The sequence below is a fragment of the Neolamprologus multifasciatus genome, chromosome 4 (genome assembly GCF_963576455.1).
Source record: "Neolamprologus multifasciatus chromosome 4, fNeoMul1.2, whole genome shotgun sequence".
NCBI lineage: Eukaryota > Metazoa > Chordata > Actinopteri > Cichliformes > Cichlidae > Neolamprologus > Neolamprologus multifasciatus.
Window position 1 is genome coordinate 10,067,149 of NC_140442.1, and position 144,179 is coordinate 10,211,327.

At 37.5% G+C, this 144,179-nt stretch overlaps 1 protein-coding gene and 1 long non-coding RNA gene across 2 annotated transcripts; one reads left to right on the top strand and one right to left on the bottom strand.

Moving 5' to 3' along the window:
• Window positions 1–28,219: 28,219 nt before the first annotated feature.
• hs3st4 (heparan sulfate (glucosamine) 3-O-sulfotransferase 4) lies at window positions 28,220–117,687 on the bottom strand. The gene is made up of 2 exons (XM_085156630.1): window positions 116,185–117,687; window positions 28,220–32,493 (listed from the first exon to the last, which is right to left on the bottom strand). Exons 1-2 carry the CDS (start codon window positions 116,778–116,780, stop codon window positions 31,839–31,841), a joined length of 1,251 nt encoding a protein of 416 aa, XP_085012756.1. The 5' UTR covers window positions 116,781–117,687; the 3' UTR covers window positions 28,220–31,838.
• LOC146519793 (uncharacterized) lies at window positions 87,108–89,007 on the top strand. The gene is made up of 2 exons (XR_014873680.1): window positions 87,108–87,961; window positions 88,130–89,007. It is a non-coding gene; the product is annotated as an uncharacterized LOC146519793 (long non-coding RNA).
• Window positions 117,688–144,179: the final 26,492 nt, after the last annotated feature.

Below are 144,179 nucleotides of genomic sequence, written 5' to 3' on the forward strand. Positions count from 1 at the left end.
CCCGTCATCAATGAGTGCCCAGTGGAGAGAGTGGACAGCTTCAAATACCTCGGAGTTCACATCACACAGGACCTGGCATGGTCCTGTCACATCAACACCGTGGTGAAAAAGGCCCGACAGCGTCTCTACCACCTCAGACGCTTGAGAGACTTCCGACTGCCCTCCAAGGTGCTCAGAAACTTTTACTCCTGCACCATAGAGATCATCCTGACGGGAAACATCTCAACCTGGTTCGGGAACAGCACCATGTAGGACAGACGAGCTCTACAGAGGGTTGTGCGATCAGCTGAGCGCACCATCCGCTCTGAGCTCCCTGACCTGCACTCAATCTACAGCAGGCGGTGCTGGACCAAGGCCAGGAAGAACGTGAAGGACCTCAGCTATCCCAACAATGGACTGTTCTCTCTGTTGAGATCAGGAAAGCGATTCTGCTCCCTGAAGACCAACACAGAGAGACTGAGGAGAAGCTTCTTCCCGCAGGCAATACGGTCTCTCAATCAAACCACCACATAGTACTGACCCACACATATGGTTTTTACACACACACTGGACATTCTGGACATTTGTTTACACTAGTGGCCACTGCACAACTGCACTGCGTGGTCATCTAATCGAATCACTTTATCACTAAGTCACTTAAATAAATCACTTTAAGCAAATTTGCACTGCACAAGACACTTACACATGTGGATTGCACAACCCTGGACATTATATTTCTTCATTACCATTTAGTACTTGTACAGCTGCTGTTATTGTTCTAAATTTCTTCATATATTCTTATACATTTCTATATTGTGTATTTGTGTATTGTGTATTTTGTTGTACAGTTATTTTATTTTTAACTTTAAATTTTTATATTTTATTTATTCTTTCCTAGTTAAATTCACCCTTCATTTTAATTTGTTGTTGTACAGTTATTTTATTTTTAACTTTAATTTTTATATTTTATTTTATTGCTTCCTAGTTAAATTTACCCTTCATTTTAATTTTCATATTTATTTCCTACCCTATTCATAGTCTTTTTTTCTTTAGGCCACGAGCAGTTGTCTAAGCATTTCACTGCATATCGTACCGTGTATGACTGTGTATGTGACAAATAAAATTTGAATTTGATTTGATTTGAATTTGATCCTTTGGATTGTGAGCCTTTGTTCTTGCTCGTTAATATCAGTATTCTGGTTAGTGTTTATTTGGTGTAATTTTCTGTGTTTTCATTGGTTTTCAGCTTCTACATCCTTCTAGTATGTAAAGTCTTCATATGTTAAGGACTTGTCTCTGTTTGTAGTCAGTCACTTCCTGTTTTGTTTTGGTAGCCTCTTGTCCCTCGTGTCTTGTCTTCAGTTTTACTTCCCATGTCTCATTATGGTTGATTCATTTCACCCATCCTATTTCCCCTGACAAGCGTGTTGCAGTGTCAGTTTTACTAGCCTGTGTTTTTCTTGCCTGGCTTTTGTTTATTGCTCTACTTTAGATTTCTATATGGACTTCTTACTGGACTTTTCATATATGGAATTAAAGGCGTGTTTTTGGTTCACTCAGTGTGTCCAAGCATCTACATTTGGGTCATCATTTTCCAGTCCTTAACAGTGTAAGGGGCTAACAATTATATAAATAGTGATATAATGAAAAGACTGAATTACACATATCAGTGTTAGAATAGAACAACAGAAGAAAAAAAATACCATGGTGATATATTTCATATGTCTTTCTCTTTTTGCCATATGGTACAGTATACTGTAGCCACATTTCAAATGTAGGCACTGACTCAGTAAAAGTCAATCAAACAATATCTTGCTTATACAGTGGTCCCTCACTATATTGCAGTTCACCTTTCGCAGCCTCGCTGTTTCGCAGATTTTTTTTGTGCAATTTTGCATGCTTTTTTTTTTTTTACAGCACACTGTATTCTGCGTCCTCATTGTCAGTCAATCTCGTGCCGTGTATCCTGTACAGTACAGAATGCGTTCAGCTTTTCAAAATTGAAATCTTTGATCACTAGCTTTGTGACTCTGAAGTGCTGTACTGTATATATGTAAGTTTTCTCCCCAACAAACACAACAATGTCGACGAAACGTCGTCACCTGCGGGTGCCTTTGGTTTCATTCTATAATACTGCACTTATTTTTCTACAAGGTTTGAAATTTGAGAGTGTTTAAACAAGAGAGGAAAGTGTGAAAATGTTCATGCCTGTCTGAGAAAAGTGTATAAAGTGTGTGTTGAGGGGTTTTACAGCCTTAAAACATCTAGAATAATAGTAAAAGTTGGCTACGTCACGGATTTCACTTATCGCGGGTTATTTTTAGAACGTAACTCCCGCGATAAACGAGGGACCACTGTATAGTTGCATCTGATTTATTATCAGCACAGCTAACATTTAAATCAAAAGATATAGTTTCATTTTGCATCACTTTAGGTTGGAAATGCTTACCAGCTGTGACCTTTCCCAAAAAGAAAACCTCAGTGAAGACCCGCTGTTAAGACTAAGGATCTGTGAAGGTCATGCAGTTCTGTATCAACAACAGGAAGTTGGATCAGTTGCAAATGAGATGGTAAATATTACCACAAGCATTAGCTCAATGGAAAAAGTAAACAGCTGATTTCAAATCAAATCAATTTATTTATATAGCACTTTTCACAGGATAAAAACCACAAAGTGCTTCACAGTAATATAAAACACAATAATAATAAAACACACAGCACAAATCTAATTAAAAGCCAATCTAAATAAATGAGTCTTAAGCTGCTTTTTAAAAGAATAAATACAATCAAGGCAACGTAATGATGGAGGGAGAGCATTCCACAACCTGGGGGCCACCGCTCTAAAAGATCTATCACGTCTGGTTTTAAAATATGTTCGAGGGACTACCAACAGCCTTTGATTAGAAGATCTCAGGCTGCGAGAGGGAGCGTGGGGTTCTAAAAGATCAGAAATGTAAGCAGGGGCATCACAATTCAAAGCTTTAAAAGTTAGTACCAAGATTTTAAAATGAATTCTGAAATGTACTGGAAGCCAGTGTAATGAACGTAACACTGGTGTATTGTGCTCTCTTTTTCGTGTCTTAGTTAAAAGCCTTGCAGCAGCATTCTGGACTAACTGGAGACGGTCAAGATTCCTTTTGCTCAAACAAAGAAAAAGGCTGTTACAATAATCTAAGCGAGAAGAAATAAAAGCATGAATAACCATTTCTAACTCAGACTTAGACAGCAAAGTTCGCAGTTTGGAGATGTTTCTTAGCTGAAAAAGGCAGTTCCTAATTAACTGGCGAGAGTGTTGTTCTAGGGACATGGCAGAATCAAAGATCACACCAAGGTACCTGAGGCTCGGGTGAACAGATGAGCCAAGGTCTTTTCCTTGGCTCATCTGTTTTCCTAAGGTCTTTCACGGTGGATTATAACCTATGTATAAATATTTTAGTACAAAAATGAAAGACTGAAACATTCAAGTTTCAGTGTTCTGCTTATGCATGCAGGACACTGGAATGTGTTGTTCAACAAATCCTTATTTTTCAGTGTTATAACTACAGGACCTCTTGCTTTTAGCAAACTTGCCTTATTCTTAGCAATTTGACCCTGTTAGTTACATAATTACACTGTACTGGATTTCATTTTATCTTTGGCCGTGATGATAAAATTCCACTATTTAAAATAACTTCAAAAGGTGAAAATAATGTGGAAATGATAGGTGGCTTACTGCCAGTGTGTTTGGCAGAGTTGACAGGATTTCCTGTCACTGCCAAAGATTCAGAAGCGTTTGATTTGCCTGGTGGCTACTACTAATATCCCGCCCCCCACTCTACTCGTCAAGACAGGCAAAGCAACAAATTGCAAATGACTAAATCTTTTGCAATCAGGAACCATGAGCCAACTTTGCTTTAATGGATGGCTGTAATTTTCTGTTTTATTTTTTCTCAACAGCACAAACAGACACAGCTCATCTAGATGCAGAAAAATGAGAAAGATAAAAGGCTTGTCATCATTTTTAACAAAAGAGTAAATCCTTACCCTAAATGCTGCCTGCATATTGACAAATAAGACAAAATGTTGCAAGTTTAGTAAAGTTTGTTCTCATTTTAATGTAATCCATGTCAGCAGGTGAAAGACTCTAATAGCTTCTGATTCACTTCATTTAACATACAAAGCATATAATTACTAAGGGGTAATTAAAGCTGTAGCCTTTTTAACCAAGATTGTAACTCATTGAACAGCATGGTGACAACGCTTAAGTTGTATCCAAAGAACTAAAGCTAACATACAAGTTAAACAGAGGTCAACAAGAAAAACCCTGCTCAACAATCACAACTCAGACTTTATCTTTTGATTAGAATTCGCGGCAGTTTTGTTCTGCATTTCATTCTCAAATGCTGTCTTATAACAACCAAATCCTAACAAGCAGTCTCTTTGGTGCATTTTAATTGGACTCAAGGATTTACTGAGGATTTGGTATTACGGCCTCTGCAGGACAGACTTTAGGCTCAGTGTCAACAAAAGCATTTGCTATATATTCTTAGTCTTAACTTTAAAGTAAAAATCATTACAGTATGCTCAGAAAAAGATGAGGTCAGCATCTTCAGCAGATTCTATCTGGGTGTACAGTATGTATGAAGCCACAGTAACCCTCACCTCTGATTTTTGATGCTTTTAAGGGGACTTATAGATGGATTTACAGTTGTTCAACTTACTTTTGCCAGTGCAAACCCACTGAAATTAAGTTAATCCACAGTCTGAGGATAACATGAGGGGTATAAAAGATTCTTTTGATGATATTTCTCATTTACTGTGTTTCAAGTCTGTTTTGATAGTAATGGCAAATTGTGTTTAACATCCACAGCAAGCCAGAATAGCTGATAATACTCTACTTTTTGTCTTACCAAATTCGTGACTAATTAATCATAATTACAGAGTAACCGCAAACACAATGCACAGCTGCTTCAATGAACTGCTGACATTGTTATTATTATTATTTTTTAACCCAAGACCTTCTCTGACCTGATCTACTACAGGGAAACCATAATCTTATAATAAATGTTGCAAGGCTTTTATACCAGCCACATTTGCAGATTCCTTTAACTTTTGTGTGTTTGTATATTGCAGTTTAAATAACTAAAACCCACATCTTCCTTATCCTCCCTGTAAGGAATAGCTATTATCTCTGGCCACAGTGCCTTGGCACAAAGCTGTACTTTATAGGGATCAGTAGTGCAGAACAACATGGAAAACAGCATCCTAGCTGTACTGCAGAGAGTTGGGACAGAAAGCCGTCATCCACCATGATCAGAGGGGCGGTGATGCAGACCCACAGGGCACTAGAATATTAAAAATTGGGCTCAGAAATACTAAACTACTAATCACGGTTGTAGAAGATTTGACATAAGCACATAAGGAGAAATTTCTGTATTGGCTTTTGTGTGCGGATTTTTTTTCTGGAAATGTACACGTGTGAGAAATGTAACAATGCATTGACTGAATATTTTTGTTACTGCTATATCAGCATCAACTACAACATCAGTTTATTTACCGTGTGTTATGGTACATGGAGATAACTGCTGTGCTTAATTTTATGAATGAATTAACAAAGACTATTATTAAAAGTCATATAATTGCAGTACTGTTTACACTGGACAGTAAGAAAATGAACTGATCACAGAACGCAGTATTTGACAATTTAGTTAATTTTAAACAACTTCTATCAGTTGCAGCTAGCAGCATTTTGTGTTATTTTTGTTGACCACTCTTTTGCCGCCAACAACTGTAGACTTCCTCCACTAATTGTATGATATAATTACCTTAATACATCACGTTTTACCCCTATTTCTCATAAAGTTCAAATTAAAAACACTAACAAAATATAGCTGGGTAAATCAAATCTTTAACCAACAGAATACAATAATATCTTCAATATACAGCTGATAAAAGAACATTTCCAAAATGTTCCAACAGTTGAAATGACTGTTTATATGTAATATAGGTACATGTTTGGTTCTTGCATGTCCAGACTGGGATTCCTGGAAGTTTTAATCTATAATACTGTCTAGGCAGCAGAAAAAGCCTCCCTTTTATATTTCCTTATATAACATCAAAGCATATCTCCACTTCGGTGTACCTGGTTGATCTTTTCAAAATTTGATGATCGTACATCCTGGGATATGACAAAAGGAAAACAAATATCATTGCAACTGTAACTGATTTCATCATTCACAGATGCTGGACATCATTTCTTTGAACAAAGTACACAAAGCTTTTGTGTAGACTGCACTGATTGATCCTAAAGTTCCCTGCATGATGAGAAGAGAGCAAAACCAGTGCCTTAAAGATGCTGCGTGATACTAGTTTGGTTTAGTAGACAAGGGCTTATAATGCAGTGAAAATGTAGGAATCCACAGCAGTTTGATTCTTATCTTCACCCACTTGCAAATGCTATGACATTGACAGTACAGGTTTCAGAATGTGAAATCACCTCAAAGCTAGAAACAATGAACTTCAAAAGCTATTCAACTGCCAGCTAATGACAAGGTGTATCTCCATGAGAAATATCTGCAGTCACTAATAAGGAGAGAGGCCTTCATTCTAAACACATTTTGACAGCTTAAGAAAACTATAATCAGTAAAAGGTTCATCACACTTTCAAAGCTCTAATGGTGCCTTGAAATTTTATCTGTTTTATGGCACAAAGACAAAACTTCTTGCTGCTGTGTTAATCGAGTAAGTCAAGAACATCCGAAAGTTACATGATAAGCTAAACGCTCGAGATATGACAAATACACACACACCAGTTGTTGCTAGTGGTCCTGTATCCCCATCACAATTTTTGCCACTCTGACCACAGCGAAAATGAGCCCATTCTTTTCAGGAAGACGATTTTAGCCAATGATGTACTCTCACTGGTGTAACACAGCATTTCTCAACTGTCACCGCCATCTCCGCTCAATAACTTTGAAAGATTGTCCCAGACAAGGTCAGTCCTCAGTCACTGTGTCCCAGTAGTTCCCAGCTGATCTTACACAAGGATCTCAAGAAGCTAGTGAGGCAAAAGTGGTCAGACACATGCTTGGTATGGCTAATATGATCTGAACAAATGGAGTTGGCTTTTGCAACATACAGTATATACTGATAAAGACAACGCACACATAGAATGGGAAAATAAGCCGATGCTGCCAGTAATAATGGCTAACTGTAAAAAAGTGTAACATACCTACCCTTGATTACAGCTACGAAGATAATACTAAAGGGACACTCTAATGTACCGTACTGTAATGTGATGTCATATGTTATATATTGGGAAATACAGACTAATGCACACTAATGATATTCAGACACATCTCACTTTCCCTTTCTCTAAAAACACATTATCTTTTGAAAGTTCTGTTTCTATTACCAGATAGGAAACTGTCACCAAATCTTCTTAAATGGAATGTGCCCCTGAATAAATGCCCTGATAAAGATTTATGCTGGTTACATTCAGGAAGACTCAGAGAATTTCTGCTCAGGCTTAGAGAAGGCGGTGCCATTTATTTGCTCCTCATAGTGCAGTCGGTTTTAATAAACATTCAGTTCTATCTCCTGTTGTTGGAGATTAAAAAAAATACACTATCTAGAAAACTATGGGCCAATTTTACTAACACATTGCACCAGTGCAACTTGGGTTTCAAATGTAAAAAAAAAAAGTACCATTGGTATTTACAAAGCGAACGGAGTGACAACATTGCATGTAAAAGTAAGGTAGAGGGACATTTTTGCGACTGACCCATATGTATGCATATGTATTTCTGGGAGTTGCTTTCTTAAGGTGCAAAATAGAATAGAATAGAATAGAATAGAATATTTAAATTGAACACGTTAACTAATTGCAATTTACTTCTAATTGCATCAATATTTAATGCAGAAAAGCACGTTTTCTTTTTTGCTCTTGATTACTGAAATAAATTTTCAGTAAGACCCATTAGGTCTTCAAACAAACAAACTTGTCCAGGTTACAGGATCTCAGAAATGTAGGATACCTTACTGTGGAGGGGATTGCTGTTATTTTGCAAATACACACGCTTCACATCTTAGCCTGGCATCATTCAACATGTACTCGTTCAACTTGCAACTTGCATTTCAATAAGGAGAAATGATTTGGAAGAACTCAACAAGATTTATTGAGATACAGAATTCAATTAAGCTATTTGGCAATTAGACTCAGATGCAGAGCGGAATCTCAGTGGTGACAGGAATTAGGGCAGGACCACCCAGAGTCTAGATGTTGGTGGCAGTGAAGCTGAAGATGGGGGTTTGGAAGAAGCTCTGAGTGACCAGGGGGAAGCAGAGATAGGGAGGAGGTGAGTTGCAGGAATAAGAGTCTGAAACTGTGACTGGAAACGTGCATAAGCTTCACAATAACAATTTTCTTATTTGTATACACAACAACACATTTATACATTCTTTCATATGGTATGAACTATCAGCAAAAACTGTGGTGAGAAAAAGCTATGAAATTTGCCTTCAGCACTCATTTCAAAGCAGGCAGATTCATTGCTGTGAAAGTCTGTTCCCCAGTTCAGGCAAATGCAAAACATGGCAGCCTTTGGATTTAAAATAAGCACGTACAACAGTACGATGGTAGAGGTGGAGTCCTGGAATAAGGTCTCAGCAGCTCTGCTACCTTTAAGTGATTCCTATCTGGACAGTTATACAATTTTACTAAATATTCAAAACAAACCCCTTTACTTTTGTACAGATTTTTTTCTTTTTCTTTTTAGCTTTTTTAAACTAATTTGAACTAATCTGCACCGAGGGGTGTTGTGATTTTTACAGATAATGATTTACAGAAGCCCTAGTGACATTGAAATTAAATTAAAAAAAAGATACTTGTCAGTCGACAAAATAATGTCGACCCCTGAGCCACAAGGTTCTCATTTGCCATGTTCTTTCATGCTCTGTCTTTAAAGATATAATTCAAATAATTTACATTTAAAAGATCATTGTGACACTTTAGATCAAAAATACCCGGGCACAGCATGGAAGAACGGGAAGAACATGAGCAATTATGATTCCATTATCAGGGAATTTTTTTTAGGTCACACAGCGAAACAGAAAACAGGCCTGTCAGTCCAGTCTGACTTTAACAAACATGAATTAGCAGCAGTACGTTGGGCAATATAAGAGAGCAAGGCCTGATTGAAAAGAACACTGTTCATTGACAGGCATTAAATCAATGGGACTTTAAACATGAATAGCACACTATGCCTGCAGTACAAAGCAAAACACTCAATTTCTCAGCAGTGGCTTGATGCGACCGTTGTGTAGCAGGGACTGTATTGGGATAATGATGGTGCCTTTCACTCTATTACACGAAACCAGTGGAACACAGGATGCATAAAGTGATTTTCTTCCACATGACATATATGTTTTCCACAAATTATTCTGCAAAATGTTCAGAGTTAGCCACAAAATGTCCATATCCCACCATCTCATAATGATGGCTACTGCTGCTGAACTCAAAGGAATGTCGATTGATTTTTTTTTTTATTTGGTTCTTTCTTTAGTTTAAATGCTGGTGGTTGAATCGTTAGTGCTGTGCAAGTGCCTTGCTGAGACTGTGAGAGAAGTAAAATAATTTTTCTAACAATCTGGACTCTGTGCTATAAATCATATGGCGTCTGACCTGCAATAAAATGATCAAAAGGAGACAAAAAAGTCACATACATACAAATACCTTCTAGCTCTGCCTGTAAACTGGTTGAGCTTCGGTCTTGTAATAAGGGATGGCAGGCCTGTGATATTAGATGCAGTTGTTTGATATATTATTGTATATGTCAAACAAACATGACTACAGACTATGAAGGCTATGTTTTCAAAAGACTTAATAATATACTGGATATATGAGAGTGACTTGTGTATGTGTATGTATTATATGGTGGTGGTGGAGAGGGGGGAGTATTTAACACTTTAACACTGTTTTTCACTTGTAAAAGCAAACATTACCACTTTTTAGCCATTTTAAAAAATCTATTTTGTATTTACTCATTGTATCTTTATCTAATATTGAAATTTGTTTGATTTGAAGCCACATCCTGGTAGCTCTGAGCTATAACACGAATAGAAGAGAGCTACTATTGAAGCTGAAGATCCATATTTGACAGCACAATGGGAACAACACTGAGCAGCATGACCATAATGAGTAGAAAAGATCAGTGTAACTGACCTAGATGATGCCCAGCCACCTGCTATAACAGATGCATCTACTGAGCAGAGGATGAATATGGCTGCCAGACTCCAGGCAGCTATACAACCAAGGATGTGACTCCTCCAGTTCACTCATAAAGTCCCATCAAAGGAGATGCATTTGTTGCTGTGCTACTGTGACGCCCTCAGACTCACCAGTGGGTCTGAATAAACTGCAGTATAGTGGACCACAGTTTAGATTTGCGAGGTAGCTTTTAGAATGACTGAGATTACAGTTAACAGCTGGAACTGAGTTTGTTAAATTAATTTTATCTGGCAAAATGAAAAACAAAAGAAAAAGTTTTTAAGTTGGTTGCATTATGTACTTTATATTAAGATATTATCATTCTTTACTGTGCTTTACACTATGCTACCCCAGCATAGCTAAAATCTACAAAATGTTATTCCAAACAAAAAGATTCTAGATTATGGTTATCAACAGACAAACTGGATAACACAATTTTTTCTATATTCTTTCTCTTTAAGTTAAATAGAGTTTTTGATTTCATTCTGTTCTTTTCCAGTAGGTATGCACACTGGCAACTGTCAGTCAATTAGTCAGGACTTCATAACTGCCTGTTTCTTCATGTAAAAGAGTATTTAGTCAGGTCGAAAGTCAGTTTGTCCCTTGTGGGTGCACCCAGTTATAATAGCCATCAGCAGTATGTGGGTTCAGTTAGTCCATCTGACTATTTTACAATGGGGAAAGAAAGGATGGGTGGGTTTTGAGGATGATGAGATCCTTGGACAACTCATAACCCGCCAGGTCAAGAATGAAATCTAAGTTCCAACTCCAGGAAGTTTCAGAGGATATCAAAGAAAATCTAGCCTGCATAATGATAACTCTCTTATTGTATACAATAGAATAGAGTGATGCAGTGGTACACTAGTGGCATGACAGCTATAGCCATTTTTTAAATTGAGATCAGCATTGCTGTTTACTCCTAGATGTAAATATAATGTCACAGATGATATTGTAATGACCTTCTCATTGGACAAGGGTTGTTAGATCTTTTTACCTTAGTTAGAGGACCTGGATTATCAATAAACTCTACTGGTGATCAGATACCCAGATTAAAAAAACAAGCTGGCCACAGGAGGATGTAGATGTCACTGATGTCAGGACATAAAAACTCCCAACAACTCCACCCAAAGTCCAGCACCCCGAGGCTCTATGAGTAACGAAAAAAAGCAAAGTGACGATTAGTGAATGTCAGAGCCACAATCCAGGATGAAACACAAAGCATCTGCAAATACATCAGGAAAATGGCCCCTGAGATGAGCTGTTTTGAGAGTGCCTCGGGCAGCTGAAGACAGACAGTGATGAGGAACAGGAGGAGGAACTGTCATGGATAACCAAAGCCCTGCATGGGATGTACCATCAATAGACAGAGGATGTGGCTGACAACAAGAAATCCTACAAGTGGATAGAAAAGGCTGGCTTAAAGGACAGCACAGAGCCTATGATGATGACAGCACAAGAAAAGGCCCAAGAACCAGATCCGTAGAGGCAGGAGTCTCCTATATCTGACAGGATCCAAGTTGCAGGCTATGCAAAGGTGACCTGGAGACTACTGAAAATAAAGCAGCAGGATGTAGGAGGCAAGCTAGGCCAGCATATATACTGAGAGACAAAACAAAGTGGCTGGGATAGTGTACGGGAACATCTGTGCTGCAAATGGACTGGAAGTCCCCAAATCTCGATGGGAGACACCACCAAAGCTGATTGAGTACAATGGGGACTTTGGTCCTGTGGGACTTTGAGTTCCAGACTGACAACCAGCTGTTGGCCAACCAACCAGACATAGTAGTGGCTGACAAGGAGCAGAAGACCGCAGTTGTCATAGATGTGGCAATCCCAGTGAACAGCAAGATATGGAATTAGGAGCACAAGAAAATAGAGAAGTAGGAGGGCTAAAGGAACAATTGGAGCAAATGTGGAAAGTAAAGTTCACAGGAGCATTAGAAGCTGTAACCATGAAACTGGAAGAGTGGCTCCAGCAGATCTGAAGCACAGCATCAGAAGTCTCTGTCCAGAAGACTGCAGTCCTAGGAACAGCTAAGATAGAACTCTCAAAGTCCCAGACCTCTGGTAGAGGACAAGCTTGAGGATCACACACATACCAAACCCCTGAGGTGTGGATGTGTGTGTGTTTCTTTTTGTCTGATAAGTCACCTAACTCTGACCTATGAATCATAAAGCATAAAAGGGGAAAAGAACAATTTTTAGATTGTTTCTTTAGGCATTTTGTTACTAGCATCCTTTCGCTAAAACCATAATTTGTTCCTACTGCTTTAATGTTAAAACTACGAAAAAAGGCTAACGATAATACAGTGTGACAGGCATAAAATAGTATTTTTGCATCAACAATTGATGGAATTATGACACAGAAAAGTACTGTCACATGTTCATCCACCATGCAGTATACACTATAGATTTCCATTCATGTTAACACATGTTTCAATAAATTGCTGCTCTAATTTCCAATTTTCCTCGCAAAATTTGAAAAAATGACTAGTGGCTCAAGACTTTTTCACAGTACTGTATACACACTCAAGCCTGCTTATATGCTAGCATGAGTGACTACACTCAAGGGATGGTCAGGGGTGATTTCAAGCATATTGCAAGTCTTTTTTTTCCTGACATTGTAGGCAAATGGGGGTTCATTCATTATTCTGTAATTAGCCTGCTGTTAGTCTCCTGGTATATTATTCATTACATGCATTTGCCCCACAGTGTTGTGACAGGAAAGGTAAAATGAATGAGTGCCATAGATAGGATCAGCCACACCAAGCTGCACTCCCATGGTTAATACCGTGCTACAGCCAGAAAGTAACCTGCTCTCAAAGCCATTGCTAATTGACCATCTCTCTCACTCTCTTTCTCTCTTTCTGTCTCTTTCTCTCTCTCTTGCACGCACACACACACACACACACACACACACACACACACACACACAAGATGAAAAAACCTTGGGAATCTAACACTGTAAGCATGTGAGAGCTTGTACAATATTCACCTGTGACACAAACAAATCTCTAAAATCTTTTGTTCACAATACTGCGAGAAGACACAATTCCAGTCCATTATTTTGGGTGCAGGTGGCACTTCATTCTTGGAAGTTTTTCATTTTGGTAGTGGAAAGCACTAACAGCTGGAAAATGTAATGTTTCCGTAAATGATGCTTCACGGTTGATGGTGAACACGATGCTTGTTGACTGATAATGTTTCAGGGGGTTGAAAACAGGCCAACTCAGAAGGATTTGGTAGGATGTAGGAGAGCGACAGGACAGTGAATCATTCTGTAGGGATCAGTGCACAAAGAGAGCCAGCTCACCTAAATGCAAGCAAAGCTGTGGGAGCTAGATTTCTGTGTATAAGACAAGAACACATCAACATTGTATTGATCTACAAGTTACTGCAGCAGATAAATTACACAGTCTCGTGAGAATCTGACACATTATTTAGAAAGGGAAAGAAAATGAGTTTTAGAATGCAGTTGGGAAATGTTAAACTATATAGAATTCTGTATATATAGTATTAGAAGATATAATGTATATGCGGGCATACTACCAAGTATCCCAACAAGTCATCTTCATCTTGGCTGTTTTTCATATCTTGAAAATATACAAAATTCTCCTCACATTTTTTCCAAGCAACCTTGATCCCTGAGAGCACACAAGTTGTAAACACTTCAATAGCAGCACGGTTGTTATGGTAAAGCATAACCAAACATTTGTTAATTTACACATCCAGTAAACACAAACCGATAAAAGCATACATTTTGAGCTAAATCCCTGCCCACCGCATAAATCATATATAATTTGTCTTTAGCATTCTAAATTATCCGCTATGTGCTCCGGCTGACTGATAAATCTATCTGTTTGCTGTTTAATGCTTGGTTTAATTTTGACACCGTTTCTGAATTGTGAAATTGCTGCATGGGTACACTTTTTAAATCCAACATCAGAGAATATAGCAAAGTCAAGAGTGAGTTGCACCTCTGTGAAAGCAACATTGATGCTCAACAACTTTTACAGATTTGGAGCAATTCACCATTTACACGCAGGCAGTAGACAGGATGCAAGTGTTGTGTAACCAGAGTCGCTGGATTATAAAATAAGGAGGATTAACTAGGGTCAAAAAGCTGCATTCTATAAACTGGACGTATAAGAATTCTCTTCTCTGCTGTGATCTGCTTCTCTGTAACTTTGTATGGTGTTATTACTTCTTTGGATCTACTGCCAAGAATCGCAGCTTTCCCTTCTATTTCCAAAATTAGTGGTAGTTATCCTGCTTCAGCTGTTATAATATGTTTTAGTGATTTATGAAGTGATTTTTACAAATTGGCTTTTGATTTATTCTGAAATCTGACTGCATAATCTTGACCTGAATGCTTTGCCCCTGTCCAGATCCTTAAACAATTATTCATTTTGCAATTAAAGGCTAAATTGAGGACACTGACTTTCTGAATTCTTTGTTAGTAAAGGTGCATCTGAGGTGAGAACTCCCATTTATGCGTGGGGCTGATGACTGTACTGGTGTGGTGTAGCTACTCACTTAGATGCACTACTAGAGAATTTGGACCCTTTTTATTGAAAAGTCAGGCAAGACCTCCTGTTTATGAATATCTGAGATATAAGATAAGTTACAAGTTTATATTTGTTTTCATTTACACTTTTGTGTACCAGCTTTTTCAGGAACAGGTTTAAACCAAAGTGAAATTTTGATAAATGCATATTTTCCTCTTCCAAAGTTTAGTATTTTTACACATGTATAGATTTTGTTCATCTGCTCATCTCTTAAGCATAGCAGTATTCAGGTTTACACATCTTAGCAAACATCACTTTCACTTATTGTTTTTTTTAATTTTAAATATCTTGAAATTTGTCTTTTTTGATGCATTTTCATATATTGCTGTGTATGAAATATGTGGAATCTAAAAAGTGTTATTTGTCTGAGATCTTTTCCTTACGCAGCATATTCCGAATAAGAAAATGTTTCACATAAAGAGCAGTTAAATGGATCTCTTTGTTTGCCTGTGCCCTGTGCGTTTCAGGATAACATTAAAATTGATTTTGCCGCAGGGGATCCAAAAACTGTCCAAAGGAGTCCCTCACCCGTACGCGTTTCCTTGAACCTGGATTCCCACTTGGGATTTGATTCTGGCCCTCATCTTGTGCCTCGGTCTAGCAGAGTTTCTGCAACACAGCAACATTTATATTTCAGCGGCTGAATATGAATTATGCACAATAAGCAGTGAGAAGGAATTTAATGATGCCTCGCTGGTACAGCCTGCCTCAACAAACGAAGAGTGATTCCCCCTGTCTTAGCTGCGGGGATGGAGGTGCTGATTTGAACAAATCTTTGACCTCATCCTTCTTGTTGCTTAAGGTTTACAGTCAATGCACAGGTTTGGAGAGAGAGATGGGACTGGGGGTAGCTCACCCTGTCAGAATATTGATCCACTCTGACATCTAATGTAATGATTCTTTGTCAGTAAAGAAATGACTCGACAGGCTGAATTTGGGTGGTATCACCAGTGACTTTTAATTAAGACTCCTCTGCCATCTCCTTTTGACCTCGTCATCTATAACACACAGCAGCCAGTGAGAGTTGATGTTTTGTCATTGAAAGAGCGAACACTTCTTCCACAAAAGCAGATGATGAGTTATCCTCTGTCGCTCAGTATAACCTTGATTTGCTGAAGGTAAAACTCCTGCCATGAATGAAAATAGTATTTTGTAACAACAGCATTTTAAGCATCTTCTTCCATGCACGGGACAGTTTGTTCTACGAGTCTCACAGAGCTCAGCACTTGAACTTCTAATTCTGATAAACAGCGGAGACACTTCTTGCGCTTCTTTCACGAATATTTGATGTAAGCCTCCTCCAAAAAATGAGACATTTAAACATACATGCACACGGATTCACACTTACATTGCTAACAGCAGTGGTTTCCAGAGACAAAAAAAGTGAAATATTTACTAAATACATCTGATTAATGGGATAATCTGTCCTATTTTACAACCTATTGTAAAATGATTTCTGCATTCTTTTACTGATTTCCATTCAAAGTGAAAGGAAATGTCATTACAATCAAAGTCCATTGTAATTTGGGACAGCGGGGAAATGGGTTCGCATTTTGTATCAAGCTCATTAAAAGATATCAGGAATGGTGCGCTTTAACATACATTCTATGTGATGTTCTCTCTCTGATGTACTATTGTATAACTATTAATATTTTTACATTTTTAACACTCTGAAGGTTTTCTTTTTTCTGGCCTTATTATGTTCAGTGTATTCATTTGAAGTATTAAGCCACATAAACTAATAAAAAAAGAAATGGTGTCTGGTTCATTGAGAGGTCGTGTTTTTTCATCTTTGGAGGATAATATTTTATTCATAGTTGTTACATTAAAAGAAATTAAAAAAGCAGTATTTCTACATAAACAACTGTTGACTCTTGGTATTAGTGATGATGACTATACCTATGTGCACTGCAAATGGATATTCATGGGGTTTGACTCTGAGCCACATCACATTCTTCAGAATTAGAAGCTCACTGCCTGCGAGTCAGTGTTAAAATAGGAAGGTGAAAGGCTGTGTTGGCTGTGTGTTTGGGATGTGTGTTTATTTTCCCTATGGTGCTACATAGTTAATAGTTATTAATTTCTGTATCGTGACATGGAAGGCTATTATTACAGTATATTTATTAACCATTTCCCACAGGGTGAAAACAAGTCTTTTTTCTGGTGCATGTACACATGATGTGACACACATAATAACACCATTGTCCTTGGTAGCCCAGGTAGCCACCGCCATCAAGTTGTTTTCTTTTGCTACCTTTCAAAAAATGGGTCAGGAAATAAAGTACATTTTAAGGTGCGATATTGAAGGGTTCTTTATTTTTTAGAAGCTGAAATGGTTTTCAAAATGTTTTAGTTTGTCTGCTCTTGGCCGCAGGCTTCCATTTGAGTCTAGTCACAACACTGTAAATGCCTTTGGACATTTACTCATAGCGATGAGCTATATTCAGCTCACTGTTGACGGACTTACTCTAAATGATTTTATTTCTCATTGTAAGGGCATTTTCTCTTTGTTATATATTCCTTTTTGCATATCAGGCAAACAACAAACGGTGTTTATGCACAGAGGATTTTAACCTTGTAGCCTATGCACGGAAAAAAAACCCAAAACATCCTGCTGAAGCAGATCAATGAAAGCTATGCATATGCACAATAATTGCAAGGTATGCTTACTGTAATAATATAAAAGAGTCTGGTCTGTTTTCCACATATTTCATAACAAATAAATCTGCTCTAAGGGTGATTTCACTAGCTACGGATCACCACAGCTCATTCCTCCATATGTCCCTGCCTGCACTGCGTTGTCTTTTGCACTGTTATGGGACACAGTTGTTTCTGCAGCACAGTTCCAACTCTCACTATCTGTTATGATTTCTTCTACTGTCATTTCTATTCAATTAAATGATAAGCTTTTTTTTTCACTTTTCAAATGAAGGTAGTGTCCAAACTCTTTTCAGGAAGAGGGGTTATATTCTACTTCAATATGTGTGGTTTTTTTATAGGTAGAAAGATTTACCTTTAAACCTCCAAACTTCCTAGCTGCTTTTACCTGTGCTTTTACTTTGTGCCATTTCAGTTCTCTCAAGAAGTTTAATCAATAGGTTCGCAGAATCTTTGCATCTCCTGGGAATCCGCTTTTTTCTTGATTAAAAACACAGGCTTTGACAGCAACTCTTTGCTGTAAAATACACAAATTCCAGCAAATGGGCAATGGTAGTATTTGTTGAAAACATTAACATAGTGTTCTTGGTTTGACAGTACGGACAGCAGGTCAGGAATACCAACTTGCTTCTGTAATCTCAAGTAGGTTCATTAAACCTGTCTAAATCTTATTCTCAACTCAATGAGTCCAAGAAACACACAAACGGGAACAAGAGCTTGATCTTTTGGGATGTGTTGTTGGCATAGACTGCTATAAGTAGCTCAATTGATCAGCAGTTTCTGAAATACTCAGACCATCCCAGCTGGGAACAACAGTGCCACGCTCGATGTCTATTAAATCACAATTCTTCCCCATTCAGACACTCTGCTTGAAAATCAGCAGGTTGTTTCAAACCTTGTTTACATGCCTAAGTGCACCTGGTTGCTACAAAGTGACTGGCTCATGAGATATTTGCGTTAAAAAATATTTGAACACATGTACCTAATGAAGTAGCTAGTGGTTACTGTGTTTTTAAAGGCTGTATTCGTCTTTTCTGTTATTTAGCATGTTGGCAATGTCTGATGCCTTCATGATGCTAAAAACTTATATCTTATAATAACTTTATCTATAAACAAGCATGTTTTTCAGAAGAGCGAGAATGCTAGTTGGAGACTAATGGTGTTTTCATGCACTAACCATCTTTTTTCCCCCCATTTTAGTATTGCTCTTCAAGTGTTCTGCTTAGGAGTTGGATTGCTTGAGGCAAAAAATCTGACATGAGTTTGAGTCCTGCATCATTTATGCATTGTCAGCATTGGCATGCAGTAGCTGCAACAGATTCAGTCCAGTGAACAAACATATTGACGTGCTGCCACCATCTAAAAGATTGAATCAGAGTCATCATCGGCTTTATATTGTTCCAATAAAAATAATCACATTTTTATTTAAAGAGTATTTCACAACTCTCAGCATTGACAGAGACTAAACAACCAAGAAATAAAGCAAGAGTGGAAGTAACGCTACTAAGGAGAATTTTAACCGAGAATGAAAAAGGATAACAGACTAACAGTGATATGTTTTGAAAATTTTATATAATGCACAATACAGTTTTTTATTTGATTTGGTTAAGAGTTGATTGCTAATATCAAGATTGACAGGTGTTTCTGTTGTTTAATCAAAACTTCCTTACATAAGAATTTACTACAAGACTTTTTCACAGCTTTAAATTGCATTAATTTCAATGGCAAGTCCCAGTCAGTCTGATAATGAACCTACTGCATGTACGGGCAAAATCATTATACATTTTAAAAACGCATTAAGTCTGTTAAAGTTCACTTTTATGAGAGCAGAGAGCAGGAATGAAAAGTTTGAGTTGAAAAGAAAATGCATGAACATTTTGAATTAAGATGTAAAAAAGTCGTGGTTTAAGGTGGAGGAATAAATTGATCCTTAGTTCAACCATCTTGTCAGAGAAAAACTGAATGCTAGATGTGAAGTTTCTTCATCTCCCAAGGCCTCGAGTCATGATTCAGGCCCCATTTGCATTCAGAGCTCCGATGCTTTTACACAACCTAAGAAATATACCTGCCACATGCGGGGTCAAGCATACTCCTTCAAACACTATCTCCAGACTGACAGACTGCTACTGGAGAAGTGGATAGTTTATCATACGCCAACAATTAGGGGCTAGATTAGCGCTGATAGAAAATGTAAGCAGTTGTCATGACCACATGAGAGAGTGAGCGATCAAACAGGATGGAAAGATGCAGCTGTCAACCTCATTGTTCAACTTTGACTGGGGTTCAATTTAATATGGTGGGAAACCTATCTCCACATATTTATCTCTCATTTATATTTCATTAGTGCAAATCCACTAGGGATCAACTTACGTTTTGCCTGTATTTTCTCCCTACAATGTAGCTTCCCTTGTCTTCTTGTCCATCTTTATGCCAAAATGTTTTCAGAAAACTCCAGGGTACAATATGCTTCTATAAAATATTACATTTCTGACAATATTTCCACCTTATTTTTTTTCATGCTTAGATATATAATATGTTTATGTTGCAAAATGTTTGGAAAAGAAACACATAAAATTTCTACCCCCCCCCCCCCACACACACACACACACACACACACAATACCCTCATTAGTGCTAGACAATGGGCCACTGGGTGTTGATTCCCTGTAGTGTGAAACTTTCTGCCTGTCTTAATTCTTGCTGTTAAGCAACACACTGACTTCTTTCTTCTACCTACGCAGACAATTCTTCTTCCACCCAAACACTGTGATCTGATTCCTTTAAGCTATTGTCTCTTTTTATGACTTAAAGTCAGACATACAGTACACAGTGTTCCTCGTCTTCTTCAAACTTTGCACACATTTAAATAATTTATTGCAAAAGGAAAAAAAAAACTGTTTATTCAATAAACCTTTTCTTCTGCACATACAACCAGAATGTTGGATTTACCAATACCTACTAAAATTTACAGCCATACATCAGACCTTAGAATTCATGGCACATTCAGTTTATGGACCCTTTTCTCCAGTTGTCTTGTTTCTGTAAATCTCCCTGCTTGGTGCAGGATTTACTGGACTCCTGTTAGCTGTAGCGGTCTTTCATGAGAATCAGTAAAAAAAAATGAGTGAGTGCGATTTTCTTATGGGAAGCCCATAAGCTGAAGTGTGGCACATATGAACAGAAGGAACACACATTAAATGTTATTCACAGCATTACATTAGGCAATATCCAAAATTGAAATGCAGGGTGAATCCCAAGCAAAGATCCACAGTGTGAGCTTAAACTCGCATGGTCGTGAACATTTGGGTTTTCATACAGGGAGTTGTCAGAGAGGCATATTTTAAGAAATTCACTTCAGAGGCGAGTTTAATTACTATGCAAGAGTGTGCATAAAGAGCTGTAGTGTAATGACAGTGTATGCGAATTGACCGTGTATAAACATGTGGAAGATAACAAGGATGCTTTTTAAAATTAAACACTTTAAATGTTTTAACTTTAAAAGGATTATAATTAGTGCCCTCAGTTTAACTGCACTTACTTTGAGGCACACTGGGATGTGGTGACCAGGTGCTGCACAGTAATCCCTGTCTAAAAACCTATGAGTATTCAGAGCATGATAATTTAAACTGCATGCATGGCTCGGCAAAACAGAACAAATAACCCCCCTTGTCACTTCTGCAAAATTTACCATGCGGGGCGAGAGATTAGCAGTCCTTGTGGTTGAGGCGTAAAGGGATCAATAAATCCATCATTTGAGTCTAAGAAGTCAGCTGGACATCATGAAGGACCTCTAATGTCAGGAGCCTATTAATTGGTTTGTTTATGGCGCTCCAATCACAACATACCACACCTCTCCCACAGAAAATTAATGATTACTGGCAAAAGGTTAATATCCACTCAGCTGAAAATGAATCAACACTGAATTAATGGGATCATTACCTACACGGATTGATAACAAAATTAGTCTTCTTTCAAAGCAGTGCTGTCTGGGATGCGGTGGTATTGATTTGAAAAATAATGCATCTGTTACTGAAGCCCTTGACCAGATGGCCTTCACTGAGCGATCCCTAATGCTGAAGGTTGCAGCCAATGAAAGAATGGTTTGGAGTAGAACGAAATGTCCTTCACATAAGATTTTTTCCCTCTCTCTTATGATTTCAAAATGAATAACCATGGATAACGATTGGAAAAAAAAAAGCATGGTGTTTAGCTTTATATTTAATGTTTGGAAGACAATATCATTCCTTCCTACATCTAAAAGTTGCAACATTATTGTTTTTGAGAAGACTCCAGGGTTTTTCTTTTGTGTTGTTTTTTTGTACCATCCTATTTTTTTGCTGTTTTAAAGAGCTAAACTATCAGCATATCCCACCAGTAGTGATTCATATGCGTGAAATAATGTCTCTGTGGAAAATGGCACTGGGTTAATAATTGGCAGGGAGTAAGACAGTACTTAGAGTAGACTCTGGAGATGGGTTGATTCATGTATCAATTCTTCATTTGAACAGCACTTCAAAGTAACACAGTCAAATTGAATCTGCAACAGAGCTGAAATTTTATGTTAGTTGCAGACTGTAGGATGAGGGTTTCTTTTTGCTTTTGTTTGTTTGTTTTTTTTAAGTATTGTATATCTAATTCTGATCTTCTTTTTTCTGTTGTGAGAAAATTCATTTTATTGTAACCATTTTTGTATTTTTGTAGTTATCTGTCATGGTCCGGGTCCTGTTCATTGTCCACACCTGCTACCAATCACCATGGCTGTGTATATATATATATAGTCATCGCCAGAATGTCTCCTAACCTTCGTTAGTGCAGCCTGTCAAGTCAAGTTAAGCTTAGAATTCCTGTATACTAAGTGTTTGTTTCCTGTGCTTGTAGAAACCCCTGGATCATCTACCACCTTTTCAGTTTCATGTTTCCCTGGCTGCTGGTCTTCTGATGAAATCACGGTCCCTGTTCATGCCACTGCCTCTCTGGATCTCTGGGCTCCCTGGATTCACTTCAAATGGACACTCACCCAGACCTCATCGTCAGTCCTTTTGCCCCGCACCTTTGCTTACTGGATTGCAAGTAAGACAGAGCAGCACATGCATATATTTACCAGTCTCTCAACCAGTACTCCACCTGACCCTTGTCTCCCTCTGTTAACAGTGACTAAGACCACCGAACCCTATGCCTTGATACCTGTGCTGAAAATCTTCTGCAGACCCTGCTGTTGGTTTTCAACTGCTGCCCCAGACTCTCACCCTAGCCACAGCTCATGTCTAAAATCCTGTTTCACACTACGTTACTACAGCTCCGTCTGAGTCTAGATACTGTGTCCACTCTTTGTTCTGGCTACACCACCCTGACTGTTATCCATATGGTGCTATACAGTTGTAATGTAATTGAATCTATCGGGCGAAAATGACCAATTAGTCTAAGGCTACTAGTTCCTAGTTCCTGTAAATGATTAGCAGTGGATTAGCAGTCACACAAACTTATATACCAATTAGCAACACCCTGGCAACTTTAGGTTGCCAACGAAAAAAACATGCGTATGCCCTGACCAGGTGGTGAGTGGTTGTTGGCAGTCACTAGACGATTGCCACAGTTCCAGACACCAACACAAATCCCTATCATAGTGACAACAGATATGCAATCTTTCTTTTAATTTTTAGATATAAACACAACGTCAACAAAAGACAGCTGAAGGTCAAAACAAACCCAAAGAGATTATTTTATTCTACTTCAAGAACAGGAATAGGTAAAACTTGAGATTTCAAATTTGACTGCTCATCACTGAAAATAATGTCCATATCTCTTCTGTAAACCGCTCCCCCATCTGCCCAGCCCATAGATTACTGAAAAACCTGAAAAACAATGACATAATTGAACTGTAATATTATTACTGAATTTAGCACAGAAATTCCTTACAAAATTGTGAAAACAAAAAATGTAATGTAATTGCAGTAACACGTTGTTTTGGAACCGCTTACATCCACTGTGAGCAGCATAAAACTAACCTGAAACAGAGAACGTTTGGCCCCAAAGTAAAATAATTGTCCCTTACCTGCAATCAACACATTCAATGCTAATTGAACAGTGTTTGCACACAAATTGACATCTTCCATGCAAACTACGACTGTGCAACCAAAGGAAATCCTAAAGATGTTTTACTTCTTTACCATAAATTTAACCTAATGACTCTGAGCAACTTCCACAAACCAGTGAATATTAATTTTTTCCATATCAACCTGTGGATTCTAGGGGGAGACTGACTCGTCTCTAGGCCTGCCCAACTGGGGCATTAGCAACAAATTTCACAGCAACCTCCAGCAACCACTCACCAACTGGTTGTATACTAAGTTTATACTAAGTGAGGCTACAGGGGGAATCACCAACCACTCTCTTGGTCTGTGTAAATGATGCATGGGCTATTTTGAAATTGATTCCACAAGTGTGTCAACCAGGAGGCTAAACTTTGTTTAAAATGATGTTTTTCAAAAGGGTGTACAGGTGGTTAATTAAGTATTTAATGTTAAAATATGAATCTATTTAATGATTAATAATAAATTAATAATTTCTCAATTATTTACTTGTAAGCCTATATTTCTAGTATTATTGTCCTTTATATAAATATACAATGAACAGTATATATGTATAAAAAAACAATAACATTCTTGTGTAAATATTAAAGTCAAACCAGCCTTCTAGTATCAAATTTAGCTACAAGCTTAAGCTTTTTACTTCTACGTACACTTATATACTTAAACATACTGGATTTCTTTTTCTACTTTATCTATATATTGGACTTGTTCCTTCCAAATAGTGTTCCATACCAACTCAAATGTTTGTCTGAAAAGCTGCACCAATAGGATCATTTAAAAATCCATTTCCTTTCCTGAATGACTCTAGTTATGCAAATGTTTCTCCCTGTTTTCAGTATTCATAAACTGTCTGCCGAGATCCAAATTTCTTAAGGGAAATCATCCCATTAGTGATTTCAGCACTCCCTCAAACCAAATAAGTGTTCAGTTTAGGAAAGAAGCGGCACTCACTACTAATCACACATCTTCTCAGTTTGCTTGTTAACACAAACATCACATTGTTAATGCTGCACTTGGTCTCTTTTTTTAAAACAAGTTGCTTCCAAATTTACTATTTTATAAAATTGATTTTTGCTTATTTGTCCTTTGGCTTGACAACAGCTTATCACATTCCTTCAGCCAACACTGCAGTCCTTATATTAATTAACACTAAAGCTTGGCTCCGGCATATAATACAGCTCAATCCAACTGTGACGTGGCTGCCTCATGCCTACTCTTATTGCCTTTTTTTTTTTTTTTTGCCTGTCCCGTTTGGCTCTTTTGCCATCAGAATTATTGTCTAAAGGCGAAGAAAGATGCCCAACGGATTTTCTTTACCAAATTGACCATCCCAGCTTTGCCGTAATGGTCCATTTGATTCACCTTTTATTCATTATTTTATTTTCACTTGCTGAATACGGGACAGACTTGACTGGGGGAAAGAAAAGGGAAAAAGAAAGAGGGAAAGAAAAACAGTTGAGAAGAGGGACGGGGGAGAAGGGCAAAAAACAAAAACCAACAGAATAAGCAGAAAAAAAAAAAAAATACATATATCGATCACCTGGATCACCTGTTGAGAAAGAAAAAAGAAAACAAGCAGAAGAAAACGAGAGTAATACAATAAACAACATCACAATGATATATGGGAATATGACAGTAAATACTAAATATTAAACATTATTGTGCAGCACGTAAGATCGACAGCACAGTGTGCATTGAGGTAGGAGCCAAAAAGGGTGTAGTTTGTGTGTGTGGTCACCCGTGTGTACACCTGTGAGCATGGACGCGCTTGTTTTCTTAAAAGGTTCCCTCATGTAATGATCTGCTAGAGGGTGTGGGGGGCCACTGCCCCGTCCTCCAGGGCATGAAGCAGGTATGGAGGAGATCAAAACCCCAGACATCCAGAGGCCCCCAGAACACAAGAGACCAAGGAAGACCAACAGAGGGGCAGCCGTGCCACTGTCCCAGAAAGAGCTGAGGAGAGTCCCAGATGAGGGGTCACCCAGCAGCCACGGAGCAGAAGCCAGGGGGGGTTGCAGTGACGTGCCCGTGAGCTCCGCCGGCAGCCAGCTGTGCCTGAGTGACCGAGCCCCAGGCCGAGAGGCCGGGGGCACCCCACCTCCGAAGTGGCCCAAGCGAGCCCCAGGCTCCAGGCCCCGATAAGCAGCCGCCAAGGAGTGAGCCGGTGTGTACCCGGACGCCCACCCCCGGACACAAAGAACCACCAACGCACCGATGTCTGAGGGAGTCCGCCCCCGGCAGGGGAAGTGGTGGGGGGAGATAGGCCTCCAAACCTTGGAGGGCCTGAGCTGTCCTCAGAGAGGTGGCGTCTGATACCCAACCTGACATATGGACACAGACATACAGGCACACACAGATACAAACATCCATTCCCACCCTCATGCTCTCATATGCACTTACTCCACACTCAACCAACGTGGAGACAGACATAAAGAGACGCTGTACACACAATCACACTCCCCAAGCGTACTCTACGAACCGGGTCTAGGTACCCTCGCCCCTGGAGGGGGGAACTGCACCCAGACCCAGGTTGTGTTACCCTTTTCCCTGCGGTGGGGAGAAGCAGACCGCCCCGACTCCGCAGCAGCAGGGAGGCCCCACATTCCGGACCCCATACTCTTATTGCCTATTGGGGGTTTATTTTTATTGTTATCAGAATAAAAATCAGTATGTAAATTATTTAGAAAGAAACAAATCTGTCAATTTTAGTATTGATTTGAATCTTTTTTTTGTCTTACTACCTGAACAACACAGTTTTACACCTGCTAAAATATTTTACCTAAAATTAATTTGGGGTATGCTTCAGGATAACTAGCCTTGTATGGAAAAGGATCTAAATTCATTAAGCCACAGACACACATTTGTATTAGCCATAGACATATGCATTTATTTTTTTTCCCCACACTTTCCACACAAACTGGACTTTAATACTGCTGCATATACTTCTTCTGTATGAAATGTCCTCAAATTCAAGTGACAGGGGATGTCTTTAAAAGAGCTTGTGAAGTTTTAGTGGAATGCCAGATTTCAAAATGATCCATTGCATTGGCCTAAAGTCCAGACATTCAGGTCTGTTCCTGCAGGGCTAGTCTCTACATTTTTGATCCTTCTTCTGATCTTCACTGAAATACATTTGGTACCAAGTAGATAAAGACAATGTGTGGCTTGTAAAGTAGCAGGAAAGACCAGAGTATCTGCAGAACACCTAGTATATATTGGGCCTGAAGCAGAAATATTTCAGTGTCACATATATTTAATTTCTTTTCATTTCTTCTGTTTACTGGCATGGCTTGATAATTTCTTGTTCAAAGTTGTCTTTAAAATGTTGTATGAATGAGTTGTTTTCTCCCCCCCCTCCCTATCAGTCATATAACTGCAGTCACCTGGCTCTCTCTGATTAGAATAGAAGTTGCTGCTCTGGGTCATGTCATCTTTTTACACTCTTGCTCATTGTTTATTTGAAACAACCACGCAACCAAAAATAAGTGTGTGTGTGTGTGTGTGTGTGTGTGTGTGTGTGTGTGTGTCTGAGTTAGGGCGTTGTTGTTGTTATTGTTATTGTGAGCATTAATAAATGATGGGTAGGGGAAAAACCACTGGGTTAATAGCATTCACTTGCAACTAGATTACTGTGCATTACCATAGCAGACTTTGGGAAGGCAATGTGATTTTCTGCCAATTTCATTAAACATACATTAATTATGTATGCCTAATTTACTGGTCTACAATATCAACATGTTTATCTGTCAGTGATTACTGTTTAATTGGTGATTAGATGATAACTGTGAGCTCTAATAGTGAATGGCATTTTTTGCTTTTGAAGTCGTCTCATCTGGACTTTTTACACAACACACAATACCTGCACTGAAAGGACAGTATCAATTAACAGAGCTCAGAAAGCTGAATTAATAACAAAACAACAGCACGATGGTAAAAATACTCTACTAGACTTCCTTGACTTTTAGATTCAATTACTTGTCAGTTTTTATTTTTGCTAAAGTGCTATGAATCAAAAATGTTTGTCGTTTTTTAACAATTTCTCCATCGTAAACATGAGAATTTGTAATAAAGTGGACAGTTGCAAAAAACAGAAGATGATTCATCTCTGAGTCATTGTAAAAATCATCACACAGGATTGCACGCAAGAGGAGGCAGACACAGAGAATGTGTTGGGGCAGCAGGGATTGAAAATCACCCATCACAGCACGGAGAGGAGAACGGGTTTTGAGTCAAGATTTATGAGAAGATGCTTTTTCTCCACTAAGGTGGTTAGGAGGAAGTTCCTGATTAGATGAAATGATTGGTCATAATTGCCAGCACTGATTCTGGTGTATGGATATGGCAGGAACTGTTGATCTCAGGATATTGGAACCATGTGTGATTGAACGCTCTTTCTGTAATAATTTTTGCTCTTTTGTTATTGTCTTAAAATGATTATTACAGCAACTTCAGAGCGAGCTTCAACACCAGCTTCGACTGAAATGGGTTGGAATATAATTTCTTCTCCACAATACAGGGCAACACCTTTATACATTTCAGATGGAAATGTGGATTATTGCTAAAGAAAGATATGTCATGTTTGAATTGCAGGTGCTGGTATGTTCGATTACTACTGCAAGGGTTGTTGTTGGCAACTGATTGTTCTCATTGTCTGACCCACCCCTTGCATCCATCTAAAGATATACACCATAGGTGTCAAACTCTGGCCCGCGGGCCAAATTTGGCCCGCAGCCTAATTACATTTGGCCCGTAGAGCCATACCAAATTACTATTAGAGCTGGCCTACTGGTATTATACAGCTAATATATATATATTGTTTAGTATTAAGCTTTGCTTGTTCCATATTCAGTTTTCCAGCAAAACTTATTTGAGTCCATAAGAAAAGATTCATTCTTATATCTGGAGGAAGATTTTTTTTTCAGTAAATATTAATGTTAGCCCGCGACTTTGTTCCAGTTTTGAATTTTGGCCCACTGTGTATTTGAGTTTGACACCCCTGATATACACTGTTTAAAAAAATACATGACTGTAGAGAATGGGAGAGGGATTTTGTGCAATCCTTACTTTAGTAATCAGATGCAGAATCAGGTTCAGATACATGGGTAGCATCTCAAATCAATGACTGCCTAAACCACACTTGGGACATTTCCATGCAAATAAAATTGCACTGCAGATGAATTATTTCGCTAAAAATGAATAAAAATTAACGTGATGTAAACTTCCATTTAATTTTCAGCAATTTTTTGTGGATCTTTTGCAGTTGCTAAAAAAAACCCTTTATTGCTTGTTGACAATTAGCAAACAAGTTGCTTAAAAAAAAGATTTTGAAACCTTTTCTAAAACTACATTTCCAAATGAATCTGTCCTTTACTAATGTGAATGTCAGTGGGCATTAAAATGAGCAATTTAAGAGACTACATTAGAGAGTTACTCAGAGTGGAGGAGTGCTAAGTTGTCAGAGTTGACACTATTGTGCCTCTTTACACAGCTGGTGATCATTCACTCAAATGAAGTGAAAAACCAATTAGTTGGTAGTAATGGAGACTTCTCTTCAAACATCCATGTTTCCGCAAGCAAACTATTAACACTGTATGTTTTTTTTTTTTCCAGACCGAGCTTATTTTCTGCACCCTTTCATTATGCTGTATATAATTGGTGCTCATAAAATAGAAAAGTGAATGCATACTTTCGCACTTTACCATGCACAGATTAAAGCCCTTCAGCCAAAAAGCAAACACACAAAAGGCTACTGTGAAAACATTTGTTGGTACGTCCAAGTGCTTTTTTCTTTCTCTTTTTTTTTTTTAATTCAAAGCACCGTTTCAACTTCCTGCCAGATTTTCAGTAATATCTGACAAATATGAATTTGTACCTCATTTCCGAAATGATGGCACTTAAGCAGTGACAGTTTGATGAGTAGGTGACGCTCATTTATCATCACAATCTTCTTTACTTGAAGCTGGAAACAGTGTGGAACCACATTAACACAGCATGACCCCCAGTGGGAGGAACACATGAAGGACAGCTTAGCATGTCTTTCATGCATGGTAAGCCTTGTCGGATGTATCACAGTGCTCCTCCTGTACCTAAAACAAGCAAGAGACACAAAAAAAAAGGTGCACGTGTTTCTGTTAATGAGCAATTGGATCCAAGTTTTCACTTTGGAAAGGAATTCCCTTAAGTGTGCGATCCTGGAAATGCAAATGACAACACGGCTGCATATTCAAAGATGTAAAATGGAGTCGTCATCTGTCCTAATAACCCTGTAGGGTGCTTTCTGCAGATTTCTTTGAGTATCTGTACACTGAGTAGGAGGGACTGTCTGGCTTGGAAGTTGGATAATGCTTGTTCTTAAGCTTAGCAAAAATGTGAATAAATAAATGAAAAATGTGAATAAATAAATGATGATAAGGGCTTTTATTAACGGTGTGATTAGCATGTCTTGCTTGCAGTTCGCTTATCTTTATTCAGTGCCTCACCTTTGTGAAACAGCCAACACACTTCACAGCTTTGGAGAATGACATGTGTGAGGAGAGAGAAATAGATAGAAAGGAGGGGGGGGGGGGTAAAAGTGCAGAGACATTGTCAAGAAAACACCAAGGGATGGCTGCACAGAAAAGCCTCAAAGTGGAAGTTGTGACTCTGGGATAGTGAGACTCAGAGGTAAGTGTTCAGGCTTGGTGCTACAAAGGGCAGTATAGTGCTTACTTTGATTGAATCAATTGCTCTGTGTAAGTAGCTGCTGGTGCTGGCTTCCCCTGGGTGACAGAGAGGTCTACAGAGAGCGAACCAATCCAACCATCCATGGCAAGAGAACAGGGAAGATTAACAGAGCAATGCATCATAGCTGTAGCAACCAGTGATGTGTAGCAGACTGTATTTATTGACTCATTGGCTGTATTGATTGTCTCAATTGATGAAAAGTCCAGAGACAACAGACAGACGCACAGTAGATTATTCAAAAATCAGAAAATAATAAAGGAAAGATGATGGGTCATGTTGTTATTTCATTGTATGAGTAAATTAACATTTCACAGCAAAAGCCTGTCATATCTGATACAAGCATTCAATCAGTTAGCGCTGCTGATCATGTGATTAAGTGTTTGCTAGTAAAACGTCTAGTTACAGCACATTTGACTGGCATGAGTAATCCCATTCAAGTTAAGCACATACAGTAATGGCTTGGTAATTTACCTGGGCATGTATGTAGCTTTTCCTTGACAGCAAATTCTCTTTGACATTGACATTGTTCCAACAGCAGCAGCAGTTTATTTAACACGCCATTAATCTCTAACGACAGAAGACTGCATAGCAGCAGATGTTTGGTAACAAACTTCTGCTCGGTCCTCTGTTTTTCTTCACCCTCATTGACATGTATTACTGTGACAAGAGGAGGGTCACAAGGCAAGCAGGACCACAAAAGTCAACTGTTATTTTTGGGAATGCTTTGGCAGCACCAATTTTTTTTCTTCTGCCTAGATGCAGACTCGTTTGATGCACAAAGAGAAAACAGATTCATTTGTAATGCTATACCAAAACTACTCATAGTGCACCACACTGGTGCGCATGGTCGTCAGTATGCTAATGTTAAACTGAGCAGTGAAACAATCCAATTATTGAATGATGGCCACTGTACATTTTCTTTCATATGTATGCAATTAATGAGTGCAGATCAACCATAACAGTGACACAGAGTAAATTAACACTTTGGTAAACTTAAAAGGATTGTCTCCACTCAGATATAGACAACTGAAAAGATGAGCACATGTCAAAGGATTATAGTTCTATGTCTATCATGTCCTCTTTTCTCTCTCTCCTATAAAGCAGCAGAACTCTTTTAAAAGAAATAATACAGAACGCTTCATGGCATTAGCCGTTGAAATAGAATATCTTTTTGTACTGAATGCTGGTGAGTGGGTGTGAGGGCAACAAACTGCAGGAAAGTAAAGGGAGAAGAAACAGGCAGAGTTTACCCTTAGGGCTCATGAGGTAAGGACACTTAACTCATCGCATGCATTGCCATAGTCAACATGATTTTTTTTTTATATCAGTTCTATGCTTTAAACCCAAAAGGAATAAATCATCTCATTTACACAAATATAAATATATTTTATGTTTAGTATATACAATAATGATTTGCCATCATCAAGAAAAAGCATGTCAGTAAACTCTTGCTAATGGGTACAGACACTGCAAAGACAGCCATGATTGATTGGCGTGCTCAAGCACTCTCTGAAGATGAAGCCGGACAAGATTAGTTTTAGTGAGAAGGCTGGTGGTGTGGCTGAGACGTGCCATGCTAGTCCTGAGAGCTACGAGTTTCACTGTCCTCCTCCAGCTCCCATTCAAAGTTCTGACCAGTCATTTGGTAGAACATCATGTTAAAGGGCTTGTAGAACTTGTGCAGCCGCCGAATCACATCTGGGTCAATTTTAGGATGAGTTCTCCCTTTAGACTTGCCAAGGCATCTGGGAGTGCTGCTGTCCTCTGGCTTCTTTAGACATGGAAATCCTTTTGTTTTATTAAAGTAAAAGTGTTTGTCTGTGACAATCCGCTTCAGTCCCAAGAAGTCCTGCACTTTGGCCATCTCACCAGCAGGATCCACAATGAGCCTCTCTCCACTGACAAAGTGCATTTGGGAGAGTGGGAAATACTGCATCCAGCTCTCCAGGTGAAGCGCATATATTCCTATACGCAACGCACTCCACGAGGCATCTATAAGACCCAGCGTCCGGTTCTTAAAAGCCAGAACCTCAAAGGTGGGGATATCGGGTTTCTTGGACAAAGTCTGTGTATAGTCTGAAATGGCTCTAGTGACAGGATTACGCACGACAATAATAAGCTTGATGTCTCTTGCCATGGAGTGGATGCGCTTGGGGGCATGGTTAGTCACAAAGTAGCTTGGTGTCTTTTCCATGGTGATCTGCCCCTCCAGCGTTGAAGGCATCAGGTCTCTGGGAACAGAAACAGCAGAGGGGAAAAAAAAAAACAGCTTAGCATGGTATTACCCTCAACACCTCTTCCAGTGAAAATAACATACCCAAGGACAAGGTGCAAGCAAATCTGGTACATTTACTAAGCAGTGCATTATTTGAAATTACAAGAGAAAATAACCGTTATTATCACTGGACATTATGTTGTGAGGAGAAACATACAGCTAATTACATCCATAGAGTAATATGCAAGAGATAAAAGAAGGAAGATGAAACAGCAGGAAAGCAAGTATGCTCATTGCTTAATTGACTCCATCTGTGTTACTCCAGGAGCTGTTTTGGAACTTTAATAATGAGTTCACTGCATATCATTAATACTGGGGTGCCTGGGGTATTGTTTTGTCATACATTTATTATGCATGCTAGGCTCACACTCTGTGCAGGCAGTTTTATTTCTAATGCACATGCACTTCCCTGGCAGGAGAAGATTGGAATGGGCGCAGGCAGCTCTTTTCTTTTGCTCTTTCTGCTGCATTTAAGGTTAGGGGCCAATCATTTAAAGCAGCAGTGATTAATTATCAGATTCAAGGAGATAATTTGCAGTACAGTTGAAATGTCCCAGAGTTGATGAATTAATCCAGGGAGTCGCAGGAAGCCATGTGCCATTGCCACCAATATTATGAGTTTCATCTCTGAGTTGTAGGATAGGCCAGTGCAGAGGCAAGTATATCAAATGCACAGAGGCAACTCTTGTTTTTGCAGCTTTTATTTTTGTATCAGTAATAAAGCATAGCAATCGCCTCAAGCAAACCCTTATCAAATGTTTACACTGATGTTCATTCCAATCCGTACTGTTTTCTTTGTTTGTAGGCTATGTGATTCAGTGCTAAATTGGTACATTAAATCCTCTGTGAGACATGCAGATTATTTAACTACTAACAAATACAAGCACAGGAGATGTGTAATACACTGTAAAAAAAGAAGCAGAATCCAAGCACGTAGAAAGCTGCTTCCTTCCAAATTCACCAATGTTTGCTTGGAAATGAATGTCCGAACAACCGACCAAAATCGAAATTATTTCTTCTGGAGACTCACTGATTTAGTGGAGAAATTTCCCCATAATTCTGGGATAAAAGCTATTTCCTTCTCCCTGCAATATTCTTTTTCCATTTGGCTGCCCTGCACCACAAACCTACAGTTGTAACGATATAGTCACATCAATCATTTGCATCTTGGACATATTCTAAATTAACTGTTCTCCAGCAAAGAATCCAATTTACTCTGCTAGACATAAGAGCTGTTATGCACATATCGACCACACACATGTACCCACGGATACTGGGCTGAAAGTCTCACAAGTGGCCTGGTAATTGCATCTCAGTAACAGTATTGCCTTCCTGATGGGTAATTTCCCTCCGGATTATGTTTGTCTCTAGACAGTATAGAACTGTGGTTACTTCTGGGCCTGTAATGGGATATTAAACGTATCTACAGATAGCATAGTGACCAGAAAGAGTATTAGTTTTCATTATATTCAATCACTTTCCACACTTCCCCCTTCCAGTAATAAATGGCTAAAGATTGTTTTAACCTTTCAAGGACTTCAGGTCTGTCTGCCATTAAACTCCAAAGTCCAGTAGGTGGTCTAATAGAGCAACATCGCCATGCAGAAAAAAAAAAAAAGTTCAGATACACACCACAGCGAATCACCTTGAAACAACCGACGTCCTACTGTATGGACATTAGCTGCAGCGTCTCCCTGGCAATCTTTGGAGCATATCCAATTGAAAGGACAGTTATACAGTGTTCAAGGTTACTTTTTTTGAAAACACAAACATAGCAGGCTATTATTGTAATCACGCTCATTGCTTGTCATCATACATTTAATTAAAAAGCGAGCGAAAGCACATAAGCCCGGTAGCTTGTTATTGTGCTTTTGATTGAGAATCAGTCATGGACCATGTACGTCTAAAATGTCAGTTGGATGTTGAGGCGGGAAGGAAATCAAAACACTGATAAGCAAGCTAATTTTACTGTGCATTGCAAATGACTCCTCTGGCCTTGCAGTCTAGTGGAACCGAAGTAAACACGAGTAAACAGTTAACTCTTACTTTTTTTTTTTCTCTCCACATCAGCTGCTCAGCTCAATGCAGGTCATTCAGGTGGGTAGCTAAATAAAATCCATAGCGCTAAAGTGGCACTGCTCACCATCTGCTGTTTACTGCCTCACACCGAGAACATACCACATAACATTTATTTCTTGCATTTCAACACGTGCCTAACACTTTATTTACATAGCAAACAGAAGTTTGAAGATAGAGGAAAGGTCTCTCATACCATTTGTGGAATTCTAACTGTGTTGCATTACAAGTATCTAAGGAAATAATATAAAATTACTCATAAAATCATTGTCAAGATATGATTCTCTGACAATTTATGGCATAAAAAATATTTCCATCAAATATTAACAATACATCTTGCAATCAGATACTTTGAGTGGAAGAAAGAAGTCATCCACAGTGAAATAAATTATGAAAAGAGAAAATCAACCTTTAAAACAAGTTCACTTTCCAGTTGCACCAAGGTTACGTACTCGTAGGAAAGGAATTCCATTTCACACCCACTCCTCATAATTTTCAGATCTGGACGATGCCATTTGAGAAAGTTGATTCATTAGTAAGAATGTGAAGTACATCAAATCAAATGTGTTGTGTGTGTGTTTGTTAAGACAGAATCTTAGTAGATAATCACAAGTCTTATTTCCTAAACACCCACTACAACATACGTGAGCATTTAACTCGATGTTTCATTCTGTTTTGTCAAACTGTTGTGCGGGGAATAATTTGAGGTATGATGAAGTGAGGCATGATGCTCATTTACATTCCCAGATACTAATAGGACCAAGCTGTTTATGGAGAAATGCAGTTTCTCCAGAGAAGCTTTGCTGTTTCTAATAAACTCTGGCAGAGGAATCAACGCTCCCACAGTCTCTCATTTGGATTGATCACATCTCAGCTGCAGAGTATCAATCTGCCATGCTTCCTCCACGTCATGTCAAATACAATCAATTATTCTAAAGGAGTCCACTCATAATAAGCTTCTGACTCCTTGGAGAGGGCTCCAATGTTGTGGGCAGATTTGTGTGATTTTACTTTTTTTCAATAACGCCTAAAAACTAACATAATGATATTGAGGTGTAAATTACAGGAATTCTTTGCTGTCTGCCAATATTGACTCAGTAAGAGAGAATAATCGTTTTGTCGGGGAGGTGTCAGAATCTTGTCATCTTGCCATTTGTGAAGGAAGATACTTTTTAGTCCTATAATAGAGAAAGCAGAAGTTGTACTCGGATTTACTAAAAATGGCTTTGATAAACCTTTATAAGTTAACCAGTGCTTAGTACAGGCAGCCTCTCCCCCAACAAAAAAACAAACCAGTAAAAGAACAGGCAAATGTATTACACTTACAATTGGAATTACAAATATCAGTCGAGGGTGTAAAAGCGTTTTTCATCAAAAACAGTCAAGACATTTGCAGTGAGAGATACTGTGGTCATTTTGCAATGAATAATCCAATTATTTCACCATGAGTGACATGTTTGTGATTACAGTGGCACAAAGAACAAAGAATTGGGTTTACTGCAAAGTGGAGAGAAAACAAAGGTTGGTCAAATGAGTCATTCTTTGCTTGGCTCTCAACAAGTGGATGCGTACATGTTTGGCACACCAAAAAAACAAGCCCACAGGCCAGAGCAAAGGGGTCCTGGTGGGTCTGCTGTGGAGTGGGAGGCATTGTTTTGTCACGGTTAAGGTGCAACTTTTAGGAAGAAAATAAATAGAGAGAAGGCTGCCATTCTGAGCCATCAGATCATGTTCAAGTAATGGGAGAGAGTTTGCCTTGTTTTTTGTTTTTCTCAACCTGAATCTGACCTAACCACATGGTTGTGTAGTGAAAGTATCCTTTCAGCAGCCTTGCCTTTAAGCTATTAACTGGATTTAGTTATGCAATGTACATAGAGCCACTTACAATTACAGTGAGAAAATTATGTAATTTGTCATTTAGAGCATTGAAAAAGTGACATTAGGCTTTTCACATGTGTCGCACCTATATACATATATATTTAATGAATTCTTTTTTGTTCATGTTTTAAGTTTTACATTATAATAATTAAAGACACGTGTGCATACACAGACCCAAACTTTATCCATTTATTGCTTTTAATGATTCCTTCTGAATCACTTAAATATTATGTCTTTCTTTCATTATCTTCAAATCCAAGGGGGCTTTTCACACCAGAAAGATATGTATATGCATAATAGGCATAAAAGCCTTTTATTGAAATCCAGTAAAAGAGAAGATATGGTTGAATGTATTTAATATTAGCTCTGCATGCTACTTTTTTGTGCAGCAGAGTCTCAGATGCAGAGCTTTTACTATTACATTGGGCAATATGGAAATGGTTCATTTTTACTTTTAGAATTTTCCTGACTCGTTTTACGTTAAACACTTATTTTCTTTCACTGATTTCCAGTTTATTTCATTTTTTCTTGTTTACATTTCCTGCCTGTTGTTATTAAAAACACAAATCTAGAAGTAGTTTCATGAGAAAGATGAAACCAAACCAAACTGTATTTCAAAATGCAGTCAGGTGCTTGGTAATCAGCAACGATAAATGCATTTTTATAAAAAAAAGAAATCTACACTACAACATCGTTTATTATTGTTTATTCTACAATATCCCCTTTTACCCCCTTAAACTGTTTTTTGTCTGTTAATCAACTAAAATACTAGCTATTACCAGCTATTTGAGAAACCTTTAAGACTACCATGAGCATTAGAACATTATTTTTATCTATTTATTTTTCTTTTCACTCAGAGTTCCCAGTTTGGCTGATGCACAAAGAAGCAGCGATGAAACCAGGCCCATACTGACTGAAGAGTGTTGCTAGGTTGTTTCAAAGCTGTTTAGACAATAGGATGAAACCATGCCAAACTGCAGTACGAGATCTTTTGTTCCTTTCTTTAATCATAACAGTACATTGGGTGATAGAATGAGGAACACTGTTTGAGTTTTTTTTAAAGTCACTTCATCATTTAATAGTACACTAAATTTATTAACTGCTATTATGTGAAAATTACTATTGGTGTGGTATTACCACCTTTTAAGAGCCAAAATAAGCAAAGCAGATTAAAATCATATTTCAAATATAACAGCTTACTCATACTTACTAAGTAGTAATTAGGAGGTAATTGAGGGAGAACTCTAAGTTAATGGTCTAGTAGCTGGAGAATATTTTGTGACGAATAAGTCATTAATAAGTGACTTATAATTATTTCTAAAGAGTCATTAAGCTACTAATGTGCATTATAATGGTAAATAAGTACACCTTAACATGGACTCCTATTGCACTATGAACCAAGTTCTAAGCAGCTTAAACACATTTCAGATTTAATGCTGTTTGTCATACAAACTGTTGGCTTTCTTCTCAAGTGCATTGCTTTCTTTCACCTGCAATGCCATGATTACAGAATATAGACTGTATATCTGTCCACATTCATCATGATGTTTTTACAAATTCACCACATTCATTAATTAAATGCAACATTTTGAGCCTAGCGGTCGGAGTTATGCTAAATTGTTGAATGTTAATATTGTCAATCTTTCCTCAGTAGAGATTAAAAGACAAGCAAATCATGTCTGTAACATGACAAGGAGAGCAAAACTGCTATAGCCTCCCCACTCTAAATAAGCCTATTATACTTGTACTTCTGCGGGACTGTAGACTTTGAGAAATAGTTGAGGACAGAAGTGACAGCTGGTCCTAATCAAACCCCTATTCCCCACCCCCTTCCTGAGATCCCCTAAAGACCATCCCATTCCAACAGTGGGCAAGCCAGGTACTTCTCTGCCCACATCACCAGACTGCAGTGCTGAGATCTGAAGCTGTGCTCAGATGCCCTTTGGACATAAAACATCATGAAATAAAGTGTGGCAATGAAGCAGACTATGAGGATGTTTGGAATGCTATACAGACCTGCAACATTAGTACATAACAGTGTATATGAGCCAGAAAATAAGTCTATTTTTAACTGTATTAATGTCTGGGAGAGAGAACGGAAGCAATCTTATCTCAAATCAAACTTCAAGGATATTGCCTTTTTTTTTCAACTTCACTGTCTTGTCTTAACATTGCTGGCTATAAAAAGGAACTGATTTCTAATCATAAATCTCGAAATAAACACACAGTACATAACCCAAAATAATATCCTTACATAATGGCTCATCTGTGGTCTAATGAAAAAACAGCAGTTTGCCACTCCTCTGAAAGACGATTGTCTCCTTTTATTGTTCTTTACTTGTTTGTTTATCTGCCTTTGAATGAACTGATGAGAGCACTTCAGACAACACTCATTCAATTTGATCACAATTGCCCTCAATATTCCATTATTGATGTTGCCTCTACAGAAACAAGTCTATGTTATGTGCTTGTCCCAGCAGTGCTGCACCACTTTCATGTTCATTCATTTACAAAGTTGGAGCACAAGCGAGAACACAACATAACAACCGCATGCAGGTCAATGTGATATGATAATATCAATGTTAATGAGCCAGTGGACAGAGTGTGACCTCAAAGTTGTTGTTTTTTTTTTTTTTTTTTTGCATTTAATACTTTATGATATTTATGTTAAAAATGTAAAGCTCTGCATTTTCTTCTGTGTGGAACAGGGGGCTTTTCATTAGCGCCTGCCTAGCCCAACTTAATTCGCTTACACCGTTGAAACCTTACCAAATGTCTAATAGCTCAACGAAATGCACAAAACAGCAGCTCTAATTGAAAGTCACACCTGAATACGTCAAAGTCAAAGGCTAAAATTTACATCCTGGCTATATTGCAGATCCAGCTCAGTTAAGCAGAACCAATTAATATGACAGTTTGAACATGATAGATTTCCTTGCCAGAGAAAAAAAAATGGGCAACATTTCAGGATCCAATCAGTTTAAGTTGACCACAGACAAAAAGCAACCTTTTATTAAAATGCTCATTATTTTGATTACATAACACATCCATGAGCTCTTTCCATGCTTTTTCTAAGTGGATGTATGAGGTAGCTGAAGTGTAACTTTTGATAAAGTGTCTGTCAGAATGACAAGACTGAAAGGCATCAATTATTGTGGTTAAACAAGAAGACATGAACATATGAGCTGCTGCATGTCATCAGATCAACGCCATATGACTGAAGAAAGAAATAATGTAAAATGGATAATGTCACCATATTTGTGGCTGATAAAACTTAATATAACCGGAAAGCACAAATTGTATTTTATGTAATTTTGAGTATAATATGTAGGTCTTTGTCAGATATACATTACAGACACTGTTGGTCTGCATTACTCATAAGTACTCTGGTGAAAACCTAAAAGAAAATATTTGATATCCAAATGATAGACTTTTGGCAGCTCGATCAGTTAAACACCTGGACATTTTCCAGAAATGGCAGTCAGAGGCAGTATTTTTTCCTACTTTTTTCTAATTTTTTCCCCCGAACTTATTATTAGGTTGTAGGTCAGCGTGACGCTACGAAAAAGAAGACTGCACAAACTCTTACTTTCTGTGTGCAAGACATTACCCTAACACAGACAGAACTTTGACGATTTTCTCCTTTTAGAAGTTTGAGTTAATTCACAAAATGTCAGGATGAATATTATAAAAATTTGAAAGCAAGCAGACTTTTTTACTTTTGTCTTTTCTCATGTTGTAAAAGTCGTTAATCTTTGCAATGAAGCCTTACAGAAATGTCAGTGTTGGGCTCTGTTGATTCTATATAATACACCTTATTCACACATTACAACAAAGCAGCGGTCCCCAACCTTTTTTGCGCCACGGACCGGTTTATGCCCGACAATATTTTCATGGACCGGCCTTTAAGGTGTCGCGGATAAATACAACAAAATAAAACTAGTACCGGTACCGAAAAAAAGAAAATTTATTCATAACACACGTGAAAAGACCATGGAAAACCGAGTAAACGATAAAAACGATAACAAAATAACGCTGAAAACTGATAAAAACTATACATTTCACACCTGAGCCTCAACTCTCGCGGCCCGGTACCAAACGACTCACGGACCGGTACCGGTCCGAGGCCCGGGGGTTGGGGACCGCTGCAACAAAGGACGCAAGTGACTGAGTTGAGTACTTGGCTATTTTCTCCCGCAAGTATATGTGTTAAGCTGGCCACAGTTGTCATAGCTATAGAAAATGAATAATAAGCAATATAGTAAATAAAATGAAACATGTATATAGTAAAAATTAAGTCGCCGCTGATTTAGGTAGGGGTTATTGCATTCAAAGCGAGTATTTGGTTCACTGGTTCACCATCAATTCTTTCTACGTGTATTTGTCTTGATGCTTCAACCCAAACCTAAATAGCACTCTTCAGAGCACATTTGCATTCATTTCTTAGTTACTACACAGCAGATATTGAAATGCATTAATAAGAAATCCAGCAAAAGCAAAAGTGTGTACTGAGTTTCCTTTCTTGCCTTTCCTGTTTAACATTAATCAAGGACTTCAGCGGCTCCAACAGAACTGCAGGAACACCACACATAATGGCATATAAATGCTGCATGAAGCCACTTTCAATCTTGGCAATCCTGGACATTTTCATTCAAATAAATGTCTGGAAGCCCCCATAAATCACTTAATGTGGTATCACAATCGTAATTAAGTCTGTTGCCGACTGATGAAAAATGGTGCAGCATATTTATATTTGGAATATTACAAATCTAGTGACTTTGCCAAGACACAAATGCTTTATTAATTTATTGTATTAAGTTATTAATTTGCACACCAAATACTACCAACTGCTACAGCTTCACATTAAAAATATTAACTAGCAAAACAAAAAATTGTATTGTGTTGGACTAAGAAGGTACAACGGATCCGCTAGCTGTTCCTCCTGTTCGACTACAACCCAAGTATCTTTGGGCAAGATACTGAAGATCAAAGTGTCGTCGATCCATCAGTGTGTGTGGATGTTAGGGTAAAAGTGCTGAGGCATAAAAAGGCACTTGTATAAATGGTAAATTAGGCTAGTAGTAAGAAAGTGCTTTGAATTCTAAAATTGTGCAGAAAATTGCTATATAAGTATCCATCCATTTATCAGTTATGAATTAGAAACAGAAAAGGCAATGTGTTTATCAATGAGCTGTGCACTTGTGTCAGTTATTTATAAAAAATGCATCTATAAGACTTGACAAAGGTTATTTTACATATTTTTAGACTGTGGATCAGTTTGACATATCACAGGGAGTAAAGGGACAAAAAGGAGTAGACCTAAGGCATTTACATTAAAGTTTGTGTTTTCACTGTCAAATCTCTAAGATTGCTTTTTTTAAAGCTTGAAGTTGTGCAGACCCAACTAATAGTAATTAAGCCTATATTTGCCAGATAATATTCTCTGTAATTTGCATTTAACCAATATTTTAAATTGGGTGTGTCCTGCCACATTTCCACACTGGCACTCTGCATTTTACATTGCAATTATTGGTGCACTTGAAAGGGTTAGAAACAACACGTGAAGTTTCAGATAGAAAATAAACTCAGCTTTCAGAAGAAGGATTATTGTCTAAAAACAAAAGACAGATTCGTGGTGAGGACAAATACAGACAATAAAAATACATTTAAAGTGCAGGTTTAACTGTCCAGTTTTAAACTGTAGCTAATGTGGAATACACTATGACCCACGAATCTGTTCATATAGTTTCTATCCTTGAGTTTTTAAGTGAATTCCTCAGTCAACTGTGGTGCAAAATTTCTAACCTCAAAAGAGATGAGAAATGCCTCTAGCACTTAACTGTCTTTCTGCCTGAGCCAGTGAGGATGAGGTCAAGTCTTAACACTCATTAACACTGTTTTATCTACCAGGTCCCTCTTTTCTATTTAATTTCTTTCAACATAAATTAAATCATTGTAGCAGTTTTAAGATTTATAGAAAAAAAAACATTAACTGATTAAAAATATCACTTAATTGCAATTCCTCTGTATTTTCTCTGTCTTCATTCTTCTGTCTCGTGTTTGACCTCCTGTTATTGTTGTGCCCTTAATAAACAGGGGAAATAGTGAGGAGAGGTGAAAGAACGGCACAGACACGCAGCTCTCACTCTCACTCGTCTCTATTGAGTTTCAGATGCAATACAACCAAAACAATATTCTTATGGATGCACTCAGTCTCAGGACAACTGTGTCCAAACTAAGTCACTATTGTTTGCTGCATTAACTGATCAGAATACTTTAGCTAACATGAACTGTAGCATTAGACAAAAACATCTTTTTAACTCGCACATGTTAGCTGACACAGTCACTAACTTCCCACAGCAATGAAAAAATACTTTAAGTACTGCATGTCTTTCAGTAGTCAACTTATACAGATAGTAACAGAAAAATCTTCACACAATATGGCGGAGTAATAGCGAAAACTAGCATACACAGCAACAGAGGTTAACTGGAACTTCTCAGCAAAATAGTCCGCAATTCACATCTTTCGCTACAATGAACAATGATAATGACCTAATAATCAACAGTAACACATGTCGCCACGTTTATACAGATCTGTGCATGGCAGTTATCTTAAACAGGGGAAATAGTGAGGAGAGGTGAAAGAACGGCACAGACACGCAGCTCTCACTCTCACTCGTCTGTATTGAGTGAAGGAGGAGGCGCGCGAACCCACCTACTGGAGCCCTGAGGCATTAACAATGGATCGACGCACAATCAACCCAGGCAAAACTTTCACTACTTATCTCCCTCTATGTTCCCACTGCATATTCTATTCGAACATAGTCAAAGCAACAAATAAAACATTAATAAGGGCATGACATGAAATGTAAGGAACAGAGATGTACAACTTCAAAACTAATCAAATTTATGATCCACCACATTATGATCATATGATCGGCAGCAAAAACACATGGTAGTTGCTCTGCAACATGAATCCTGATCCTACTCTTTAAGCTTTGGTGCAACTTGAAAGACTTTGATCAAATTTACAAAGTAAAACGTGCAGTATCTGAAATGTTGGGTCAGCAGTTCATAGCTGCGACTGGTCAGCAACTAAAAGTGATTTTCTCTCTTGAGGAAGGGTGTGAGTCTATTCTGTCTGGAGAGTGTGGCAGCCTGCTGGTGTGCGTGATTTTAGATGACTTTGGGCAATGTGCCATTGCTGATAGTTCTTTGTAAACATTGTATTTCATTTTAAATATGGTGTGACTCATGTATTTTTATTATGGTTTGTGTCTTTCACATCTTGCCTTGCACCTCTGTCCCCATGTTCTAGGCATTTCATATTCTGTATATACTTCTATATTTCAGTGTGCATGTGGCTGCCACGAGTGCTTGAGAGTATATTTCACTTTTGTCTCGCATTTGGAAAAAAAAGCCTCTAAGATTTTTACTCCCAACAGGCAAAGCAGAAAGTAAGAAAAGAAAATAAGGGAGGCATGAAATAAACTGTATCTATTACCTGTGTTTGAGAGATTTACCCACTACCTGTCTCTGCTTATACACGGTGCAACAGTGTGTAGTGTGGTGCAAAAGCACCTTTAATACCAATCAAACAGAGCGGCACAAATTCTTTTAAGCTGCTTTTGGTCATCTGGGCAGGTTGGCCCATCGTAATACTCATTGTAAAATATTACCTTTGGCTGTGGCAAGAGAGGATGGAAAACAGATGAGAAAGGTTCCTGTATTATATGGGGGTATGCGGTGCACCTGACAAAGGGAGGAAAACAGTTATGTGTCTAAATGCAGGCTTTTGCTAACAGCACTTTAGCCCATCATCAACTAATCGATGAGCACTTTTATTAGTGTCTTGTTTGTTTTTTAGCCCATACAAATAAGCTTGAAATTAAACGTATCAACAGCAACGTGAATCTTTCAAGCATTTACGATGCTTGAAAGCGAGAGAGGGAAAATAAAAACTCCCCTCCAAACAACGAGAACAACAACACTGATCAGCCAAGGCCTGGAACACCCAAGGGAGTCTAAAATAAATTATTAAATAAATAATGTGTTTTCCAAAATATGTTTAATACATTATACTGAGATTTGCAAGTTCTCCTTGTTCCTCCATTTGTTTCTTTGGCTTCCTCTTTGTTGAGTTAATTGGTGATTCTAAATTGGCTGAAGGTGTTAATGTGAACAAGAATGACTGACTGTCTCTGTTTTAGCAATGCAATAGACCAGCGGTCCCCAACCTTTTTTGCGCCACGGACCGGTTTATGCCCGACAATATTTTCATGGACCGGCCTTTAAGGTGTCGCGGATAAATACAACAAAATAAAACTAGTACCGGTACCGAAAAAAAGAAAATTTATTCATAACACACGTGAAAAGACCAAGGAAAACAGAGTACATGATAAAAAACGATAACAAAATAACGCTGAAAACCAATAAAAACCCTGAAAACTATACATTTCACACCTGAGCCTCAACTCTCACGGCCCGGTACCAAACGACTCACGGACCGGTACCGGTCCGAGGCCCGGGGGTTAGGGACCGCTGCAATAGACTGACAGCCTTTATAGGGTGTACCCTGCCTGTCACCTTAAGGCAGCTGGGATAGGCTCCCTTTGCCCCCATTATGTTCCTCATTCTTCGGATCCTTATCAATTTGTGACTTCAATATTGCAATGGAAGTGACTACGTATACTGTTAAAAAAGACAGCTAACTTAATCCAGTAAAAAGGCTAGTATGCGAGTATTTGAGACGAAACAGAAGATATTTTTTAAAACAATAATAGTGAATAAAAGTGACATTTTTGTCTCGCAAACTACAAGATGTGGCCACAGATCACGTTCATGACATTTCGGAGCTAAAGCAATTACAGCGTGAAGTCAAAGCAGCGGGGTGCCCTGCAATAATGTGGTGGAAACTACTGGTCGTAGGTGTCCATTTTCATGGTGGAGGCATGTGAATTAAGCTATCGACAAAAGTTCTTTTAAATAAGCCGTGAACTTATAAACAAAAAGTTTCACGTGCAAGAGAGACGAGCTGATGAAAACATTCTGGCACGTGTTTTATTTCTATGAGGATGTCTCGTTTAATATTAACAGTGGAAGTGTTGGTATGGTTGGGTAAGGAGAAAGGTAAATGATGAAAGCCCCCTGAGTGAAACCTGTGATCAGAAGAGTCTGAGAGACTTCTAAAGACAGACAGCCCTTTGAAAATAACTAAACCACACAGCAGTTTGCATAAACACTGGGACTGTCATTTGGAAAAATAAAACATTGATTTTTCAGGTAATCTTCTTAAACCCATTTGCATCATTGACAGAATCCATCATAAAGCTTTAAAACTTCTAATCTGATCTTGGCCTGTTTATATAATGTACTGATAATGCAAACAACATGCTAAGAAGAGAATCACTATGTGGTGGTGCGTTGAGCACTTTCCAACAAATGCATATGCACACGAACGGCGTCATTTTGTCACGACATGAGGAAATTTACATTGTCATTTGTGTTTCATGAGAACAACTTGCACAGGCTGAGAGCTCTAATTTAAAGAGCAGTCAGAAATTGAAGTGTTGAAAATAAATTACTGCTGAAGGTCTGAGAAATGGGGTTTCTGAAGTTGAATGTGTAGCTGCTTAAATGCACAGACGGTGCAAAATAACAGTGCTGCTAAATATCAATTAACTATAAAGCATTCGTCACATGCCAGCATTTCAAACAGAAGCGTTAGAAATGAAATGTCTGCTGTAGTCGAATGTAGTTAAAATGTTGTTAAAGTTGACATTATAATGCTTTGATTTAGCAAACAGATAAAAAAAGAAAATGTTGTGAAAGATGAGAACTTTTAGAATAAAGTATTTGTGCCAAATAAGGAAGAAGCATTGCTTGACATATTTTACAGCTAAAAGATCCTTTCAACATTTATCACAAACAGCATTGCTGACAATTAAGGTTCTTGAAAAAATGTATCACGTATGCAAAGGTGTTTTTAAAATGTTCATCATTTTGTTGTTCCTCTGATCTACATTTTATTTTGGACTTGAAGTGAGGCAGACATGTTTGTGCTGTAACATCTGGAAGCAAGGCAATAGGCCGCTAAGAATGCTATAATCATGCAGACAAGGCCTAAGCTGCTCCATTACGGGCTAAGCTGACCTATCAGTGGGGCTTTTGCTAATCCAAATTGTGCTTTAGCTGGCAGAGATTGCTCAATTCAGACAGTCTGTTGGGAGGGCTGAAAAGCTGAAATAATTCACCTGCCATGTGAGCTGCTATCACTTATAAGATATTAAACTCCTAGTATCATATATGCACAAGAGATGATGTATTTTTCTAATTAAAAAAAAGTTTATTTTCATTCTATGTGCTATGAAATGCCAGCTATGGTCAGTTCAAAGTGCCTTAATTGTGCTTTCATTTTATATAGGCTTAATAGCCCAGCTGCCGTGCTTACATCATGCTCAAACCAGCCCTGTGTCAGTTATATTTGCAACTGCAGGCAGAGGAAAGCACACAACGTGCTGTTAAATGTATGTGTTTACTTGCAGGGGCCTTTTCTTATATCTGGCAAAAAAAAGTGTTTTAAGGCCCTGCTGGAATGCTCAAGATGCAAATGCACAACTTGGCAGGCCTGAATTCTTGCCTGTGTTAGGGGAATTTTGTTTTCACTGTGACTTATGTACAGAGGCAAATCTATTATGTTTCTGCATGGTGTGACTTCATCTAAAATCAGCAGCACAGAGTTGGCTCCACAGATAGACTGTGTTACCCAGCTGACATGACACTGGGGAAATTAATTTGCTACAGTCATATAATGGTTGGTTATTTAATCACTGTTAGATTTAATGTAACACCTTAATCTCACAGGGTTGCTTCCCCTGCCGGAGTTTCATACCTGCAAAGACTGAAGGGATTAGAGACAGGATTAGACAGAGTCCACTATAAACAGGACCCAACTCTGCAGCGTGAGCGGCTTCGCTGTGCTGTCAGGAAGAAAACACGAAAATAGCTACTAAACAACCGCTCCGCTAAGTGTCTCTCTTTATGGAGGAATAGCTTCGTATCATGGCTTTTGAGCTTTCTGGTTTCTGTCATGTATATTTAATCATTTTGAAGATCAAAGTGTGGCACGTTCCTTCCCAGTCTCATGGACTCAAATACTTGCAACTATAATATTAGCTGAACATCAACCAAAGATCTCACTGAGCAGAGACACTCTGCGAGACCTGTTTATTTTGTCAGTTCCGCATTATTTCTGCTGGTTACAGCCCCAAACCACCAGAAAGGCAGTCTTTATCATGGAGGAAATGGGCAGACAACACCTCAGCTGTGAAATGGCTGTTGCAAGTCATTGAACATCTCTCTGGTTTTCAATACTCAAGATGGGAGGAGATATGAGGATGTAATCCTTGAATGAATCTCAGTATAGCCCTCAGCCTTTTGAGCAGCTTGTTTGAGCACTTCCAGTAAACCCTGTACACACCCTTAATCTCCCCAGCAGAGGTAGTTTGACACAGCAAGGGAATCTGCCATAAACACACATCACAAACGCAGGATAATGTTTTAGAGATATACAGATTTGCTCATGTAATCCAGGCTGCCAAAGGGAGAGCTTAAAGAGAAATGTGTCAAATGTTTATAGATAGAATAAAACCAAATATTAAACCTTAATCTCAGAAGGCTTTTTGATATTGTTGTCCTTATATGTTTTGCACTATTCTTGAAATGTATCACTTACCATTATATAAATAGTAAAGAGCTAAGTTACATAAAAATACATGCTTTATGAAAATATGGGGAAAAGATTTTAAGTGTTTTAACCTCCTAGGACCTGGCGTCCACATATGTGGACATTACATTTTGGGTTATTTAGCCCAAAATACTAAATTTTGCTCTACAAGGGCCTGATATCCACTTACGAGGACATTATATTGCTACTGTTCTATCAAAATTTTAAATGAATATTCTCATATGTGGCTCTTATTTGTCTTAGAAACAAAAAAAGAAACTGTGTAAAAAAAAAAATCTGGTAATTCTTTGTTTTTACATTCATGAGGTCCCAATCAGCCAAAATATCAAAGAGAAATTAAAAATGCATGCCGTGGAAGAGTTCAGGTCTTAGGAGGTCATCTTCCTTCAGATGGCTTCTCCTAATATAACAGAATATGTTGAAACAAACTGCCCATGTAAAAACAAGCAGCTCAGGGCTACGGCACTACAGCACATTTACTTTTAGATAAGAACACAAACATACGTTCCTAGAAAACCATGCTGTATCACATACTCCTGAAACAGGCAGGTATGCAGCAATTTATAAAGTAATTCTACCCGCTCAACATTAACTTTTTTTTTTTTTACATCAGTTTAACAGTTTCCCGCCTCGGTTTCCATTGGCTAAAGGATAAAATTGAATTCTGTACAAAGTCCAGATGCATCCCGAGTCAGTTACACCAAAAAAACAGTTAGCCGTGGTCATGGCATGACGGTGTTATGGTTTGAATTTGGCTGAAAAGATATAAACCACATCTGGGTTGTATATATCGCCAAATCGGTGCCACAGCTTAGCTGTTTATTTGGAACACATTCCTGCCAAAGAAAATATGCTGACTGGATAATGCACTTAGAGGCACACTGTGCACCACACCGTCCCTATGCACATTCAAATTAGCTGATAAATGCATATTTGCAAAGCTGGGAGTTCACTGTGTAGTGTGCTATAGTTCCTGTTGTCCTTGTACTGTGGAAAATCTTTGAGCTTCTGCTACCAAGTAAATCCCTGTGATACAGACAAAGGTAAGGGAAATATTACATAACAGACCCATTACTCCTTTACTCCAACATTCTATATTGTATATTGACTGGAAATTAAATTCTCCAAAAAGCAAATGCACTCCTGACATGGGAGTGTCTTATCAATAACCACCAGCTAAAGCAGGTACACTTCAACACAGAGGATAAATGAGTTAAAGCAAATTATCCATACGGGTTGAGTTGCATGTTTTAATTACTTGTGAAGCCTGCTCTGCTATCTCTTGTACTCTTCACATCAGTATTCAATTAAGCACTGTGATCAGATGATTTGGCACGGCAAACTGCATTGCGGCATTGAAATGCAAGGAGTAAAGGAGCTGTATATTACAAAGAAGGTATTTTTCTAGTGAATGAATCTGGGATATATAGATGATTGCAATTAATAACAATTAGCAATGACAATAATAATCCTTTGGACGTGCATTTCACATTTTGAGCACTTTGAGCACTCATTTGGAAGTTGAACTGTTGTCTTATCTCTGCCAGTAGTCAGGTTTTCTTCTGTGCAGTGAGTTCTGTGTTACCATACATCATTAACCACTATGAGCTCTTCACTGATTTATCATCCACGAAAAACAGCCTTTGGTGTGTACACCAAGTTGACCAGTACTCGAACTCTCCATGTTACGCTGCAGTGATTATGGACACTCCCTTTATATAAAAGAAAAGCTCAGTTAATTTAAAGAATCTAATATCCCAATCAATCTGTAGTTATAAATCGAATTGGACTCCGGGGTGTGTAAAGTTGCACAATAAATTAATTGCTTAATGACTCTTGCACATACAAGCAATATTTTCTTATGATATCAGCAGTAGAATAGAAGGCTTCTGAAAAGCAAGCACCTCATTTGAAAGCTCACAAAAGCAGCAAACAAGAGCTCTTTGTAGCTCCTTGTTAGCAGATACGTCTTATAATCTTGTAATGGTAGTTCAGATATCATTCACAACACAATGTGACTTGATATTTTCTTCAACAGGAATCTATTTAGGCAATAAATGTGCGCAGAAATCAAAATAGCTTCACCAAAGGCCCTCTCTAGTGACTTTATCAGCTCATTCAAATGTCAGAAATGTGTAAAAGCAAGGTATGATCATCTCCACCGCTCTGAAATTTGGCGTAAATGAGGCTTTGGTGTGAAGAATAGAAAATGGGCTAGGAAAATCCAGGTGCTATTTCCTTTAGCAGTAATTAATTAGGTTTAACACCTATCTTTTTTTTCAAGCGAACAACTGTCTGCCAGAAAGACAGTGGTTTTGAGATTACCTAAATGAAACTGCATGAAATGAAAAATTATAGACAAAAGAATATGACAAGACTGGCATACAGGAAAAAATAATGCCAAGAACAAGCACAATGAAAATAGTGGGTTTGGTTGAAGGGGGCAAAAGAGTACTGATTAATATATGAATACTTTCTAGAATAAAAGAGAGGGGGAAAAAAGGCCTCACAGCATCAACCTGGCCCTGTCAGTATGCAGTACTGAGCCTTAAGACATAGTGAAAATTGGTACTTTTTGATATAAGATTGTAAACACTAATAAATAAATAACAGGATTTCATTAGAATGTCGTGGCAAAAGTGGACTGAGGACAGACACTCTGTACACAGAGCCCTCACGAGTCCTAGTCAGGGCTCTCTGTCCAGCGTGCATGCCATCCAACACCTCCGGGTTTTACTGGAATGCCGAATGTAATCCAGGCTTTATTGCCCAACATCAGTAATGCTCTTGTGACTGAATAAGAGCAAAGATCCCCCTGCCCTGGTTTCAAAATCTGCTAAAAAAGCTCTCACAGAAGAGTAGTATTTTAATCACCATTTCCCATGCAGGCATCACAAATGCAATTTATCAGCAGTCCAGCCATGTTAAAACCTACAAAGCCATTATGTATAATATTTTGTATATAAAGTAAGTAATTAAATTAAATCATTAAGTATAATGTTGTTGTTTTTGGTTCGTCTTTGGGATATTGCATTATTTGTTGTAAATTACTTTAGTTTCTATGAAGACAGAGTGCCATTAATATTACTCATCAGAGACAGGTTGAACATAAGGATGCATTTTTCCTGGTTTCATCTGAAAATATAAAGTGTTGCCCTCTCTCAGCACTTAGATACTGAAGACATTATGAAACCAAGAGTGGTTTAACCAAGGATAATCTCAGATGAACTTAAATGGGTAAAGCTATTAATGGACAGTTTGTCTAGTTGAGCGCAGCAGTTAAAAGCTTGTCAGGAAGAATTTTTCTCCGCAATAAATCCTTTGCTTGGTTATTCACATGATCACATTTCAAATGTGCATTTCCAAGTCAGCAGGTCTTACTAATCTTTACAAGCCCAGCTGAATGTTGTGTTCAAAACCTTGGCAATTTGCATGATTCATGTGAATATTCGCACACTGCGGATGCATGCAATGTGTTGTTCCTTCCTCGGGTTGTAACAAGCTCAGTAAGAATTCCTCTTCTTGTCTTGGGAACGGTTTTTAAGCCATAATAAATTTCAGGGTATATTATGAGAAACAATATTATCGCAAGCTCCACCTGATGATTGCCTCATTATAAATGGTTTGCACATTGACTTTTACCTCAGCAAGACAGAGGGCTATTAAAAGATGCTTTATTCTCCTTCTGGATGTTCATTATTTTGCACAGCTACGGATGTTGACATCTCAAACAAAATCCCTGAAGTGACCAGCCTCAGGCCTGTCAGGGGAAATTTAGATGAGCTTCATATGCATACATTTTCTCTACCAAAACTGACGAGGCACCATCACGATAATGTAATCTCACAAACATACTTCTTTTGTACTTTTCATTTTTACAACCAGTTAAATTAGACTTGACTAATCCCTTCAATGAAACACATTCTATACATGTAACGTATCATAAGTATAATGTAGCAAAGAGGAGAACAAAAAAAACCAAAACAGACATCCGCTGCAGACACTTTAGGGCCAGAACGATGACGTCTTAGAGAAAGACATTATTATTGATAAAGATATGGTACGCGTCCCAATTGGACAGCTCTGTATTCCTGATGACTTAATGTGCTGCTTGTGACAAGCACAGCTAGTCTCATGATCACATTGTCAGACATTCTCAGTAAAGCTTGTAATTATTCGTGTTGCTTAAGTGCTGCAAAAGAGAAAAGTGTCCAGTTTGACTTACTTTACTAAAGCCTGTTTGAAATAAATTGAGTCCTTTTCTTTACAACACAGTTGGGCTCTTCGCACATTTCATAATGGCGTATTGAGATAAAAACCCAAGTGCTACGATGTGGACGTGTATGGTGCAAAGACTTCTTGGTTTCTCTAATTGATGCTCGGTAATTAAAATGTCTAACTAGAGTATTTGTATACCTTAAAGGTTAAGTTTGTTATACTGAAGTGTGTTTTTTGATGTCCCTGACATGCAAGTAATCAAATCAGGTACTTATTATGTTGATTTGATTACTATTTAGCAACATAGTGCACCCATGATATTTCCCTGTTATTCTCAGAGCAGATGTTCAGAGCAATCTGACGGAGCGCCGCAGGAATGTAAAAGAGGCTGTTAAGAGAAAAAGCTACTGTAAAAAAGCTGCACTTTTACAGGTTTGACTATATAAAATTAATATAAAAATTAATATATTTACACACTGTCACAAACACAAAGCCTCAAAATGGAGTAGGAAAAGCAGTAAGTCTGCTTATTAAGTCCTTAAGTTTTGTGCTTGGACATATTGTTTATAACAACATTAGTGGCAGTTAAAAAAAAGATTTTATCGTTAACTTCTTTGTTTTATAGAAAACCCTCATTGACAATACCTATATTGTTTTTAAAAATCAAATAAAAATGAGTCATAGCCAGTCAGTAAGTGCTAAAGCTATTATTCTATTTTTTTTAAAGCCAAACACAGAGGAGACCTAAGGCAAAAAATAAATATTTGACTCAACTGATAGCATGTAGCATATTATTATTATTATAATAATTAATATTATTATCGTACCATCATAACCAATGCCACAGCAGTGAAGCAGGAAGATACCAGGCAGGCTTTGTACCTTAAATATTACCTGCTTATTAACAGTACTTAAATGCAATGTGAGTATTTCATCAGTATTAGTATTTCATAGGCTGAAAGCCTTTTGTTTTCATATAGTGACACACATATACACACGCATACAAAAATACAGCCTTTTCCTTATTTATTTACTGTTGCTTTTTGGGAAACTGCTTCCCCTAGTTTTCTTGTCTTGTATACTAACCTATGTCTGCATTTAGTTGTTAGCGTATATGTTCACCTATGAACATAGTTACTTTTCAAGAGTCCTTTACATTTTTTTTGATTATTTTTGTTGCGCACGTAGTAAATAAAATTTAAATCAAATTCGAATGCAGTCAGTTGTATTGTAGTTCATAAACTCATATTTTATTCACAATAGAGCATAGAAAACATATAAAATGTTTAAATTCAGAAAACGCACCATTTTAAAAAAATAATAATTTATGAAAAAGTTGGTGTGGGGTCATGTTTCCCACTGAATTTCCTGTATGTTAACAGCAGTCTTCTCCGGGAACTGAGGAGAGCAGTTGCTGGACTTTTGGGAGAGGAATGTTGTCCCATTTTTGTCTGATATAAGATTAGCTAGCTGCTCAACCGTCCTGGTCTTAGCTGATTAAAGGTCTATACTGCAGACCGGACAGTTCTTCTACTGTGAAGTGCTGCTGTTTTAATAGTAGCAGTATGCAGTTCAGAATTGTCTTGCAGAAACGTGCAAGACAATTCTGGACTAAATTTAAGTTCAATTTTGTTACCTGTCAGCCTTTTCTGTCATTTGCAAATCTTAGCATTCATTGTATGCAGCTTGCACATTTTTTTGGAATTGGGCTAGCAAAACTGACTTTTTAAAGTTTTGTCCTCATGTTATTTTCTAGCAGTTTTAGTTGACACTAAAGTTTAGTAAATACATGTTTACATATTTATTTTATAGTAAACTGTGTCTCTATTCTGTCCTTTCTTCTTTAAAAATATCACTTTCACTTGAAGACAGAGCATTTTGTGATGTTTTGATGGTATGACACTCTCTTGCCGTGTTTTCAAGTGCGTGTTTCTTGGCCCCAGACAATCCCCAACCTTCGCTGTGAGCTGATATGACAGAGAATGCAGTCTGGCTGTCATTTGCCCTGACCATGACAGAGAAGCACATGGCTGTGAGCTGCATACACATTCTTCTGCGCACAGTCTGCCTACACCACTGACACTCTATCTCAGCTAGAATGAGCTGTGTTCACACCCTGAAACTCAACAGTATTCTTTGTAATAAAAGTATTTTTCAAGTGGGTCTGAATAGCTGTCAAGACACATCATTGGTGTGCCTTTTGGCCATTTTAAATAAAGCAGGTGCACAAAAAACACAATAGAACCTCATATAGCTTAGCTAAACCTTTTGCCCCACAGCTGACAGGCTCGTCGGCTGGTATTTGGGTGTAAATTCTCAAAAAGCAAGAAAAAGCATTCCCATACAAACATACTCAAAATCCCTGATATCCTTAAGGTAGAACATTGGCCATAATATTCTAAAATACAGGAATACCAAAAACGAACATTTTCTCCAAACATATGGTCAAAATGGAACATGACTTTACTGCAGTTACAAATAGCCACTTGGTAATACACATATGTTACTATATGCATATTACCATTAATGAAAATTCCAATTTCTGCTTACTTTACAGTGACAAATTTCAGGCAAACCTAGTGTCACTCTACTGCCTACATTAATAGGACTGCAGTCATTCTAATAGTAATACAGACTTTAGCCTTCATGTGTTGTTTAAGTCTAAAACATATTTTTTTTTACCTTTTAAAAATTTACAGTATAGAAGAAAATTACTGTGCAAAGAGTAGTTTTATCCTGGTAATTCAGCAGACTGACTGCACATTCCACAAAGCCTCACAGTCAAGAGTCTGCTGAATATGACCAGCTGAAAAAAATGTTCACTTTTTAAAAAAAAACCCTTAATACAATTACAAAATGAAAATATTTTCAATATAGCATGTAAAAGAAATGCTTCTGGATTAGTCTTATAATCATACATTTAGTATAGTGTCATTATGCCTCTCGTATTTGGGGCACCAAAGAGGAACAAGTCTGACTTGAAGGTGATCCTGCTCTTTTTTCTTCCCTGCACTTTTATGAACTACTTGTCATACATTAGAATAAATCATGTCTAAAAGGTTGTCATTCATATAAAGCAGAGCTATTTCAAATGATGCACAAAGGAGATGCCGAGGTTATTATCTGTATAGGCAGGAGTGTTTTGATAAGTGCCTTGATAGGATGGCCTTGTAAAATCTTGTGAAAAAGAATATGAAGGAAATGTCAGTCAAAGTGGTTAAATGTCATCTAACATGCATCACAGATCAGGGAATAAAACTTTATTGCAGCCAATTAAAAGATAAATATGCCAGAGACTAATATGAGAGACATTAGATTAACAGGTTACTTCCAATTTATAGCAATTAGCCCACTGTAGAGTCAAAGTTCTAGAGTCAAAGTGAGGGCTGAGCTGCTCAGCACAAAGTGACGAGCTCCTGGCACATGACATCAGTTAGTTGGAATCCAAGTCTCTGACCTTTGCTGCCTCAAAGAGTGTTGAGCTTTCTGTTCAGTGCTTGCTCTACGATTGTGGGTTACATATCACAGTGAAGACTGATCTCTTGACCCGGATTGATATACTGGCTACCCTTTGCCCCCTTGCTTGTTGATGCTATTCATGCTGAACAACATCTGGCTGTTATAGACTATAAAAAATCAAATAAATCAACACCTCGCATGACCTTTTGAATATTATACCATTATCATTAATTTACCTGCTTATATTTATTTGCCTACCCTGAAAACCAGAAAAGTGGGGAATTAATACCAACCACACTTGTAGAAAGACAGCTAACCTTTTCTTTCTTTCTTTTTTTTTTTTTAAAAAAAAGCGGCTGTTTTATTGCCTTAAGTAGAAATATGATTTGGTATCAACCTTGTTATAAGAGACCAAAATGTGAGCCAGGCAGCGTTCAGTTTCACCTTGTTCTTTTGTCAGCTCTGGATTAACCTTTGCTCTGGTTAAGGATGTAAAGGTAGCATTGCTAATACAGAAACCTCAATAGTGACTGAAAATTGTACAATTTGTACAGTGCAGTAAAGCCAGTGTAACATGTTCCATGTGGTCCTGTTCCACACAGTTCTCAGATAATGAATGCCACAAAAATTATCACATATTTAAACTTGTGTGACATTATTATATAAGTGGCAGATGGTAGTGGTAATTTAATCAGGAGAGACTACATTTTAAAAGCATTGCTTGATTACACTTGAAGGAATCGCTTGTGGCAAAAAAGATATAAAGCAACAACTAGACTGACAACATTTAGCTGATGTAAATCTCACTGGATGGTTGAAACAGGGGGTACACTAGTTTTCTAAGATATCGGCAAACATTTGGTTAGAATAAACTAAGGAACCGTGACTGAATATAAACAGAGTGATGGATATCTTAGATGTCAGGACTAGGTTTTAGTTTACAGTTTTTATAAATTATAGTGTTACGCTGGGAGGATTATTACATTTTCTTAGCTTCTTCTGTCTGAAACATCATATCCACACTGTTGATGCCAACTGTTATACTTTATGTAAGACTATTATTTTCTTTTAATATACATGACTGTGTTTTTATTGTATTCAGGATTGCCTTTGCAAAAAACACACTCTGGGGATGCTGAGGCTCCTGTGGCTGGTTTATTATAAAACTTGATGTTCCCTGTGCAACACCTGAGTTTATGTACTGTCGTAGCAACAGTTAAACAAAGAATCCAACATTAATCTATAGCAACAGCATTCACCACACCACATAAATTATTGACAATTTATAACAGCTTTGCGAGGCAGTAATCAACAGGTTAATCGCTTTGCCGCAGTTGAGCTTAAATTCTCACTGGATGTTGCATAAAAAATACAGTTGAATTTGGATGATCTGACACTATACATGCACTACACTAGCCAGAATGGCACTCAAGAGAGAACAACAGATTCAGAGACAAACAATATCATTAAATATGTATGTTTGTCTTCTCTACTAAAATAGTGTATTTGACCAAATGGGTTTTTCACATAGCAATTGAAACACAAAGACGAAGGCTATTCAAGCAAAACAATGCAGCCCTTTGAGAGTACATGATCACTGGGAAGAATAGTGTATTCCTCACGTATTACTTTTACTACAGCACTGAAATATAAAAGTGCTTGAGAAAGCTGCACACGTGCGGACACACAAGATTTTAGTTTTCTAAAATCTTCTTTCATTTAACTTGTAAGAGTTCTTTTTTCTGTGTTTTATTTTGATGCCCAACATTAATTAAGTCTGGAAATAAAAACGGCTTTCAGAGAAACAGGGTTTTCTTTTAAAGGCCCCCTCCATTTTTCTCTCCATCCATCTTTAGATAGTTTGTGAGTGACTTGAAAAGTGAGATGCATCAGCAGGCGGGGGGTAGAAAACAAAATGCTGAGAGCTTATAAGAAGCATGTGGAGATGTTTTGTGTCTTAAGCAGAATGAATCAAAATGGGTGAAAATATTTGTGATCAGAAGGACCCGAATCACAGTTAGCTGTTAGGTGCAGCAATCAAGGTTTTTGTTATTATGATTATTTTTGTTAAGTTATCATGAAACATTAAAAATGTAAAGTAAAATAGAGCAGACTGTTACTTTTTAGGCTCTGTGATAAATTATTTGTAGGTAGTTACTGGTGGAATTTTGCCAATTGTGCCTAATATGGATATTTTTACACTACACTGAATATCTGAAATTAATGAAGTGCCTTTGAAAAAACTTGCAAAGACTTGCACTTTTGCAAGACTTGTATTGATTGAAAACATAATTTAGAAAAGTTGAATGTTTCAGAAAGGGCAGGATTCTGTTGCATACATATTTACACCCAAGAGGAATTTTAGCAGTTTCCAAAATGTGTTTGTAAAAACTAAAATGTTTATATTTGAGCTATCGGGTCATTATCTAGGCACTAAACAATATTGATTCAAAACTGGAATCTCGACTGAAACATCTGTACTAATAAAAGCAAAACTTTTGTGCATTATTATGATAAAAGGCACAAAAAATCAGATTAATAGACAAGACAGCAATCTCAGGCTAATGTAAATATAAGGGACAAAGCTTTAGGATCAAAGTTCATTCCTAGTTTTCATGTTGATATATATTTTCTACATATCAATTAGATATACATTTTTTCCCTATAAATCTTCCGCTTTTCATTCAATAATTTCACATCCCCCCAACCAGTGGCAGCAGATGGTGCCCTTTTCCTGAGACTAGGCCAGAGGTTTCTTCCTGTTAGAAGGAAGTTTTTTCTTTCCACCGTTGCCAAATGCTTGCTCATAGGTTTGTTGGGATTTTCTCTGTATTATTGTAGGGTCTTTATCTGACATAATAATGCACCTTGAGGCGTTGTGATTTGGCACTATATAAATAAAACTGACTTGAATTGGACTGAATCAAAGCGATGACGTACTTCTTGCTGATCACCATTGTTTATCTTCAGAGACATTGTCACCACTTTTCAGTTTTACCTTGAGATTGAGTGTGTAGCAGTGTGAAGTGTGTAGCAGAGATGCAAGGAAAAATGAAAAGGTGGCTGATGACAGCATTGTGTGTAAATACTGTCATGTCTAGTGACAAGTGCAGCCATGTTTAGAAAAAAGAAAATAATGTCTCATGTTTTACAAAAGAACAATATATTTACATACCCTCTCTATATAAACCTGTTCTAGCTTCACATGCACCAAGACCTAGATGAACAATAAGTTTGCCCCTGCACTGCGTGGTTACCATGGTTACAAAAAGTCTCACAGTATGGCCATCTATTTATTGCTGAAAAAAATAAAACAAACCAAAAAGATCTAAGATTAAAAAAAGCAAAAGGTTTCTTTGTATCTATATTTAGAGTATATTGCTGAGAATTTGTGCGTATTCTTTCACATGCATATGAACTTGAGCAACATCCCATTCTTAATCCACTGAAGTTTATTAGGATGTTGGCCCACCTTTTGCAGCTATAGCACCTTCAACTCGTCTGGGAAGGCTTTTCGGAAGCGTATTTGTGAGGTTATGCTGATGTTGGACAAAAAGTCCTGGCTCATAGTCTCTGCTCCTGTTCATCCCAAAAGTGTTCTTTTGGGTCGAGTTCAGGACTTTGTGTAGGCCAGTCAAGTTCTTCATCACCAAACTTGCTCATCCATGTCTTTATGGACCTTGCTTTGTGCACTGGTGCACAGTCATGTTGGAACAAAAGGGGAAATCTCCAAACTGTTTATCACAAAGTTGGGAGCATGAAATTGCTATGCTGAAGCATTAAGAATTTCTTTCACTAAAACTAAGGGGCCAAGACCAACTCCTGAAAAATTGCTGCTGCACAGGTGGCATCCTATCACACCACGCTAGAATTCACTGAGGTCCCGAGTGCAACCCATTCTTTAACAAAAGCTGTGTGTATCTGTATGTATAGGTGCTTGATTTGAATCAGCATGGAAGTGACTGGAACACCTGGATTCAATGATTTGGATGATTTATTCTCATAATAAGACAACCCTACTTATTGTGTTACAATAAAAAAAAAATTAAATGATACTGACAACTATTTAGGAAAAACAAGCTCTTTTTACAGAGATGTAACAAACATGGAAGTACAGTAAACAGCTACTGGATCTAAGAAACCGCAGACAATGACATTTTCATATTTTCAAACTGTAAAACACAGTATGAAATAATCAGCTTCTAGCTAGGAGTTGTGATTTAAAGTTATCTAAAGCCAAAAGACCTTTTAATGATTTAAATCTAATAATACAACAAGTCTCAAGCAAAGTGGCCCGTTATTTCTGTTAATGAGAAGGCCCGATCAATATGATGAATTGTTTATTTTTATATGGACATAAACACATAATAACCACCGACTTGAATGAAGCCCTTTATCATGCTGTGGCATTCATAGCCTGAGGCAAATTTGCAGCACCTCTCCCAACTTAATTGCAAACTGATGCTTAAATGCTAACACCATGAATTTTTCAGCAACTATTAATGAGCAAGAGCTTAGAGAAGGCTTGGATTGCTGTTGAATTATAAACCTTTATGAGTGTGGCTGTGAAGGATAACGTTATATATTATGTAGTGTATACAAATGATTTACCTTCTCCTCAGCCGTGATCTGATTCCAGTAACCAGAAGGGGAAATATTTTTTTCTTATGGAGTGTCTCTGTTGTGTCTCTCTTAAAAGATTGATTGTGCCATGCAGCTCAGTCACAGAGTGATGGCTTATTATTTTTGTCCAGACAGGTAGAAGTGGAAACTTTCCAAAATTTTGACATTTTTTCCTAAACTGTTTTGGAACAGGAGTTTGTTATTTATATATAACCTGAATAATATAGATTACCAGACATTTAAAAGCAGCCGCAGATTTAAAATTGGCTCAACATATCAATCATTACAAATGCAAAATCTGGAAAGTTTAGAGCAGCACTGAGCTGTGTACTCCCTGTTAATCCTTTAAAACCCGACAAATTCAGGGAATTTGGAAAACTAATGCCATGCTTGACCGCTCTGATACGCCTATGCTGCTTTAGCGTGTGTAGTGAACAGAGCCGATTTTGACATCTAAATCACTGTTTGTCAGCACATGTGTTGGAAGAAAATCTGTTGTAATGCACGGCTACAACAGACTGTTGGAAAACATCCTCCAGGGGAGATCACTTGTGAGCATTGGCTGTGCTGTGTAGGACATAATTATTTTATTTGAGAATGTAGCAGACAATAATCATTATCAAAATGAATGATGGAAAAGACAAACTAATTGAGGGTGTTAAGTGTCCTCAAACCAAATGAGGTATGACTAAATGCATCCTTGGAAATATGAAGCCGCATTAGGTTTTGGAAAACAAACAGTCACCACATTCTTTACCAAACACTGCAGAGCACAGAGGCATATGGTTTCATGCCAGATTCATAAAAACAGCAATCAGCAGAATACAGAGAGCCAAGGAACAACCCCATGATTTCTAAATTCTCTGGGAATCCTAAATAAGCTGTGTGCTGTGTTTGCCTGTCCTTTTCATTACACCGTGATGTGCTGTCTGTTATGTTTCAAACGAGCAGTGAAGTCAGTCACACACAAGAAACAGAGATGAAAATAATATCACTTTTTTTCTTTTTTTTTACAAGGTTGATGTCAAACATCTAAGATAAGCCTGAGATCCGCTGAGTAATATACTCTTTTCGTCCACATTTCCATTCTGCAAAATAGCGGTCTCTTTATGTGTTGTATTAGTTTTATTTCTTAGTGACAAGGAAAGACTGTAAAAATAGACACAGTGATCAAAGGCACATCTGTGACTGGTGAGAAGAAAAAGAATTCATCAGCAGTCGGAGAAAGTGGGTCTGCAGCGCACGTCTGTCTAAAAGCAAAGTAGAAACTGTGGATCCGCTCCTCACACATCTCCACTGAGAGCCAGGTGCTCAAAATCACCTGAGGTCACCAACTGTCCTCCCACGTGGGCATCCATGCCCTCCGCAGGCACTATCAATGTTTAAAAGCTTTATAAGCGTGGAGAGACTAAGAGGCAGAGAGGAGGTTTGTCATATGAAGTAAAAGCAAGAGAGAAACACTATTAGAGAGAGGATCATGGAAAGAAAAAGCTGGGTTTGGGGAATAGAAAACTGGATAGAAAAAAAAGATGGTGCTTTTTGGTTACTGTTCTGCCTCTATCGCTAAAACGTCTTTTTTCTAAAAGCCAGTGTTATTCATTTTGGACAGTTTGTGTCTCAAAAGTCAGCTACTCCACATAGCTACGAAAGCAGACAGGAGCCCTAGTATGAAAAATTGATAGGAAACAAAAGACAGCACTTCCCAAATGCCAATTAAATCTGTTACTGTACCCAGGATACACACACATAAATAACACAAAGTGTCTGCTTAACACTGGACAATAAGGGCTAATTTTATTTAAACATCAATCTAGCCCAAAGGAGCAGTGCCTCACAGTGTACAACTGCTATAATTAAATACTCTGTCACAACATATGCAGCAGGTTTAATTATTCCCCAGAGCTGTAGATAAAGAGAAGACTGCTTTTTTTTGGTGATGTAGCACTTTTTTTGATGACGCTTTACTTTGGTCACGGGCCCAGTCACTAGGTAACACAGTACTGTGTTATGTGTGCGCTTCTTGCAGAGAGTCACTTTTAGCACTGCTCAGATCCAGAAACCTGTGGTGTAAATTACAACAACCAGAACCACCAGTTAGAATTTGCCTGGATGGGAAAGCCATTATTCGAGATGTTACAAGTCATTACTAAGTGTGAGGATATTCTTGGTAGCAAGCAGCATGTGTGTGAATGCGTGCGTTTGATTTGAGAGACCAATATGGAGACATGCAATAAGAGGCTTGAAACTTTCTGCATATTTTCTTTGACAGAGTCTGAACCACATATTTGCCTGACTTGATGTATATGGTATTTAGTCTATAAAGCATATTGTAATGTGTATCTTATACAGATGACAGAGCATGATGATTAATGACAGAATATTCGTATTCACTTCTTAAATTTACTCACTCAAACGGAATCCTAACAAGACATTTCTCTCTCTTATCTTTCCAAGATACATGAAATCTGTTTATTAGTTTGTTTGCAGACTCTTCCGTCGTGAAGACTCATTGAGCAACCAAACTGGTATGTAGGTAGGTATCATATTTTAGGCCCCTGAATGTTCTTATCTACCCTATATCTGCTATTATGATCTTATTGTGTTGCCTACCAACCACCATAATTGAACAATTGTGATCCATTTGTAGATTTTGTACCACCCACCTAACAATGCACAAAAAATTGCAGGCCAAATTATACTGTACCATGAGCATGGACTACTGATGTACCTTCATAATGGCAGTTTTACATTAGTTTCCTTTACCAAAAAAAGTTAATATATTTTACATGCTATAGTTTTTAAATATTTAAATGTTGTATATTTCTTTTATTTTTTTTATTTAACTAAATTTCATTCTCCATCTACTGTTTTGTGTATGCCATTTTCAACCATGGAAATATCACAATAGGTAGACTTTATTTTTATGCGATTTAATTTGATTATTTTTTAATTTTTCTTAAATTCAGTATACCTGAACGTTAATGACAGCAAATGCGGTTGATGGAGTTTTTCTTTAAATCCTACACACAATTTCTGTGCCATATTTAACTGACGCATACCGTTCCTTCAACTATTGCATGAACAAAATAACGTTTTTTGAACTCATTTCCATCGCCTGCATTGCATACAAGCTCTCTACATATTGTATGACTAGTATGTAGTGTGCTCATATTCAGTTAACGTTAAATAGTGTGTCATCAAACACCGCCTCATTAACAGCAGCATCATTAGGATGAAGCCTTTAAGAGCAGTACTCAGCCATGTGACAACACTGTCAGAAATGTGAAGTGCGACTGCACTTAGTGAAAAATTTGCATCTCAAAACAACATTTTTTTTTCTTTCTAGTGGGCAGAATGGATCGCTGACTCTTGCTGTGTTTTATGTACATTTCAAGTTGTCAGTGTTAGCCATGTCACATTCCTGAGCATAGCACCGTGAAAGCAACACACTGTGCTGTAAACGAGATGAGATGAGTCCTGTTGAGAGGTGGCTGCACAATCTGTCTCATTTTGTGTGTCTCTGACCTTCTAATGATCGAGTCATGGGCCCAGGATAGCAACCTCGTCTAAAACTGCAACTCAAGCCAGAGTGAGGAAGGTGATATGAACGGTTAAGACTATGGCTCAGAGAGACTCATTTCATAGCACCTTGCAAAGCTGATAAAGAAATCCCTTTGACATTAGGGAGGAAGCTGCCCTCCCATTTTAATTACCTGGCAAACTGCAAGGCAAACAGTATTACTTCAGCCTCCAGATTCTTTGATGGCATTTGTCATTTTAGAGAGATAGCAAAAATTGTCAAGTAGAGCTAACTCCTCTCTAAAGTGGGACATAGATTTAAAGCTAATCTGGGTGGGAAGGGGAGTCTGGATAGATAAACACTGAACAGAACTGAGCAGGCAAACAATTTTAGCTGCTGTTCAAATCATGTCTTAAAGTAAACAGCCTCGTCAAAGCACCAGAGATGCTCTTGAACTGTCTTTGTTCCCAAAAAGTAGAACAGTCGTTTCACTTCAGATTAGGTGGGCAACCACACAGTAGAATATTTTTTTATTTATTTATTACAGTGGTTTTTCATTTGACACGGAACATTTTTACAGATGACTCAGAGTGGCTGGAAGTATCAGCTGAATAAGACAGGGTTCTTTTTTAATAAAAATATTCTGCTCTCTTATTGTAAGAAATGCGCCTGGGGTGAAAAGCCTCTAGAAACTGAGGTCTGCTCAAAACTGATCGAGGGAAAGGTAGTACTTAAGCTCATATGGTTATTTTTGTCATGATGGAGCTTCTCAAATGACATGGGCTCGAGTAATTATTTAGGTCAAACGTATCGAAGTGCATAGTGTAGTTATAGCACACCACTAGGGCTAGAGTTGGGAGGTAAAGTATGTAAAATATGTTACTTTTCCCACAACTTTTTAATCCCTTTATTTTAACAGAAAAGTCTACACTTTCTAATCACTTCTCACTTGTACTTACATTTTCAAACCGGGTTCGTTACTCTAGGTTTAAGACAAGGGGAGGGTATTACTTCCCGTCATTGCATGCCTTCAAACATCAAACTGATTTGAACCTAAATGGATGGAATAATAAGTTGTAAGGAGCAAGCACATAGGTAGTAATTTGACAGGTAATTTCAAATTCAATGTTTCTAACAGCTTAAAAATTATCAGCTAACTGTCTCTGTGCAGTTTGTCACACAGTGTCTGCTAGCTAAAGGCGCAGTTGCTGTTTTTCCCTTGGGGAGAAAGAATGTGTGAGATAACTTCAGTCAGAGATGGAGAAAGATGTAAGAAAGGCAAGGCAGGAGAGGAAGAAGAGAGATTAGATTTAAATGTAAGAACTGCACAGTGATATTTGTTGAACTGGAAATTAAAAGCTTACATGTAATGTCATCATTTGTTCTCAAATTCTTGAAAGCAATATTCAATCGAGTTTGAAAGTGATCCAAAAGTATTCTCCATTTGCAGTAAGGTTAAATGCACACATTTAGATCTGCTGCCGAGAAAAAGATTGAGAGCTCCCCCCCTCCCATGCTACTTCTTTCTCATGAAAACAAAATATCAGTGCTCGGAAGAAAGACAATCGTAGAAATTTTGCATTTAATATCAATGAAAATAAGACCCTTTGTGAACTGTGTGGATCACCTCTCACTATTAAAAACACAAAAAACATAGTCAACTAAAACTAGACTAAAACTAAAAGAATTTAGATGCCAAAACTAAAAGATATTTTAGTCAAAAGACTACAAATAAAACAAAATCACAATTTGTTCACAACACGAATTATTGTCTCTAATTCTAAGTGATTATTTTCCTCACACTGCACCGTTACAACCAACCTTGGTGTTACTATGCCTGCCGAATCCCACTGGTTATACTCATCTTTCTGTTTAGCTGTGGAAGCAAAGTTACCTTAGCTTTGGTGGCTTTACTTTTCTTTTCTATTCTTATAGATTTATATAGATCTTATAGATCTTTTTTATTCTTTCATCTATTCTTTTCAAGCTGGGTGAATTCTTTAGAATTGACATTAAGGTTGAAAAAGGTTGGAATTCTCTTGTATTCATGTATTATTTTATTATAATATGACACGAGGTTTAGTTAGCTTTGCAAAAAGAATAAAAAAGTTAATAGTAGTTTCAAATTGTTAGCAGAAATGTCATGTAAAGATCTACTTTATTTACTTTAATAATTAATACATACGTTTCAGAGCTTGTACTTTTTTACTTTTACTTCAGTAGCAAAGCTAAATCAGTACTTTCACCAGAGCTTTTACCATTTTTTTAACACATGTTTCTGTACTTCTGCTTAAGTGACAAATGTGTGTACTTTTGCCACCTCTGCTAGGCCTCCAGGATGACAATCATGCGGCCGAGAAAAATGATACTCCATTCTCAGTGGAAGGTCTTACTGCTTGCACAGCTAGCACCAAGAGTGTTTCCTTTACTGTGGTTATTTTAGTGGTGCTGTATTTATGTAGACATTTAAAAAGGGTTTACAAGAGACAGATAAGATCACTTAATTACTCGCTTTTATAAAGAAGCATGTTTCAAATACTTATATGAATCAGCAATCACTGTGGCACATCCTTCAGAGAAATCGGGAGTTTAAATTAACAAAAACAAGGTGATGATGAATGACTCTGAAGGAGCATCCTATTTTTCTCCTTGATCAATCTTATCTTTTCTTCTTTCTGTGATATTTTCTGCACTCTGATCCTGTCCACTCGCCGTAAGTCTCACTTAAGATAGTGTCAGAGAAAGGGTATGCTGAGCACTTTAACACCCTCTCTTCTTGAGACACTCTTTCTCTCTCATCAAGTATCCAACTAGACACGGACAAGCGCACTTAGAGGTTATATTTGGCGATTACAGGATAACACCATGAGCACAGTTCAAACATCACGAATTGGATGATATGGTTGTGGTATTGAAGAGGAGAAAAAAGTCAAACGTAGTTTGTTTATTCATTTTGCAAAGCATGCTGTGTTTCATGACTTCCTCCCAAGCAGCGTTTCTACTGCGGTAAACAACACCCTCAAACTCTGACTAAACTGTGTGATTTTCAGAAAACTGAAACAAAATATGTCTCAGGAGAGAAGAAAAAGAGAAGTGCGCTCACTTGATTTACTGCAGGGACTGCAAAAGGGAAAACTTGAAAGACACAGGTTTACTAGAGTGAAGCAAGGCTTCCCCGGGCACACAGTAAATTATCCTTTTCACTTTGAAATTTAGAAGCAGAACTAGAACTAGGGAAAGCAGTCTTTGGGGCAAAGCTGGACATCTGTTAAAGAGCGATATTTTCATGGGAAATCATATGTTTTTATATGTACTATGGGAATTCTTCAAATTGCCACTAACGTTCATTAAATTGTATTTAAATTTGTATTTTTTTATTAATACTGTTCCTAGTTGACCTTTATATATTTTATCCTAGCATAGTTTGCACCATTCAGGTGTATTGTTGCTGAAAGGATTTTGACTTACTGTGTTATGAGAGCTGAATGCCAAAAATATATACGGCACTATATTTTCTCCTCAAAATACTTTAACATTTTAAACTAAAATCACTGCTCCTAACGTAACATTTTTAAATTCTACATTTTACACAGATTGTGGTTTTCAGTATTCACCTGTTCACCTAAACGACGAGGTATGAAAATAAGGAACTGACAATAAAGGAAAATTACGTAGTATCGGAGTCACTGGATAAATATGCAAATAGCTATCACATTTCAAACCAGTGCATTTAAAGATGCATACTAAAAAGGTGCATTCGATACGCAGGTGTTTCTGAAATGACGAATCATAAAAAGCACGATAAGAAAACAACAATAGACCAACTGTCTACCAATAACGCTTCTATTTTTCTCTCCTCTGTCAAGTGTTTTGCTGCATAAAAACAGAACAAGCACAGAAGACAAAGGGTCGGGTTATTCTCACTTGTCAGACATGGTGTTTGACTGTGATGGAAATCACTGTTTGTTCCAAACAGCCACATTACTGTGTAAATATGGAGAATTGTCATAGCTCCAGCTAATGTCTCGTGTGCATAGGGTGATGTTTTGGGGTTTTTTTTGGCCAAAGCATTTTGACCAATCAGCAAGCACTTCACATCTGCATGCTAACACAGAGACAATACTAACATGCTTTCGTTAAGCCAGAGCTGCCAACTCCTGTGTTTTTGGTGTTAGACAACCAGTTTAAGGCTCTCGTTCTCTTAAAAAAGTCTCAGTGGACTTTCTTCATAAATAAAACAGTGATATTAATAAAACACAGCTCCTCTCTATGCATAACACAGTGTTGACAAATTAGGCTTTATCTGTATTTCACTAAAAAAATCAGTCCATAAATTTTAAATGGTATAAAAGACAGAATGCTGCGTTTTAAAAGAGAAACATGGACACGAAACGCTTCCTCATTTACTTAGAATTGCAATCAAAAATCGCATGTCAATTAATAATTTGGTCTCACCAGTTTGCATCACCAGTAAAGTCTTCCTGTGTTCCTATATGTAATCAGGCTTTTGACAAAACATATTTATTAATTTAGCTTCAGCTGTTTGAAGGTTCAATTCCCCTGACAATAGATAAACACTGGTACCACCAATATGTACATTTCCATGGTAACACAGCTGTAGATTTTATATTTATTAAGTGACACATTGATTTGTTTTATTATAAATGTGATTTAAGTATGCTAAACAAAAGAAATCTTGATGGCATACAGCTCTGACAGGTGAGGTGTAACAGACAAATTTACAGTTTCCTGGCTACAGTCAGATAATTTAGAGCTGCCATCCTCAGTTTGAGTCCTGTGCTCCATCACAGCTGTCAGAACAATTTCATTTAACTTTAAATTAAATTCCAAATCATTAACTCTGCAGAGTCAAAATATCTCCTTTTTTTGTCTCGTGTCAAGTTTATCATTTTCGGGTGTTTCTGGTTGCATTCTTTAATCCAAAATTGTGCTACAAATGGCTGCCATTGTGTGGTCGGGCGTGGTCTGCATGCATGCAGGTGCGTCCGCCCTCCCTGCACGGTTTGGGTGTGTTGTGGTGTGATGTGAAATCAATAAAATGGCTCTAAATGATGATCTTTGGTCCCGCCGTGCTTTATTCACACCACACTACAACACACCCAAACCCCTGAGTCCCCGTGTTTTTAACTAGGCGGGTGTGATTAAGGATGCCGTGCAGGTGCGTCCACCCTCCCTGCACGGCACCGCATATAATTGCATATAATCCACATGATATACATTGGTACTATGTATATAAATCATTTGAGTTATCACTGTATTTTGGAACTTTGTAGACATGTACAATTTTATTGCAAAACAAGCGTTAATTGTCGAGGTGTTTTACTCATGACCACTCTAAACCAATGTAGTGGCATTACTGAAGTCCTTCAAGGCAAGTGTTCGCCTAAGCAGCACCTGTCTTTGTAACGCCTCTGGCCAATTATATCAAGACCTGTCAGTAGTTCCACTATGCATGGTTATGCATCAACACAACAACATACTGATTGGACAGTCCTGCTGTTATAAAGAATACAGTTAAGGACATGTGTAATACAACTGTTATGTCTGGTGTTACAGATTCTCATAGATTTGGTTTTTGAGTGTCTCTTTCTTATAATGTCTCTGACACTATAGAGAAATTCACTTTAACTGTGTACACAGCATCTGTCCAGGTGTGGGCCCATTTTTAACCACTGTGGCAGACCTGCCAACAGATTCCACGACCAATGCTGCTGGTGTCGCTAAAAGTGTTGCAATGTTATTTTCTAGTGTTTTGACTGTGTTTGCACTGTGTTTTAGTTATGCCTTACAGTTACTCTCTTTAATGAGCAGTGTGTGCATATAATTATTCTAATTGATGAGATATTTTGACAAGATTTAATAGGATGCAATTCAATATAAATATTCAGGAAATGTAAATGTGCCTCCACAAACTAATTAAAAGACTGCAGTGGGTTATACAAGGTACAAATTGAGGTTCATTCCCCAGACTGTGAAAATGTGGTACATACAGATGAAGTGCGCTGAAGGGAAAATGAGCTTGAACAAGAAAGTTTCACAAATCTGTTGTGACGTATTCACCTATGTTCAGTATCATTGCAGTTAAGTCAAATTCAGTGAGGCTAAATGCTGATTCTGAATGCAGGTCTGCTTCTCTTATTGAAAGCTTTCATGGTGGTTTGAGGCACTTGGTCAATGGAGGGAAAAGCAGAGGTTAATTTTTAACATCTCTTTATTTATTTATTTTCTGCCCGCATGGTCCCTTTGTGACATCCATCTCAGTTTGAAAGGGGCTGTCTTGTGCACTGCCATAGGGAACCAGTCATGCAGTGTCATGTTAGAGTGCACTGAAAGATAAGAGTGGGTATGCGCGACACAATAAGATGCTCATACGTAAAATCTACAAAGTGTTAAAAGCTTGTTAAAAAAAAAAATCCAGTTGAACTCATTTAAATGATTCAGATGCCCAAATCATGAAAATAATGACACTACATTTATTACACTATTATTAAATTATTTAACATTTAAGGGCATATACATTTTGATCAGTTTCCCTCCCAAATGTAAATGTGCTTGTTGGTAAATCCCTTTGAAAGACTGCATTAACTGAATGCATTTGATGGCATTAGAAGACATTCTGACAATAAAAATGTAGTAATTGTGGTCTTGGCACTTGTCACACAGTAATGGAACAATGATATAGATGTATGCAAACTGCCAGGATAATTACGAGGTACCACAATCACCGGTTTCACCTTACACTGTGATCCCACCTTTATGATTATACTATCCCCCACTTATCACCTCTACATTGGCAGTTATCCCCAAGTTGGAAGAATCTGGCACATGAAAATGATCATAGCATTTTAGTTCACAAAAAAGTCATTGTTTGACAATTGGAAATAAGAAATGTTTGAGATAGAGCATCTACTAAAGGCATAAAGATGTATCAAAAATAGCTCACCGTGCTGTTATGAAGCAATATATTAGACTGCGTATTGTGTAAGGCTGTAATGAATTGTCACAGAATACCAACTTGTGTACCTTCTTCAAAGGATGAGAACAAAAGACAAAGGCATAACAGAGTTGGTTGTCTCCGATATTGGATATTACACACCATGCCCACAGAATCGCTAATGAACTTCATCCAGTTTCATGCTAATGGTTATCAGGGTGAATTCATTCCCTCGGCCTTTGTGTGTAATTATTGATTTCCCCAAGAAAGGTGGGGTATATAAAGCCCAGTAAACAGCAGGTAATTAGTATTTCTGGACCTTTGGCAGGATAATGTCCTGTGTTGCTTCTATTTGTATGCATGAAGGTAGAGAATATAAGAATTCTTTTCACACACCAAGATAACTGGGAGCAGCCTCAAAAGCTGCCACCTGAAGGTTCATTTTATCTTCTCTCTAAAACGTGTGTTAACAATTACAATTTTCAATTGGACATTATTGATGTTTTCAATTAAAACCAAAAAGATTAATAATTTTCTAAGAACCAAAGTTTTCCGGGAGAATGGCTGAGGTGTTAAATAGAAGTCTTGCATTATTTTGCCTGAATATGAGAGGGAATACTATTTCTTCCTATTCGAAAATGCCAACATTATTCTTATTGTCGTGATTTATTGGGAGATTTTCAAGAAATATCATCTGTGAATCCCACTCTCCCAGAGGAAAAACGCTACAAATTAAGTATAAACTATAAGGGAGGCTTTTATGGTCTTTGCAGTGGCTTAGGGTGAGGACTCAGCAGGGGGTTGTGATATAAGTGCTACAAGCAGTTACTTAGGGTGATCAAGAAACTGAGAAAAAAAAAATATTGCCTCTTTCACACCCATTCAAGGCCATTGTTAAATGTCAACAAGCTAATATGATTGAAATATCCCTGACATACATCCAAATATCTAGCTATTTAAATAAGTGAGATGTCCATTAGCATAAATGAGTATATATGCCCACTAATTCTTAGAAATCATAAAAAAACATATGTTTATCTTGTGCTTTTCCTCATACTGTACTGATAAAAGTAATTATTATATTAATTATTGGTTATTATCTAAGTTGGTTAATAATTATCTCAATTGATTTTATCTGCTACCTCTCTGAAAATAAAGATAAAGTTCTCAAAATAATCTTCCTTTAAATATGCCAAACCCCAAAAGACAGTTTATAGAATACAAATGCATCCAGCAAAGCTTATGAAATGACTTAAATAACTAAAAATGACTGAAATCAATAAGAAAATATATGAATTAATTAATCTTCTAGGTAATGCTACGTAAGTAACTCCAGGTGTCACCCCCAGATCTGTGTGCATTATGCATGATCAAACAGCTGATCATTTGTGATGCAGATTTCTAGAACTCTAAGCAATATATGCTAAAAATAGGGTTCATCAAAAGTTTGCCCATAAGGCTTGAAAACCTTAAAAGACTTGAATACACAATACACATGGGAAGTACATCATGAACGTTGCCACTGGTTGTTTTGTGTAGCTGCCTGTTCTAAAAGGGTGGGTGTATGATGTAGGACCACCATTTGGAGAGATTTTAGCCTCCAGATGGTGCTTTTTGTTGCTCTGATATTGTTTAAGAAGTACATTGTGCAAGTTATAATGATTTGGCCAGTCACTCAATTCCGAAGGTCATCTCCTCATTAACTGCCCTTTTCTTTAGGGACAGAAGGAAAATAGTAACATCTTGTTTCATATCTTTTATGAAACAGGACTCCCAGTGCTCCAGTTCTTAACACTGATTACCAAACACTGCAGACAGAGTCCTGCACAACATCATGGCAATATGAGACTTTGATTATGTGTTTGTTGTTTAATTATAGTGGAAGTATTATCTGTATTTTTCATGCGGAAAGAACCTATGAACTGAAAACCATTTTAAATTGCACCTGTAATGCAGAATGAAATAGCAAACTGATTTGTGCAGGCTGGTGAAGCATCACCTTTCCTGGCATGGTGCAGATGACCTGTGTTGAGCTTCGAGGATACAACAGAAATCCATGAAATGCAACACACTGTTAATGGACGTTTGTTGTGGATCACTCACTCTAAAATGTCAGCACACTCCCCTTTTTTCTCCTTTCAGAATTAGAGCAAGGAAGCACATGGTGACTATCAGAAAGGACAATAGTATCCACAATACATAGTGGATAATATTTGTGAAAACATAAATATTGTATGAACGTGTTTAAGTGTATATATTTGAAAAGTAAGAGATCAACTATGTTACTGAAGAAATTAATTCCAGTATTTATGTTATGTATTTATTTAGCTGTCCCTGAGCCTATTGCAGTCTGTCCTTAATCATCAAGGTTGGCATAGTTCATGGATATATGAATATTCAGCTGGGTACAGTGCGCTAGTTCTCAGAAGAAATATGCAAAAAACAAACAAACAAAAAACAGAAATTTAACTCACTTTACAGCGACTCTGTTAGGTATGACTTGCTAATACTGGGCTGTGCCTTCTTGGCACAGATTGTGGAAACATTCTGCAGAGATTTTGGTCACGTTGACATGATTGTTTCATGCAGTTGCTGCAGATTTGTCAGCAGCACATGCATGATGCCGATCTCCCGTTTCACCACTTCCCAAAGGTGCTCTACTGGATTGAGACCTGGTTACTGTGGAAGCCCTCTGAGTAAAGCAGACTCATTGTCAAGTTCAAAAACAGTTTGAGATGATCTGAGCTTTGACATGGTCCATTATCCTGCTAGAATCCCCCAGTGGAAGATGAGTACACTGGTCATAAAGAGATGGACATGGTCAGCAGCAATAGGCAGGCAGTGGCATTTAAACCATGCTCAGTGGGTACTGAGGGGCCCAAAGCATGCCAAGAAAATATCCTCCACACCATTACATCACCACCACCAACTTGAACAAGTGGTACAGGGCAAGATAGATCCATGCTTATGCTGTTCCTGCCAAATTGTGACTCTACTGTCTGAATGATGCTGTAAATATTAGGAATTATCAGACCACGCAGCAGTTCTTCAATTTTCTATTCTACAATTTTGGCAAGCGTTTGGTTCCAATTTTAACCTCACTTTCCTGTTCTTAGCTGACGGGGGTCTCCTGAGCTTTAACGTTCAATGTATTGTTGTTGAGATGCTCTTTTGCATAACTGTGTTGTAACAAGTGATTATTTGAGTGCTGCCCTCCTATTAGCTCAAAGCTGCTCTACCGATTCTTCTCTCACGTCCAACAACAATACAGCACTTTCGCCCAGAGAACTGCCACTCAGTCCCTATGTGCTTTTTTCCAGACCATTCTGTATAAAGCCTAGAGAATGTTGTATTGGAAAATTGCAGTATATTTGAAGTTTTTGAAATAATCAGACCAGCTTGTCTGGCACTGACAAAGTCACTCAGCTCAACTTTCTTCCCCATTCTGATGCTCAGTTTGAACATCAGCAGGTCATCTTGACCGTGTCTACGTGCCTAAATGTTGAATTGGTTCCTAAAAGCTAAACATTCTGCTGACTTGTTATTATTCAACATAAAAATCAAAGAAAAAGATTAGATGATTGCAATTATATTCTAGCAATACTGCATTTTAAGGGTATTCCAATGTGGCAGAGGAGAAAAAAAGCAGCATGAAAACAAATGTTTTTACTATTGGTTGTTACTTTTACAAGTAACCAGCAGCTATGAGATGTTTGAATGTTTACTTGCTCAATGGCAACAAAATCAGGTGTAAATTTGATGGATTTAGTTTTATAGACTTGCTCTTGGGTAGGTTCACAACAAACAACACCTGTGACAGCATATGTTGCCTCCGTCCTCCTGCAAGAATAAATCATTTGTGTTTTTGCATACAATAATGCAAAAACACACTATTGTGTAGTTATGCAGAATGTCTCTGCTCTGTGAAGCTTCATAAGATAAAGGATTTTTGTTTTCCTTTTTTATTTACTTACAAGGTCTTACCGAGAAAGCTCTTTAATAAAACCCCAAACCGAAGCTATAAAACTACGTAATGGTAAGTTAAAAAATAAAAAACCAAAACACGAGGTCTCTGTGAAGTAGCCTGCACCCATTCTGATAAAAGCTTCATATGAGTAAACTGCCAAACGTAAAAAAAATACTTCGTGTGGGAGCCCAAAAATCGACTCTGTGGCGTTTACCTGATGCATAATTTAGCCTTTGTCTAATGGCACTAGGTGTCTGAAAGTGAATAAACAAAAAGGAGGCAGCAACTAATTTAAACAACCTTTTCATTTATGCACATCTGCACTGTTACCGATGCAGTTAGTCCTGGGGCCTGGGATGGCTGCCATGACAGACAACCCACCTCTAGACGCGGCTGTCTCGCCATGACACCAGATGACCTGATTGATTACAGCTACTGTCAGTCTCCTTGAGAACTGCCAATATCGAATGTCTCGCCAAAATAAAGACATCAAGTGTTTCTCTGATCCTCTGCAAGTAGACTGCAAAGTTAACCCAACCTGATGCCTGAAATTGTAAATGCTCCGGGCTTCATCTTTCTTTTGAATTTGAGCCTCATTTTTTTAAGATTAAAGTCATCGGCATCTTGATGTGGCTTTTAGTGGAGTTAAGAAAGCGAGTGAGAGATAACCTGGAAAAATAATGATCTATCCACAGAACACGATGAGGAAAAAAACAACCTTGTCATCTACAAGCTGTATGGTAATTACTGCAATGGTGTTTTTTGTTTTTTTTGTCTTGTACGTGTATTAGAAAAGGAAATGTAGAAGCCATTCCGGTGTCCATTAAGAATGTTTAGTTTTATATAGAGGTGGAAAACATAAATTTAGTAGTGAGATGTAAACAAAGGATCAGGAGTATCAAGAAATGCACCTCTCTGTCTTTAATTAATGCTGCCACACAGTGCACACTATAGCATCTCAGATTACAGAGAGCAAATTGCTAAGTAATTGCTTGCTAAAAAAGTTAGACAATTACTGCTGTACTTTCTTTTCTACAGTAACAGCTGCATAATCACATGTAAATAGGTACATGATAACAGCCCCTCAAACTTATGTGAATGGCATGCTAAAAATCACTAAGGGGCAATTTAAATCTGAAATAGCTTAGAAGACACATGTACAGGGAATGCTAAAAAATTGGATCCTAAATGCACCAAATTCTAGTTTATGATTGCACCACTGGTATCATCCTCCTTTCTAAATAATGAATATGTATTATTACCTCCAATTTGGTTTATTGGTTGGTTTAGTTCTCTGAAAGTCCTACTAAACGTTTTTTTGGGGTAATGTCTTACTAAAATTGCCCGCCTTGTTCCCAGTTTTCAGCAATATGTTTTTAGGAGAAGGGAGTCAAACTCATCTTTACAAATGCAGGAACACTTTTTTCTTCAATTTCTCCACTGCTGTACCTCCTGGCAATCACTTATCAGTAGGCAAATCAGCTCAGTCATTGACCTCATGCCTCCTGGCACTCATTAGTGCAGCATGTGACAGTGATGGAGGGGTGGGCTTGCGCTAGAGTATGATGCTCACGCAGGGAATACATGGGTCACCACTAGTGGGTGGTCAGATTAGTGTGTACCACAGAGAGCTTTCTGGTGTGCTGTGCCCGGGGCAAGCTTTTTCTTGTTTTGCCTCCCCTTGCCAAGACCCCTTTTTCTTTTTCAGTTATTCTATTCTTGTTGCTCTGGATATCAGAAGAGAAACTAAGAATTGGATAGTAGCTGCACTGAGTGATGTCATGTAGCTCAGGCAAGCACTCAAGGCATTATGGGCCCAATGTGCTGAGTGCACTGAAATGAGAGAGGATCAGCTGTGGCTTTCGAGCTTTTTCTAAAGCATCAATGGACGTGCACAGTGTGGCATCTTTAGTGAACCCCCCTCCATGCAGAGCTGCTGTGGCAGTACATTTGTGGTGTGGTTCTGATTGGTTAAAAGTAGGTAAACACCGCCACAGTATACCTTTTGGTATATGGGGGAGGACACAACAACAGCTGTGACATAAAAAAAGAATCCGATACATCATATGTATTTCATCAGTTTCTGATATTGCTGTATAGTACCTAATGTTGTGCTGGTGAACTGTCACTCACGGCTGTTCATATAGGAATACAAGGTAAGCTGTGATAAAATCCATGACAGCTTTACATATAATACAGTTTAACAATAAGAATACAGACTGAAGATTAAAAGCAATATCTCTCTTCATACTGAGACAAAGAATCCTCAGTTTTTCATGGAGAGTCATGTTTTTAAGGGGATTAAAAACTATTGCTGTTTACATAGGCAACCTCTTGTGGTAATGTGAGTAAGTGCATGTTAAAGGTCTAGGTTTTGTGGTGATCTCATTAATGTAGGAACTGAAAAGCAGAGGAGAAGCTTGTAATAATTGGGGAAGTTGGCCTTTTAGAAGTGGTTAACCTTCAAACGGGGTTATTATGACAAAATTAATTATCTTATCCTGAAAAAAAGAATTCTGTGGGCAAATGCATCGTAAACCATCATCAGAGTCCACAGATTTTTTTATTGTACTAAATAATCCTGATTTTCACGAGGCACGTAGCCATATAGTTACTTTCTAAAATAAGCAGTTTGCTACTGTTAAGGTGATATCACATTCTCACTGTTCGGGCTGTTGCCACAAAACATGAAACAAAAAATAAAATCACTCAAGCATTTGTAGTTTGTTTGCTTCATATCTATTTCTTTGCAGATAGCTGAATTCTTGGAAGAAAGCATTCCATACTACAGTTGTTTGTGGGCACGTGCATAGCTCATCTGGTGAAAAGGCACAGAGGGAATCCTTGAAGTTTTCGAAGTTTTTGAGTTACTTTGATTTCGTGGCTGAAAAGGACAAGAACTGTCAGCAGCAAAGAGCTCCACTTCAGAATAGAAGAAGTACCTGAAAGCTAAGCTTTGCAGCTCTTCAATACTGGTCCTAAGGACCACTGAGAAAGAGAAACTATGCTGGTGCAAATACTAAAAAGCAATTATTAACTTTTATGTTTGGCTAAATGTATCATTTCAAGAGAAATTCACATGCTCCATAGTTACATAGAGTGGAGATGCTACAAAAAGGACACCAATAGAAGGTTTCTCTCTTCAGCCTTTTTGATTCAAGTTATCACAGGGCGCACAAAGCATTGTGATGGAACTGCTGTATAAAGCAGCAAGTATAAAATAAAGTCAGTTAAACAAAATTTAACTCCTGCTAATGTTTTTATTTAAGATGCAGATACATTCAATAGCAAACTCTTGAGACCTCATAATTTCACCTGTTACAGACAATCTTCACCAGTGTAACCTGTATTATTAAAGACATTTTATTTTGTAATAGATGTGAACATATAGAGTAAAGTAAATGAGGTAAGACTCAAAAGCACAAAACATCTTTCAAACATGCAAAGGTCCTTGTGTGCATCTCAGTAAGATAAATGCATGTAGACTGTGTCTTTTTCTCCCTGTAATGTCTTTTTTCTTGTGTGCAGCTATTGAGGCTTGAGATTACATGTACAGGCAGATGTATACGCCCATGTTCCATCATTTCATGAAAAATGCCACATCTGTGAAATTATCATCACCAGCGCGACGCCTATGTCGCACGTTTTTAACACCCGTGTCTCTACTGTCAGCGTGCATAGATTGTTGCTATGCATTTAAAGGTTTGATCAGATCTTAGCTGTCTTAAGTCAGCACTAGTGAGGTGTTTAGAGTAAGTTGCAAAATTTGACCCCTGCAGTCAACACATTCAAAAAGGAATGCGCTGTATGCAACTGCATCATTTGCTCTGGACAAAAAGTGCGAGGGATGGGGATTGCAGCAAAATCATCAAAAACTGATTACAAATTTGTACAAATGTTTCTTTCAAGAGTTGCTGCCAATCAATATATTCAGTTTTTAAGGTACAAGGAAACATGAAATTATCTCTAAGTGAAGTAATGAAACACAAATAGGTCACATACAATGAGTGATCCATTCACATTCGTTCAGTGTACCTTTTTTTTTTTACGCAACAAAAGATATATTTTAAGATCCACACATTTCCTCCTACCTTCCCACAGTTCCACCTGGGAATTGGATTTTCAGTACTGATAGTACTGTAGGTGCAGGCATTGACGCATTCATTTGGTGGACTCTCCTTATAGCTTTAGGTGTCTGGTGCCTGCACTTCTCTAAATAACACAAAGTACAACCTAATAGATAATAATAGATAACAAATGCAATTACTTTGTGTGGCAAAGAAAATGTAAAGAAACTGCAGAGAAAAGACTTCGGGATGTGGGATGTGTGGCTAATTTCATTCTTTAGTATAGGCGGGTGTGAACACCATGGGATAGTGTTCACCCACATACTGTATGCCTGATTAAGCTGGCTGGAAAGAAGCTCCCATGGTATTTAATCAGCTTCCCCAGACCATAACCTCAGTATGGCTGAGTGCAAACATCCAGTATTGTCTTTTTTGTAATTCAGTGCTATCTCTTATTCAACCAGAATGACAGGAACAGAAATGGTAGCAATGGTGGAGCTGGTGTGTGTGTGTAGGTAGAGGGGTGTACTCATGCAAGGCTGTAAGGATTGACAAGACCAAAGAAGTCCACAGAGAGAAGGTAAATAAAAGGAATATCGTAACCTCTAACAAGGATTTTAATTAGCTATTCAACTATATAATTACACAGACACCGAGCAATAATCACTCCAAATATCTGACCTTCAATAAACCCAAATTGGCATTGCATTTCTATAGTTACAGTGTCCTTAGAAAGAAATTGTTTCATAATGAAATTATACCCCATTAAAAATGATAACGGAGAGAAATTTCCCCCTCTTCAGCATACACCTCTTTGACTTTGCTTCCACTGACTTTTTATGAAGACTTTTTTTAACAAAAAATCTAAAATACTGTGGCAAAAATGGGAGTGAACCTCATTAGATTCTTCTTTAGGAACAATGCGTGATACAAACATGTGCAGAAAGAGTAATTTAATGTCACAAAGCTATGTTAACTGAGCACACCATCAAAGGCTTTCCATTTCCTGCAAATCATGAGCCAGCTTATCTAAAATATGAGTTTTACACCTTCAATAGCAGATGTTAATATAGGTATAATGTAATTGAATTTATGTCAGTTATCATGGTGATGAACATTAAGTGAGAATTACTAATTTGCCTACAGTGACAGTAAAACAGATTCAACCTAAACCTTTCAGCGCTTCTTTATTTTCCATAAGCGCACATCTGTGCTGGAGAGGAGCCCGAGGAGGAAAGTCAGAGGCAGTTAAGACTCACTGGCAGAACTCACTCAACAGATCAAAGTGTGAGGCTTTGTCCAGTGTGAGAACAGTGTGTGAAAATGGTGCTGGGGACTGGCAGACTCAGCTCTTTCCCTCAGCATTGGGTTAATGCAGTTGTGCCACTAAACCTGTCAGAGCCTCTAACAGTAGGGCAGATTCACAGCTGCTAGCTTTAAAATGCTATTACTGTTGCAACACTCAACAGCAACATGGCAGACACAAACACAGAGGGATTTGTAAACCTGATATCCACTCAACATTAAGCTATGTTTTCCCATTGTGGACAATGTTAAACCAAGTCTTTTCAATTTCTCCCTAATAAAGGTGAATGCTGAATGTCAGTGTTACTTAATAATTCAGTCGGCCTATGCAATTTTATTCTCAAGAAGAATCAAAATGATCAAAAGTTTCAGTTGCTTGAGTTGTTTAACAAAAAAAGAATAACAAAATTACAACTGATTGAAGACGTCTGTGTGGCAGTACTGAATGATTTGTCTTTGCTGTAAAGATAAGAAGATTTGAAAACTATGTCATACTTTAATTTTAAGCCGTTTGACTTCACTCGCTGGTCGTCAAGAATACCATTCCAATTTAAGAGGACCATTGTATGGCCACATAGCCATGTCCAAAACAAGCATACAATAAGAAATAATTATTATGACGCAAAAAGAAGCCGCATCAGACATAGCCAAAAGCATTTTTCTCCTAGCAGCATTTCTTTTTTGAATCCATTATGTTCTGATTCAGAAACTCTCACAGGGGAAGACAAAGAAGATGTACTTTGTTCAGTGCAATGTAGGCCAAAATGCTTAGAGCAGGGGTCAAGCCACACAGAGTATTATTTGATAAACTCTGGAAGAGAATCAGAGAAAACCACCAAACCTAGACTTGTCTAGTGGGGTAGCGCTATTACATGCAGAACAAACAAACAAATCCATGAGTGAGCACAAATAATTACAATATTGCATTATGTAAAAAAAAAAAAAACTTCCGTTTTGTATGGCTGTCTCCTTAAGGATTTGTGGTTAGCAGTATAATTGTTTCTCTAAATAATTTAAACATTTTAATGGTAATTAGCTTATTCTTGCCAATAAAACCCTGAATTTATATAAGTTTGCAGTTCTTCAAATTAAAAACCTTGATGAACATAACCAAAAACTACTTTTGCTCTATTAGATCCTAATTATATTAGTTATCCCATAGAAAGCTCAGATTTATTTACAATTTCAAGGCTTTCAAACACAAAGATTGAAGCTCGAAAGCTGTGAAATCACAAAATAGAATAATCACTCATCACTAATCCTAACAAGGTTTAGTTATAGTTATAGTATCAAAGTATCCATATTTTGTTAGATTTAAGTAGTTGCTAATTCTGCTAACCTTCAAACTGTAGCCTGTAATCTATGAAAAATACACTCATCACTGAAAAATCAGTTTTAAACGTTGCGAAATAACCCGGACATGAAACCCGTGCAACCGTATGCCTGTTACCATTGAAAGCAAAGTTTTGCAACCTTGTTTTGTATCCATTAGGCCTCCCATGGCCTCATTTCCAGAGTACTTCTCAAAAGTGCTTCATGTTGCTTGGTTACAGATTTATCTTTTTTTGTTGTTAGATCGTAAATAACTGAGCTGCCACTGACAGCCAGGATCAGTTTCTCCTTCATTATTCATTGTGCAGGTATGGTTAAATGGTTCAGCAACTTATGGTTGAAAGTGTTTATGTCACAAGCTATTTCTTCGCAGTGCAAGCATAAAAAAGGATTAGAAAGAAAACCCTTCTGAGATCGAGCCGCCAGAGAGTCACCAACACTGAACTTTAACGTTTTTGCGTAGAAAATGGAATCTGTGAACATGAATCCCTATTATTAGAGATATGACCAGCATTTAATGTTATCTTACCGTGGAAAATATAATATAAAAAGTTGATTTAAAGATTTCACAATGTTTTGTCTTTCCTAGTAAAGCAGTACCCCTTGATCACCAGCATTATCTTCAGGTAATCTCAACAAGTACTGTATGCCAGCGGTCTCCAACCTTTTTTGAGCGGTTTATGCCCGACAATATTTTCACGTACCGGCCTTTAAGGTGTCGTGGATAAATACAACAAAATATAACCAGTACCGGTACCGAAAAGTTTTATTCATAACACACGTGAAAAGACCCAGGAAAACCGAGTTAACGATAAAAACGATAACAAAATAACACTAAAAACCAATAAAAAACCCTGAAAACCATACATTTCACACCAAACGGCTAATGGACCGGTACTGGTCCGTGGCCCAGGGGTTGTGGACCACTGCTATATGCTATACATTTGTAAATTAGCATCTTGTCTACACTGGCCACATAAAATAAGCAGCATGTTAGGAGGAGTATTCATCATTGTTCAATTTATTGCCTACATTGGAAGGATTTAGTCATCAAACTGCTGTGGGCATAAACTCAGTGCTTACAGCTCACAAGAAAAACAGTGATGTTACACATTTAAGACAGAAAAAAAAATGTGTTGAAAATAGAGCAGGCAGTAAAATGATCCCTGTGGCAGTAGTTTGTGCTACATTTTTATTAAACAGTCTTAGTTAATGGGCACCAAGGCCTCTTTGAAAGTAGATTAGTATGAGTTAGGAATAGACCAAGCAACAGACTTCACTTAATGTTAATCACTGGATCAGTCTGGGTGTTATATTAAGTAAAACGCCCAACTCAGCATCTGTATTGATTCCTATTGTAAAAATATAATAAAAGACATTCCAGTTGTCTTCAGCACATTTTGCATTTATATGTAGGACTATTTACCCACCATCAGAGAGTATTAAATGAAATGAACATTTTTGAGCTGAATAATGTTGGAAGCAGTGAGACTCATTATTTTCTTTGACTTAATGGTAGTTCTTTTTCTAATCTGTTGTGCAGTGTCAAGAGCTGATTTCTATTAGCTAGAAGTAAGTGAAAAAGTCGTTTATTGTTGCCATGGAAAACTGTGTGTTTTGATCAACGGGATTCTGTTCCAGTAATGTACTAACAATTCTAAATCAAGGAAATCACAGTGATCAAAAATATTTGGAGACTAGATGCCCTTTGCAAAAATGCAACAAGAACGTTGTAACTATTGAGTGCATTACCAGTGTTGTTAATATATAAAGTTAGCGAGTACATGAAACAACAAAAGACTGAAAACACAAGGTGATGCAGAACATGTAATAGAGCCTGCATTTCACTTTTTATTTGTACACAAGACCAATAAATGACTGTCTTATTGAATCGATGCTGACATGGGATGCTAAATGATTGTTTTGAAAATTTAAAAATAGATAAATAAATAAACTACTTTTCTCAATGTTTGAAGCCATCCATTTTCTTTATGTATATTTCAGGGTTGCAGGTGGATTAGAGATGAGGACACATTGCCAGTGAATCACTAGATGTGTTTTAAACCAATGGGAGCAATTAGTTGATTTACAAAAATAATTCTGTAAATCGTTGACCTTGGCTTTTTTTTTTGGAGAAGAGAAGATGTTTTATGTACCTTGTTGAAATGTTGTTCTGATGCCTTTCTTTGTCAGTGTAAATAACTTTGAGTAGTCTCAGTGTTTTGTATGAGATATGTATATAAAAAATGCCTTTATTTTAATCTTTTATTTATTTCTATTATGAAATGTAGTATGATATTACTCCCTGTGCAAACACAGGAGCAATACTACAATGCCTCTTCACTTTTCTTGTATGCTTGTTTAAAGATGATCTGAAAAATGGACAGAATTAATGTTGTAAAACGTCACACTGAACCTTCACACAGTAATTACAGCAGTTAATTAAATAACTTGATTTTGTGATACACCTCATAACCTCAACAGATAGTTTATACTTGTTATTGCACAGGTGTAATAATGCCTGTACAAAATGTATGAATGAATGAATGAAAAAGTAAATGGCTGCTTTATCAACTGACATTTATATAGCCTCAAACAGTTGGACTTTGCTTTACCAACAAGGTCCAGAAACTTACACTGGATACAGATGAAACCATAGTGTCTCACTCTTCACTTCACTTTCATACGTACAGTTGAGATAGTAGAGACAGAAAACAACTACAGGAGGACAGCTCTTTAGAAAACGCCGATCAGATTTCAGACCACCACATATTTTAAATAAATCAAGAGTTTCTACAGACAAAAACATGGCTGTGTCATGGGCTCCCCAGTGTCCATCATTGTAGCCAACCTTTACATTAGGGAAGTGGAAAGTAAAGCTCGGCTCTTTAAAAGGAACCCAGCCACACACTCAGACAAAAAATGCTTCATCCTGAGGACAAAACTCCCAAACACAAACTAAAGAATGAAATTTATGCTGTGCTGTGCAGTGATGAGTGCTCAGACTTCTACAATGGACAAACCAAAGAGCCACTTCATAAACGCATGCAGCAACATCGAAGAACCTCCTTGACAAGACTCAGCTGTACATCTGCACCTAAAGGATAAAAGTCACTCTTTTGAGGATGCTAATGTTCACATTTTGGATAGAGAAGATAGATGTTTGAAAGAGGAGTTAAAGAATCAATCTACGTCCACTGTGAACGACCACCTTTGAACAGACAGTATGGCTTACGACACCAACTGTCTGCCACCTATAATCCAGGTTTCAGATCCCTTCCTCACATCTTGCACCAGACGATCTCAGTAAGTCACATGATAGGGTGAGGCAAGGTATTACAGTGGTTTCACCCAAAACCCCAAACCTCTGATGAGCCACATGATAAATAGTGTGGACAACTCCCATGACGACTTAAAAAACTGGGACTCTCCATCATTTAGTCTTAGAACTGAAGAAGCTTCTCAGATAAGAGGCAAAAGTCCAGTCTTTATTCTTTTCAAGCTCCTTAGATTACCATGACCTGGATGACTGAGAATCTACACAGACATATTGCCACTAATTCAAATATGTTTCTGTTAAACCTCTAGCTATGGAATGCTGCATAGCTGCATGCATATATGCAGATAATACTTTTAAGTGGAAGCTGCTGATGCCCATGAAAGGGTTAAGTGCATGCTGCCTCTAGCTCTGACGTGACAGCATTACTGTTAGCGATGGGGCAGGACAGCCTCTATCAGGAGGGAAGCAGCAGGCATTACCACGGACAGGTATCACTACAGCAAGGATGAATGAGGACAAGAATGAAGGTGGATATTAACATATCCTCTCATTACCATATTAACAGTGTGCATGAAAATGTGGCTCAAGCACTTACCTCAATTAAATTATAGTTGAATTCCAAGGTCACTGCTACATTACCTTTGATCCTATGAACAGTCTAAATAATTCTGTTTTCCAAAGCACAAAAGTGATATATATTCACTTTAAAAGGGGTCAGCTGTGAGAGTGCTATTTTATCCATTTGAATAAAGGAGTCTTTTTTGTGACAATGTTTGTTCTTTTTCATAATTTCATTCACTTTATGCTTCTGCTAAGAGCAGGGTTGTGTAAGCTAAGATGCTGTCTATCAGTGTATGCAGAAACATTTGATGTTTCATCAGTTTGACTGCATAGTCTGTGCCACAGACCCCACTACATCCTTTGCTGTTTTGAATTGAGTTTAACAGATGGGGTAGATGAGTCTAGGTTAACATATGCTAAGACAGGATGCTAAATCCCATACGTGTACAGAGGCACACTGTTTACATAATATTCTAAGGGGAGTTGTGAACCACATACTCCATGCTGCTTAATATACACTCCACAATTTCCACATTACTGGGCACGCAAACAGCTTACTTTAATCTCTGAGTCATAAAGTGTATAAATAAAGCATGAGTATTAACAAGAAGACGGGGTTAAAAAGTTCAGCTACCGTTCATTGAAACGCTAGAAAGGGCAGGATGTGCGATTACAACTTTTAACGTGTCATGACTGTTGGTACCAGACTTTCAAAAAATAGCGAATCTTCAGGGATTTTGGCAGATTGTGGTGTGTAAAACTGAGGATAGCGTGGCAAATTGCACTGAATATTGCACCATCAGAACACAATGGTGAATAAAATTATTTAGGTAATGTTTTTTTTTAAGCATGTCGAACCTTGAGTGCCTGCCATCATTTTCCTAAGCTTAGCATTCTTTTAAAACAAACGTTTGAAAGGGTGCTGAAAGCTGCTGCCCTTGTCGGGGTGAGGTGGAACATGTTTCTTCCAAAAATCTTTAAAACAAATTGTGCTACTTTGTGAATTATGGATCATTTATAAGATCTTGTGAGTCCTCTCAAAACTAGATACACTGTCTCGTCTGAACTGGTGTCTTGTTGAGGACATTGACATTAGTATCGTTGTTAAGCCTTGTGTGACATTTTTAACGTTTTTGTGAGCAAATTCATTTTCTACAAACAAACCTGAGTCACATCGGTAGTTGAAGGATAAATAGCAACTCTGGCTACAGGGCCACCTTTCTTTCAAACTTTCAGTTTGTGAGGGACAGCCAAGTGGGAAGCCAAAAAAAGCCAAAATAAGAAAAAACTAACAAAAACAAGTTAAAACAGCTCAACTGAGACGAGGGATAAACTGAGGCTGTCATTGTCCCTGTGTCTGCCCGGCCAGCCCTGCTAGGCTACATGTGTTTTTGTTTTGTTCTCGTTTCTCCTCCCTTCCTCTCCTGCATCACTCGGCCGGGGCGGAGCTCTCCTCGGGCTCCTGCCTTTGGCATGCACACCTGCCACTAATCACTCACCTGTAGCTTATCACTGTTTCTGGACACTACTAAAGGCAGCAGCTCAGAGCCTCTGGTCGCTGGAATATTGAATTACCACGTTAGTGTGAATCCCGGCTTATAGATTCGTGTCCAATATTGCGTACCTTTAGTGATTGCTTCCCTTCCTGTCTTCAGATTCCCGGACCCTTCCTGTTCCCTGCAGCTTGGAGGATTGAGCGTGAGTGATAGCTGAGAGCGAGAGCGGAGTGTGAGGAGCGGCTGAGACCCCGCGAGTGTGGAGCACCCGTCCCTTTCCCCATCAACTCGTGGACCCGTTGGAGCCCTTCCCCAAATCCCTCCCTTTGTAAATAGCACTTGGTGTTCAATAAAGTTAAAGATTGTAAACGTGACCCGCTGCTTACGCTTGAGTCCGACCCGCTAGCCCTGATAGAGGCGTCTTAAAACATAAGCTGAATAAGGTTTATTTTGAACTGTAACTCATGAAAAAATACTTTAATAGAATCCAGGAACAACAAGATATTCTAATTACTACAGTATACTGAATACAAACAGTTTTCTTTCAAATATTCAGTGAAATTACACATTTGCCAATGTGTTGCCACGATCAGCTGCCAGATTGAGGAATAGCTCGTCATAGTCATGACCATGAGCAATGTCAATTGAGTTGCACAGCTGGAGTTGTGTTAAACGTAAGGCGAAGTGACAGAAATGCTAATCAAGTATCAAAACTGACACTGCATTCCCATTGATGCACATCAGACCTTCAATGATTTATTAGTCAAAGTGAAAGCATGTATCACTGCGCTGAGTGGCTTATGGGTAAACACAGTTCTCACCTAGGTGCACTCCTCAGCAGTCCCTCCCCTCTGCTTTCTCTCAAGCATGAACAATACAGTCTACGAGGTCCACTGATAGCAAAGTTGAAGAATTACTTAAAAACAACAACGAACAAACAGGTGACTTACATGCAATCTATCTCAGCAGGTCCTTTAACAGTATACTAAAGGCCAATTATAAGAGTAGAAAGTAGAAGGTGGTGTGTGACTCTGCTTCAAATGGGTCTTCTGCTGAGTAAGCTCTGTTACTTTCTTCCTGCCTGACTCCCATTTCTTCTCTGTCCCCAGATCTAAGGGACGACAGAGAGCAGCAGCACAGCCCAATTATCAGACCGTTATTCATGATCCTTCATTTGGCTCCTCAATCGCTGCTCACCATATGACATTAATTTTACTCAGGATATTCCAGCTGGAGTCTTAGGGAACTGGAGGTGCAGAGGTTAAACACTCTACAGAGCAAGTGTGTTCTGGCATAAGAACCGAGAGGATGAGACATAAAACACAGCAAGTGCTGGCTTTTCCCTTACTGGATATTTTTTGCCTCATGGACAGAGAAAGAAAGTTGTCTGTTTGCTTTGCCTCTACTTTAGTCTTGCCAATTAATTCTGAATTTCTTTGTGAGTGGATTGCTGGAACAGGGCCTAGTTTGATGGATAAACAATGCTCCAGTGCATAATTTAGTTGAGCATGGAAGTGAAAACACGAGATCCATTCACTCTCTGTCTCCCAATTGTATTCTTAGCATACACTTACATTGACTGCAGAGTTGTAATGAGATTATTGTGATTGGACAACTGAAAAACAGATAATTGGCCAATGTTTTTTTTGTCACTAAAGTGTTTAAATCAACTGTTGGTAATTTTGAAACCTAAATATATCTATCGTCATGCATGCACCCCCTGTCTCCCCAAATGCAGAAAAGAATATCACATATAATGATAAATACTGGAATAATTGCATTCTACATAATTCATATATCTTAACATCTCAGAGAAAATCTGCTCTCTTAAAGCCGTTTCATTGCCTAACCTTTAAATTACTTTAGAATCATCTGTTCTATAGTGGGTTTGTACATTTTAAATGGCAAAGAACGAAAAAAGAAAGAATGGCTAATGATGCTGATTATTCAGCTGGGGGGGGCCAACATGTTTGAATTTCATTGAAAATCATCAGGAATCATATAGAAGTCCTCATGTTAACACACGGACACATACACACACAATCACACACCACACTTAAGCACACCATTTCTCTAAGGATCCCATTTGCATTAAGTTTCTACAGTTACTTTGATGGTGTTTATGTCTATTTTCAAGAACCCTTTCATTTATGTAATTAATGCAGAGCCTTTAATTACTTCAGCTTTATTTCAACGGGAGGTTGAAATTGACATTCGACCCAAGGCAAAATCAGAACGCCATAATTACATACATAAAAATATCTCTTCATCCACGAACAATAGTGTCCTATATTGTTATATTTTTCCTTCTTTCTATTAAAGGGAGGATTATGTGAACATGGTGTATGCTTTCCTCTGTTACAGGATGGACAGAGCTAGTTGCATAAGAGCAGCCTGCAGCAGTTTATGCTTTAACGTGAAGAGGGAAAAGGGGAGTACTTGGGAGATTAATGGTATATAAACAATACAAATTACTATAAGTATATAAATGGTGTCCAGTTTTTTCCTTTTGTTTGTATTTATTGATCTTCTATTACTTGTTTACACAGACCTTAATTTCACTTTTTCAAAATTTGCCAGAAATTTCTACTTAATATCATTTTTGAATGGTATGCTGGGCTTTATGGCCATAGCTAGAGCAAACACCAGCTCACTGAATAAATATGCATAACTCAGATCTAAGTTTGGGGAATTATGAACACCTTCAGTCATTAAGACATTTCTCATTTAAACAGGTGCCCTGTTTTCAGTCAGTTCTCTCCTTTACAGATACATAGCTTTGCTGATTTAAAGACAATTTGCATCCATGCTTCAAAGAAACTGACTGTGCAGGTAACAGAAGAATATATTTGGCATTGTTTACAGTTTCATCTCAAGACACACAAGGTTCGATCCCACATTTGCACTTGAATACAATGAAAGGTGTTTGCTGAGTGAAGTTTATTATACAGGGCCAAATCAAGATAAACACATGCTGACAACAATAATAATTCATCTGTCTTGGATGATAAATTAAATCTGATATGTATGTGCAGAAAGCAGGCTCCTGCAAAGGCAAATCTATTGCACGTCACAGTTTTCCAAACGTGATTCTTTTTTTCTTTTTTTTTTAAATCCCATTTTAGATTTCAAGGAGGCCAGTAAAGAAATCATATATTTGCACATACTGAGCTACATAGAAACAAATATACTGTCATGTGAGATTATATTCTCTCACTAAATTCATTTAGAAATCAAATAAGTTTATTTTAGTACATCAATTTTGGGCACTCGTTGGATTTTAAATGCAATATAGACTTAAGTATCCCATGGGGAATAACATCTTTAATTAATTCAGATATGGATCATTTCATGGTTTGGACTTGGGATTGAAGTATAAACGGATAACTGTTTGGCATTATACCTCCTGTGTAATAAAGATGGCCCCATTGCACTTCCAAATAGGTCCAATATGCAAGTGAGGAAATTCATAGTATGCCCTGATTTATTTGTTGTTATTAATGGGGCAGTGTTGAAGGAAGTGGTCTTTGGCTGCCAGCACAATATCTGAGCTCCAAGAGTGCATTAAATCAAGGCATTAGGGAATGCAGTAATCAAAAGGCCAGGCAAGTCAGTGAATCCACTCAGGAAATAAATAAATAACCAACCACAACACTAGTCCGGAAGAGGATAGACTCACACCCAGAGGCTTATCTCATGCATAAGACACCAACACAGTAGGCAGCCATGCAGCTGTTATGTGTCCATGTAAAACCCGTGTTAGGGTGTTCTTAAACACAGGATCAACAATCTATCAGGTTGATATTTGGCAGGGAAAATTCTGCACCATGCTAATCATTCTGTATTAGTGATAAAAAGTTTAGGAAAAAAAATACAGCTGAGACCGAGGAGCAGCTACCTAAACCATACTCCCTCAGAAGTCGATTGTTTTGTTAATAGTGTTACATCTTCACTCTGGTTATTTTGGTTCCTCTAAAAGAAAAAGCTTCAAATCAGAGGTGTTTGACTGCCTGTTATAACTCACAAGCTAAGTAGATAACCCATAAGCTGGAGGAGAAAAATGGAGTTTCACTCATTTAGAAGAGTGTTGTTTGGCTGGGAAAAAATATTTTTTTCTCTCTAAAACAAGAATAACCCTAGATTTCTGTACAGCAATGTAGTCAGGGTGGAAAAGAGTCAGAGTTCTGTTAAACTGAGTATTCATCTCATTTTAAAGTCTTTAACTAGTAAAGAAAATTTACATTTTCACCATTAGAGATAGAAATTATGCGCATGGCACAGATATATTGTGTATAGCAATGTTTAAATCTGCTGATATTTATTTAAAATCTTTCTCACACATTGATGGTTCTGAGTTCAGTTCAGTAATTACTTCATGTCCCATTCCTAGGAAACAGCAAAGAAGTCCTACCATTAATTAATGCTTCAGCATTAAATATTTATCTTTATTAATGGGTTATTATTATGGGCACATGCTTTTAAGATGGTGGCAATTAAAGCATTACTTAAAAAGCCTTTACTTGACCCAGGTGTTTTGGCTAATTATAGACTGATTTTTAATCTTCCTTTTATTTCAAAAAGTCTTGTAAGAGCAGTTTTAAAACAGCTAACTAATCATCTGTAGAGGAGTGATTTATTTGAAGAATCCCAGTCAGGTTTCTCAATTCATTACAGTATAGATACAGCACTAGCGAAGGTTAGTGATGGCTTATTATGGCCTCTGAGAGTGGAATCTCAGAGCGTTTTTTTATCCTGTTAAAATTCATTGATTACAGGTTGCACTATAGTATTTTGCTATAGAATTATAGCATACCGCAGGTATTAGGAACACAGGAGTAAGACATGCTGTGGAAGAGAACTATAGCTTAATAATAACTAATGATAAAATGCAGAGCGTATAAGTGTATAAACATATAGGGAGTGAAAACCAAAAAAAAAAAAAAAAAGGTGAGTGAAGAGGAAACACTCAGTTGGATTTATTAAGTTTTTATCAGGTTGTTCTAAAAGTTCCTTAAATAGCCTTCAGTAATGGCAGTAATCCCCCTTTTCTACTAGTACCTACTTTGATTTTCATGAAGGAGATGCTATCATAACTCATCGAGTAACACCAGTGACTAGCCAATCGGTGGCATGCAGTCTGTTGACTTCACATTTTGAGATTCTGCTTAGAACCCAAGCTGAGTAGGTACGAAAAAGTACCTGGTGCCAGGTACCTAAAGGAAAACCATAAAAACCAAGCCAAGGCGTAACTAGCCGACTAGGTACTAGTGGAAAAGGACTTTAAGAGTTCAGACAGGGAGTAGAAAGGGAAACCACATTTCTCCCATATATATATAGCTTTTCTTTACTAGCTACCTGTAAATCCAGATTTATTTAAAAGCCTACTTATCACTTATAAGGTCTTGACCTATCATATCTTAAGAACTCTTAGTACCATATTGTATTAAGAATAGCCTTAAAACTTTGATGAAGCTTGGTGATGCTAAACCATACCTTTGTTATGTTGCAATAGGCTTAGACTGCTGGGGATTGTCATGATGCAAGCATTTTTTTCTTCACTCTTTTTCCACTGTCTATGCATTTATACACCACCGTTGCATCTATTTTAATTAATTTTAAACCCTAGTTCCCTCCCATGTCTTAACTTTGTCCTATCTACCTCTGCTCTCTTCTGTTTTCCCTTACCTCCAATTTGTCAGAGGGATGCCCCTCCCTGAGCCTAGTTTCTTCCTGTTAAACAGTTTTTTTTTCTTCCCATTGTCACTAAGTGCTTACTCAGAGGGGGTTATCCAATTGTTGGAGTTTTCCCTCTAATATCCCAGTGTCTTTTCCCTATGAAATAAATTGCCTTGAGGTGGCAGTTATCATCATTTCTAAATAAAACTGAAGTCAGTTTAATTGGCAGGCTTCATAAACCAAAATATTTAAATTTGATGTTATGGTGATGAACACAGCAGCTTAAAACAGCAGCTTTATGAAATTCCTCAGTTATAAAATCATACAAGGTCTTGGTTACAATAAGTAGGACTGTTGCATAGCATTGCCAGCGTGAAGAGAATCTAATTAATCTGAAATGCTTGTTAAGCTTGCTGAACAAGTTACATCTGGCTAGGACAGTCAGCAATGTTTCAGATATTTCAATCACATTGAATTATAAGAAATTAAAGTAAACTATTAAGATATTAGACAGGCACAGTCTAGGTAGTTATTAAAATTAAAACTGGACATCACTCCAGTTACCATAGAGTATAGTATAACTATAGTAACCATCTTTTGTTTGTTTGTCTGTTTGTTTGTTTTTTAAATTTAGTATTGAAATGGAATGAGTTCTGAATGAGTTTTGAATTCCAATCAGTGCAAACCTTTGGTAATACTTGGCTATCAACACAGACACAGATGCCTTCAGATTTCACATTTCTTAGTTCTTCGAAGTGTGCTTGAAGTCGATCCAAAGGGTAGTTAGTGAATTATAACATAGAGTGTCTGTGGATGAGTCCACCTGTTCGCAAAAAATTGGCAGGTATAAAAATATCCACTAGGAAAAAAAATGACCAGCTTTACATCTCTCTGACTCAGAACCTCATAGAAGGATGTTACTACTACAGCTGGAGCTTGTAATATCTCCACTGAACAGTATGGAGATCATAAGGTGACACTGATATAGGAGAACAGTGTTAAAGAACATGATGATACACCACCATCAACTATGACAAATACATTCACTGGATCAAGTGTGAAATATGTGGCAAAACTTACAAAAAACTCAATGCTCGAACTGTACCACAAAACTAATAAAACCCACTATCACAATCATGAAAGCTAATTAACTCAGCCATACCATTGCAATATAAATTATGGATCTTTAACAGGTTGAAAGCTGGGATCGAGAAAGCCCTAAAAGATGTTACTCATTCATTAGGATGCTGTGATATACAAGTGCTAGATGGAAAAGAAATAGTAGAAATACAAGGCTTTAGAATTCACCAAACAAAAGTCTCACAGCTCTGGCTGTTAGGCTAGTGGGACACAGAAGAGAAGCAGAGGCCAAGAAAATAAATAGCCTGGCATGAAGAGCTGGGCAGCAACAGGACCTAACATGATCCACTCCTGCTGGCTGAAGAAGGTGACATGATCACCTGGCAGCACAAGGAAGTGTGCTTTCCCACCCAGCCTGGCTAAGAAAGACCAAGTTTTTTCCATGAAGAATCCTCACAAAGGTACAACACCTTCAACATACTGAGTGATAGCCTGCCACTCCACAACATGACGGCTTCTGTTAAGTAACACAGGAAGCAACACTGAGTAAACACAGGGATTAGAGCGTGAACAAAGCTCAGAAGGGCATTGGAAACAACAGGATCAGGGTTAGAAAACCAGCTACTGCTCAGTAAAGTAATCACCCAAGAGTCTGACTTGGCAAACTAACCTATACACTTCCTGAACTAACTACAAATAAGTCTATGACTTAGGTTTACTAACAACCACAACTGTTCTGCATTGGCATAAGCCCTCTCAGCCACATCAAGATCAAGAGTGGGCATCGATACACAATCATTCACCTCAGCAATATCCAAAATATTCAAACAGGAAAAGTGCACTGAATCTTTTTATGTCTGAATTATGGGGGCAAAACTGATCATAATATCTAACATATAGTCTTATCTTTGGTCAAAGAGGTTAACCTCCCTCTGGCCAAACAGTTCTTTGTCTTTCATGGCCAAAATATTTTGAAGTTGAATCAAAATTGTATGTAAGTTGTATGAAAATTTAGATAAACTAAATTTAATTCAACGGTGCTACTGGACCACGTGGCCTCCCCTACAAGACAATGTATGCAACTTCACTACAAAAGCTTTGCAGAATGGCTTTAGTAACATGACAAAGACTTCAGGGCATTTGCCTGGCCTCAAATCCTAGTATTGGAACAAGTCTGATCTACTGCTTCATGTGGAAGCCCACAACGCAACATAACCATAACCAGAATCAAAATAGATTCAAAGTACTCATGTTTGACCACAGATAACTCCAGAAGTCCCACTTGGTGGATCTGAGATGTTCTAAATGCACATGAAGGACCTGCCCAAAAGAACATTGGTGATTTAAATATTGTTGTGGTTTGGTATAAAGGTGTTTGCTAAAAAGAAGTCAATAATATGTGTAATATGTCAGATTTCACTCTTGGTTCACACATGAACTGCAGGATATAGGCATACAAAGACACAAAAATGCATAGCAAACAGACCTAATTACAGAACTTGGCTGTGATTTTCTTTTACATGTTCACAGCTCTGAGACCTAACTTTTTTTGTTCTTCTTTTTAAATGGTATCAAAACAATGGGAGGTTTGGCGATTACATTCATTTTCACTGCACGATTTCTCTGGCAACTTTCAAAAACTGGCAGAACATGCGGTGGACATTGTTGTGCTTTTCAGTGTTAGAGCTTTCAAAAGTCAAATGAAAGAGAAAAAAAAAAACTAAGGAAACAAAAAGCAAAGATTTTATGGAGAAAAAGACCTGTGCCTGCCTCTGTGGTTTAGCACTTACACAGGGCAGGGGGCAAAGCCTGTCTGATGTCAAAGTGTCTGTGCAACCCACTGTCTCATTATCCATTTGAATAATTTGCCACTGCACCTCTACAGACATTTCTCTGTGAAGTAAAGAATGACAAGTCTCAATAAAATGAATTAAAATTGGTCTTTCATTTATATAAAAAAATCTAATACTAAGTGACATTTTTAAAAGAAAAACATTCACTGGCATGGACGATAGTAATTAGAGTTGATGGTTCTGGAAGTAGCTGAGTTTTTAAGGCAGTACTTCTCTTTCCAAGCCCTCTGCACCTAGAGGCCTGCTGGTTTTCACTTTGAAGATGTAATCAGGAAGTGTTTTACACCTGGAATGCCAGGTGAGGGAAATTACATGCAATCAACTAGCTAGCAGGATAGAAAGAGTGGTTTGTGTCCTTTGAGTTGTATTCAGTGTTGTCCATGAGATCACAAATAGTTTTACATTGAAAATGTGCTGTGTATTGAACATTCTGTTACTAGATGTTTTAGCATTTTACACTTTCATATGATTTGTTTTGAGTTTAGATGTTCCAAAAAATATAAATACAGACACCCCAAATAGATAATACATATATATGAAGTATAACAATAACATTTGTTAATGACATCCAAACATTATTAGATACGGATTAAAATATTCTCACGTACAAAGATGTTTTTTTGGTTTTTTTAAATGCTCTCTTGGTAAGAGATGATCACTAAACACTGACACCATGAAATAACATGAAGAAACATATGCACATTACAACCAGGGAGAATTATGGTATATATTATTAGACTCAAGGTGTGAAATCCCTTCCTCTGGCATTGCTCCATTGCTTAACTAATTATCATGGCACATTAATTTTCTAAACCCCGAAGCCTTTGTTGAGTTTACCCAGTGTGCAGAGCATGCATGTTTATTCCTGTAAAAATGAGGTGTACTACAAAACCGATTAGGAAAAAAAAAACCCTATTTGCACAGGGCAGAGACAACACAGAGCTAGCAGCTGTTAGTACTGCTTCATTTGTATTCTGCAGATTGTATCAGAAATTTGGAAAATGTTAATTGGAGACAATGTGTTAAGAGGGAGATCTGGTCTGACATGTAGCCACCATAATGGTATTAAGGATAGATTAATTATTTTAATACACCCAAGGCAAAAAAAAAAAGAGAATGCCTTCCTCAATCCATAGAAATACCTAACAGATGAAAAAGATAGCAGTGAATGCTAAACATTTACTTGTAAAAAATATGCTGAAGTGCCTTTCAGTTTACAAACTGAAATCAAAAGACGCAACTTCACATCATCCAACAGTGGACATGTTGACAAAGCCCTCATTTATTATAGATTCCCAGCCCAGCATGCATGGCCCCAGTGTGACGCTGATTAGAAGGCTTGTACAAAATACGCTTGAGAACCCTATTTCACCACAAACCTATATTCATTTAGTTCTGCGGATTTATACATCCAGCTATCTAGCCAAAAAAAAATTACAGCATGACATGAGAGTGTATTCTGTCCTTTTGAAAAGAGGGTTAATCTCTCTTTCTTTCATGGAAAAAACTCTCAATCTTACAGTGACCAGCATGTCTCATATGATGCCTCAGCCAGAGCAATAAATTAAATTAAATAAACCCATTAGTTACAGCAGCCACCTTCTCACCTCGGCCCAGATAGTCTTTCATGGTAAGTTGGTCCTTTATAAAGACCAGGGGACACAGCTTAAGACTGTAATGACAAAGTGACCTTGAAACAAAAGATGGAAGGCATGTCCTTGTTTGTTACTAACATCAATTAAGACAAAATGTTTGCTGCATGCCACAGCATCAATGTATTCTGCAGTTGCTTAAAAGTACATATGTGCTTATTCAAAAACCAGTTAGTAGTTAGTTTGCATGTTTTTGTCAGATAGACATAAAATAAATAAGTTGAATTAATAAGTAGAAATTGACTGTTGGGAGATTCATGCGGCACATATTTTAAAGTCAAAGATTCTTTCATATCGCGTAAATTAATAACGCATATTTTAACTCTGCATGTGAAAAGGTTAGGGTTAGGGTCAGGGTGAGGTTGCCAATCACGGTGTGAAAGACATGCAAAAAGCAAAAAATGAGTAGGGAAAACATGTAAAATATCTTGACTTGTTATTCATCCTCTGTTGCCTGATACCAGGCTGACCTTGTTGGATCCCTCACTACTTTACTCACAAATCTGCTTAAGGCTCTTAGCTTGTGTGAAGTGTTTTTCTGGGTTTTTTTCCCCGAGATATTATTCAAATAAAACACCTTCAAAATTGTGGATACTGATTGAATAGTAAGGTGTCAGTCACTGCAATCTAATGTTAAAAGCTCATCAAGTTTTAAAGGCGTTAGTCAGTATTTTATTTTCCTCAGAGGCTATAAAGGCCATTTGAGCTAGCAGCCAATTTAGTCTTGCTGATTTTGATCAAGTTGTAGGACTTTCAACAATGCAACAGCATCTTTGTAGGTTCTGGCATGAAGTATCTTTGGAAACAATAGCATTATCTGAAGCCACATACCTAAAATCCAATTTTTTTCAAACTTGCAACAGAATAATTTATCCTCTACATCCCAACTGGCATAACACAACAAGGTATAAGGGAACCTATATATAAAAACTAGTCATAAATTCTCTAGAAAAACAGTAAAATTGTGCATAAAGACTTCAGAATGTATGGGATGTATAATTTAGAGCTTTTCTGGATGTCCAATCAAAGATGGAAATATCCCTTTGAAGGCCTCCATAGTCTGAACTATACAGCTAAAATTAAAGCCGGTCACACAAATTCTTCACGGATATTGATGTGCAGGTTGTTCCTATGCTGAAAGGACAATGTGTTACAGATACAGGCCAAAGAGGGGCTAAAGAGAACGACTGAAAAGCAAAAGTAATACCAAATAAAGTATACAAATGACCAATGGTCGGTATAATACGTTACAAAAAATATATTATTGTAACTGCATAACGTGCTTTGGTAACATAATGTCATTTTATGCATTGATTTACTAAATTCAGTAATCACATTACAGCTAAAATTATGTTCCTATTCTATCAAAGGTTCGTCGATTATCTAAATGAATGGATAGAAAAAAAAATCAAACATGCCTTTTTACCAGCACACTTATGTTACAATAACATAAAATGGCAAGAGTGGTGCCAACTGCAAGCAGAGCAGTAGCAACTGCATTACACAGACAGCACAACACTGGCTCCTAGTAAGCAACACAAAGCTTGTGAAGAACCCAGAGTTTTGTTAAGGCTGAGTGTCTGCCAGTCCCAGACCAGTACCAGAGTCTGATCTTCAGTAGGTAACAAAGAGAGTGATGACCAGCCACCCTTCTAGCATTGCAGCCTCCATTTCTACCTGTATATGTTTCAGTAGAATCCCAGCGGCAATAACTGAAGTCTCTGGGCTCGTTTTCAGTTTTACTTTGTGTTGATGGCTTTGTCTTTACTCTGCGATGCTAAAAAAGATCACATGTACATGATCATTAGGATAGGGACTGATGTCAGTGTATAGGAATGGGGCCTAAGGTTTATATTTTTAACTGTTAATTATGTAACAATACATTTCAAGTTTTGCTACAACAAGTAACTAGAAAACAATATAACAAGTAATGTAGCCAATTACTTTCTTATGTGAGTAGTTACATAAAATAATGTTTTACTTTAAAAAGAAAACAACAAGTAATGTGTAAAAAATTATTTATATATCACCTACGCCATGTGGGATCTGACCTGTAGTCTCTCATGTGAGGGTTGAAATGACAAATTAAAAAGCGTCATACATGGAGGTGTGCTTCACTGCACTCTCACAGAATTGACCAGCTGGCAGTGAGGATGAGGTACCCACCATTTGGTATTTGTTAAGCGCCTAAATAGACATGCCTTTTTTTTTCTTCTTTTTTAAAGAGGTCAGTGTCTTACTAATCAGAAGCAGTACAGTCAAATCCAATAATTTAAAGCCTTTGAAATAGCAAAGCACTCTCGACTATATTGAAAGATAAAAATAGTGATTCTTTATATTAAAAGTCATAAATATATTCTTTCAAATAAAAGCAATAAAAGGGCTAAAATGAGCCATTAAGTGTCAGCCAATGAGCAGTTTAATAACAGTCTATTAATAAATGAAGGATGGAAAGGGTTTACTTGGTCTTTGTCTTTTGAAAGCAGAGAAGTTCTTATTCTTATCTTACTAGTGCAAGCTCAATGTAACATAGGCGTTATGAATCTTCATCACAGTTTGGACGAATAGGTTTTTATGGCTGATAAATTCTAAAATGGACCCTTAATGAATACGTGAATAAGTGCTAAAACATGTGCACTATTATTGTTACCTTTATAAATAAATTATAAATATAAACTCAGTGTGTTTACATATTAAAAATGTGTTATGTATTTAAAATGAGTCATTAAGCCTTATTTTTTTTATGCCGTTAAAATGTGTTGTGTTTGCTTGTTTTGGACCAGTATGAGACATTCTGTGAAATCCAAATATAGGGAAAATATGTATACAATTAAAACCCATTACACATGATTATTTTTGAGTGCAATATCACACAGTACAAGGTGAAAAAGTAGTTCAAACAGGTTAGCTCACATTCACATTTCACAGTTTATCGTTTTGATCTAATTTCACAGCTACAAATATAAAATGAGTTCATGTTCATTTCTTTTACTGTTCTAATTGAGCTTCCCAGAGCTTCGCCTTTTTTTAAGCGGAATCATTCCCACGTTACAAAATAACTGAATAACTGTATAGCGCTATAAACTCACAGAATACCTTTTTTTTCCAACAAAACTATTCTCTCATGAGACAAAATATTCATATGGACTGGCTTTGACTAATGCCGGCAAGCTGTATACTTTTGTTGTAAGTAAACTGTATACAGTTCATCATAGACAGTGCAGAACTGCATGGTTCTGAGAGCAAGCAACGCTCACTTCATCTTACTAGTTGCAGAGTCTATTCATTTAGTCCAGTGTTCACTAAGAATATGATATTTTAAAGGACACTTGTGTTGTTAGGTTTAGGCAACAAATGTCCTGAAGCCATAAAACAATGACCAACATTTCTATAGGCTCTTTATAAGCCTCTGTTTTTATTTTGCAATTCTGTCTGTGTCTGACTACTAAATCTCTCAGGAAAACAAAAGTTGATTCAGGAAACAAAGGAAAAATGTCTCTGATTAGGAGACAGTGACAGCATATTTTCTATTTGTTGATTTTAATACTAACAAGTTAGATAGTTTCTTTCAGTTTATATAAAAACATAATAAAACAAAATAATACAGAAACATAAGCATAATAAGTTAGCACCTGATTTGACTTGTATCAACACAAACTGAAGAACTTCTATCGGCTGTATGGGCTTCATTATAAACAAAATTTAAAAAAAAATAAATAAACTAGGGTTCTTTCCCCTAATGTTTTGTGCTCCCTGTACACCCCTGAAACCAAGCTCTTACTTTAGCTACTAATTTGCACAAAAGAAGTTATTACTCCAAAAATAAATAAAAGAAATTGACTTTATCTCTTTAGTAAATGTTCCTTTTTCTTAACTCTTATTTATACACGAGTGTTGAGCGTTTTTTGTTTTGTTTTGATTTTTTTGTGCTTTGTGTTGTTGACAGTAGTCTAGGTGTAAAAAGGTACTATCCATATTCTGTTTTGTTTTGCAATAATAAAGAATAACAGGCCATAGTTTGTATAAAATTAGACAAAATTAAATAAAAAAGGATGAACAATATGTTCTTTATAGACAAACAAAAACACCCTTACTCCAATTAGACACAATATATTGTGCTGTGATTAAAACATTCTGTTGGAACCAAAATATTCAGTTATATAAATTGTTGCCAGCTTTGCTGTTTATATTATTAATCATAGAAATGATACAAATACATGTCACAGATTTTGCAAGAGAAGAGTTGGTTTTATGGTTGAGAGCAGGTAAGAGCCTTATTAGAAAAGCAGAACTCGTCAACTTTCTCCTAAATCTCTATTACCAATAATCCAAATTACCCAGGAAAAACAATCACCTCCTGATATAGCAATTAGCAATTAGCATAATCCCTAAAAGCCTCCTTTTGCATTCCGCTGGCTTAATCCAAGTCTCAAAGGAGTTTGGCAAATGCCACAGCTTGTGTTAATGACTTCCAATATACCAAACACACACTGCATCAGCAATATGTTTCAACCAAGTTATGAAATCAAAATAATAGTGAGAATATTCTCTCACTATTCAATCCAGCATAGCAACATCTTGACTGTATGTACGAAGTGTGTTGAGAGCAGTTTACACATCTAATACTCGGCTCATACTTTGTTTCACACTGTGCTAAAATTCGTCTAACGGAATACCCCATGGTGATTTGAGGGAAAGAAAGAGCATGAATAAGTAAACAACATAAAGCGATGAGAAACTTCAAAGGCGGTGGGACAATCACAGCAAACAAGATCCTGGAAGCCAATGAATGTGTTTGTCTTTGTTTGTGACAGTGACTCAGGGGTGTAAACAGAGGAATTAGCTCACATCTCCGGAGTCTCAACACATCACACAGCCATAATTGAATTAAGTCTGTCAGGTCGTTGCTGAACTGTAGATGTTATGAGGAGCACAAGATGCATTTGACTCTAAGGACCACCCCTAGAAACTGTCATTTTTCATTCCCATAAAATACCAAAAATAGTAATTAGTGGGGAAAAAATGGTTTCTAAAAATTATGACAGCTATGTTTAGCAAACAGGCCAATTTTTATGTTAAGATATTTAATGCATTGTAGCAAACACCTAATGCGTTACGTTTACCATCATATGCACTTTCCTTCTATTCATCCCTCAGCCTATAATACAAAAGAACCCATCAGTTTCCATAGACACATGCTTGAAACATATCTCCAGCGGTTCCTGTATCTTGGCTCTATGTCCATTCCTGTCAAGGTTTTCCCTTTGACTGAACAAATGCATCAGCTTGTGTCTTGAGACCATATCGCTCGCAGCCAATAAGGAGCGTGAGCAGCAAAAGTGCTTCAGGAGATGTGGAAAGGAAAATTGGAATCCTGACAAGTATGATTGACATGCGTATTTGTCCCAAAGGTAGTCTTATTTGCAGAGATTTAAAGACGTCTGTAAACCAGCATTCTGCCGAACAGAGTCATTGTTCCTCCAGACTAGAAGCATATCACGGCAATTCTGTCGCATGCAAATAATCTTTTGGGAGAAATGAATCCCTTTGAGCATAAAATGACTTCAGCTTATACTTTATTTTCAGTCCAAAATAAATAATTTAACAGATGAAGCTATGTCTTTCATTTTCAGACAATCTGTCCATGTTGCGGAACAAACACACAAGCCCAAGTCCTTCCTTCTATCCCAGCAACAACAGAGGAGAAGGCTGCTGCGAATTGTATCTAGCTGTTTTGATGGACACAAAAAAGTGAATATGAGCCTTTATGGCAAACCATAACCCGGGGCCACTTCATAGCAGTGGAAGGGGAAAAAATGGAGAATTAAAATCTAACCATAAGTAAAATAGACTTCCACTTGAAAGCACTGGAGTGTAGCTACAGCAGAGCAAGAGAAAGAGACAAATGTGTGTGTAAAAGAGGAGGTATGTGCATGAATTCTGAACAGAAGCAAAGGCAGGATGAAATTGGCTATACCCATTAACTGCTGAAGAGTTTTTCCCCCCTTCTTCTATATGCAGAAAAGATGAAGCGCTATTACTTCTTCCATAATTCCCATGACACATTACAGATGGCTAGAATAAGATCAAGCCTATCTGTTGTCCTGGAATAAAAGAAGCCTCTATTCAGTCAAAACAAATCACCAGAGGAAAAAAAAAACCTCTTGAAAGGTAATGCTACACCGAGGTATGTACAGTATGTGTTTATCCACTGTATTAGAATATTTGCTGCAGAAAATATGACACCTGAGAATCATGTTGAAATAGTCGTACTAATTAGCAATTTGGAATAGTTGCAGCTTAGTGCCTGTTCTTGTTGAAATTCAGAGGTCTCACCCGAGGTTAGGTAATTCACAACCTGATGATACATGTTGCATTAAATCACACAATAACAGCAAGACGTGTGTTTTGCTTTTAGAACACCACATTTAGTTAGCGAACATTAACGACACAAAGCCCATCGGAGCATACACAATTTTCACTCTAGCTCTGTTCAGCTCAAAGGTAACAGGAGCAGGGGCAGATCTAATGTGGTGGCATGGGGTGGCATGTACCACCCTAGTTTTGCATTTGTCAGTGTTGTTTATTAAAATTAGCTAGCATTAACACTTTGAGCCTATTCAATTAACACTGAATATAACCCCCAACCCCCTTACACACACACACACACACACACACACAGAGATTATTTATTATGCTAATAATCCATGTAACACAAGTTTTCAATTTTTGGTGAAAAATACATCAATTTGTTTATGACAGTGCAGGTTTCTGAAATTTAGGCATGTAACAGTTTTATTTCTTAAAATTAAAGAGTGTGAAACACTATTTCATATTTCAGATTGCACAGTTACTTGCTGGTACTCTACCTTTACACTCTTATATTCAGCAGCATATTTATAAATTACCAAGGATTGTCCTGTTGCAATAAGAAGTCATTTCCAATACAAAAAGAATGACTTCATTGCTTTGTTGATTCAACAAGATAGATTAAAACTGAAGTGTTGTAGACCTATACATTATTGTGTTTTAGAGAGACAAAAAAGAAAATACTGCTCTTCCCGTTTTTAGAATCCAAAGAGCAAATTTTCTGAGCTATGCAGGATCTGAAGAGATTCTGAAACAAGAAATAAACATGATTGCTCCTGTGGTAACTGGTACCTCAGAGCTCTGTGATCCTTGAGAGTTTAATCAAGTGGAAAGAGGGTGGGCACTGAGAAAGACCTGAGTGAAGCAGTCCTCTGTCTTTACAGCACAGGGGTATGCTGCTAATTAAAAAGTTGAATTCTACAACTGCAGTACTGGCACTGGAGCACTCAGAGGTGCGTCCTTGCGAGTCTTGGCACTGTCTTATCGGGCGTAGGCAGATTATGCCATGTTGGGAATGCGTAGGAGAGGGAAGCATTGCAGCAGCACACAGGCCCAGCTGGAATGGATGGCATCCTGCCTACTCCGGGATCTGGCCCACCGTGCTCTTTCCCATCTCCCCACTGAGTGGAGTCATGGGCTCCCAGTCAGGTGGCAAGAGTCAGGGGCTAAGCTGCCCTAGGAGCAGCTGAGAGAGCGAAAGCAGGTCTAAACAAGGGATAAATGCGGGATTTAGACTTTCTGCTGCTTTGCTTGGCCATGGATTCACATCTCCATTACACACCTCCTGTTTCGAATCCTGTCTTATGACCAAAGGTTGCAGGTACACTAATGCCTATTCTGCGTTACACTCTGTTCCTTTGACGTGCCGCAGCAGCTAAATCAGACATTGTACACTGACACTTCTTCCACTGAGTTTAATATTTTTTTAAAAAATGATTTTTTTCACAGTGCAGTGCAAAAAATAGATATGTTTCTTTGATAAGATATGGTGAGGACTGAACGTACTCTATTGTATGACCTTGGATGAGGTAAAGGGATGTAGCTGTGTAGGATTCACTGATTATAGTGCATTTCTTATGAGAAGTTGAAAACCTCATTCATTTTAAACCTTATAGTAAGTAAAATAATTAATCGATTAACCCTTTAAGACCTACCATAGAACCAAGTCTGCCAGAGCTTATATTATATTTTTACATGCTGTGGAGCCATTTTTGGGCTTTTTATGCAGTTTTTGCAAAGCTACATGTGGAAGGAAACTGTGACTGAGGACAAGCTGATGGCATAAGATGTAAGTACAACGCCTCCTGTTTCATATGCAAAAAAAATTATTGCGCTAGCTCACGTGGTTGCAGAGCTACCGGGATTTAAAAATAGTTAAGCAAAACGGAGTGTGCCGCTCTGACTGGTTTTAAAGGGTTAATGGAGGATGCTAAAGTACCTGTCCTGTGCAGCAAAGTGTGAATTTGGATTTTGGAGTGGTGGTCGTTTAGTTACCTTGTTTGACAGAATTTCATTTTGCACTTTCACTTGTTTAGGTTTAGGCACCAGAAGCTACATTAAGTTCTGAAAAATATTATAATTTGGACTGAAAGATGAATCTTCACAACATTAATCTTGGATTTAGAAGGATGGAACTTAGCAAGTACATTTAAATGTGATGCATAGTGATGCTGAACAAAAATAGTTTTCAAATTTCTTGGAATAAAACTTACATCTGCTGGGACAATTATAGAGTTGCAAGCTATGCTGATTTGTTTTTTTTTAGCACAGAGATGGTAAGGTAGGGCCATCTCCCAAAGATTTATGGGTATGTCTCTTTAGCTTTTATTGCAAAGTGTCATTTTAATAACACAGACATATTACAGCTTCCAAATCTCGGAAAAATGTTGGTTCTGGCTCACCGGTAACCAGTTTATCTTATGGTTAAATATATTTAAACATTACAGTCATGCAGACCTGTGTTGAGCTGTTGATCCACTCATGTCATCATTTGTAATTTTCATGAACTTTCTTTTAATTTACAAGTTTTATTTATATGTAATTATCTTCACAGTTGAATGTTGAATTACATTTTTCCAATATTTTCCCATATGACTAAAGGATACATTCTATATTTTGATTAGTTATTTTAAGATAAGATAAGATAAGATAAGATACCTTTATTAGTCCCACAAGTGGGAAATTTCATGTTAAGGCTGCCGACCTATTGCACGCAATGGCGGCGCCATCTTACCCTCCGACCATACATACATTACACAAAAACATCACATGGGGAAGACAGGTCAGAGAGGTATAACAATGGAAAAAGCACCACATGAAGAAAGACGATTTTGTGACTGGGACTGTGAGGAAAACCATTAACTGGCATATACAAGGATTCTTTTATTGTACATCGCAGTATTCAACTTAATCAATTTGTGTTTATCTGTACCTCACATCTAAATTATGTTGTATTATATTATTTTATTATTTATGGGTCAATAAGTCTTACTTTTGGACACATTTCATAGAACAGCTTCATACTTTTCAGGAAATGGATTTGTAGCTGTTTAAAAAATAATGTGAGGCAGAGCCCACTGGTGGGGCATAGAGCCACTGCAGACTGAGCACACACATTCAGAGGAAAAATTTGGCACAAAGCTGAAGGAAATGTGTATGTTTTTATTGGGAAATTAAAAAGAATAAATAACATTTTGTTTTTGATTCTTATTTGTAACTTTTATTTGGGTAAAATTTGAATGAAATTTGAATATATATTTTTTATTGTTAATGAATGAATAACCCTACCCCCTGTGAAGTAGGTCACTCTGACAAATTTGACATCCAGGGTTACAAAGAAAACTCAATATGTAACAGTTTATCCAAACATATGGAGGGTAGATTCCTTAAAAACACAGCACATGTACTCATGAGGTGCATGTACTAGCACACAGAGACAGAGCTACTTGAAATTTACCCAGCATCTTTGTTTCAGAGTCATATTGATTTTTGATGAATTTCACATAGGATTTGGCTTGAATCTACTCTGTTGATGTTCTCTGTACAGCAGAGTCTTATCGAATGTTCACCTTTATACATAATACAGATAGGCTGCACAAATTTAATATGAGTCTGCAGGCAGAACTGGTGTGCATTTCACTTTTAATTACCTTGAATCTTGGAATTGCTCGCAAATTGCATTCTGGCTTCAACATTTAACATTATTTAATTACATATTTATCACATAATACACAACATAATTGCTCCATATGATGTTCTTTTTTGCAGGCAGAAAGCTATTCTGATTTGTGAAAAGAGTAATCTAAGTACTGACTTTGCAGTGTATTCATCAGTGTGGAACAGAATTACACCGAGCCTCAATAGATGAGAAACCTCGTGCTCTCTGCTGTATTATTTGATCTGGATACACATGCTTTTCAAATAGAATTAATCTGAAATGGACAATCTAACATGTTCCAAAATTGTGTTTTTTTCCCCCACTGTGTAGTAGGCAGATACTCCTAGTATTAATATTCTATGCACCTTAGATGTTAAAGAGTTTGGAAAAATATATCTTTTCTATTTTGAAATTTAATATTTTAACTATCTTTAAAATAGAAGCATATTAAAAATCAGACAGCTGTGGGTCAGGTGGTACAGGAGGTCATTGAACAATTGGAAGGTCAGCGGACTGATCTCTAGTTCACGTGCCAAAAAAACCTTGGGCAAGATATTGAACCCCAGATTTTGTAGAAAGAGCTCTGAGTGCTCAACTGAGTAGAAAGGCACCATGTAAGTACTAGTCCATTTACCATTTGTGAGTCCAAAAATGGATAGTTTTCTGCCTTGTTTACTGATACATGACGTTTTGAAGCTTTTTTGACAGCAGTTTAGCATCCTTTTTTTCTTTATAGACTCTTGCTGTGCTTCCCACCCCTCACAAACCCTATTAGTTAACAATAATGTAAACACCATTGTTTGACATTTCGCAAAAGTGACGAAAATACCAAACAGTCGACCTCTCTAATAGGTGCTCATTAAATCAGCGTATTCCTGCTGAGTGTTTACCCATATCAGACACAAATCTTAATGAATGACTGGTAATCAATTAAATTCTTTAGCACAATTTATGATGCACGTATTTTTTTTCCCACTGAAGTACTGTATGCGTGAGCACAGGCAGAGCTGGAGTCAACAGTTGCTGTGTTGGTCACCAAGCATCTAACACTTCCTTTTCCAGCATGGGCGTTTGCACCAGGTTGACTCAAGCTCAAGAGAACAGATAAGTTAAATCCTTGTGGTGATGGCTTATCCTCTTTCCTCAGAAATAGAGGCAGCATTAAAAGTGCCAATTGGCTGATGGAAGTCCTCTGTGAGCAGTAATGATGGCACTACATTGCAAATTGCTTGTTCAAGTAAGCTCAAAACACACTGGAGAAACTATCCAAGAGTGCTAAAAACAAGAACCCAGCACCAGTCCCCAATCTGGGACTGTCTATGGAGGTTTATACCAGGCCTACACTAAACTTGGAAACCTAATCGGAATATCACATGTGGTGGGTTTGAAACTAAACTTTTATAGTCTTGAAAAAGCTAAAAACTTCTTTAACCTCAAATCCAGTCAGAAATCTTTTGCAAAAGAAATGCATGCTTATGTTACCATTTCAGAAAGTTAAAAAAATCTTCTGAAATATACAAAATGTGTGAAATTATCATTTTCCTTCCAAGTTCTCTATATAAAAAAAGAAGCTTAGTTTTGCATTTTGATCCCTCAAGTTTCTCCAGCTGCTAAGGTTTTAGCAATGGGTTACTTTTCTCCAGTATAAATAAGTATAATTGTATGCAAATTAAGCAATCTAAGAGTATGATATATTACATTATAAATACGGTATTTTATATTATTTTGCTAAAACATAGACTATAGGACACTAGATAGATATTTCAGAAGGTATTTAGCTCTCCATATGATCTAAATACTGGACTTGGTGATTGAGAATGCATAGAAAACTGCATTAAGTTCATTTTGTTTCTTTCTTTTATGTGTAATTTTAGATTTAAGTGGTTAGGTTATGTACACCATACATACAAACAGAGTTTTAAAAAAAATAACCGTAATTTACAGACTTTTTTATGGCACTATAGTGAATGATTTCATGGTAACACATTGTTAATGTAGTGTGTTTTTTTTCTGTGTTTTTTTATTCATAGCCTATTAGTTTAATCAGACACAGTGATTAAATAAAAATGTATTCCCTTCAACGTAGATTGACCAACATATATTTTCTATACTTCAATCACTAAAGCTATGAAGAGCAAGCAAACCCTAGTGGTTATCAACTTGGAATATCAACTCAAGTTTTGTTTTAAATCTAACTATGCGCTATATGGACAAAAGTCTTGGACCATACCTCTTAATCTTAGCATTCAGGTGTTTTTAGTCCCTGTGCCACAGGTGTCTAAATCAACCACACAGCAATGCAGTCTGCCTGTATGTGCATTTGTGAAAGAATGGCTCGTTTTAAAATGTTCACTGAATCGAGTTTGGCTGTAATAAGATGCCACTGCTGCAACAAGTCAGTTCCAGGAAGATTTTCCCTCCTAGATGTTCCACAATCAACTGTAAGTGGTATTATTACAAAGTGAAAGTGTTTAGGAACCAATGCAAATTAGCCACAAAATGGCAAACGACATAAAGTTTAGAGCAGGATCGCCAAGTACTGAGGCGTAGAGTGTGTCTCCAGTGCTCTGCTGTCCATGGACAGTATAAAATACATGCACGCAGCTTCTGCATCGGAAGCTAATGTGGAAGTGCATTAAACATTCATTCTATTTCTCGGCCAGCTGGACCTATAGAAGTCAATGTGAAATTAGCTTTCTGTCAAGACCCATGTAGAAACTTTCATGTGGAGTTTGAAGGGTCAGTCACTCATTTTGGACGGAAGTTTTATTTGCTCTAACCATGGTTTAGAGATTAAGGATTACGAAACGGCATGCTCATTGTCTAACAAAATGTAAATCACAAGTCATAGCCAGTAAGTGTATGGTTCAACTGTGAGACCCTCCCTTTTTCTTGACCACGATTACAGAAGTGTTTATCTCAAGACTTCAGAACAGGATATCAGACATCAACAGGTGACATCACGGTAGCTATATTCAATTTTTATACTATGTCTATACAGTTGGATCAATAACTATTCAATTCAGTTCCTCCGCTGCTTAGCCATAGGCCACAGCTTTGTAGCTGTAATAAGTAGATGGTCCAATACATTTGTCTATATGAGTGCATTCCTTACATTTCCTACAAAAAAAGCTATTTTCATTCTAAATGAATAAATGCAAAATATATCACTGAGGATGGATACAACTGACTATTGTCTGTCAATTAAAGTACTACATTGCCTAGATGCATTCTTATTGTGTGTAAGAAATGGCAGGGCCTTATTTAGCCCTGCCATTTCTGTCAAGATAAAGGGTCCTATAACTAACAAATTCACGTTTAAAAAAACCTGAAACCAGTGAAAGGCTTACTAAATTCTAATATCAAGGCAAGATACACAAGGCTTTACACTTTTGTTTATGACATAACTGCTTTAACTGCTTGAAGCCAGCAGGAAAAAAAACAACAAAATATGTTCCTGCTGAGAACCTATGACTCCCTTTGACTGTGATTATATCCATGTGTTGTTTTTTTTTACATTTCATTCTGAGTGAAATCATTCCAATTAAAAATGTTGTGTCAGCTCTTTTTACGGAATATAGCTTTAATAAGCTCTGGTGTTTACATGCACTGATGCAGAACAGTGTGACATGTATAAAAGTGATGACTATGTTAAGCATCTTTTCTCTTTCACATGTGTTTGATCAGCTCCCTGAAAATGGATATGTATCACTTGTTCAGCACAGCAGTTGCCATTATTGCATTGCTCTTAGCTCTTTAATTATTTACGAGTTTGAATTCAAAGGAAACTCTGCAATGAAGAAGTTCAGCTTGGAAGCTGCTATTTTTGGGACGTGGAGAAGCAGATGTCCCCACACATTTACAACATGATCTGTCCTGTGCGGAAGGAATACAGCCAGAAAGTAATCACGAACAGTCATTGACACTGGACATATTTTTTCTTCGGATCAGTTTATTAAAAAGTTTAAACCAACCTTGTGAAACATCTGGACCTGCTTACTCTGACTTTATGGAGCGTTTTTATTATGCTTGGGTGTTAGAAGCAATTACAATTGGTTTATTAGGTGTAATGTAAACACATGTATTAGCACAGATTTATGTAAGATTAGAGATTAATTTGATTCTAATATACATATATACACACATATATATACACACATATATATATATATATATACACACATATATATATATATACACACATATATATATATACACACATACACATATATATATATACACACACATATATATATATACACACACATATATATATATATATATATATATATATATATATATATATATATGTATATGTATGTGTATGTATGTATGTATGTATATATATATATATATATATATATATATATATATATATATATATATATAGATAGATAGATAGATAGATAGATAGATAGATAGATCGATCATCTGTTATCAGAACATAGATGTCCAAGAGATTTTCCTGGGATGATAATGTTTCTTTCCAGCAGAGTTTATTGGTCAGTAGATAATGGTTTTCATATGCTTTAACCTGCTGTGTTGAATGTAATATACTCTAGAGCAGCGGTGTCAAACTCAAATACACAGTGGGCCAAAATTCAAAACTGGAACAAAGTCGCGGGCTAACATTAATATTTATTGAAAAAAAAAATCTTCCTCCAGATATAAGAATGAATCTTTTCTTATGGACTCAAATAAGTTTTGCTGGAAAACTGAATATGGAACAAGCAAAGCTTAATACTAAACAATATATATATATTAGCTGTATAATACCAGTAGGCCAGCTCTAATAGTAATTTGGTATGGCTCTACGGGCCAAATGTAATTAGGCTGCGGGCCAAATTTGGCCCGCGGGCCAGAGTTTGACACCTATGCTCTAGAGCGAGTTACGTGTATGGCATAAGTTAACATTATGCCCCAACATGTAAATTACCATTTAGGGATGGGTATCATTTAGGTTTATCTGATACCGGTGCCAAACCGGTACTTTTGAAACGGTGCCGGTGCTTAAACGGTGCTCGAACCGGTGGTTAAAGAATGGAGAACACAAAATGATCCAAAAACCTCTCATGTTCAGCTGTTTTTTTTGTAAAAAGATAACAATGTTAGCCTTTTCTGCAGCTATAGGGCATATATGGTATCACTCTTGGCTGGAAGCAGTGCTTAAACAATGTAAAAAACAAAAACTTTGTCCAAAAACCTCTCATGTTTAACTGTTTCCCCACTTTTTATTTGGTCATTTTAGCCTTTTTGGCCAGGGTGAAGGGAGTATCTGCCATCAAACAAGAAGACAGCCGCATGTAGCTATGATGATGTTTGCTAGTTCACCTTACATACATTAATGTAATAACGTGGTTAGCCTATACTCAACGTAAATTATACACGAACAACATTAAGCTACTCACGCAGAGAAGAACGGCTGCTGCTGCCATCATCATCCGTCATCATTTCTGCTACACTGGCAGGGCTAGGGCCAGGACTCTACTCTTCAGCTTTTTGGGGGATGTTGCTAACTCTTCGTCCGATAACAGGCACCACACCTGCAGTAGATGCGCTCGGTGTGAGGTCTCGCAGCAAGCTATCAAATACGGCGCATTTTTCGGCTTTTAAAAAAAACGCTATGCGTCGCCAGGTGTTTCATCGGATTTCAGGTGTTACCTCCTTTCCACAGTATCACCTTAAAGCACTTGTTGCAGGCTGCTGAGTTTGCATCTTTTGCTGTGAAGTACAGCAAGACTTTTGACCGCTTCGCCTTGGGCATTTTTAACCTGTAGCTCTGCTCTAAAAGAACGTACGTACCTGGACCCGCCTACTATCCCCGGAAACGTAAAATGATTGGCTAGAATTCAAAGTGTATCACATCTCAGGAAAAAAAAGCACCGAAATAAAGCACCGAAATGTGCGTTGCTTTTCGGTCTGGTTACTACCGTTTATGTCAGAATTACCTTTACTGTAGTCCTAAAACTCCACAGTTAAACATGCAAACCTCAAAACTTACTTAGGGTTAGCAAGATTGTGCCTCCAACAGACTCATGTAATTATGCATATGACCTTGTTTTACAACATGCCCTATTCTGTAAGAGTGGTTGTAAAGAAACATTGTATAACAGTTGAAATACTAGAAAAAGTGGCTGTGTACAAGATAACATCTGTAGCAAGAGTTTACTAGAGCTTATATTCATAGATGGGTACCGCAGAGAAAAATCTTGGAATTTTATCTGTCATTTTTGCATGATATACCAAAAAAGCTAGTGCTACCAGTATTTCCAAACTAAACTAGAGACATGCATTGTGTGTCAAGAAAAACCCTTCATTCCTGATCCTGGCATTTTTTTTTATGTATTTTAATTTCACAAAATTGCATGAAAAAATATCAAAATGCATAGACATATGTAAATGTAAAATGTACCTGTGCAATGCTATGATATGACATAGGTAGTTAACAAAAACAAGAACAACACAAACACAATCCCAATTCATTCTAAAGACACTTTAACAACATTTGCAGGATATGTGTAGAAAACCGTAAAGCTCTGTTATCTTGTATTTATACCAGCCCTCGGCAGAAAAACACATGGTCAGAAAGTAAGCCCAGGCATTTCATTATGTACTTATAGGATGTCGTCAGACTGATATATTCCCTATAGATCTTCTATCATAGCTGTCAAAATACAGAGCAGGTGTTAGTGAGACAGGCCCAAATTTATGAATTCCATTTTATGAGATTACTGGTCTCATTCAACTACAGCAATGTCAAACTGTTGCAAACATTAGTATGTGATCATAATTTCACTTCCATTAAGTGCGCATTAGCCAGAGCATTACCGACAGGGAAGAGAGAGGCAATATAATACATCATTTAGTGTTTAGAAACAAACAAACTTTGCCTGAATTGATGTTTAAATCAATGACAAAAGGGTGACTCAACTCACGATTAAAGCATATATCTATTCACTTTGACCATCGAAACAAGTCAAAATCACACCCTTCTCGATGAAGCCTATCCATCGATGTAAAATATTTCTTGCGTGTTTATTTGTGTCATTTTGAGGTGAATGTTCAAAATGAAATGCCCCTTCAGGAATTATTTAGCCCAGGGGCCCTAAAACACACAAGTGCATTTATTATTATTTATGTGAGCATGTCATCCTCCTGTCTAATGAGCCTTTCACCGTAAGCATAATGAAACAGCTTGCATTAGCACAGGATAAATGAACAGCCTGAGAGCTCCCATGTCTACGCAGTGAGATGAAAGCAGATGTTCCACAACCCAAACACCAGTGTAGCAGACTTAGATGTACAGAGGAACAGAAGGGACTTTGAGTCAGTGTCATTCTCATCAGCTCATTGACTCCATTAGAAAATTCCCCTGGTCAAACATCATTATGTGAAAACAACGCCTAACTGAGCCATGACCAACTGACCATGAATGAACTCCTAAATTGATTTTTTTCTCCTATAAACACATTGGTGATAAACAGGTTCTTCACTGGCAAATAAACCTGGAGTCAAAGTGAATGTCAACTACCACATGACAGGTTGTGTAAATAATTCTCACATAACCGAGAACTGGTTGTACTGGAAACAAAGAGTGTTTCAAGAAATCAAGCTTTTATGGTACTATTAGTCAAGTAGATGGAAGGACAATAAAAGAAAGCAGTTGCTACAGCAATTCGTGGTTTCATTTTATTGGTTTTATGTTTTGACTCATAAAATCAAAATATAAACTGACATATATTTAAATATTTGTGGGATATCTTTATGTAATAAGCAGTATACGTACAAAAAAAAACAATCTGATCCTTTTTTGAAAAAACGGTAACGCTTTTGTGTGCATGGGTGTGACTGTGTACAGAATTGTAAGGAAAACTAAAGTTAAGAAATGTTTAACTACATATTTTCACAGTCAAAATGTAATTGTGAAAATTTCTTACAATTTATCAACGATGTATTGTTTATTTATGATAGGCTTTCTTTAATCTTTTTTTTTCTCCACAGTGTTGTGTGTTTCAGTTTTATTGGTCAATAAAGGCAGACGAATGGAGCCCAAATTGGCTCTTTCAAAACAAATGTAAAAATAAAATAAAATGTTGTATAAGATGGATATAAATAGCTTAAAAATCTTAAAAATATATGATGATGATCCCCTGTCTAACCTTTAACCTCCTGTGTGACAGCACATCCACTGGTATATGGCAGACACCAGGTGAACAATGTTTAACTCTTTGCTATTTTTAATACTATTGTGGGTCTTTAATGGGATTAAACATGTTTTCATTATAAACCCTATGATAAAGCCAGGGGAAGCTTCAAATAAAAACAGTAAAACCACGTCTCGTTTTTGTCTGATAAAAAGTCATAGAACTCACTTAACCCATGTAGTAGAGAAGGAAAAGAATTCAAATGGATTCTTTTAAAGGACAACATCATGTTTTAGACAAATGTCATAAATCATGTGTATTACTGGTACAGCAACCACTCTCTAAAGCTGCTCTATTCGATTTTTCCGACACTTTCAGCATGCCGTTGTCTCCAGTGTGTATGTACGAAAAATCGGTATAGAGAATAACAGTGCGATGCTTTTCCTTTTAGGCTTTGCTTTGTAATTTTAGCGTAAGTAGGCTAATGTAGCTGAAAGTGCAGATTGACAAGTGGAAAAGTTTTGCCGTGAAGGCTGAAATTATGTTCCGTGAATGGGATTACATGTCATCTATATACGGTCATCTACATACATGTCATTTCTACGCGGAAAATTTCATTAACTAATGAAACATATACGCCTGCATATATATATATATATATATATATATATATATATATATATATATATAACCTTCTACAAACAGCTGCACGTGATTGAAAAGGTAACTCACCTGTACCAGTCAAGCCCCTTTTCGTAGTTCCTGTCAAAGAAATGTGGCTCATTTCCAACTGCTCTGACATCCGGGTGCACCCTGAGAGCCTCCAGCAGGGCTCTGGTTCCCCCTTTCTTCACCCCGATGATAATGGCTTGGGGAAGTTTCTTCTCTCCGTAATCCGAGGTGCAGTTCACCCTGAGTTCGCTGTCCGTGGTGCTGAATTCCTGGTGCTCCCTCTCCAGCGCAGTGGTATGATATGCCGCGGCCGATTTAGTTGGAGACGGCTGAGTCCTAATCCACTCCACTGTCCTTTGTTCGGCCTCGGCATGTTCTTTCGCGATGGATACCGGGGTTGTTCTCTCGGATTCGGTGAATTCAGAAAAGCCCTGGGAAGTGGAATAAAGTTTCTCTCTCAATGTCACAAAAGTTGTCTCCTCTGTCACCAGCCTCCCCTGATACACATAGGTCTCTTGCAGAGGGAACTGCAGCGAGTTGTAGCAGCTCATCAAGCTATAGAACAAGTAGGTGACAGACAGGGAGAGGGTGAACATGAATAAAATTTTCCGGGGCACTTTAGAGGTGAAAACCGAAGTGCTGGACCAAAATGCCATCTCTGATAGCAATGATCCTCTCAAAGAAGTGGTCAGACATGTTTCCACCCCGAGTCTTGCATGGACAAATTCAACAGCAATAATCAGTCACTATCAACGCTGCTCCAGCTAAAAAAGCGTGAAGCTGGACCAAACCACCCGAATCCAACCAAACCGCATATTTATAAGGATAGCTGGAACTAGACCGTAAAAATTCCGAAGGAAAAACAATGCGTCCCTTTTCTCGAGTATCGATTTCTAATTCCAAGGCTGACAGACAATGTCACAATTTATTGGACTGAACTTGCAGATATGAGAGGCTGGAGGTCTGGCGTCCTTCCAAATTAGCAGCCTGACTGGAACTGGGCAGCGTATGATGGACGAAATCCTGGCATTTTGCGAAGAGGAGAAAAAGAAAAAAGAAAAAGGCAATGAAAAACAGAGTGTTTAAAGTACGCTTCTTCTCTTCAACCGCTCAACCCGAAGTCCAGTCCCGTCTCCCACAAAAGAGTAGATTCCCATCGGTGGAGGCAACCTACAAAGCCACTAAATCTTTCCAACATGAGGCAGTTTGGCGCGCAATCCTTTACGCGTCCCTTTATTTACTTTGCGTAGTAGAAACTCGGTTTCCTTTGTACCAAAGCATCCACACTTCCCACTGACTACAGGATGCTGCTCGCCGTCCTTACGCCTTCTCACATTGGTAGGATACTACGATGTGCGCATCGGCTGGGTGAGCTCATCTGAGCTGAGGCACTACAGAGCCACACAGCACAACTAGTGTGTACACCCACTTTTCCTCTGTCCGTGCACAAGTAGTGCTAGAAACGTCAGATTTCCTAATCTAAGGGAGTTGTGTTGGGGAAAAAAGCTCATCTTTTTCCTTTATAGAACTACTCGTGGAGATATAAAACTCGACAGTGGAATATGCGAGAGCTTATTGCAGTGTGATTTGCTCCATATAAAGTTCACTGTTAAATTCAATATCAGAGAGATTATTTTGATAGAGGTTATTTTTTACAGAAAGCTCATGTCTGCACCCTGCTGGTTTTTTGCGGCGCATTAATTTACAAAAGACTAGAGGATGTGTGTATGACGGAGAAAGAAATGGAAACAAAGTTTAACCTGATACATGAGGGGAAACGGATATTTAGCGTTTTTAAATTAACAACGCTGATGGTGAAGTCACATTTCTAAGTGAAAGAATCCAGGCAGAAAACAATCCCGCGTTTTGCATTGTGCTGAGGATGTTGCTTAGGCGTATTATTCACTGAATTTATTATACATGGGCTGCAGACTATAATTACTGATGAGAATATTCAGTAGACCTTAACTTGTACACTTTGTTGCCACAATATGAGGATCTAAAATTGCATGCCACCGAAATGTCTCCCTGTATTAGAGAATCTCATTCATCACACACCTCCAACACACCAGGAGAGCCATCGTCACAATAAGTACTGGGTCACAAACAATTTGCAATGCCTGCTTCTCAGAACAGCGCGCCCCTGCTATATTTAAAGATCTCTGTGTCGTAATAGGGAAAAAAATATTTCTATGTATATGTTGCTTGACCAGATTTGTCATTTCTAATGCTTGTAGCTGGCTGGGCATGCAAACCAGGGGTGATACCAAGTCATATTATAGTGTCGGTAAAGGATTGCAGTATAGCAAAGGAGCTCTTTAATATTTAGCCAGTGCATTTCCATTAAATGAGAATGAAAAACTGTGATTATGGGAGCTACTATTACACACAAAAATACATGTTACCATGACTAAGTCTTTTGCAGGTGCTGTATTAGTGTAAAGCTGTAATAATTTATACTTTTGTTTCAAGGCGATATAAATTGACATTTGGACAAACAATGCGATTATCAATACGAATAATAATCACATTGTCATATTGATCAACCTACAAAGCCAAATCTGTAGCTCACCTTGGGTTTAAGAGTTGGTCATTTTGGTTGTTGTGAATGTTTGAGGTCTAAATATTTACTCCTGGTTAGAAAGATACACGTAGTGACTGGTTGACATATTGGGTCATGTATTTATTTCAGCAGTGAGTAGGAAGCAAAAACTCGGAAAGAGAAGAATGAATTTTGTATTGAACTTTGCATCCGTAAGATGACCAAGCACATTGTCAGAAACATAGCGGTTATAATATTAACTATTGGGTGTGTAACTAAGCAACAATTTGCTATCAATATACATTTATATGAAAAAATCCGAGTTATTCCTTGGAAAATAAACCTCACTTACACAATAGATAGTATCATGAGATTCAATGGGCTATAAGTTGCTGAAATACACACACAGAGACACATAAATAAATATGTATGTATGTATGTGTGTGTGTATGTGTGTGTATGGGTTTTAGTAATTAAAAAACAAACAAACAAGTAAACCCACAAAGCAAAACTACATGTAAGCAATGCAGGTGATTGGCTGAGTGGGAAGGAAGTATGAACAAGTGTTTAGAGCACAATGGTTACTAGGTGTTTGGCAGTCAAGAGAGTGTAGGAGAGCTCAATGGGTTTGTTGAAATTGTTGTATTCATAAATTGCCACTCAGAGAATCAGAGAGCTCTCAAACACGAACTGCACCGTTTGTGAATTCCCACTGTTATCAGACCATCTACCTATCTAAGAGTCACTCTGTCAGAGGTTTCTGGGCATGTTCAGAATCTCCATGAAGTAGTTGCAGCAGAATTTTCCTTTGTTGATAATAACACAAGTGAAATGGTATTCAAAAGGGAGCTTCGACTTGCCGCTGATGATAAATGATTATCACACGAGCACATGAGAAAATATATTAAGTCATTTTATCTTCCCTTTGTTGTGTCTGTTATCTGAGCCATTCATAAATTGCTCAGACATTGTCTATCCCTCTGGTAACTGAGTGTTCAGATTGTGTCTATTTGCATTTACAAATAAGTGGTTGTTCAAAAAATAAATGTTTACTGACATTTACTTCTGATAGTCAAGAGAGCTGCAGACCTACTGGTTGTGTCAAAGGCCAAAATCAGAACTCAGATATTTTCCTAACCCATAGGCAGTAGGTCTTTTAGGAATTTATACTACAGGTTTTACAGCATTGCTGTTACTCTAACAGACCTAACTCATTATTTCATTATGTAACTAGCACAAGAGTGCCACACAGTGAACCACCACATATTTAGTGTTCATCAGGGTAAGACTCTGAGCCAAATGAGCTATTACTCCTTGCAGCTCACATCAACACTTGCCTCATGTGTAGATAGTATTTGGATATGAATTATCCATATTGGATCTTAAGAAAATAAATGTCATTTCAAAGGCTATATACACATGGGACACATCTAGTCCATGGTGTTTAAACATGCCATCATTATTAGTTAAAGACCAAAATATTTATTACAGGAATTCGATTAAAAAATAAAGCAAATCTAAAATGATTTAAATCAGCATAAAGGATGTAATGTGGTTTGTATATCTTGACAACAAATTGTTAAATCTAAAATGTAAAAAAAAAAGACTTTTACACCAGCAACTAATGCCCAGTTTGTTTTCCATGGTGTACTGGGGATGCAGCCTAGTTAGCCAAGAGCCAGTTCCTGCAAGACACATCATTTCTATGGTGAATTAATGTGACAACAGAGGCTCTTCTGTGTCTGATTGAGTATCTGAAGTTGCAATACACAGTCTTATGCTGAAACCCCAAAGACTGCAAAATAATTCTTGTGACAACACACACACGAAGCTTCTGTTCTGCCAGTGCAAACTACATCAGGCCTGTGGCACTTTCTCAATATAGTTACAGCTCAGGAGCTGCAGCTCCACCTTTGAGATTTGAGTCTACTAATATGAAATGACTTGATTCTGAACTCTGCCACAGTCTAAGCTTGTCTGGTGGAGCTGAGATGAACGGCTATTGTGGGAAGGTTTTGGCAGACTGTATATGCTCAAACTGTTACGGGGCTCAGTGCAATTAAAGTCAGAGTACTGCGGCCAGCAGAATCACACCCTGCTGTCCGCTGGGGCTCGTACCTGCAAAAATGGTTTATCAGGCTACATTTAGAAAGGAAATGACAAAATGGATTTAAGTGACCATCCTGATAGTGATAAAAGAAAGTAGAAAATGCCATAAAAAGAGCAAACTTGCCTTTGGCCTACAAATCAGTAAATCAATATTTGTATGACCTTGTAATTTAATTCTCTCTCTTTCATGGAACCTTTGAATTAATCACAATGTCATGGTGCTGAAGCATAAGCATGTGCAATCTCGATACAGAAACCTTTGCAGCAATCTACCTTAAGTAGGACTGGTGTAGGTTCAGGAGAATCTCTTGCCTTGTTGTCTTCCTTTAATGAAGATAATAAAATTCATGAGGAAAATACCCCCGAGTGATCCTTGAAGGCATTTTCCTCATGAATTTCATTGTGGAATCTCTCAGCAGGAAGATTGGAAATATAAAGATTTTGTATGTTCGCCCTAGAGTAGAAATATTGTTTTAAGGCATGAATTTATTTTATTTTGTTTTTGTTATTACTTTTATTGTTCTTTTTATGTAGAACAACAATGTGAAGCACCAAAGAGTACTACGGGGGAAAAAAAGATTTCCACATTTCCTTATTCAAAAATGACACACCTACAAATCACCTTTTCATTATGCCAGAAACGTTAGATTGTCCTTCTTTATTTCTGGGGCCTGGTAAAGACATTTGGACAAGTATCACTCAATCATATGTGGAAAAAAAAACATTTGGTTATGGTAAGCAACCCAAACATAATTGGAAATTTGGTTAATGCATTTGTGTAGTCATGGTAAACAATAAACACGTTGAGACTTAAACCTGTGGGCCTACATGTAAAACAGAATTTGGGATGCATAACCATGAAAATAATATTAAAATATATCCTTAGATATAACATCTTGTACATTTTCATGAAAATTTGGGTTCGCTTAATTTAAAAAAACAAAAAACAAAGTTGGAGTACGACATAAACGTTCTCTTTTTTTCTGGTGTTTATTGTGTACACTTTTATTCCCCATGTGCATAAAAATCTTCTTACTTATTTATGTATTGCATTTATGTCTCTTTATTTCTTTGTTTTTGTTTGTTGTTGTTATTAAATCTTTGGTTAATCAGTTATTGGCTATGTAACACATGCACGATACATTTCGGAATGGAGACAAATATAGAGAGTCATTAGTGACTGAATAGGACCAAATGGAGGCAGACTCGAGTCCTCTTTAGTGCTTTGATCCTATAACACCAAGCCACATCCCTGGATTATACAGTGAGCTTAATTTATCACCCTGTTCAAACGCAAAATCACAACCTGATCTCAAGGTCTGCACTATAAAATGGTGTCCCTTTTTCCATCCAGCATACCAAGGAATTTGGAAGCGCCTTAATTCAGTTTAGAAGGTCAAGTGTAAAAACTCTACTGATCGATTTTTAATGCAGTCACCTTAATAAGTGTGAAAGGCAATAAAGAGGAGCTGCTTTTTGTTTCCAGAACGGGTGGTTTTGAGGGGGAGTGTCATTCTGCATATCAAAGTTTAGACATTAAAATTAACATTTAAATGTAATGATTCATTATTATACAACATTTTTATTTAAATTAATGAACTTACCAGAATAATCAAGGTATATTAAATCTTTTGGCACTAAAATCATTCATTGTCATGAGACTTGTGTATAGTTATGAGTGATGAGGTGCACTCACTGGACAGCTACACTTTCCCCTGTGCTTTTGTTGTAATTTTTGCAACACAATTGCTGAGCGTTTTGTCTTAGAACAGATAACTGTTGCTTTAAAACACTTGCTTTGCAGGTGTTGAATTTGCCAGCACAACTCAGCTGGGTCACCTGACAGAATGACTAACTGGCAGTATTGATTTGCTTGTTCTAGCATTACAGATGACACTGGAGATTCGTGTAGCCATGTCCTAGTTGTGGTATTTTCATCTTTAAAAGTTTGCATTTTTAAAATCATCATAACGGACGGGCATGGTCTGTCCTATTTCAAAGTCTACAGCAGATTAGGCGGTGGAAAGGCAGCGTTGTTCTGACACAGTGAACACATCATCTATGGCCCTCAGTATTCATCAGTCCTTGGCACTTCAGTTAATTGTCTTGTCAAGGATTTCAGTTCAAGAGATGACCCAAATACAGGACACAGAGACATGAAGGAAGGTTGTGGAAAGAACATGAATACTTTAAAACAAAAGAGAGGCAATTATGGAAAATGTATGCACACAAAGTAACAAGGGCAGGATTAAATACACAATGAATTCATTGAATACGAGTCAAAACTAAATTAGCAAAACAAACAATAATTAAAAATCGAAAGAAACAATGATTGAAGGAGATATAACAAGAAATAACAGCAATTCCAAACAATAACTCAGGAGCCATCTACATTTGCCAGTTGAGACTCAGAAACAGAAAAGATGAAAGTAGACATATTCCAGGATCAGTGAACACAAATGTTAGCGATTCTGGAACAGTCTTTGCATTGGCAGACCATCAAATGGGTCTGAAATTTGACAAATCTACATGCAGATTCAAATGCAGACTGAGGAACAGACATAGGCATAAGCCAACTGGATTCTAGAAGGGGAACAGTAGAGGTTTCTTGTTACTGGATGACCAAGAAAACTGAGAGACTTTGGAAGTTACCGTCAGAAATGTTTTAAAGAAAGCATGTATATTCCCCTTTTTCTTTTTTTATCTCATCATTTTTTCCCTACATATATAAAAGGTAGAATGCACCCTTAAAGGTATGGGCTATTGGGCCCAGGACGTGGCATTGGACATGTCTTCAGTTGAATGGGACTCATGTCTCCATAATGTTAATACTATGTATAAAGAAATAGGCAGTAGATTTATCCAACTTAAGATAACCATAGGTGCCATTGAACACCGCAACAACTGTATAAAAGGAACTTGGCCCCCGTGGACGATTGCTGGAGTCAAAATGCTTTGATTTCACATATCTTATGAAGCTGTTCAGCACTTCGGGACTGGTGGGAGGTCAACGGAGGTCATTTTCAGTGTTTTGAAAAGAAGATTTGGCATCTCACGAAAACTGTCCATACTTGGTATAACTACAGAAGTTTCTGATGGAGACGTTTGCTGCTATACAAAAAAATGGATCATCCTGACTTTTACTACAGCAAAATGGGTCTTGTTAAGACATTGGCAGAAAAAGAAACCCCCTCCCTATGAGAAGTGGCTAATGATGATGGTTAAGTTGGCATCTTATGAAAAAGTGACTTATGGTCTATTAGATAAATTGCACCAATATAATTGTATTTGGTCCCCCTTTACTAGCTGGCTTTCTGTAACTTGAAGGGCAGAGGGGTAATGAGAGAGTGGTGTGGGTTTTGGGTTGCGAAGAAAGAATATGATAACTTTATTTATTTTTTCTGTTTTTTTATTTAAGTTCAAAATGAAATAAATTTTTTTTAAGATAAATGAAAGGTAGAATGCAGAAGAATTTCCCATTCTTTTTCACTACGGCAAAGATAAGGCCAACATCAAATTGCCTTTTCCATTTACTAAGTGTTTTCACTTGTTCTTTCAGCTCTTTCAAATAATACCCCTTGATGCCTTCATGTTTGTACTCTTATACCAATCCCATTGCTTAAAAAACACCCTAATTTTAGAAGAAAACATCTTATCAGTTTGCTTGATGTGATACCCTCAACTTGTAGAAGATAATGTCAACTGACTAATTTTTCATCTCACGTTTGATTAAGACAAGTCGTTATTAATTAAGTATTTGCAAATCAATTGAGAAACTATGGTGGAAATAGTAGTGCTAACACCTCACCAAGTGTCGAACTGCAGAGTCAGTACAAGTCTATTAGCCTGTGGTGCAACTGAAGAGAACAATAGAATTACCTTTGTTATCAATGCCATTCGTGATTTCCTATGCACATTGTCACAATGATATTGTCTTTCTTGTTTTCAAATCACTAGAGAGCCAATGCTGAAGTGAAATGATAGATACTATCTGCTTCTTGATCAATAATTCTGCCTCCCTCCATTGTTGACCAGGCTGCCACACTGTGGACTAATTAGATGATAAAAAGTGATGGATGTGTATTAAATTCAGCTGGACCTTAAGAGAACTCCTTTGGGTTTTGTCCTATTTTGAGCTGACCTTTTAGATCCTAACTTTATTGTACATGAATGCAGTTTTATCGGATTGCTAGATGTTTGTGATGCATCAGTTAGACCGTACGCATTGATTCACAGATAGATAGATAGATAGATAGATAGATAGATCTTACTTCAGTTAACCTATATTGGTCATATGCGTTCATATGAGGACATAAGGACATGTTGCCCATTTCAGTAGGGAAAGTGTAAATTACATAGAGGGAGGGAGAATTCCCAATGGATCAGTGAGAGGTGACTAGAAAGCCCTTAAACTGCAAAGCATTTTGATTAGCTCTGTTTTTTTTTTTTTTACCATCAAGGTAATTTCAAGGTTTCTTGTCCCTACATTTGAAATATAAATTGTATTAAGTGTAGTTAAAATTAGGGCAAGCAGAACAGTCATCTTACAGGGACAAGCTATATTTTTTTCTGTTAGAGCAGCAATGACCAGTTTTCTGTTTTGGAGCAAAAACTCATTTCAAGACTTGCCCAATCTCTTCCTCTCATCTACTACCCAGTTTATCAACTGTATAGTGATAACAACTAAAACACAAAAACAATGTTATTATAGCATTAGATCACTAAAACCAAGCTTGTGAGTTTTGTCTGGGGAATTATATTATATTATATTATATTATATCAAAAATGAAGATAGAAACAAAATAAATAAAAGGTTCCATAAATGTTAAAGATTTTTAAAAATTAAATAAAGGTGGTGTCCAAGGTTTTCTGTCATGTATAATCACATTTTTTCCAGAGGATTTAATGTTTCTGCTAGTGTTTTTCCTTTTTTTCTCATATTGTTTACTCATGCTTTTTGATCGTATTTTCTTTTTACTCAACCTCCCATTATGCCAGTGTGCTATCTTTAGGATGTTGATGTTAGACTGATGCAACACTTGGCCCGCTGTGCTTTTTTTTCTTAAAACATGTCAGAGCACAGCCAGATAATGGGGTACAATTAGGGTTGTGCTGAAAATGTTCTGTTGGAGGTGTCATCACAAAAAAAGGAGACATCATGAGTTATTTTCTTTTGGTTTAATCCTAAGAATTGCTTTCCTCTTGTGATTTATCAGCGGGAGCTGTCGTGAATTTGTGACACCTATTTGCCCTTTACACAACTTGTGCTTTGGAAGTCACTCCCAGGTATAATGTTCTCTATGGAGTTGCTGTAAAACTCTTTTTAGCAAGGCCATACAATGACGACCAGACTGGATCTGCATGGAGCGCACTGTCTGTGGACCACTGGCCTCCTCCTGAGTCGTTCCTGAGTTAGCAATGTCCCCTGGTGCCTCCCAGGTGTGACTCCCTCAGCATAATTAAGGTGGGATCTGCCAGGGCTTCTGGGCCAGGGTCATTCATCAACTGGATCACCCGCAAGATTAATGTGCACTTGCTACAGCGCTCCAATGGATTGCTGCCACTTGCTGAGATCATTAGCGTTGGTCTCCATATGACTGCAGAGGGCTCTGTGCAGTGGATGGAGAGATTTGCAGCTTTGCATACTAAATGAATAGTCTATCATTGCCTAATTAAGGGCTTATTGGAGACACTTGTGTCCAGTCCCCTGGACAGTAAACCATAACTGAAGGGCAAACTAGATAGATTAGCTCCACCTGCTTAGTAGCAAAGTGCAAAGTAATGAAACTGCTGACAAAAGTAAGCTCAAAGGAGAATGAGTGGGGTGTGCGTCATTACACTGCATTTAGGTCCCAAAGGGACTTTGATGCTCTTTTTTAAGAACTCGCCGTTTTTACAGTTTTAGAAGTCAAGATCACAACATTTCAACATTTCAACATGGTTTAGCAAATATCCTGATCTTCCGCATTATCATATATCACGACTTTGTAAGACACTGAGTTTAAATTTAGATTATATTCAGTCACTTACTCATAATTCAATTCAATTCAATTCAATTTTATTTATATAGCGCCAAATCACAACAAAAGTCGCCTCAAGGCGCTTCATACTGCTTTAATGTAAATTAAACTTGATCATCATCTAAAACTTCAACTGAAACATTGACATCGAGAAACCAGGTCCCAGTCTTACCTCCTGCGTCAGTACTAATCAACAACCAGTTGTAAATTTTTGTTTTCAGAAATATATTTTATTAGGTCATTCAGGAAAAAAAGACTTAAGAAGCAAGTATATGGTGTAGCTAGTTTCTGTTATCTTCTAATTTTAAATTAACTCAAAATTAATCAACATTTTTTGCCCTTTGTGATCAAATAGAAAACACAAGACAAACAAAAACATTTCAAGGTAATATGCAAAATTCATTCATTCTTTCATTCAATTCATTCATTTGCATATCCAGAAGAATTACAATCTAAAGCTTCTTTTAAATTCATTTCAATCTCTTGTAGTTCTGTTTATGGTCTCTACCTACTCTGGGAGGATATATGTGGTTAGCATTGCTACATGCTGCATAATGTTCACCAGTTATCATTATGCTGCAATACTAATAAACAGTAACATAAAAATTACAAAGGGTACACATAGAGGTACACATTTCCCTTCATCCTAATTGGAGAATTATTTAATTATAAAATATTTGAAAGTGTATCTCACCAAATGTATCCATATGATAACTGGTTTATTTTTGAGTGCACACTGTCAGCAAGGTAGCAGAAAATATAATTGATGCAAATATTCAGCCAAAACAAAGCAACATCTCACTGGAGTCGATTAGTAAGCGCTGGGTAATCAGCCACAAGTGCAGCCTGTGAACCCAAATCAGCTAAGGAGCTAAACTTGCATTGTGTGAAAAGGTTTGGTGTTTTATATCTCTTGGCCACACTACAAGCAACAGCTTCATACTGCATTATAATCATTTGACTCATTGTGTATAGAAAGAATTACAAGAACTTGGTAAAAAAAAAATAAAACGACTGCAGTGAGAGTATGGGATGATCATTCACAGTTATAATATATTTGCATACAAATCCAACACAAATGTGAATGTGCCAAAATGGTCAAAAATGAGACTTCACTTGTTGTGCAAACCATTCACACTGAGAGATTGGGGGGAGGCGGGGGGGGGCTGTGCACAGCTTTTCTGGCTGTAAGCCTCCCTGTATATGAGGCTTGTTTTTCATTGACTGTGTCAGGAATCAAGAGGGCTAATCCCTCAGAGACTTCAGATGAAAGTTTCAAAAGAAATAATGAAAGGCATACTGCCTGAGGGTGCATATCAGGGTGAACGTACAGCAAGCTGGAGAGAACAGCAGCGGCGCACGACAAGCAGCAAAGGAAGAACATAACAGCTTCCCTTGCTGCCACCCCCACCAGTCTAACTATAAATCACATATTCTGTCTCCAAGACATAAACAAATACGCAGCAGAGCAGATCAGAAACTTGGCACAGCATGAATACTTAAAATAAAAATAAAACGTATCATTTTGCAGCTTGTACTTTTAAACTATTTGAATGATCCGTAAAAATGACTAGAGACTTTATGAAAAGGAACAAGAGACTGGCTTTTGCAAATGTCTTCCTAAGATAATAAAAAAAAAAAAAATCTTCCAGTAAGAAGCATTTGCATATTTTGCAACTGAAATATATGTAATTATAATGATGTGTGCTATATGATACAAAGTAACTAAATCAGAATTGGCAGCAGCGTTTAGGAAAGGTCCTATCTGTGTGCTTGTGTGAGCGGTTTTCCTTGCTTGTTTAGATTTATTTTTCTATGTTTGTGTGGGTGCATGGGTAAGTGCCACATGGAAGCTATCCACATTTTTAGGTAAGTACACATGGAATTCAAAGATCTTGGGTTCAGACTTTAGGAAAAATGAAACAATGTACATCAACATAACAGGATTAATTATACTATTAAAACAAATAATATTCCTGTTTGATCACAAAGCACGTGAGTGTTTAAAAAGCTGAGGTAATCCACGGAACAGGTGGACAAATCCTTTATTCACAGCTCAAAACAGCATGGCTGTGCCACCAACACACCTGTTAGCTGACTCTTTGTTAATACATACCATCTGTAAACTGTGACCATGGAGTCATTTAGGCTGTAGGGTAAATGCACATTTACTAACCTGACTCTCTTTTAATGTTTAGAAAGACATTCTTGCAGTGGGAATGACACCATATGTTTTTTATCATTCCTCGGAGTTGAGATAAAATGCCGCGCCAAGATATAAGTCAGTGTGAAATGTTGCTTTCAGCTGATTTTATGATGGCTTTCACAAACAAATTATTCTTGTGGCCTCGACTGTTGCAGTGGATGAAACATGCAGACTCTGACTCCGGGGCTTGGGCTGCATGGAGTGTGCAGCATACCTCTGAAATGACCAAATTAGAATGCCATACCGTTCACAAAACATGTGCAGTGAATGGAGAACACCCCTAATAGTGCTGGCAGAAAAAAGCATCTGTATTCTGCTGGGCATGCATATGTAAATATACATTTCCCTCTCTCCACATAGTAATGACTTGTAGGTAGAGCCAGACAACTTGGCCACTAACCTTTGCAATTATTAATGTGCAAATAAGATTTTTTTTTTAAAAAGATGCCGTTCAGTCAAATTCTTTCAGGCCAGTTTAGGCATTTAGATAGTAATAATAATCACTGAAACTTAAATATTTGCTTGTAATTACATTTTTTGCAGACATTCAGCTAGTTTTAAATTATAGTATCTGCACTAATGCCTACATATTTTGTGTTTTCCATAGAATATACCTTTCAACCCAGTATTCAGGACAAAGCTCTTCTAGGAAATCCCAGACGGCTGATTCTGTTGCTTGGACGTAGCGCCAGATGAAAAACTATACCTTCTGGGATTTCCTTATCTGGATGACTGACCATGCATCAAGACACACGACAAACATTGCAGTGTGTAAAGTGAATTACCTGCTTCAAATTAAATGCTTACTATGCTTATAAAGCTGGTATGATGTCTTTACATTGGGATAACCATTAGATAATTTTCTTCACCAGCTATTATTGCACTGTTGCAATACAGCAACTTTGAATATTGAATGAAAATTGTTATGTAAAAATCTTTTAAAGACAGCGTGAACGCCATGTTTGGCCTGTAATACAAAACGGTAAAGACTTACCGAAGAGGCTTTTATCTTACACGGCTAAACTGGCCGTAGCAGTGTGTGTTTTTCCTGGTTTTAACTGTCCATGTCCTGACTTAACTGCAGTGAGAGGTATTCCCATAACCCTGAACTTTGAGCTAGTAAAGGTTTCGTTTTAACATTGCTAGTCAAAGAAAGTAAACCCAACCTAGGAGTCGGTTACTATGCCAAAATACATTCTCAAAGATTTTCTTTTTTAAGATCATAATTGATTATCAAGCCATTATTATAATCTACAGACAACAGAATTAAAAGGCAGTTTTTATAGTAAAATGAAAAAAATTCAGGGTTTCGAGAAGGCACATTTTTAAATGCGGATATGTTTTATGAACGACAGCGGTCTAGCTCAGTTGTTAAGAGCCCCTCACATTTCCAAGCACCGAAAGAATAAGTGAAGCAGCTGTCTCTGATTCTCCACCTGATTTACCAATAACTGACATGCAGAGCATGTTTCCACAACTGTTCTGCTCTGTTGGGCTGGGGTTTCATACACTTGATCTGATGTCAGGAAAACACAAGGGTCAGTGTTTATTGCAGGCATCAGAAAAAACAGTTCTTTTCAGATTTCCTCTGTTGGGTGGCTGATTCCAAACTTCAATCTTGTCTTCCTCAACACTTCCTCCTCATCTCTACAGCCATTCTGCCGCGTAATCTCTTGCCTTATTCCCTGTGATGATTTCTGGACTTCTGTTTGTCCTCATTTTGGCCTGCACCTTCAACCTAATAAAAGGTTTGCTTTTTGTTATTCTAGTCTGCCAAGACTTCTGCATCTTGGTTCTTTATTCTTCAACCCGTAATAGGAACACATCATTATTTCTTAAGTCCTATTTACAAAGAATGAGTATTAACATGGGACTTGATATATTTTAGAAACCCACGTTTACATTTCATGTTGCACATGAGCAAAAAAGAGAAGTCATACTTACAGAAGCCAAACCAGTCAAACTTACTGGTTGCCAGTTATAAATCTATACCAAAACCACGACTGCCATATAGTTGTAAGTCCTTTTGAAATAGCTCATCATACCAACAGATTATGCTTTTTTAATGAGTCTATATTACAGTGTAGCCACATATGTCTTTCTGAATTCATGCAAAAGAGATTTGCACATGATTGGGATCACAAAAGACAACTAATTTTTACTAAAGATTCCCCAGGTAACACAAGTCCCCTGCAACAGAGACTAAATCAGTGCTCTGCGTTCAAACTACTGTGATGTTTCTCCTTTCAGCATTCTCCGATGGAGCTGTAACTGTGTCAGCCCTGAAACCTTGTGGAGAAAAAAAAAACCTGTCCCATAAGAATCAGATCAGACAATGGTTAAACTGTTCCTAAAGCCTAGTCTGAATTATTAGGCTTTCACAGCATCATTTGGACTGGCTTAGTGTTACCAGGGGACATCATGAGATTTAGAAATGACTCCCAGGTCTGTCTTTTTGTGCAGGGGCTAAGCATTGTCTGAGTTTTACTCATATTTACTGACATTAAACCGGGGTATGATGACAAATATTGATTGGAAAATGTCTAGTCACTCACTATAGACCTAATGTTACTATAAATAGGCATTTACAGAACAAATGCTGAGACAGCAAAGTGTTGATTTCCTCATGCTATTTTTTAGTGAACGAGTCTCAGGGCTGCTTATCAAAATGAGACACACAAAGTTTCCAAATGACCTTTAATCGCAGAGGTGCCACAGTTGACTAATACTGTACTAATACAGGACTTCTCAATTGTTATATGTAATTTGCCGTGAAAATGTTCATAGATTTACAGACACACTCTGCAAATATTGCATTGCTTGGTGTCTTTGGGTAATACTAGTCCTATGCACATGGCTTTCTGTTCATTCTTTTTTTTCCTTTAAATGTCTTTAAATGTCTTTTTCAAATATTAAGCACCCTTGTTCCTTAATTAGCCAGGTGGCATTTGAAATCCTTTCTTCCGTGTTTTGTTTAGTGTGTAGTAAAATATTTTTGGTATCCTGCATTTTTCAATTAGACAGTTTGAATGTACATTTGCATGATAGCTTAATACATTTAAATTATATTCCTTTGGCCTCGTGTGGGGAGGAAATGGGGACACAAAATCATGTTTTTCCCTCTGAACACATATGGTGGAAAAGGATTTATCATAGGCAAGACATGCACGGTGCAAAAGGAACAGTTCCCCAGGTGGGAGATTCAGAATTTACAGTACCTTTCCATTCAGAGAAGACCAGAGGGTAAATGTTCACATGGACTAGAATTATGGTCCTGCTCACTGGTGTTTGATAACATCCAGGCAGAGGTTAAGTTTATCCAGTATGTTGAGAGATAAAGATTCTGGTTTGCTTTTTCCATTTCTTCCAGCATATACCGAGTCCTTATCACAAAAGTGTGACATGGTGGAAAAACAGAAGAATAGCCCAAAGCTGCTGGAACAGTGTTGTAGAGGCAACATGGTGGTGAAACATGTTTCTCACTATTAGACTCAGGTGATTTGGATTTATAGAGTGAAAAGATCACAGATGTTGTTATAATAATGTTGTGATAATGATTGATTATTTATTTACATTTTATTTAGTTGAAATATCTGTCAAATAATGGAACAGGTTTAATATGTGAGTCTTTTCAATCAGGAGCTATACAGTAGCAACTTTATTGTGGTAATTGTAAGCATATATAAAACATCATTTTGTACAGTTTGTTACTATAATCTTGGCCAAGATAAACAATAGTGATGAGCACAGTTATTGTCATTTAAATGCAAAAGAAATTTTGTAATTTACATGTATTTGGATAGAAATAGAAAACCACTGATATCTTACAGAAATTGCCTGTAAAATACCAGCTGGGATACTCCTGACTCGAGTGAAAAACATTTTTGTAAATGTTAAATGCTGAAAATCTGTTCATCATCCTAAATGCTTTCAGAAATGCATAGGGAATCTGGCTAGAATTAAATTCTTCAATTAAAACCAAGAAATCATGAAAAACTAAGCCTCGTTTTTATGAAAATGTGCACAGAATGATGATGTGTTTATTAAGAAATCATTTCCAGGCATACTGTGGAAAAGTCGTGACTCACCCCTCATTTCTTTATATTTTCCTTCCAAGGAGCCAGACTTTTTTTTTTGCTCTTTTTTTAAAAGTGTGCTTGAGAAACAGCTTTCAAGAATGTTTTCAAGGTTTTTGTAAGGTTTTTCTTTGCACATTAAGTGCTTTTTATTCATTTTCCAGTCCAGTCTTTGTACCTGATCATTTTCAAGAGAACATTTTAGTTGTTTGTTTTTGTATTTGTCTGTGTTTTTTGTCATGGTCTGCAAAAAAAGACAAACATTGATAGAATTATGAACACAGAAAGGTGCTGCCAGCTTTTGGTACCATCTGAAAAGTTTCTGATTTGCAGCGACTTCATGTTTTTATGACAATGATCCCAAACACACTGCCAATGCAGTAAAAGCATACCTGGATAGAAAAACCCACAGTAGAATATTATGAGTCACGGCTCCCTAGAGTATTATCCAAAGTATGAGATCATCTTGACAGAAAACAAAACAAAATGCAGCCAACATCCAAAGAAGAGCTTTGAATGTCCTTTAAGAAGCCTGGAGAACTATTCCTGAAGACAACTTAAAGATATTACAAGAAATCTTTGCTAACAAAATTCAAGCTGTGTTGAAAAATAAAAGGTAGTTAGAACAAATATTCACTTTCACGCTTAGAACTTGAAAAACTAAAAAAGCTGTTTTAGCCTATATACTGTATTTCTGTACATGCTTGCAGATGTTGTTAAATCTTTGCACATATTTCCTTATTTCGTTTTTGCAACCATAACCCTAACCCCAACTGCTCACAAACTAAAAGGAACTAACAGAAGCAAAACAAAGGTCAAAGGTAACCAGTAATGGAGAAGCTGCAGAGGTGCTTTTATTCATTCTTGTCACATTTAGATTGAAAAGAAACTCAGGTTATACCATCAATTCATGAAACGCCCGTCTGTCAAATCTGTCTTATCTATGGTTTGCAAGAACAAAAATGTTTCATTTAATAGAAAAAAAATGTGATAGAAATGTGTGACTATAACTGTCTAACGAATCCTGGACAGGATATATCATCTATTTAATACCTAATTGTATAATGATTTCAAAGCTCTTTTTGTGCTACTGTCTGTTTTATGGGGTGCCATATGGGTGATTGTAGCTAAAATGACAAAAAGGAGATTTTAATTAAATAAGGTTTTCAGGAATCTAAGTTATACACATTTGTCTTATAGACACATTGTTACACAGCCAGTTCATGTGTTACATAATCCTTAATAGCGCATCAAACTGCAGGAAAAGGTGTTTGTGAGTGACACACTGAGATGAATCAACCTCCTAATGGGCAGCACAGCAATGTAGAGAGAATGATTTATACAGGTCTTTTTTTTCCTATTTTGAGCTATTTTCTTTTAGTTTACTCTTTGTAGAATCCTTGGACTTTGTAAAAGGAAATACACCATCTTTAGATGAAAAAGTTCTAACATACATAATAAACATCTTGATGCATGCTTAATCATCCAGGCAAGGAAATCCCTAAAGGCTGATTCTGCTCATTTTGACCTAGGGTTTTCAGTCTGAAGAAGTCACTTGGATGAGTGATAAAACGTTTCTCCCGCTGAAAATGCTACGTCCAGATGAACAGAATCAACCTTTTGGGATACATAATAAACAGGATGTAAGATCTCTGACATCCAGGTCATTGTAGTCTCGAGTGCAAGTACTCAAAATGATTTAGTCCTTAGCCAATCTTAAATATAGATAAATATACCCTCAGATTGATTAATAATCGATAATTAATTGATCATCACCACATCTGTAAAAAGCAGCTTGTTGGTGCCGACTCTTCAGTGTGTGTTAACACAGTGCCAACGAGGAAAGATATTGTTGCTGCCCATCAATTGACGAAGAGTTACAAGACCATTTCCAAACAATTTGAAGCCCATCATTCTACAGTGAGAAAGACTATTCCCAAGTGGAAAGGATTCAAGACAGCTGCCAATCTTCCCAGCAGTGGACATCCCAGAGAACTCACCCTAAAGTCAGACCATGCAATGCTCAGAGAAATTGCAATAAAGTCAAGAGCAAAATCTTACTCTACAGGCCTTAGTTAGCATTTTCAGTGTTAAAGGTTATGACAGTAGAGTTAAAAAAAGGACTGAACAGGTAAGGCTTATTTGGAAGGCTTGCCTTGAGAAAAATAACATGGTAGCATAGCTTAGGTTTACAAGATTACATCTGAAAAAACCACAGCACAATGTCTTTTGGACAGACAAAACTAGAGTGTACATAATGCACAGTGTCATGTTTGGTGATGAACTCGGTTTGCTTTCCAGCTACAGAACCTTGGCACCTCGCAGTCATTAATTTGACCATGAACTCCTCCGTATACCAAAGTATTCTAGAGTTAAATCTGAGGTTCTCACAGATGGATCTTGGCCAAAATTGTGTCAAGCAACAAGATAATGATCTCAAGTACAGCAGCATAGCTGAAAAAAAAACAATAGAATTAAGTTTCGTAATGGCCTATTCAAAGTTCAGGCCTCAACCTGACTGAAATACTGTGGCAGGACCTCAAGAGAGCTGTGCATAATTGAAGGCTCACAAATCTCAATTAACTGAATCATCTTTGTAGGGGAGAATGAGATGGGTTAGAGCTAAAAGTGGTACAAGCTATTGAATCATAGGGGTGTACTTAACTTTTCCGCACACTGCCTGTTCATTTTTGCTTATTTTTAATATATATTATATATATAATATGAGAAATCGAGGATGAAACAGGATGTACTTTCTTTTCAACGTGACTTTAAACCAAAGAAAATTTTCAGCTATTACAAATATTCATTCTGCTATCAAGCAGAGGTGCATGTTTCCATGAAATTTCACCTTTAAAACAACTTGAGTGTAAGTAAAGAAAAGATAATGAACAGTTTTCTCTAAAACAGCTTCTCTATCAGATGAGAGACATGTCTGAAACGCATCTCTCCAAATGTTTGCATAGTACTCCAGCTGCTGAATTTTAAACTTCAAACACCGTCATTAAATCTGTTGGCATCAAGGACACCTCTCGGTTGAAACAATTCTACACTCCTCTGCAGGCAAGTTGTTACTTCTCGGCAGGTGCCTGTTGCAACTGGAAGTGCATAAATCATAGAGCAGGAAGGCTGTCAGCCATGATGACACTCCTCATAAACACTGCTGACCGCTGGCCATGACATTGTACTTCTTCATCAGCGCTCGCCATCAGAGACGAGTGCTTAGGGCACCATCCACATACTTACTAGAAGGCAGCTCCAAAGTCTCTGCCTGATAGAAAACAGCTCTATACTCTGGAGTGCCAAGCTTTGAATTGTAGTGATGCTTCCTTGGCAAAATTTAAGCCCAAGTGCCCACGGCTTTGAGGTAGGAAAACAAAATTTGATTGCAGCGAGTTTACATCACACTGTAATGTGGCAAAGGCTTTTATCAACATATGGGCCTCCATGATTGGATGTTTGGTTCACATTAATATTTCTCTTAAGGCTGTTATATTAATAAATATGAAAGAAAAGCACAGTCTGTATGTAGTCAAACAGTTAATACAGGGTGACAAGAATTCAGCAAGACAGCAGCATTTCATTTAATGGTTTTCAGAGATGTTCTGCAACACTCCAAAGTGGAAGTTTGCATACATGCTCTGGGTTATTTTTCAAAAATCAACACAAAATGTTGAAAGCAATAAATATTTTTGTATCTGTTTGCTGGCATATAGTTCATAGTAAAGGATATTGCTGATCATATTTAAGTTTAACCATTTTTTAAACCCTCTTCCTAATTCAGTGATTTGATACACATACACATATAAATCCAGATTGTTGTGGTTATCCCCTAACTTAAATCTTTACAAACAACAGATAGGCGACAGGGCAAGAAAACCATATGCCAACAGACTTAATGCACCTTGGCATTGGGTCTCCAAGTCTGTTGAATTCAACATAAAAATGGAGACGAACACCAGAATTCCAATGAGAAGAGGTTTTATCTTAAATTGCATAGCAAGTTGGCTAAAATAGCTGGTACCACCAAGGCAAACACTGGTGAGCCTCTCTGAAAGCCTGCCTCAGGTATGCCTTTATTCACACTTGACTAGGTGTGGTCAATGAGCAACAGCTGAACACTCTTGCACTCTCACTGCAAAGAGATTAGGGGCTGCAGAGGGGCGTAACTAGAGGCATTGAAAACCATTCCACTAGAAGTTTTTCTCTCGTTTTCACGGTGTTGCGTGTTGTCTAAAATTTTAGCTCCACACCTTACCCGTTTAGCTAGTTTGAGGTTGGGTCACTGTGAAGGCCACAGCATGTGATTTACACAATTTCACACTAATCAAGTATCAAAAGGTGGTTCCACAACAGGACTCTCTCCACATGTTTATGAACATTTTTTCTCACAATTTAGCAAATGCTGCATTCAATTTATATGCAGATGACACAGTTATCTATTGGTCATTGCCTTCATTAACACAAACCTTTAATCTCCTGCCAACTGATGTTGTTCAGCTGACTTTATCTATACACCTCATTAGTATACTATCTCAAATAGCTAATTATTTACATCTCACCTCCCTGGCAATGCAGTTAAACCTGAAAAGATTATATCATATAAGTATTTACCCATTATTGTTTCTCTTAACTTGAAATTACACCGTAAACAGCCTACTTTGCTTTCAAGCTGAAACCTCTGAAAACCAAACATGCTGTTTCTACAGGCAATAAGGGAAATTGACTAGTACCTAAAGAGTGCATTGAAATTTATGAAAACCACATACTTATCAGTTCTCCTTGCACTGCTGCTAACCTATTATTTTTTTTTATCAACCAATGGCATTTCATACATAATAATAAATACATAAATTAATGAGCAGGTATGGGAAAGTGAATATTAAGGGAAGGGAAATGAGTACTCTTGGAAAATGTTACTATCCTTGTCTTGAAATCAGTGTGAAATTAATGATTTTTAATATAGCGTGTCAACATTATGGTGATATAAACAGCTATAGCATTTAGCTAAAAGCATCATTGTGGGTTTTAGAGTGTCCCTGAGAGCAGATATATAATATTTTTTAGTCATTCTTTTCACTTGCCTGTGTTTCATTTTAAAAAACAGACCAGAAGTCCTTATGTGAACCTATGAAGGAGACACTTTTCTGTGATGAGTGTAGAATAAAAAGGGAACAAAGAACTTTTTTTATTATTATTTTGGCCATAGGTTAGCAGTAAATTTCTGTTTTTTTATCACTGAAAGACATATTTTCTGCTACTAGGGCTACGACATTCATTATTTTCATGTTTTCCTCCTCGCACCAACAGTTTGATTTCAAGTATATACTTTAATAACTTTCCATAAAATAAATGAGATGTGGATTGTGTTAGGAGTAGCTGCTGTTTCCTCAGGGTATCAGGGACAAAATGCTCATGATTAATAATTCATGTGATCTGTTTGATCCTCATAGAAATAGTTTCCTCCAGCTTAATCCTCATCAGTCCGAAAATTGCTGTCTCTGGAGGACAGTACACCTCGCCTCTCCTCTAATGTCTCTGTTGCTCTCAATACTTTGATATGTGCTGAATTTCTAATACCATGTGTTGTTAGGTGGAGGAGGGAATATCATTTCGGAGCAGACCTCAAGTAGCTGGATTAGATTTCAGCTGGCAAAGTTGTTAACAGAAGTACCCTTCTTCTGTTGGTGGCGCAGAAGGGAACTGACTACAAAATTAACGCAAGCCTAACCAGGTTTCTGCACGACATTTATTCACTCAGGGGGAACATTTCATCCAGTGTACCCCAAGGACTTGGAACACAGTAGAAGGGTGAAAATGAAATGGACTGTAGAATGAAAAGTAAAGTTTCATTATGAGGTGAGCATCATATTGCAACCCGCCTTAATGCCAGACACTGTTACTTCTTTGAAATGTTAGATTGTACTTCTATTCCAGTCTCTGTGCTATTGTGAGAGAATCAGTCTCCATCCTTACAAAAAATAGCTTCTTTTTTTTTATATCTAAATCAATTTGTGGCTTTTTATTTATGGCTTCCATGCACCAACGTGCCTGTTCTTTCGATTAAAATGCAGCATGATGCAGCTTAATGTCAGTGTTTCTCATGCTTAATGGAAAGAAAAAAAACACAAACGGATTCAAATAAATAGATGTGTTTATAACACAGTCCAAATTATGTCAGCAGCATATTATTGCTCTAGTAATAATTTCAGATCTAGGTCTACAAACAACAGAGGAAATGATGTGTCAGATAAGGTGATCACAGTTTTTAAACAACAAAGCGTTACATTATTGATCACTGTTGCATGGGCTTAATCAAGGGAAAGGGGAATTTAAACTGCCTAGCAGCATTTATAATAATCTTTTCCAAGAACCAGTAATTACAGAGCAACCGTAAGTGCTAATCGATGCTGTTAATATTCTTGGTGCTGTGTAGTATCAAGGTAAAGTAATTCTGGTGACATTGGATTTAATGCAGCTCCTCAAAGTTTTTTTTTTCCAACTATTTGTCATAGTCAGTAGCAATATACCTCAGACAACCCATCTCTCTGCCATTCCAACAAAAATGTCAACAATCCCTGCTGCAAAATAATACAACACACAACTGCCAGCTCTAAATATAAATACCTGAACTGCAATACAAATTTCTGACATCTACTCAGGGATGCTGAACAAAATGTTTCTGAGAAGTATCACTCAGCGTTAAACAGTAAACCATTCCTCTAACCAAGTGTAATTTTACCGGTATTGCTGTTTTTGCAATGCAGGCAAAATAATTTGTTGAAATCTAAAAAAAAATATGGTGAATTATAAAACACAGTTGTTGTGTAAATCTCTGTACTGCAAAGCAGAGCTATCTGTATTGACCCACAGTCTGTTCTCTAACCAACCATCTGTAGATGTGCTCTCGACTACGTTTAAGCTTAAAAACATGCAAGGCTTTGGTGTATTTTCATCAAATTTCATTTTAAAGACACCATTTGAATGCATCACGCATATAGTTGTCTCATTTGCTGAAGATAATAGAAAGGTTATGATGTGTTTGTTGCACATGTTTGAATCAAGTTATTAATCTGCAAGATAAGAAATTATCTGTAGCAGTGCAAACTGAACTGTTTGTACTCGGGAGGTGATTTATATCTGGTGCTTACATTATTACTCTGTATTTTGTTGTTGGGAAGTGTTGACACAGGTTTGAAGTGAATGTTATCATGAGCCTATCAAGTATTTTAATACTAAAACGTTATATTAGAAAATATAGCAGTTGTTTCCTTTTACTTAATAGGTAAAAACTCCTATATTGAGACATTTTGTGACTGAATGGCTTATCCTTCATAATGTGACTCAACCAACAGCCACCTACACATCCAGGCGAGAGCAAACAGAAGCGTTTGTCTTTAATGGGGAGAAAATATCCCCTGATGTTGTAATCTAGGTCAAACAGAAATGGCTTCCAAGTGGTTGTTCGACTGAATAAACTTATCATTCTGATTTAATGCCATAAGAACATTACACAATAAGATACTGTCTGTCTATTTCATGCAAGATTAATACCAGATTCCCCTGAGCAGTCAAGCTGATTGGAGATTTTCTAAACTTTAAGCTCAGGCATATATAAAGATTGCCAAGTTACACAGCAGGTAATGTATAAATAAGTCTGCACAGATTTGCTTCAAGGAATTTGATAAGTGAAGAGCTTTTGAGAGGTAAAATCTCAAGGATATTAAGCACTTCTTCCCCACATATATATTACATTATCACGCAGGGAGTGGTGTTTGGATTGCTATGGCTACACTGTCAAGCTGTGGAGGCACACGATCCTCTGTGTATGGATTCTACAGGGGCTGGATGCAGTTGAGCAGCAGAGAGGAGCTGACATGCACCTTTATCACATGGCTTAAAGAGACTGAGGCTGAGGAGAAGACAGGGCTGGTGATGAATGGGCTGCAGGGCTTGCCTCCCTTCTTTCCTTTGACAGAGCTGCTGTAATCTGTTACAGAGCCACCGTTGCCTCTATTAACTTCTGACACATGCACACCTGCACACTCACTACCACTGACCTTCCACTCCTCTGTATTCAATCCCATTCATTCTAACTTCAAGGCGAGTGAGAGAGACAGAGTGAAGCTGAATTTTTTTGAATATGTTTACTAGAAACAAACACAGATGTAACTTTTCTCTCAACTTTATAATGTTTCGTTCTGTTTGGAGGTGGGGGGGGGGGTGCCTTTTTTAAATCTTGTGATAAACTGAAATACCAAAATTATATGTATTAGCAAATAACAGAAACTTGTTATAGCTCTACCATTATTTCAGCCTACACAGGGGTTGAACTGAAAGGTTATAGACTTAAATTATCCAAGCGCTGCCTATTCTTACAATCACCACCATACATACACTCAAAAAAAATATTATTGCTTTTTTTTCTTGTATTTCTTTCTTCTTCTTGGAATCAAGAAAACTAACCTTGCTGTTGACTTCTTCCATTACCTCCATTACCAAATATATCTTCCAACTCTAGCATCTAAAGATTCTAGAATTTGTATTAATTGAAATAGCGATTCATTTTAAAGACAGGGAAGTAACAGAGAGCCCAGGTTCGATCCCTGGGCTCTCTGTCCTGGTCGTTGTGTCCTCGGGCAAGACACTTTACCCTACCGCCTACTGGTGTTGGCCAGAGGGACGGATGGCGCGATATGGCAGCCTCGCTTCTGTCAGTCTGCCCCAGGGCAGCTGTGGCTACAACCGTAGCTTGCCTCCACCAGTGTGTGAATGTGAGAGTGAATGAATAGTGGCATTGTAAAGTGCTTTGGGTGCCTTGAAAAGCGCTATATAAATCCAATCCATTATTATTATTATTATTATTATTATTATTATTATTAAGTAGTTTGCAGCTTGGAAAATAGTTGTTTTGAATAGAGGACTAATTTTAAAGCAGCATTTAAAATAACTGAAAATGTGTCAGTGTCTTACATTAAAGTCTCTGCCTTTCTATTTAGATGGTAAAGCTGTCCGTAAGCATTATTTTTCAATATGTATTTCTCAAGTAGAGAACGCAAGAATATCGGATATCAAAGTAAAGTATAAAGAACTTCCTGTTTATTTTTGCCCTTCTAATCATTTCTCTCATGTTAGTGAGCCAGTTGTGTAGTCACCTTACAATAAGAGGAGAAGAGGATTAAAATCTGATAGCAGTCTACAATCAGCAACCTTTTAAGTACCTTATCTGCTATCTTAATGGGATGAAGTGCATATCCATTACTCATATAGAATTCCAAAACCATCAAGGAGACGGCTATCATAATAATCTATGTAATGATGAAAATCCACAAAATTACTGTACTGTAGTGCATTTTTATGCATGAATTCACCGCCACTGTATTCACGGTATCATAAAAAACATTATTGTTATAGTCATATTTTGAGTAGTGTCAGGGTTCTCTCTTTAACGCTTTTAAGACTTAAGCTTGAGAATAGTTTTTCCTACCTAAACATTACCACTATACAGGCATTCAGCTACAGTTTTTAATTACAGTGATGTGTTAGAAAGTGACATTGCATTATGGAACAGAGTGAAAAAAGCCTACCTTGCTTTCTAAAAAGAAAGGAAACGATGGGAGTTTAGATATCAGTGGGGCTTTTGAAATCATTCCTTATAAATATCCGGGGTTTATAAATGAAAGTAAGAAAAAAAAACATTTCAGTTAGAATGTCTGCCACATTGGCAACAATGTTGACACATCATATTGATGTGTGGCAAGCACCTTGTCTTGGGAAATATTTTTGAGTGATTAATGATAACAAGAAATATCAAAGACAGTAAAGCTATGGAGGCCATATAAGTGGTAGATAAACTTCTACTAAAAATAGATGTTAAAATCAGACTACACAAACTAGTTTGTTTTTATTAGCCAGTAATGTGAGCTAGTTCATTTTCATGTCTGATTGCTAAACCTTGAGGTAGCACTTACAATATATGCTTCCATTTCCAACACTGGAAAATATGGATGAGGTATTCCATAAATTGAGCTGTGATGTTCCCCTCTAGTAATTACATCACTGAGGTACACAGACACAGTTGAGAAACTCGTCTATCGGTTCAACCTAATCCCCATGTGCCTACAAAGGGAGTCGGTCACTGTGAGTAAGAGAAGCAGCTTCAGGTTGCAGAGGCTACTACCTGCATTTATTTACAATTAACCTGAATATGAACCGAGGTCGGTGAACTCATTAAGTTTCAGACATCACTGAGACAAGCTTATGCTTCTTGGTGAACTGCCTTACTGATAGAAATCTGGCACATTTATGTAGGTTATATAGCATTTTTATGACTACAAATATCAGTGCAGTAAATTCAAAGGTGACCACATAGTCACATATGAGTTTTTGCATCAGTCTTAGCTTATCATGCAGGTGAATGTTGTGGACATGTCTACCTTATTACATGTTGAATCTCATGTTTTAAATATGTGCAAATCTAAATTTCTTTCTTTATTTGTTTTGGTGGGAGTGGGGATAAGTGAGGTTTCCACATTTACAAAATATATAACATCTCCATGTTGTCCAGATTAGCACACACCACAGAAGAAATGTCAATTCTCATACCTATATTACCAAATTCATTAAAAATCTATTTCTTTTCATCTGACAATAATACAGATAATGGGAGATTAGGTATATTGTTCTTGGTTAAGTTAAGGGAATGATTATACATCAAAATGCATCTCCAAAAAGCTCTGTTCTCCTGTACCGTCCAGAAGGTTGGACTCTGAATCAATGCATGAAGAGGCAGCTGAACTCGTTTGCTACCAGCTGTTACAGTATCATGTTGGGTATCAAGAGAACAGAATGAAGTAGTAATGAAAACAGTCAGCCTGACACCCCTTGCAGATGTACTCATCTCCAGACAGCTTCACACTCTATGCCAATGGCTTCAAAAGCCTCTGGATTCCATGGTCCTTCAATATGTACACTACAATCCAAAGGCGTGAAAGAGGAAGTAGACCACACATTGCCTACATAAGTACAGTGAAAGAGCTGACAGAGAGAAACCTTCAAGAACTGCACAAGCTGGCAAAAGATAGCCAGACAATCTAAAAACA

What these genes read in the sequence shown, in the direction of transcription:
- hs3st4 (XM_085156630.1), bottom strand. Translation starts at nt 116,780, where the DNA reads ATGGCATTTTGGTCCAGCACTTCGGTTTTCACCTCTAAAGTGCCCCGG. An exon ending in AAGGGGCTTGACTGGTACAG is followed by an intron (nt 32,494 to 116,184) that starts GTGAGTTACCTT and finishes TTCTGTTCCCAG; the next exon opens with AGACCTGATGCCTTCAACGC.